The following is a 137027-nucleotide window of genomic DNA, read 5'->3' on the forward strand; positions in this document are numbered from 1 at the left end:
TAACAAGAATTTTGGTTATAAATTGGGGACACATCAGTTGGAAGTAACAGAGGAGGAGAAGGACCTTGGAGTATTGGTTGATCACAGGATGACTACGAGCCGCCAATGTGATATGGCCATTAAAAAAGCTAATGCAGTCTTGTGATGCATCAGGCGAGGTATTTCCAGTAAAGATAAGGAGGTGTTAGTACCGTTATACAAGGCACTGGTGAGACCTCATCTGGAATATTGTGTGCAGTTCTGGTCTCCCATGTTTAAGAAGGATGAATTCAAACTGGAACAGGTACAGGGAAGGGCTACTAGAATGATCCGAGGAATGGAAAACCTGTCTTATGAAAGGAGACTCAAAGAGCTTGGCTTGTTTAGTCTAACCAAAAGAAGGCTGAGGGGAGATATGATTGCTCTCTATAAATATATTAGAGGGATAAATACCAGGGAGGGAGAGGAATTATTTAAGCTCAGTACCAATGTGGACACAAGAACAAATGAATATAAACTGGACATTAGGAAGTTTAGACTTGAAATTAGACGAAGGTTTCTAACCATTAGAGGAGTGAAGTTCTGGAACAGCCTTCCAAGGGGAGTAGTTGGGGCAAAAGACATATCTGGCTTCAAGACTCAGCTTGATAAGTTTACGGAGGTGATGGTATGATGGGATAGCCTAATTTTGGCAATTAATTGATCTTTGATTATTAGCAGGTAAATATGCCCAATGGTCTGTAATGGGACGTTAGATGGGGTGGGATCTGAGTTACTACAGAGAATTCTTTCCTGGGTGCTGGCTGGTGAGTCTTGCCCACATGCTCAGGGTTTAACTGATCGCCATATTTGGGGTCGGGAAGGAATTTTCCTCCAGAGCAGATTGGCAGAGGCCCTGGAGGTTTTTCGCCTTCCTCTGCAGCGTGGGGCACGGGTCACTTGCTGGAGGATTCTCTGCACCTTGAGGTCTTTAAACCACGATTTTAGGACTTCAATAACTCAGGCATAGGTTAGGGATTTGTTACAGGAGTGGGTGGGTGAGATTCTGTGGCCTGCGTTGTGCAGGAGGTCAGACTGGATGATCATAATGGTCCCTTCTGACCTTAAAGTCTATGAGTCTATGAGTGCTGTTTTGCTTCAGTGAGACTTGAGTGAATCCTCTCATTTTCTAGTTTGTTGGTTGTTAGCAGTCTCTCTGTGTTATTTTTATTAGACCTTTTGTACACAAGTTCAATGGATAAGTGGCTGAAAAAGGAAAGTGTAAAAATGCAAGAATCAGCTAGTGTTTCCTCAAGTCCACGCTGTGGAAAATCTACGTCTAATGATCATGATGGCCCTGGAAAGTCACTTATAAAGAAAAGAAAATATGACGATGATTATATAAAATATGGCTTTACATGCATTGGTGATCAAGAACGTCCAAAACCACTGTGTGTGATTTGTGGTAATGTTCTAGCAAACAGCAACCTCAAACCTTCTCTGTTTCTGCGCCATTTAGAAACCAGGCATCCTGCACAACTTGACAAGCCTGTTGATTTTTTCAAGCAAAAATTAGCTGAGAGGAAAAGTGACATTACCAGTTTTATATCCAAAGCAAGTACTGATAATGAAAATGCACTTCAAGCGTCATACCGCATGAGCTACCGAATAGCAAAAGCATCAGAAGCCCATACCACAGCAGAGAGCTTGATTGGTCCATTTATAAAAGACGTAGTTCATTGCATGCTCGGAGAAAAGGCTGCAAAAAGGATTGACATGGTACCTTTGTCCAATAATATGTTGTCACGAAGAATTAATGACATGTCAAATAATGTAGAGACCACAATTGTACATAGAGTGAAAAATAGTCCATATTATGCTATACAGTTGGATGAATCAACTAATGTAGCTAATCTAGCTATTTTGCTACTGTTTGTATTTTATATGAATGAAGGTATGGTTGAAAAAGACTTGTTGTTTTGCCGACCATTGGAAGAACGTACAACTGGAGAAGATATCTTCAATCTGACTAATGCATATTTTCAAAAAAAGGAAATAGATTGGTCTCATTGACTAGGCATTTGCACTGATGGGGCCACATCAATGACGAGGAAGTATCCTGGATTTGTTACTCGAACAAAAAAGGTTGCATCAAAAGTCTCTCTTGGACTCATTGCAGCATCCATAGACAAGCCCTCGCAACAAAACACATGCCTGAGGGACTGAAGGAAGTGCTGGACAATGCAGTGAAAATGGTGAATTTCATAAAATCACGGCCAACAAATTCCAGAACATTTCACGTACTTTGTAAAGAAATGGGTAGTATACACAATTGTCTGTTGACCCACACCGAAGTTAGATAGCTTTCACGGGGCAAAATCCTTGTGCGCTTGTTTGAGCTTAGAACGGAAATCCTAGTTTTTTTCAACAGCTACCCTTTCCACCTTGCCAGCTGTATAGAAAACAATGTCTGGCTCCAGAGCCTAGCTTATTTAGCAGATATTTTCTCAAGACCTAAATTTATCTCTTCAAGGCCTAAATTTATCTCTTCAAGGCCTCAATATAACAGTTTTCAACGTGCAAGAGCGAGTTGAATCCATGAAAAAGAAGTTGCAGTTCTGGGAAAGTTGTTTGGAAAACAACCAAACTGAGTGTTTCAGTAATCTTCATGACTTCCTGGCAGAACATAAACTTCAGTTGGATCAGTGCACTAAAACCAATATAATTGCACACCTAAAAGGACTTTGCACAACTTTCAGGGAATACTTTCCAGCTATGTCAGGCAAAAATGACTGGATTAACAACCCTTTTGATGATACCACTTTCTCCACACAGATATTGAACACTGAGGAAAAAGAGAAATTGATTGAGATCTCCTGTGATTACGAACTGAAAAGGAGTTTCAGAAATCTGTCATTGATCAACTTTTGGCTGAGTTTAAGAAACGAGTACCCCCTTCTGGCAGAAAAAGCCGCTGCAGTTTTGTTACCATTTTCAACAACATACTTATGCGAGAAAGCATTTTCCTTGTATGCACATCTGAAAACCAAATACAGAAACAGACTTGATGCCGACCCAGACCTGAGACTTTATCTTTCTCCAGTGGTTCCAGACTTCCAGGAGCTATGCAGAGCAAGCAAGCACATCCATCACACTGAGGAAATTTAAACTTAAATCCCTGGAAATATTCATTTTTAGGAGGGGGTTCACAAGATTTCACAATTTAGTGAAAGAGGTTCGCAGACTGTTTAAGTTTGGGAACCACTGCTCTACAGGGACAGCGCCTGCCACGTCTGTTTAACGGTTTCAAAGGACTGTTTTTATTTTGTGGGGTTACAAAACCACCCCCACTATTAGTTCCGAGGCAACAAAACTGCACAGGACTGCGAGTGGCTGGGAGTGAAACGCTAAGGCCTCTGCTGATGCCTAAGTTGATCCCCTGAGAAAGTGGGTGACATTTTCACACAGCCAGATTTCCAGCTGCAGCAATCCTCCCCTTGATCGCCCAACCTAATGCAATCCCCTCTACACAACAGAGACACGTCTCGGCCAGTATAAATGGGCGCATCCCTTTACTCCAGCAGGCTTGCCTAGTCCTTTGAACATTTTTAGATCCCTGTGTGCTTATGACAACGTCCTCCTAAGCATTCATTTGGATCAGGGCCGGCTTTAGGACCTGCGGGACCCGATTCGAATACCCAGCGGCGGTCCAGGTCTTCGGCAGCACTTCGGCGGCAGGGGTCCGCTCCGGGTCTTCAGCGGCACTGAAGGATGCCCCCCCCCCCCCCGCCGCTGAAATGCCGCCGAAGACCCGGAGTGGACCCCCTGCTGCCGAAGTGCCACCGAAGACCCGGAGCGGAACCCCCCACCACCGAAGAGCCGCCGCCGGGTGAGTAAAAAAAAATTAAAAAATTAAAAAGGTGCCTAAGGTGCGGGGCCCGATTCCGGGGAATCAACCTAAAGCCGGCCCTGATTTGTATTGCTTTCAGAGGTTTGGGGGGGGGCGAGGGGGTAGAATGCTAGCAGTTTAAGGATTCAGTTCTGCAAGGTTATCCACTGTGCAACGGCTGCTTCTCTTGTTGATTGCTACATGCCTCATTCACATGCCTCCAGGGCAGGGAAAGCATATTACCCTGGGTGAGCTACTGGGTAAAGTGATTCTGCAGCACAGTGGTGAATGACAGACTTAATGACAGAGGCTATTGGTATGGCAAACAGAGCATGATTCACTCTGAGGGGCAACAGGGTGCGTCACAGCTCAACTACAAGAGCAAATATCGAAAAACAATACCTTTCCTCTCACGTTAACACTCCTTGCTGCCAAACTAATTACTCTTTGCCCCTGTCTGGCACCCCAGGGGCCCGCCTCAGCACTATCTTGGTTTTAATCTCAAATGCATCACCCCTCCCATAGATAAAGCTTTGCGCAATCCTCCAGCTTGTTAAACTACAAGAAGCCGTTTCTCAGAAGCTGTCCCCAGCCCATCTTCCCTGCCAGCCCCCTAGCACCTTGCCAGGGGAGAGGGATAGCTCAGTGGCTTGAGCATTGGCCTGCTAAACCCAGCGTTGTGAGCTCAACCCTTGAGGGGGCCATTTAGGGATATAGGGCAAAAATTGGTTGGATGATTAAATTGGGGATTAGGTCCTGCTTTGAGCAGCGGGTTGGACTAGCTGAGGGCCCTTCCAACCCTGATATTCTATGACTGAGCAAAGTCAGCCTTGGCTTGTAGTTAACTCTATTGTCACTCCAAAAGGAGTTAGAAGGGCCCGCAAGGGTCATCTAATCTACCCCCTGCCAAGATGCAGGGTTTGGCTCATTCGAGAGCACTTGACGAACTACACACCTACCAGCTAAGCTTGGGGAGCAACCGGCGCACCGTGTTGCATGGCTGAGTGAAGTTTTGGCCAAGGATATCGGTGCAAACCCTTCTCTCTCATACAGGGAGTGTTGTGGGATCTTTCATGTCAATACACGGGGCTGACATGACAACTCTGTTGTCAGGGAATCAGCCGAAACGACCACTACAGGATATACTGCATGTGCTCAGTAGATCTGCTAGAGCCAGGTCTAGGGGCTAACATTTGTAAGCCTGGGTGGCTGTGTTTACACACTTATGTGGCCTGATTTTCAGAGGTGAGGCCCAGTCACAAGTCCCACTGAAGCCAATGGGAAGTTCAGGCAGCTCAGGCAGCACTAGTGAAAATTGGGCTGTTTATTTAGGTGTGTAAATATGGATTTAAGTGACTAATGTTAGGCAGCCACTTATGAAAATGTTGGGACCCAGAATCTGCTTATAGATCTGGCAGGTCCCAGGCCTTAAAATCACCACCTTACAGCTAGGTGGAGGAACGCTATTTTACATATTATTGGCAGTTGTAATGTATGGGCTATAGGGCCTCCCCCTCTGAGCCTTGTACAGCATGACTCAAGGTAATCTCACTTTACAAAAGAAGATGTACAAAATACCACAGTGCCAGTGAAAGGATTCAAGCAGCTGTTAGGTAAAATAGACTACAGAGAATATGGTGGTGGTGGTGGAGGAATGTAATAGAGTGGATTTATTGGCCTTTGGTTAAGATGACTGGCATAACTTCCTTGTCGCTTTGCCAACATCTCAGCACATAGTTACATGTGCCGAGACTACTTCCTTTTGAGGGTATGAGTCACCCAGTGCAAGGAATGAAGCGCATTCCGCAAAAGATAATAAACGTACTACGACAAGAAGTGTAAACCCTGGGATGTGTGGCAGCAGATATGAATATGCTGCAGGCAGAGCGGCACACGCCAATTATTCCTGCCCTACAGACAGCTCCTGAAATAGTCACTGTCTTTGCAATGCACATTTTGGAACTGGTTCTGCTCAAGTCAGCACACCCCCTGCAGGGAGTTGACAGTGCACAGAACTGGAATTTGATTTCTTCCCCTTCATCTCGATCAGTGGTTTTCAACCTGTGGTACGCAGACTATGTCTAAGGGGTCCAAAAAAGGTTGATGTTACCATAGAACAATGGTTTTCAACCTGTGATATACAGACCCCTTAGAGTCCACAGACTATGTCTAAGATTTCCAAAAGGGTCCACACCGCCATTCAAAATTTGTTAGGGGTCCACAAATGAAAAACGGTTAAACCCCCTGATCTAGATACACATCCAGCTACTTCACTATGTTCATTACCTTTCCCCAGGGTAAATGAAGTCACTCACCCTTGATAAAAGAGGGATATCTAGACACATTACATTCTGAGTCCCCTAAATCCATAGGGTTAATAATGGATATATTATACAGGTGCTACCTGAATTCCGATAGACAAATAAGATGCACAACTGCCCCTTATAAAACAGTGCAGTGGTGGCCCGAGCTGGAACATGATTTGCTGTCCACAAATTGCTATAACTACCTCTCTTCTCTTTACCAAAGGTTTCCGCATAAATTGGTGCCATGTTGTACGCCCACTAACAAGTTAAAAATCACCTTGTTCTTTTATTATTTATTTTGCGGTTGGACCTAGAAGCTCCAGTCACAGACCCGGAATTCATTGTGCTAAGCAAAATACCGATTCAGATCCCACCTTAGAGGGTTAACACTGGAAGACTATTCAGAGAAAACACTATTTGTTCTCCAGTTTAGCTTAGGCCTGGTCTACACTGGGGGGGGGGGAAGGGGGTGTCGATGTAAGATACGCAACTTCAGCTACGGGAATACCGTAGCTGAAATCGACATATCTTATTCCGACTTACCTCCCGTCCTCACGGCGCGGGATTGACGGCCGCGGCTCCCCCGTCGACTCCGCTACCGCCGCTCGCTCTGGTGGAGTTCCAGAGTCAACCGGGAGTGCGTTCGGGGATCGATATATCGCGTCTTAATGAGACGCGATATATCGATCCCCGATAAATCGATCGCTACCCGCCGATACAGCGGGTAGTCTGGACGTACCCTTAGATGTAAACTTTGCCACTTGCGTTCCATTTGGATGGATTTCTCTCTGTCACTTAAGAATTCCTTTCGGTTTCTGCCAGCCCTCGCGCCAGGCTGTTGTGTTTATGAAGCAATACAACGGTGAGGGATTCAAGTCATGCCCTTCCACCCCCAAAAAAAGTGTTCTTTAAATTAATAAAATGAACAATTGCTCTTCATACAGAGTTACACAAACCCCCTTTCTTAACCCAAACCTTCATTTAGGACCCAGAGAAACTGACTGTGCCCAATGACAGGGTCGCTTCTAGGTTCATGGCCAACCACAGCTGACTCCTTGGTCAGGTGCACAGGACTAATGGGTTTTATTTGGCTATCGCCCCCTTCAGGCCCAGCACCACCTTCAGCAGTAGTGCTCAATGCCAACGAGCAAGGCACTGATAGCACAGCACAACCGCCGGCCTGCCTCAGGCCTACCTTCCCCCGGGTAGGCCGCAATGCCTTGAGCAGTTTCTGGCCCCAGCCAGGCTCCTCTCACAGAATGAGGTCTGCTCACCCTCCCCACCAGCCCCCCCAAATGACCCCTTTTAACCCCTCCTTCCAAGCCTGACACTGCTTGCAGGGTGTTGCAGGGTGGGGCTGACTGAGCACACGGCAGCTTATTAACCCTTTCCCGGCCTGTGTGGGGTTTGTATATCCCACCAGGCACCCCTTTGAAAATGATACTGTTCTGGGGCTATAAAGTGACCTAGTTTTTGTCTAAGTCCTATTCAACACACTTGCAATCACCTTTACTTGTTACAGATTCCTCCCCTCGCCCCCGCACCTCAGAATCAGTAGCATAGCTAGGGGGGGAGCAAGGGGAGCGGCCGCTCCCCCTGACCACATTCCCCAAAAGTGGCGCCTTTTTAATTTTCATACTCACTCGGCGCCGCTTCCGGGTCCTTCTGCGTCTCACTCGGCGCCTGCTCCAGCCCCTGCTCCGGCTCTCCCCCATGGCCCCCGCCCCTGCTCCATCCCAGCCCCGCCTCTTCCCACCCCCACCCCGCCCCAGCCCCGCCCCCACTCCCCTGAAGACTGCAGCCAGGCCCAACCCTGTACTCACCGCATGGTAAGTGGAGCGACCCGGCCCCAGCCTGCTCCGCTCCCCTGGCTCCCAGCCGTGCCGCCGGCAAGTGCTGGGTGGGCGGTTCACGATTCCCCCTCCCCCCAAGCCTGGGAGCCAGTTCACAAACTTGAACAAACTTGAACTTTGTTCAGAAACAGTTGAATGTTTCTTGTTGTGAGGAGCTGTCTATTTTCTTTATTGAAAAGAGCAATCGGAATCTAATCAGACTTATGATCTCTGTGGAGGCAAAGTCATGTCTGGTACAGACAAATGTGAATCTTGCCTGTTTGACCTTAAGCCTCTGTTATTCATGGAGGAGCTAGAGGTGCTTGGGGAGCTCTGAGCTCTGAGTTGCAGACTTGACCCGTGTCCTGCCAGGCTGGTAAGATCAAGTAGGGAAGTACTGAGTCTGTTTTTTGAGGAGACTGTCAATCCCTTCCTTTGGTTGGCCCTTGCTGAAGAAACCTTGATTCTCAGAATTCAGCCCATTCTCTTCTGTCTCTAATCTCCCTTTTCTTGGGAATATAATTGGAAAGGTTATGTGGAAAGGACAACTCTGACAAATCCAGAGTCCAAAGAGTTCCTTGGTCACTGTCAATCTGTTTTTAGGCTTGGATGTGACACACAGGCTACATTGGTGTGAATGTTTGATGTGCTTCTAAGAATGGCTTAAAATAATGGGCCAAATACTCAGCTGGTGTAAATCAGTGTAGCTGCACTGAAGTCAAGAGAGCTACACCAATTCACATCATCTGAGGATCTGGCCTCAGATGCCCATTCTAATTCTTTTATATATGTTACCAGCTTTAGACACCATTTGCTGACAGGTTGAGGACCGGAGCAGGGACATAAGGAGTGTCTCTTAAGTAGCTCCATTCTAGCCTGTCAAAGAGACAGCTTTGGGGCAAATGTTCATCTGCACTGAGGGAATTCTCATGCTGGGTACGAGGTGGTTCTATTCTCTCACCCCTCTAGTTCAGTGTATGTATCAGCATTAGTGGGCTGTTGAGCCTTCAGTATGCAGATGATACACAGTTCTGCGTCTCCATTTTGTGTGACTTATACAGTACATGAGGTGTGCCTTCTCAGTCTCTTACAGAGATGGGTACTTAGAGGTGAATTAGCTGTCTTATTCTTAATTTGAATAAGAAATACTAGTGGTAGTCTGGGGGAATCAGCCAGAAGAAGTGGCGAGATTTACAGGAGTTCTTTTACCTGAAGGACAAAGCCTACCTTTTGTTACTCATATTTACAACCTGGGGAGCTTGATCTGGATATTTAGATAGCAGCAGTGGCCAAGAATAAAGTTAATCTCTGTTTAGGAAGAAGGTTGTTAACTTTTTTGCCAGTTACATATGTAACTTTAGCGCCCTCGTGGCCAAGATGGAGTCTGCGCTGCAGGCAGCTCTGGCCAAGAGAAGGCGCGCGCAGGAATGCAACAAGAAAAATCTCTTCCACCCCAGGGGCACCTGTTCCAAACCCCCCAGAGTGAACACACACCCCCACAGGAAAAGTACAGTGGATATAAGAAAGGGAAATATTTATTTACAGAAGGATGAGAGGAGAAACACAACAAGGGGAAATATCGGAGGAGCAGTAGAACAGGGTTGCATCCAAACCAAGGCCCCACGGGCCCAGTGGTAGCACAGTCTTGGGTGCTCCTGGTCGTCTTCGGCACCTGTGAACTTTCCCCAACAAACCCCTCCGGTGCCCTCTTCTGCCGCTCTCTGCAAAGCCACACAGAGCGACCCCCTCCCCACTTAACTAGCTACAGCCTTCCTCCTTGTTCCCAATGCAGAGTCCCAAGCCCCAGTACTCACAGCCCCATGCAGCTCTGGGCAGCCGTGATACTAGGTCCAGCTCCGGCCTGTCCTTCTTGGGCGATTCCTCGCTGACACAGTGCTCCTCCTGGCTCCTGTCCTGGGGTGTCCCCGATCGGCCTTGTCCTTCCCAGGCTTCAGGCAGGTTCTCTGCTGCTCCCTTTGGGAGGGCCTGCAGGCTGCTCTCCCTCTCCCTCTAAGCTCCAGCGCCACCCCCTGGAGTTTCCCTCCTTTTTTCTTACGCTCCCCCTCCCCCTAGGAAAAAGATTTAAAGGGGCCCTGCTCTCTAAACCCCAAAGGGGTTACACATATCTTGCCATGGTCCATGCCTGATGGGAGTCTTACGATGCACTGTGGTGGCTCAGTCACAGGGAGAGACTGTGATGCATCATGGTAGACAGTGTCGCTGGGGAGTAAGGCACGTAAAGGAGAAAGGCAGCATGAGGGAACTGGAATTATAACTTCCTTGAGGCGCGATGGCTGCTCAGTTGGACACCAAGATTGTTGACTGAAAATGAAATATTTCATTTTTGACTACACAAACCAAAATTAAAATGTTTCTGTTCAATGAAAAGAGGCCCAAGCAAAATATTGGGATGTTTCTGAATAGAGATTTTTTGGGGAATTTATTTTTCTGTGAAGAATTTCACCTGGAGCTAGTGAAAACTCAGAATTTCCAGAAATTCTGACATTTTGAATTTTGTTTTCAAAATGACCTGGCTGCCGTGTGGACAGTTTTTTTAATTAATCACATCCGGGGCATTTTTAGCCTTCCAAAATGGGTGGTGCCTTTTTTTGTGTGTGTCAAGGCTGTATCCCTACTTTGAACTTTAGGGTACAAATGTAGGGGCCTGCATGAAAACTTCTAAGCTTATCTACCAGCTTAGCTCTGGTCCGCTGCCACCATCTTAAGAATTCCCTCCCTGGGAAGCCTTGAGAAACCTTCACCAATTCCCTGGTGAATACAGATCCAAACTCCTTGGATCTTAAATAAGGAGAAATTGACCCTTCCCCCCTCCTTCCTTTCACCAACTCCTGGTGAATACAGATCCAAACCCCCTTTGGATCTTAAAACAAGGAGAAATCAATCAGGTTTTAAAAAAGAAGGCTTTTAATTAAAGAAAAAGGTAAAAATCATCTCTGTAAAATCAGTATGGAAAATAACTTTACAGGGTAATCAAACTTAAAGAGCTCAGAGGAATCCCCTCTGTCTTAGGTTCAAAGTATAGCAAACAAGATAAGCACTTTAGTAAAAGGTACATTTACAAGTTGAGAAAACAAAGTAAATCTAAGACGCCTTGCCTGGCTTTTACTTACAATTTTGAAATAAGAGAGACTTGTTTAGAAAGATGGGGAGAACCTGGATTGATGTCTGGTCCCTCTCAGTCCCAAGAGCGAACAATCCCTTAAACAAAGGACACACACAAAAGCCTTTCCCCCCCCAAGATTTGAAAGTATCTTGTCCCCTTATTGGTCCTTGGGGTCAGGTGTCAGCCAGGTTACCCGAGCTTCTTAACCCTTTACAGGTAAAAGGATTTGGAGTCTCTGGCTAGGAGGGATTCCATAGCACTGTACACAGGAGAGCTGTCACCCTTCCCTTTATAGTTATGACAGTGTGTTCGCTCCCCCGATGTTAGAACCTGGCTACGCCACTGCCCAGAATGTCTACATGGCTTCAGCTTAAGCCAATATGTCTGCGTCAGCCAAAGAATCAGCCCGCTGGACATTCCCCTTCTCCTACATCTGCAGCTGTGGGATAGATATTTGAGTATTTATGTACTTTTAACATACCAGGAGCCAGTTACTCAGGTGGTGTGAATTGGTGACACTCCACTGTCATCACAAGGTCATACAGCTGAGAGTCTGGCCCGATTTTTAAAAAAAATATGTATTGATTTTAAACTCAAAGGGTCAGGCTACACTTATGACTGTACATGTGTTGTACCATAACCCCCCTCTTGTCCACACCTAAATCCCACAAGCATGTGGCTGAAAGTGAGTAATGGGCGAGTAAGCTACCACGTCTGAGGGGTGTGGGTAAATACATACCTCCGGCTGTGGCATGGCCCTGTACCCGTGCCAGTGTGCAAGGTGGATGGGAGTAAGGGGCATGTACTAGGTCTCAAGTTTCTTCCATCCCCATTCCTATAATGCACTGCACCCTTTTCTACCTGACCCTAACCCAATCGATTTCTCCAGTTTGTCAAGATCATTTTGAATTCTAATCCTGTCCTTCAAAGTGCTTACAACACCTCCCAGCTTGGTATCATCCACAAACTTGATAAATGTACTCTCTATACTATTATCCAGCTTGATTGTGATTCAGTACAGTTTTCCCACCACTTGTGCACCCACCTTATAGTAGGTTTGTCTAGGCTAGTGGTCTCCAACCTTTTTACGCCCAAGATCACTTTCTGAATTTAAGGTCAATCTCAGACACACCAAATAGATTTACATTTAGAGACATTTTCAAGGCTTGGGCTTGTTTCAACTGGAGTTCCACACTTCTTATTCCTTGTTCCGATAATGCACCAAAATTTTGTGTCACATGTGTCTGTATAGCCCCCAAAAACTTACCCAAAGATGACATTTTCCCTTGTAACGTCTCAATATCAAATGAGTTTAAAACTCCAGCTCTATCACCAATACTACCTATGATATATTCCCCTATACCTCTCTTATTTCATATAGTCCTGTCTCCCCACTGTTGTTGCCACACTTGTAAACCAAATCTCTTTTTCTCCGAGGCTTAACACTTCATCTACCAAGGGGGTTCTTCAACTAACTTCGGTTTCTGGAAGTGGGCATTCATGCTCCTCTCCTTCCTTCAGGACGGCATACGGTAACATCATTGCTTGTTATTCTCATAAGTAACATCTCTGCTAGTTAACATCAAGGTCCATTGGGCCATCCTGGCATTCAATACTCCTTTCCCCTGCAGTTTCCCTGATAAAATATACTTCAGGGGAGAGTGAGGGGTTGTGCCAGTAGGCAGAGCAAAAGCTTCAATGGTCCACACAGCAGCTAAACATTCTCTTTCATAGATCCCAAACTGCTGCTCCGTAGGGGTTAATCTTCTAGACTCGTATGCTACTGGTATTAACTTTCTGTCCATTTCCTGCATTACTTGTTTTAAAAGACAGAAAGTGTTTTCTTGTTCGGGCTCCCACTCCTATTCTACTTTCGTTTTTAGTAAACGCCACAAGGGTCCAGTTAGAGCGGCAAAATTCCAGATGTGTTTCCTTAAATAGCTAAACCCTCCTAACATCACCTCAACACGTAAGAATCTTCTGGCCTTGGTAAATTCATTAATGATTTCGCCTTTTGTTGATCTACCTGAATTCTTTGTTCCCCTAGGGAAATAATTCACTCTCCTCTGCACTAGTTGGGCTCTCTCTTTATTAGCCTTGAAACCCGTTTCCTGGATGAGTCTCAGCACTTTTTTAGTCCGCTCAGTCAGCTCCTCTTCAGTGTCCCCCCACACTAATGTCATCTACATATGAGGTGACTTTCTCCCGATCCTCTTTGAATAATTAATCCAACATTCGCACCGCATGTTGGTGCGCAATAGCCGGAGTGCAGTGTGGGCCCTGGGGAATTCTTTTAAAAACGTACTGTTGTCCCTTAAAAGTAAACGCAAAGCGGGCCCAAGAATTGGGATGCAATGGGATAGCGAAAAAACAATTTGCCAAATCTATGACAGAGAACCATTTAGGGGCCCCCTGTATTCTTGCCATCATTTGAGGTAGATCTGCTACTATTGGTGCCATGGGGGGTAGCTTTATTAATTTATCTAAAATCACTGTCAATCTCCAATCTCCTAAGGCTTTTAATACGGGCCAAATTGGGCTATCGTATGCGGACTTCCCCTTTTCAATCACTCCCTGTTGTTCTAATGATTCAATTATTTTCTCAATTCCTGCCTCTGCTTGCACAGGATATTTATGTGGTCTCTGTGGTGGCATTTCATCCCCCACAATTTTAATACACGCTTTGATTTTACCACATTCTGCTTTATTCTTAATCCATACATCGGGCAACTCCTTTACCCATATCCTGTTGATCCAATATAATCTCCTCCACTGCGTCTGCAGCACATGTTCTTGGAATGTACCCTGCTGTCAGGACACTTTCGGTCCAGCTGGGCACACGCCACAGAACTCCATGAGTTAAATCCAAAACTAACCGATTCCTCTTCAAAAAAGGAGTCCCCAATATTACTGGCTCAGCTGTGTGATCTATCTGAAGCATTTGTTCTTTACAACAAAAATCCCCCACTCTCTCTGGGTATAGCTATTTCTACTGAATGATACTTTTTTCCTGTCACTCCTGCCCCAATAAAGGAGGCTGCTGTAATGATCTCTGACACATATCGAGTCAAATCATAACCTCTATTTACAATATTTACACCAGCCCCACTATCCAATAGGGCATCTTCGGGGCCATTATCTCCCACAATGACAGTTGTCCTAGGCCTCCCGTTTGAATCCCATCGTAATCTAGTTACCATCTCCCACTCCTGAGGACCCATTTCCAGTGGGAGCAACTTGTCATCGGGGCTTCGCTATAGAGCAGGTTTCTCTGAACCCTCAGCTTGCACAGCTACAAGCTTTTTCTGCTCCTTAAACATTTCTTCTTCCATCCTTTGCATTTCTTTGATCAATTCATCAGCATGTCTCCCATTCTACTTATCCATATCGACTCCCCTCAATTTCAAATACCTCCAGGTGATATTCTGAATCACATCTGCTCCCTTCTGGGGCTCATTTTGATGATTCCGTCCTCTACCTCCTTGGGGTGGGGTGTTTTGTCCTCTACCTTGACCTCTTTCTCTCTCACGGTATCCTGATCTATAAGCACTCTCATCTGAATATGTTATTGCTTCAACAAAAGGTACTCTGGGTTTCAATCCTTCTACCTGGCTTCCCGCTTTCATCATTCATTGGCATACTATCCAGTGCATCCATAACAATTAACCCCTCATCCAGGGCTGCTTGATTCATCAAATTAGTAGACACAGCTAATAAATTTCTGTCCAATCCTTCAAACACATCATTCCAAAATCCCCTCCGATTCAAATCAATTGCCATCAAACAATCAGCTGTGACATGTCTGGTGACCTCCATCCTGGGATTAGTCACTGGTTGTATTTCTCCAGCCAATAATCCCAATGTTATTCTCCTTAACAGGTAATCCCTGGGTGAGTCTCCAAGCTTCATGTAATCTGCACTGGAGAACACCTTCATGGGTCTTTGATCTATCTCTTTCCCTAACCGCATAATAAATCGTGGTATCAATTGGTGGGCTTCTGGCTGCCTGTCCAAAGCATTTTTCACTTGATCTACTGCCTGTCTAATCTCTCCAGTGGTAGCTGCCCTGATTAACAGATAAGATTCACTCATATTTAAGTTCTCTTAATTCTGCCCACTGTACTAGCTATGTAGCTAAATTTTTCATATTCGCTAGGCCTAATGACTTTACCATCAACTGTAAATATGACTAACTCGCAGGAATTATTTGTGTCTGCTCTGACTGTATTGCCCCCACTGTATCCTTAATAGCGATCTCCGTTTTATCACTGCTACCCACTTTTCTGGCTTAGGCTCTCCTGGCCAGTTTCTTATTTCTTCCCTCAACTTAATTATAAAGCCCCTCTCGAGGTTGGTCAAATTCCCTTTTGACCCCCTCGCAGATCCTCTCCAAACCAAATATCATTGGAATCCAAATCTCTCTTTTTGACACACAGTCTCAACTTGCAGCTCCTGTATTTTCACTTGCTTTTTCAATGCTGCTATAGTTTCCTGGCACCCACCGTGAGAAAGGCTAGTAATCGCCTCTTCCTTTTCCTTACGCAAATTTCAAATGAACTGTTTCATTCCTATCACTTGGTGGTCTAATTTATCTTTGTCTGCTTTAATCTCTTCCCAATCCATCATTCTTTTCTCCAATTCCCTATTTTGTTTCCCCATTTGTTCTGAGTTTACAATATCTGTGCCTGCCTCACTTCCCGCTCCAAATTTTCCTGGCAAGTTTTGAAATTCTCTTGTAATATTTGTAATTCTGCACAGATTCCCCCCTTACATGCAATTGCCCTTTTTACAGCTTGCCACAACAGCCATACTACAGCTGTTTGCTTTTTACTGGCATTAGGCTTGTACAGCTGTACATATTTCTCAAACATGTTTTCTAAGGTATCAAATATTACATATGGTTCCACTGCACCTTCCATCCAAATGCAATAATCTCCTTCTCTAACAGAGAAGAGGCTTTAACTTTAGTCCACTGGGGTGCCTTTCCCATCCCTTTACTTCTCTTCTTAAACAGTGTTTTAAACATTATTAATTACACTAACACCACATGGTATTTCTCCACGCGTTTTTTTCTCTCGCAAATTTCACAAATAAAGAGTCACCCTTATTAGTCTTAAATAACTTTAAGACCCTGTCATTGAAAGACCCCGTCTTGAAATCCAGCACTCCTTAATATCTCCCCCCCGTCCCGCATTCTCCACCACATGTTAGACCCGCAATAGAGGTCTCCCTATGGGATGGGGAGCAGACACATACTGGACAGTGTTGATATATAATACTCTAAATGCTCTTTATTGATTACAAAACAAAACCTTACTCACTCCACCTTCACACCCCAAACATACTATACCAGAGTCCAAAGGTCAGAATGGTCCTGATGGCCAGTCGAGATGCCTTCTGGTCATAAGATGCGGGGAGCTGGTGAAAACCACATCTATATCCACACAGGGCTCTGGATCAATAAATGACTCCGATTTGCAGAAATCATAGGCAACCATTTATAGTCCATTCCATCGCATCATCAGTTCTTTGCCTTTGTTTACTAGGCCTTCTAGCCACACAATTCCAAAGAGACAAACCTGGGTGGGCCACCATGATCCAAGGCATGTCATATCCTCCAATTCTTATACAATTTTATATCAGTCCAGCTGGTGTCGTTTCCTTTTCTACTGATTCTCCATATTTTTCCCGGAAAATAACAAGATTGTTTTTGCACAAATAGTTCTTGACCTTAAGTTCTTGTTTCGGTTGCCAACTTGCAACACACATATTCATGTCAAGCACGCATCATTCATACCAGGCTTCAATGGGCTCAGGGCTGGGGTTCGGCCTTCCACCGGGCAGCACTTACCTCCAATGGCTCCGGTTGGCGGCACAGCGTGGCTGCCACTAAGGCAGGCTCCCTGCCTACCCTAGCCCCCACGCTGCTCATGGAAGGGGCCAACATGCCCCTGAGGTGCCTGGGGGAGGGCGGGAAGCACATGGCTCCGCTCCCCCACAGCTCCCATTGGCCACAGCTCCCCGTTCCTGGGCAGGCAGGAGCAGCGTGCAGAGGGAGACCCCTGGCCCTCCGCCCCCGGGGCCATGCTGGCCACTTCCAGGAGTGGCATGGGGCCGGTAGAGAGCCTGTCTTAGCGGCAGCCCTGCTGCACCACCGGAGATCGGGATCAACTGGGAGATCATCTAGGATCGACTAGTCGATCACGATCGACCAGTTGGTGACCACTGGTCTAGGCTATATATATAGGCTATATAGACCACTGGTCTAGATATATCACATGTACTGCTTCCCCACCCCCATCCATGAAGCTTGTTACCCTGTCAAAGAAGGATATTAGGTTGGTCTGACATTATTAGTTCTTGACAAATCTGTTGACTGTTACTTATCACCTTATTTTCTTCTATGTGCTTACAAATTGATTTTTGATTATTTGCTTCATGTTCTTTCCTGGTACTGAAGGTAACCTCACTGATCTGTAGTTCCCTTGGCTGTCCTTATGCCCCTTTTTATAGATTGGTACTCTATATGCCCTTTTCCAGAACTTGGGTATCTCTCCTGTCCTCCATGAGTTTTCAAAGATAATCGCTAATGGCTCAGATATCTCTTCAGTCAGCTCCTTGAGTATTCTAAGGTGTATTTCATCAGGCCCTGCCTTCTTGAAGACATCTAACTGATCTACATATTTCTTAACTAGTTCTTTTCCTATATTAGCCTCAGATCCTACCCCATTTATGCTGATGTTCACTATGTTAGTTGTCCGATTGCTGCTAACGTTTTTGCTAAAAACAAACAAAAAAGGCATTTAACACTTTAGCCATTGCTGCATTTTCTGTTATTGTCTTTCCCTCCTCATTGAATAATAGGCCTACTCTGTCCTTGGTCTTCCTTTTGTTTCTTATGTATCTATACAATATTTTATTGTTACTTTTTATGCCCCTAGCTTCTTTAATCTTATTTTTTGCCATGGCCTTTCTAATTTTGTTCCTACATACTTGTGGGTTTTTTATATTTATCCTTCATAATTTGACCTAGTTTCCACTTTTTGTATGATTCTTTTTTTGAATTTCAGGACATTGAACATCTCCTGGGTAAGCCAGAGTGGTCTCTTACAATACTTATTATCTTTTCTACACATTGGGATAGTTTGCTCTTGTGTCCTTAATAATGTTTCTTTTAAAAACTGCCAAATCTCCTGAACCTTTTTTCCCCTAGACTTGCTTCCCACAGGATCTTACCTACCCATTCTCTGAGTTTGCTCAAGTTTGTCTTCTTGAAATCCATTATCTTTATTCTGCTGTTTCCCCTCCCACCATTCCCTAGAATCATGAACTCTCTCATTTCATGATCACTTTCACCCAAGCTGCCTTCCACTTTCAAATTCCCAACCAAGATCTCCCTATTTGTCAGAATCACACCGAGAACAGCCTCTCCTCTAGTTGATTTCTCCACCTTTTCTATTAAAAAGTTGTCTCCAATGCATTCCAAGAACTTGTTGGATAATCTGTATCCTGCTGAATTATTTTCCCAACAGATTTCTGGGTAGTTGAAGTTCCCCATCACCACCAAGTCCTGTGTTTTGGATGATTCTGTTAGTTGTTTAAAAAAAGCTTCATCCAACTCTTCCTCCAGGTTAGGTGGTCTATAGTAGACACTTATGATATCACCCTTCTTCTTCGAGTGCTTGTTCACGTCCATTCCACATTAGGTGTGCGCGCGCTGCGTGCACGAACGTCGGAAACTTTTCCCTCAGCGGCTCCCGTCGGGCCCGCAGGGTCTCCCTTCCCGCCAGAGCGGCGCCCCGCCCTAGCGTATATATATCCCTGCCGGCCCGACCCTCCCTCAGTTCCTTTTTACCGCCCGTGGCGACGTTGGAACAACTCTATCTCTCGTCTGAGAGTGTCCCTTAGCATAAGTGATTAGTGATAGTTATCAGTTCGTTAATAGTTAAGTGTTTAAAGTTTAGTGTAAATAGTAGTTTATTAGTCCCTCACAAAGACCTAAATCTCTTTGTGATAGGGGTTTGGTGACCCCGGCACCGGCCCTGGGCGGCGGGGCATGCCGCACGCCCAAGGCTTCAAGGCTTGTGCCACGTGCCGCAGGCCTATGCCGTTGAGCGACCCGCACGACTCGTGTCTTCGTTGCCTGGGGGAAGCCCACCAAAAGGAGCGCTGTAAGATTTGTAAAGCTTTCAAGCCCAGGACTAAGAAAGAGAGAGACTTTCGCCTTAAGCAGCTCCTCATGGAGGCGGCGTTGCAGCCCTCCTCTTCCGCGGCACCGTCGACCTCGGTGCGGAGTGCCCCGGCATCGGTCCACGACCCGACGCCGGCAGGACAGCCTAAGCCCACGGTGCCGCCTCGACGGGAACACACCCGGCACCGTTCTTCTTCGCCGGCCAGGCCAAAGAGCCAGCCTAAGGCCAGGGGACGTTCCCCGCACAAGAAGCCGGCACCGGCGAAGACCGCGAGTGCTGCCAAGGCCGGTACGGCCCCGGTACAGATCCCGGTACCAGTGGCTCCGGCGCCCAAGGGCCCGTCGAGCCCCGGGATAAGCGCGTCGAGTGAGGAGGAAGGGCTGGAGGAACTGTTGGAACAGCCCTCCACCCCGGACACATTTGAGGCAGCAAAGGACCTCATTGAATTGTCCACCGAAAGCACCCTCCGCGCTAAAGACATTCCGCCGCGACTGCCATCCAAAGGCAAGCCGGCGATGATGCGCCCATCGCGGTCGCCATCTCGGCACCGAACACGGCGCCGGTCCCGGTCGAGCTCCGCCTCGGTGGACTCCCGGCTTCCCGCCGCGCAACGGGCCGCCAAACAGTCAGGCCCCGACGCGAGCGAGGCACCGTCCCAGCAGCCCGGCTCGAGCAGGCACCGGGACGCGTCGGCCACCAGGTTCCCGAGACCGCGCTCCCGCAGCCATTCCCGGTCCCGGGATCGACGGCACCGGTCCAGGTCCAGGTCTGCACGGCGCCTCTCACGGTCCCGTTCCAGAAGGCACCGCTCCCCGACTCCGGAACGGCACCGCCCAACAGCACGGCCGTGGCCCTCTAGATCGCCGTCCCTAGCGTCGGAGGAGGGCTCGGGCCTTTCCAGCAGATATGGCCGCAGAGTGCACGCCGCTAAGGAGCATGAGGCCTCTTGGCAACCACATTGGAGCCATCCTGGACAATGGCCATTCTGGACCCCGTGGGCCTATCATCAGCAAGGCCCTCCGTCCAGAACCTCGAGATCGGGCCCCTCAGGACACCGGTCCTGCTCCCCACGGTACCGCCCTGCCTCCCGTGCGGAGGCCACGGTCTCCAGGCCGCCAGACAGGGATAGGACGGACTCGGTACCGAGCCCACCACCGTCCCTGACCCAGGGCAGGGGACACACCCCAGAGGACCGTCCCGCCGAGGAGGAGTTGCAGGAGGACGAGGACGCACAGAAGGCCATGACCTCCTCCTCCTCACCGGATGAAGCCGTGGCGGGCACAACAGTGTCCGGCCCTCCCCTGATTGACCATCGGGCACACCAGGACCTGCTCCGCCGGGTGGCCCTCAATTTGGGGTTGCAGGCAGAGGAGACTGTTGAGCAGGAGGACCCCATGGTGGACATTCTCAGCCCGGAGGGTCCCTCCAGGATCGCACTTCCGCTTATAAAGACGGTACAGTCAAATTATAAGACTGTATGGCAGACGCCAGCCTCCTCTGCGCCGACGGCAAGGGGCGTCGAGAGAAAGTATTTTGCCCCATCCAAGGGGTTTGACTTCCTATTCTTCCATCCAGCCCCATGTTCGCTGGTCGTTTCGGCGGTCAATGAGAGGGAGAGACATGGCCAGCAGGCCCCAGCCCCCAAGGCCAAGGAGGCGAAGAGATTAGACTTGTTTGGCAGAAAGGTCTACTCGTCCGGAGGCCTCCAATTGCGGATCGCGAACCAGCAAGCGATCCTCAATAGGCATAATTTTAACTCCTGGGCATCAGTGTCTAAATTTAAGGATGCCTTGCCTCAGGGATCGCAACCCGAGTTTGCGGCCATAGTGGACGAGGGAAAGGCGGTGGCCAAGACCTCATTACAGGCCTCACTTGACTCGGCTGATGCGGCCACTAGGACTATCGCGTCAGGCGTGGTAATGAGGCCCTCAGCATGGCTGCAGGCTTCTGGTCTTCCCCCTGAGGTGCAAAACACCCTTCAAGACCTTCCGTTTGAGGGTTCAGGGTTGTTTTCGGAGCAAACGGATGCCAGACTCCATGGCCTCAAGGACTCGCGGGCTACCCTCAAGTCCTTGGGGATGCACACCCCTGTAACGCAGAGGAAGCCTTTCAAACCACAGCCTCCACAGAGGCAGTACCAGCCTCGCCCTCGGCACGAACCATACCGTAGACGGGGCAGGGACAATAGGCGTAGGCGCAACAATACGCCTAACCAAGGCCAAAACCAGGGCCACAACAAGCCGCAGCCGGGAAATAAACAAGGATTTTGAAGCTGCGATCGAGGACAGCGTACCCATCTCTTCTCCGGATCCCCCCCTGTGTTTCAGGGACCGCCTGTCCCATTTTTTCCGTGCCTGGTCTCATATAACATCAGACCACTGGGTCCTGCGCACGGTAGAGTCAGGCTACACCCTCCAGTTCTCCTCGCCCCCTCCCTCCCACCCACCACCCCCGTCCCTCTTCAGGGACCCCTCTCACGAGCAACTCCTCATGCAAGAGGTACAGACCCTCCTCGCTGTGGGGGCGGTGGAAGAGGTTCCTCTGGACCTCAGAGGAAAAGGGTTCTATTCCAGATACTTCCTCATTCCCAAAGCGAAAGGGGGCCTCCGTCCTATCCTGGACCTTCGCAAGCTAAACAAGTACTTGCAAAAACCACGTTTCCGTATGGTCTCCCTTGGTACCATCATTCCTTCCCTGGATCCGGGGGATTGGTACGCTGCCCTCGATATGAAAGACGCCTACTTTCACATCGCCATCCGCCCGGCCCACCGGCGGTTCCTGCGCTTCACTATCCAACAGCGTCATTTTCAGTTTACGGTCTTGCCCTTCGGTCTGGCAACAGCCCCACGTGTCTTCACGAAATGCATGTCCGTGGTAGCAGCCTTCCTTCGAAAAAGACGGATGCGCGTCTACCCGTACCTGGACGATTGGCTCCTGGCGGGCCGGTTGGAGGCAGAGGTTCGCGCCCACGTGGCACTGGCGCTACAAGTATTCCGAGAACTCGGTCTGTTAGTCAATGTGCCCAAGTCTTCACTAGTCCCCACACAGAGACTGGACTTCATAGGGGCAGTCCTGGACTCGGTGGCGGCACGGGCGAGTCTTCCCGTATCACGATTCCTGGCTATCCAGGAGGCCGTGACCTCCATTCAGCGATTCCCCACGACCACGGCCAGATGTTGCTTACAACTCTTGGGGCACATGGCGGCATGCACACACGTAGTCGGGCTCGCCCGTCTCAGACTCCGGCCTCTGCAGCTGTGGTTGGCCCAGGTATATCGCCCCAACAGAGACCCATTAGACATGGTCGTCACGGTCCCAGCTCGGGTATCGAGCGCCCTCTGTTGGTGGCTCGATCAACAGCAGGTTTGTGCGGGGGTTCCGTTCGCCACCCCACAACCAGTTCTGACGTTAGTGACAGACGCGTCGGACCTGGGTTGGGGGGCGCACCTAGGGGACCTGCGCACTCAGGGCTTGTGGTCCAGGGAGGAACAGTTGCTTCACATCAACCTGAAGGAGCTGAGGGCGGTTCGCCTCGCCTGCCAGACCTTTCACGCCACCATAAGAGGACACAGCGTGTCGGTTCTGACGGACAACACTACCGCTATGTTTTACATAAACAAGCAGGGCGGGTCCCGGTCCTCTCCCCTCTGTCGCGAGGCACTCCTCCTCTGGGACTTCTGCATAGCCCATTCAGTGCACCTCCAGGCTGCATATCTCCCCGGGGCCCAGAACGGGCTGGCGGACCGTCTCAGCCGGTCCTATCTCATGCACGAGTGGAGGCTGAGACGGGACATCCTCCGTTCAATCTTCCTGAGGTGGGGGTTTCCCCAGGTGGATCTGTTTGCCACCATGGACAACAGCCAGTGCCCGCAGTTTTGCTCATTCCAGAAACGCAGTCCGGGCTCTCTGGCGGACGCCTTTGCTATCCCGTGGGGCGGGAGCCTGAGGTATGCCTTCCCCCCATTCCCTCTCATCCACAGGGTCCTCCTCAAAACCCGCAGGGACAAGGCGACAGTCATTCTCATCGCCCCGGCTTGGCCACGACAACACTGGTTCACAACTCTGTTGGAACTGTCCGTGACCACTCCGATAACCCTCCCCCTCCATCACGACCTCATCACCCAAGACCGGGGTCGCCTACTCCACCCGAACCTGCCATCGCTACATCTCACGGCATGGCTTCTCTCTGGCTAAGTGAGGTGGAGCACAGGTGCTCTCAGGAGGTCCAGCAAATCCTCCTTGGTAGTAGGAAACCCTCCACAAGGGCGACCTACCTTGCCAAGTGGAAACGCTTCTCCCTATGGTGTGCGCCTCAGCACATCCAGCCCTTGCAGGCCTCGATACCACTGATTCTGGACTACTTGCTGCACCTCAAGCGTCAAGGCCTCGCCCCCGCTTCTATTAAGGTGCATCTAGCCGCCATATCAGCGTTCCACCCTGGGGAATCGGGGATATCCGTGTTCTCCAATCCCACTGTAGTCCGATTCCTCAAGGGGCTGGAGAGGATGTTCCCCTACTCGCGCCCACCTATACCCCCGTGGGACCTCAATCTGGTCCTCACTAAGCTCATGGGGCCACCTTTTGAACCCCTGGCCTCTTGCTCCCTCATGCACCTTTCATGGAAGGTCGCGTTTCTCGTGGCCGTCACCTCGGCTAGGAGGGTGTCGGAGTTGAGGGCCCTCACCTCGGAGCCTCCTTATACCGTCTTTCATAAGGATAAGGTGCAGCTTAGACCTCATCCTAAATTCCTCCCTAAAGTGGTCACGAGTTTTCACATGGGGCAGGACATCTGTTTACCGGTGTTCTTCCCCAAGTCCCATACGGACCCAAGCCATAGTAGCCTGCATACCCTGGATGTTCGGCGGGCCTTGGCTTTTTATCTGGACCGTACCAGGCCTTTCCGCAAATCGTCTCAGCTGTTTGTGGCCGTTGCGGAACGAATGAGGGGCCAGCCTATTTCGACGCAACGCCTGTCGGCGTGGATCGTGCTTTGCATACGTACGTGCTATGAGCTCGCCAACATGCCTGCACCTCAGATCAGGGCTCACTCTACTAGGGCCCAAGCGTCCTCGACGGCCTTCTTGGCGCAGGTCCCACTCCAGGAGATCTGCAAGGCAGCCACCTGGTCGTCGGTTCATACCTTCACAGCCCACTACGCGATCCACCATCAGACCAGAGATGACGCGATGGTCGGCAGGGCGGTGCTTCAATCAGTTATTCCTTGACTCCTACCCTCCTCCAATGGTAAGCTTGTGAGTCACCTAATGTGGAATGGACGTGAACAAGCACTCGAAGAAGAAAAGACGGTTACTTACCTTCTGTAACTGTTGTTCTTCGAGATGTGTTGTTCACGTCCATTACACTTCCCACCCTCCTTCCCCTCTGTCGGAGTCACCGGCAAGAAGGAACTGAGGGAGGGTCGGGCCAGCAGGGATATATATACGCTAGGGCGGGGCGCCGCTCTGGCGGGAAGGGAGACCCTGCGGGCCCGACGGGAGCCGCTGAGGGAAAAGTTTCCGACGTTCGTGCACGCGGCACGCGCACACCTAATGTGGAATGGACGTGAACAACACATCTCGAAGAACAACAGTTACAGAAGGTAAGTAACCGTCTTTTGTTTTTTATCCCTTTCATCCTTACCCAGAAACTTTTGACAGGTCTGCCTCCCACTTCTATCTCAAATTCAGTGCAAGTACACCCCTACCCCGATATAACGCTGTCCTCGGGAGCCAAAAAATCTTACTGTGTTATATTGAACTTGCTTTGATCCGCCGGAGCGCGCAGCCCCTCCCCCCCCCCAGAGTGCTGCTTTACCGCGTTATATCTGATTTCGTGTTATATCGGGTCACGTTATATCGGGGTAGAGGTGTATAAGGAAGGATGGTCCAGGGTATAAGGTACTAGCTTAGGACTTAGGGGACCAGCAGCCTTCCTGTGGGACCTTGGGCTGGCTTGATACCTTTCTAGAAGATATGCTTTAGCCAAACACAAGTTATTGGCCTCAGTACTAGGGTGACTGGATGAAATTTAACGGCCTGTGTTATAAAGTTCAGACTAATGATCTAATGGTCCCTTCTGTCCCTTAACTCTATGAAAGTCACTTAAGCTTCTCTATGGCTCAGTCCCTCATCTGTACAAAGGAGATAATAGCACTTCCCTATCTCAGAATGGTGTTGTGAAGATAAGTTTATCAAGTACTGAGGCATGCTCACATACTACAGAAATAGGGACCAACAAGTATCTCTATCGATAGATAGCAGCATATGTCAATGTTAGCTGGAACTCACAACGTGCCTGGGTGTGATGGGGTCCCCAGGGTACAACCTGGAACTGTGGGATCGCTGTGCCCACTTAAGCAACAAACCAGGCTGGAGGGTTATGATGCTTTGCCAGTGATAAGCAGCAAACCCCTCCAAGTGCTGTTGTCACTCAGCCACCAGCATGCAGAGGCACACCTTGCTAAGTTGCATGAAGGCTCCTCCAGCCCATCATGAACCAAACACAGGGAAACTTCAGCAAATCTTCCAAGCCCCCAGCCTCGCACTCCAGAAGTATACTGTCTTACACTGCTCAAGACCTTCTCTTGAACAGTGAAAGCTTATTAATTCACCACTTAATCAAAGGAAAGTGAATATGCACAGCATTTGTAACCTGAGCATATTTCCCAAGCACTTTAGACAAACTCACTGATAAGGATAAAACATTAAAATAAGTTTAATAACTATAGAAAGATAGATTTTAAGTGATTATAAGTTATAGGCATAAAGGTAAGAGATAGTTACCAAAGAAAATAAAAAGTAAGTATACAGTCTAAATCCTAAACCTTATTAGACTAAGCAGTATTTGGATCAAGCAGTTTCTCTCACCCCACTGGATGTTGCAGGTAGGTTACAGTCCTTAATACACAGGCTCACTTTCCTTCTCAGCCTGGGACCAGTTCTCCTCAGTTCATAAGAACGGCTGTACTGGATCAGACCAAAGGTCCATCTAGCCCAGTATCTGGTCTTCCGACAGTGGCCAATGCCAGGTGCCCCAGAGGGAATGAACAGAACAGGGAATCATCAAGTGATCCATTCCCTGTCGCTCATTCACAGCTTCTGGCAAACAGAGGCTAGGGATACCATCCCTGTCCATCCTGGCTAATTGCCAGTGATGGACCTATCCTCCATGAATTTATCTAGTTCTTTTTTGAACCCTGTTATAGTCTTGGGCTTCACAACATCCTCTGGCAAAGAGTCCCAGAGGTTGACTGTGCGTTGTGTGAAGAAATAGTTCCTTTTGTTTTAAACCTTCTGCCTATTAAATTCATTTGGTGACCCCTAGTTCTTGTGTTATGAGGAGTAAATAATATTATCTTATTTACTTTCTCCACACCTGTCATGATTTTATAGACCTCAATCATATTCCCCATTAGCTGTCTCTTTTCTAATTTAGTTTTATTAATCTCTCCTCATACGGAAGCCATTCCATACCCCTACTCATTTTTGTTGCCTTTTCCTGAACCTTTTCCAATTCCAATATATCTTTTTTGAGATAGGGCGACCACATCTGCACACAGTAATCAAGATGTGGGTGTACCATGGATTTATATAGAGGCAATATGATATTTTCTGTCTTATTATCTATCCCTTTCTTAATGATTCCCAACATTCTGCTCGTTTTTTTGACTGCTGCTGCACACTGAGTGGATGTTTTCAGAGAACTATCCAGGATGACTCCAAGATCTCTTTCTTGAGTGGTAACAGCTAATCTAGACCCCATCATTTTATATGTATAGTTGGGATTGTTTTCAAATGTACAGTACTTTGTATTTATCGACACTGAATTCTTTCTGCCATTTTGTTGCCCAGTAACCCAGTTTTGAGAGATCCTTTTGTAGTTCTTCACAGTCTGACTAGGACTTAGCTATCTTGAGTAGCTTTGTATCTGTGATGTTGCACTCTATATGATTTTATGAAAATATGCTAATGAGTGTGAATATAATGTAACTGGAATATGCTTCATGCAAAAGGTCTCTTGTAAGGTATCATTACAAAGCTGATAATCTACTGAATGTGTTCATCGTATATGTATGAATGTGTCATTCTTGTACCTGAAACTAGAAATATGAAATATAACTCTGAGGGCCTATTGTAATTATGCAAAGTGTGGGCCATTAATGGTGGTTTGGAATCTTGATGGCTCCCATTAACCAGGACAATTAACTGTAGATGGCTCTGTTTTACTTGTAAGTCTTCCTGTATACCTGTGTGCTGGCAAGTGGGTAATGAAGTCTTACAGTGACATGTGATCATGTCACCTGAACTAGAATCCATCTTTAACCTGGTGTTTTTCCATTTAGAAGGAGGGGTGGGAACTCAGAGAGGGACAAAGGCATGATTTCATTTTACAAAAACCATGTTGACTCTTCCCCAACAAATCATGTTCATCTATGTGTCTGACAATTTTGTTCTTGACTATAGTTTCAACCAGTTTGCCCGGTACTGAAGTCAGGCTTACCGGCCTGTAATTTCCAGGATCACCTCTGGAGCCTTTTTAAAAATTGGCATCACATTAGCTATCCTCCAGTCATTTGGTACAGAAGCGGATTTAAATGATAGGTTACAAACTATAGTTAGTAGTTCAATTTCACATTTGAGTTCCTTCAGAACTCTTGGGTGAATACCATCTGGTCCTGGTAACTTATTACTGTTTAATTTATCAATTTGTTCCAAAACCTCCTCTAATGACACCTCAATCTGGGACAGTTCCTCAGATTTGTCATCAAAAAAGAATGGCTCGGGTGTGGGAATCTCCCTCACATCCTCAGCTGTGAAGACCGATGCAAAGAATTCATTTAGTTTCTCCGCAATGGCCTTATCGTCCTTGAGTGCTCCTTTAGCATCTCGATCGTCCAGTGGGCCCACTGGTTGTTTAGCAGGCTTCTGATGTATTTAAAAAAAATTTTGCTATTACTTTTTGAGTCTTTAGCTAGCTGTTCTTCAAATTCTTTTTGGCCTTCCTAATATGTTTACTCTTTATTTTCCAGAGTTTATGCTCCTTTCTATTTTCCTCACTAGGATTTAACTTCCACTTTTTAAAGGATGCCTTTTTGCCTCTCACTGCTTCAAGTCTTTGTCTTCCCAATGTTGTCGCCTTCAGCGTAGGTGAGGGAGTAGAGAGGTAATCGTGCATGATGCCATTGTCCCTTATTTTCATAGAATATCAGGGTTGGAAGGGACCTCAGGAGGTCATCTAGTCCAATCCCCTGCTCAAAGCAGGACCTAATCCCAACTAAATCATCCCAGCCAGGGCTTTGTCAAGCCAGGCCTTAAAAACCTCCAAGGAAGGAGATTCCACCACCTCCCTAGGTAACGCATTCCAGTGCTTCACCACCCTCCTAGTGAAATAGTGTTTCCTAATATCCAACCTAGACCTCCCCCACTGCAACTTGAGACCATTGCTCCTTGTTCTGTCATCTGCCACCACTGAGAACAGCCGAGCTCCATCCTCTTTGGAACCCCCCTTCAGGTAGTTGAAAGCAGCTATCAGATCCCCCCTCATTCTTCTCTTCTGGAGACTAAACAATCCCAGTTCCCTCAGCCTCTCCTCATAAGTCATGTGCTCCAGACCCCTAATCATTTCTGTTGCCCTCCGCTGGACTCTTTCCAATATTTCCACATCCTTCTTGTAGTGTGGGGCCCAAAACTGGACACAGTACTCCAGACGAGGCCTCACCAATGTCGAATAAAGGGGAATGATCACGTTCCTCGATCTGCTGGCAATGCCCCTACTTATACAGCCCAAAATGCCATTAGCCTTCTTGGCAACAAGGGCACACTGTTGACTCATATCCAGCTTCTCGTCCACTGTGACCCCTAGGTCCTTTTCTGCAGAACTGCTACCTAGCCATTCGGTCCCTAGTCTGTAACAGTGCATGAGATTCTTCCTTCCTAAGTGCAGGACTCTGCACTTGTCCTTGTTGAACCTCATCCGGTTTTTTTTGGCCCAATCCTCTAATTTGTCTAGGTCCCTCTGTATCTGATCCCTACCCTCCAGCGTATCTACCACACCTCCCAGTTTAGTGTCATCTGCAAACTTGCTGAGAGTGCAGTCCACACCATCCTCCAGATCATTAATAAAGATATTAAACCAAACTGGCCCCAGGACCGACCCTTGGGGCACTCCGCTTGAAACCGGCTGCCAACTAGACATGGAGCCATTGATCACTACCCGTTGAGCCCGACGATCTAGCCAGCTTTCTATCCACCTTACAGTCCATTCATCCAGCCCATACTTCTTTAACTTGGCGGCAAGAATACTGTGGGAGACCGTATCAAAAGCTTTGCTAAAGTCAAGGAATAACACATCCACTGCTTTCCCCTCATCCACAGAGCCAGTTATCTCATCATAGAAGGCAATTAGGTTAGTCAGGCACGACTTCCCCTTGGTGAATCCATGCTGACTGTTCCTGATCACTTTCCTCTCCTCTAAGTGTTTCATAATAGTTTCCTTGAGGACCTGCTCCATGATTTTTCCAGGGACTGAGGTGAGGCTGACTGGCCTGTAGTTCCCCAGATCCTCCTTCTTCCCTTTTTTAAAGATGGGCACTACATTAGCCTTTTTCCAATCATCCGGGACCTCCCCCGATCGCCATGAGTTTTCAAAGATGATGGCCAATGGCTCCGCAATCACATCCGCCAACTCCTTTAGCACCCTCGGATGCAGCGCATCCGGCCCCATGGATTTGTGCTCATCCAGTTTTTCTAAATAGTCCCGAACCACTTCTTTCTCCACGGAGGGCTGGTCACCTCCTCCCCATACTGTGCTGCCCAGTCCAGCAGTCTGGGAGCTGACCTTGTTTGTGAAGACAGAGGCAAAAAAATCATTGAGTACATTAGCTTTTTCCACATCCTCTGTCACTAGATTGCCTCCCTCATTCAGTAAGGGGCCCACACTTTCCTTGACTTTCTTCTTGTTGCTAACATAACATTTTATACCCTCTGTCCATGTGCCTGGAAAATATTAGCGCAGACATGTCCTGGTGGGCCTTGAGTCACAGAGCTGAGCAATCACCATTGTGTGATGCTTGTGCAACTCTCTTACAGAATTGTAAATCCCCTGTTTACAACTCCCCTGCTGATTAATGGTTGTTTAATGCCCGCTGGCCTGTGGGTCACCTCCTTTGTAGTCTCTGGAGAACTAGCAGTGTGCAACTCCCAAACTCACAACATATTTCAACAACAACCATACAGCAAAATCTCATAACTTCATACACACTAACGCTATACATATTTTGACAGAACAATGGGTTTCAGCACATCATGACCTTTCATATGATATCTTACATGGCATGCTTTGTATGAAATATCATAACTACATATGAATGATGAATATGGGTGTTCCAGGGTGCTACTTTGAGGTACAGTCTGTCACACTGGGGTATTATCCCCATTTTACAGATGGAAAAATCTGAAGCAGAGACTTGCCCAAGATTAATGTCAGAGTCACAATGAAAACCCCCAGAGTTCTTAGCTCCCAGTCCAATGTTCCAGCCACTAGATCAGGGGTCGGCAACGTTCGGCACGCGGCTCGCCAGGGTAAGCACCCTAGCGGGCCGGGCCAGTTTATTTACCTGCTGACGCGGCAGGTTCGGCCGATCGTGGCCCCCACACTCCGCAGTTCGCCGTCCTGGGCCAATGGGGGCGGCGGGAAGCGGCGCGTGCCAAGGGATGTGCTGGCCGCGGCTTCCCGCCGCCCCCATTGGCCCGGGACGGCGAGTGGGGGCCACGATCGGCCGAATCTACCGCGTCAGCAGGTAAATAAACTGGCCCGGCCCGCTAGAGTGCTTACCCTGGCGAGCCGCGTGCCGAACGTTGCCGACCCCTGCACTAGATTCTACCTCTTTCTCCATTATATGTAATCTGAACATCAGTAGCACCTGTAAGAGCTGCAAATGTTAGGAAGCAAAGACTGAATACACAGACAAGCGATTTAATGAATAACCTATATGTCAGTGAATACATGTTAATAATTCTCATGTATTTTCTCATTTCAGACAGTTTAGTTAGTTACGATCAATATGGACAGTCACACCTGATCTGGTATCATTTCACCCAGGAAGTTTTGTGATATGGGAGGCAAAGGTCACAATTTCCATGCCTAGATACAACATCTAAGTGATATCATGACTATCTAGATCAATTGGAGAGTTTAGTCTCAAATTTATGCCACATCACCTGCCACTTAATTCACTCACTGGGTAATTTGATCAAAACCTCTGGAAAGAAATTACATGTGATAATTTGATTGCTACCTATAGAAAATTGCTATTTATTGCATAGGGAGGGGGCTTATATTCTAAATGCAAGAGAAGATAAAGAAGACATGGGGTAATAAGAGCTGGCAATGCCAAGATGTATTATTCAGATATTATTGCTGATGCTTTCAGCACTACGTTATTCTGAGACTCTCTACTGACCACACAGAGAACAAGTACAGCTGCTTATTCCAAACAAACAGCAAGGCACTTCCACATGCACAGTGGAAGTTTTATAGTTACTTCAAGCTGGGAAAAATATTATCAACTGTATTGCAGTAATGCCTAGAGGGGCCATCTGAGATTAGGGACTCTGTGTGCTAAGCAATATACAAACACATAAGAAATTGTCTAGTGATATTGAAAGTGCTCTGGAGCAGAGACTAAAGGTGGATCGGGAAACAGAAGCACAAGGGAGTGAATGAACTTGCCAAAGGTCACACACCAGGTCAGCGGCAGAGCTCAGGTCTCCTGACTTGCAGTCCAGTGGCGTTGTCCAATGGCTAAGGCACTGGACTGCAAGTCAGGAGACCTGAGCTCTGCCGCTGACCTGGTGCGTGACCTTTGGCAAGTTCATTCACTCCCTTGTGCTTCTGTTTCCCCATCCACCTTTAGTCTCTGCTCCAGAGCACTTTCTTGCTGTAGTAGACAAAGCCTGGAGCACTGGGCCTCGTGCAAGATTTAAGGCCTGAACCAGAGGCTGGGAACCAAAGTCAGGCCATGTATTAAAGCAGATACTTACGAGATCACTATTCAGTCACCTTGATCGATCGGTCCATCAGCCCTCACAGAGAGAGCGCCGATCACAACATGCCATTTATGTTGTTCTAGCCAGTCTTTCAGTCACCCACTGGCCAGGCTGTCAGTAGCACCAGACACCCAATCAGCATAACAGCCCAGAACCCCTGAGATCTGCCAGCCTTAGCCTCCCAAGTATCCAGGATTACAGGCACGCGCCACCGCACCCGACTTGCTGTTCAGTACATGAATTTAATAAAGCTGGTGTTAGCTTACTAGGCATTAGATATTTACATAAATATATTTCAGTTAGTACAGATATATCCCAATCTAGTACAAGATAAGACGGTTTGACAAAATAATGAATAAGGATGTTTTATCCACGATATTAGTTATGAAACACCTAAGGTGGTACGTAAATGGTTTGTCTCAGTCTATAAATGTCAGGTTACCTTGCCTGAACCTTTTGTCCAGCCTAGGGAGATGCAGAATGTCCCACTGCTACTGAGCTGAGTCCCTGCCACTGGGCACTCATGTGTTAGTGTACCTGTAGACATTGATCCTGGAAGCGAGTACTGTGTCTCGAGGACAATAAACCTGGTTGAGCGCCTTCACCACCAAACCGTGTCAGTGGTCTTTCTTTATGAGTAACATTGAGGTCTGCTGAATTAACATGCTACAGTATCTGCTAATACGGATAACATTGGAGCTCCAAGGACAGAAGCATTAAGCAACCTGAACAGTGTTACCAAGGCAATGAGATTCCAGCCTTCAACAATTACCTTGGGCTGTGGTAAATGCAGAAGTTCTTTGTTTTTTTTAAAAAAAAGTATCTACTGTGTTTGAGTGTAAGTGGTACAGATTACCACCAAATAGCTCATCGTCCAAATCATCTAGCTACCTTATGTAGCAATGTACAGGAAAGATGACAATATAAACAGACTTAGCCCATACTTGCTGTCACTATATTGCATTGGTTTTCTAATTTTAAAACCTCGCTTTTATCTCCAGCAATACCATAAATACTAGAAAGCAGAAGTTATTTCTGCCAAGCACAGAAATCCAACATGGGGTTCACCACCATGTTGTAACAACTGGGCCTACAAATTACCTTAACTGTAAACTCAATAGTAATAAAGTTTATAAAGTGTTGCAATAACCTATAACAATAAATGTTGATGGGGAAAAGGTGCAAACAGGAGTCACAAAGATTAGTCGGAACAAAAAGAGCTGCTATTATAACTCAAGGACTGTGTAAAGGTTGGTAAACAAGGGAAGTGGGGGACTGGAAATTAATGAACCAAAACTGGTGCGTCGGAAAACAGGCCTAATTGATGAACAAACTAATGAAGGGATGGGTTCCGCCCATCACTCCTTTTTGGGGTCTTTAAAAGAAGAGTATCAGAGTGGTAGCCGTGTTAGTCTGGATCTGTAAAAAACGACAGTGTCCTGTGGCACCTTATAGACTAGCAGAAGTATTGGAGCATAAGCTTTCGTGCGTCTGACGAAGTGGGTATTCACCCATGAAAGCTTATGCTCCAATACTTCTGTTAGTCTATAAGGTGCCATAGGACTCTTTGTCGCTTTTAAAAGAAGAGACGTTGGTGAGGGAAGTGGAAGCTGATTATGCTCACCGTATTTCTTCTCCTTCCTTTCTCTCTCTCCTTTTTCCTTCTGTCTAATAAGAGTCTGGCTTAGCTGGTGAAGACTATGTTTTTCAACACTGCTGTATGCTTGTGACCAGAAAGAGGCAGCTAAACACAATGTTCTAAACAGCCTGCTGCTTGTCTGAATTTGCCAAGTCTCCAAGTAATGACAAGACCGTGTGTTCTGCCTGTGTTTTTCCAGCAGCGAGGCTGCAACTGAGAGTCAACACCAAACCCACAAGCTGCATTTTCTGGCTCTGCTGTTCTTCTCTCTCCCTTCTTGTATGTGTTTGTCTTGTTTCATCTCTTAGGAAACACAGTAAGACTTTAACAACAGCCCAAGCCTATCTCAACTATTTTCTCTTTTCCCAAAATAGGAAAGTTACCACCATCTTTAACACCATCTAAAAGACCGTCAGACAAGGGGGAGGCTCTTTCTAAAAAACTCTCTTCAGCTAAAGTGAAAGTGAATGAAGGATGTTGTTAAAATAGAAGCCTTGATACTTTATTTTTCAAATGATTTTTAACCATTTCCCTCCTTTACTGTATCTTTAATAAAAGGTCAAAATAATGCTTAATGGTGTATTTGTCATGGTACTACACAGGCTGAAGTCTTTGTATATCAAAGCCCCAACCTTGTTTAACATTGGGCAGCGACAGGGTCATTTTAACACCTTCAGCTCTGGGCCTATTCCATCTAAATTAATACAACAACCCCCATGTCCCATGTGAAACATCCACTGATGAAGTCAGTACCATGTCCCAAAGGCAGAAGGGTATCATACTGCAGTCCGGGGGTAAGGGAGGAGGCCAAAACTGGATTAAATGTTCTTTCCAGAGACTGCATCCGAAGAAGTGGGTTGTAGCCCACGAAAGCTTATGCTCTAATAAATTTGTTAGTCTCTAAGGTGCCACAAGTACTCCTGTTCGTTTTTACAGATACAGACTAACACGGCTGCTACTCTGAAACCTGACTAGATACAGTACATTCCTTTTTTACTTTAGTTTAACTAATGCAGTGCTGCCATCTAGTGACCGGTTATCTATGCACTGCAGTCAAGAATTCCTTTTTAAGCTCATCTAGAAATTAACACGGACTTAAATTAGTTCAAGATGCCACTGGATGGGGCCTCACAGCTCATCACAGAAAACTGCTGGAAACTGGGCCTGTTAGTTAGGCGCTCCCATGTTTAAAACGATGGATGCTGTCACATACATGCTAATGACCTTGTGCTTCCCTAGGGCCTTTCACTCTGAAGGGGCCCCTGGTGCTTTACAAATGTAGCTGACTGATGTACCAGCTAGACACAGGGCTGGTCTACATGACTGCTTAAATCGAAGCAACTTACATCGCTCAGGGGTGTGAAAAAGACACCTCCTCCCCCCCCGAGTGACATAAGTTACATCGACTTAAAGCGCTGTCCACACCGAGCTATGTTGGTCGGAGACGCTCTCCTGCGGACCTAACTCGGAAGTGGAATAATTATGCCAATGGGAGACCGCTCTCCCGTCGGCATAGCGCATCTTCACCAGACGCGCTACAGCTGCGCGGATGTAGCACGGTAGTGTAGACTGGCCCAGAGATCACTTCATCCCTCACTGGGACGCAGCTGCACAAAGCAGCAGCTGTTTGATCAATACACAGCACTGTTACATGGCCTTACGGACCTGGGAGCAAGGAATACTTTTTGTAAACTGAAGCTGCAGGGGGAATTTAAAGGTGGCAGGATGTAATCACCCCATCAGAGATCTGCCCTTTTATGAAAGGCAAAGGATTTTTACAGATAATTCCTAAAAGCAACTGGGGGTGCGTAAACTATGTAACGAAAGGGCAATGAGAATGTACCAGTGTATCTGGCGGTTCCTTGCACGCTCTCCCCTGTTCCACTCCTCTCTACCTCCAGTCTGTCATTCTAGCACTTAAATGACTTCTCTGCTTCTCTCTGGGACGTCAGAATGGGGGGAAACCAGTGTGTTGCCAAAAGGCACATTGTATTCCAGAAACAAAGGCAAACCTGCTATACTGGTACCAATTGGAACCAGATCACATGCTCTCAGAGACCGGACACGGAAAAGTTTCAGACAGACATTCTCTGCTCAAGTTAGGACCAGATGAAAACAAGAAATTAATCTAGAATCATCCACATTTGTCCAGGTTAGGTGGACAACGACTACATGACTTCATGGGGATCGCATAAGAAATTGCTTTGGACCACACTGAACTGACCGGAAACGGTGTCCCATGAAATGCATATACCCTGTAAGGTACACGAACAAATAAGACAGGGTGCCCAAGATCAGGCTCCTTCTGAGGTATGTTTCTCCTTTGATCATTGTCATAAATATTGTACAGTCAAGTCGGATGCTTTGGTGCTGTAACAATTCTAGAGTAAAAAGCCCAGAAGTAAGTGTGTTCCTAAGAGGGATAATCTTGTGTCTTGCTTCCTCAGATACAGGGCTAAATCCATCATTAAAGAAATGCATAGTGTGCTTTCATCTCTAATGAGATCTTCAGTAAATAAATACAATCAAAAACAGCTTTTTCTCCAATTAAAAAAATCCGCACTGTTTAATACAAACAGGCTTCTGTTTTTATTACATACTTGATCACAGCATAAGACACTCTGGTTCTCTACGATCATCATCCTGAGGTTTAACTGAAGAACTGATTTTGTTTTGTTGAAGAGATTGATGTACGGGGAAGAGAGGACCATGGATGAGAGAAAGAGGCAGAGATGGAGAGACTGGGGAACACCCAAAGATTACATGTTAAAAAAAGACGTTCTCGACTTGATGCACGGGAAGTCAGCTATTCCTCCCTGGAGATGAGATTAGCCCTATGAAAATTAACTCCAGGAATGAGTTCTTTCATTAGTAATAAAATGCTTTTACATCATCTCCCTTAGTTTTGCATGCTCGTCTCAGTTTGCCCAATGACCAGAATGCATTGGGATAAAGCTTAAATATTGCAAAAAGTCTGGGCAATCATAAAAGCCAGTCACCTGAATGTGCACCACTGACAGAAACTAGCCACCCTGAGGGGCAACATGTGGGACAAGCGTGCCAACGTTCAGAAAGAAAATCTGTCAAGTCCAAGTGCATCTAGTATTGTACAAGTTACGCAGTCCGGGTTTCTTACAGTGAAACGTAATAGACAGCCACTTGGAACATACATCGACCAAGGTACCCTCTTGTAACAGAGGGATAACCCCAGACCTTATTCACAGCGCCCTCATGAACAGCTCTGGTCTTGTCCTTCTTCTGATGAGCTTGTCCAAGGACCATCAACTTCATTTCTCCAAGGACATCAGTAACAATACAGAGATGCTAGCTACAGACCTCCTCACTTCCAACACGTCAGAGCCAGATCTAGGACATAAAACCAGCCCCTTCCTGTTTTCAAAACAGGTCATAGAGGACAGCAACGTGCCTCGGAATTTCTAACACTTCATCGACGACATCCATGGTCAGGACCAGCTCAGGGGAAACGGTTAGCTGTGTCAAGGGGCCAAGACGCTGCTGCACGCAAGCATGGCACAGGTAGCCACCTTGGTCTTTGCTGCCATTGCTCTGTGGGAAAAGGACCAGTAGGAAATTGTAAAAGGAGAAGGATTGGAAAATACAGAGTCTCTGCCTCCTCTCCCTCAGACATACTGGGCCATTGAACTCAGACATGGGATGAAATAGGAGTTGGGGACATTGCTGTTGATTCAGATCCAGTGTGTTTTGTATCTGTCACCTATTTGTCGCTAAAGAAACCCCTTACAAAGCAGCATGCAATAAAAATTATACATGCAATTTCATTATACCGGGGCCTGATCCAGTGGGGGTGATGAGGGCTGGAGGGCTCAAGGGACAGGTATATAGCTATGTACTTGTATGGCTCCTATCACAGTGGTATCATGCACCTCTCAGACATGGTTAATGAATGTTTTACTTCCCCACCTTCCTTGGGGAGTCAAGTAAAATTATCTCTGTTTACAGAGGGCGAGCTGAGGCACAGAGAAATCACGAGCCCGTTCCTCAGCTGGTGTTAAATTGCCGCTGCTCCATGGACGTCAACATAAGGATCTGTCCCGCAGTGATTTGTCCACGGTATCGCACCAAGTCTTTGGCAGAGCTGGGAACTGATCCAAGATCTCTGGAGCACCTTAACTCCAAGGCCATGCTGCTGAGATAACAAATGTCTCATCCAGGTTCAAACCCAGCCCTGTTTGGTAGGGGTCAAGATTATTCTATTTATCAACCATAGTCTATGGGAAAGGAAGTGGTGGGTCCAAGGCCAGAAGGTAGGTGTCTACATCACACACAACAACAAAAAAACACCCACAACTGGCACAAAACTGAGCCCATTTTAATTTTTGGGTATGTCTACACTGCAATTTAAAACCTGCAGCTGGCCCATGCCAGCTGACTTGGGTTCGCAGGGCTCAGGCTAAGGGGCTGTTTAATTGCAGTGTAGACATTCAGGAGCGGGCTGAAGTTCAGGCTCTAGGACCCTGCGAGGTGGGAGGGTCCTACAGCTTGGGCTGCAGCACAAGCCAGAATGTCTGAGCCTCGCGAGCTGGAGTCAGCTGGCACAGGTCAGCTGTGGGTTTTTAACTACAGTGTAGACATGCCTGAGAGGGCAAGGCTGGAACGAGCCACGAAGACTAAAATACCCCTCAGAAGCCTAGAGACCAGGACAGGGCTGAGTTACAATGGTGGATGATGGCTGCCTTGTGCCTGTCCATTTTGTGCACAGGCAGATCTCATCTGCTACTTCTGTGATCATGGCTAAAAGCATGGGCGGCAGGTATCGTAGGCAGGGAAATGTGTTGTCTTCTCAAACAGCCTGATGTCCCCCCACCCATGCTCCACCCCCAGTCCCCAACCTGCCTGCTGTTCCCTGGGACAGGCAGGTTGGGGGCTGTGATTCGCCCCCGAGGCCGCGCCACGGTGCCTGTCCTCCTGGTGCTGGGGCCTCTCCGGCTGTGCCACTTGCTCTGTGCTGGGGCTGGCAGCTTGGCCAGGGGACACATTCTGGGACGGGGGGCCAGCTGGCCAGGGGTTGGGCCCAGCAGCGCAGCCCGGGGAGGCTGGGGCATGCCGGCCGGGGGTTTGGGTTGGACGGCGCCGCCCGAGGAGGCTGTGGCCGCGCTGCCCGGCTCTCCAGTGCTCCAGGGCTAGGGGCGTTAGCCTGGGGCAGGGGCCAGCGAACAGAGAGGGAGCTGGGCTCCAGTGGGCGCCGAATGGGTGGGGCCTCAGGCGGAAGGTGGGTTGGGGGGGGCTAGCCTCCCCAAGCCAGGGGTTCACCCACCGCCCATGGCTAAAAGGCTGGTAAGTGACATCTCCAGGGCTATCAACCTGGCACATTTCATTGGCACCAAGGTCACAAAACACAACTAACAAGCAGAGAGGAGAGGAGAGGAGAGGAGAGGAGACTTACGTAAGTGAGGGGCACTTTCTTCATGGTTAGAATCGAGTCGGCTGGCACAGCGTTGTGGCACTGTGACACGGAGCAATGAATTGCCCCTTCCTTTAAGGCCTCACTAGTCAACTCTGGCCGCAAGAAATACTCCTGAAAAGGGAAAGAACAAGGTGTGCGGTGAACTCAGGGCATCGGAATGTGTTGTGAGCAACATTAGAGCTTAAAAAAATATCCAACCGCAAAAAAACACTTGAAAGGAAGGAACTGGAACGAGACTATGAGGCCTGGACATGCAGGAAAGGGAACACATACACTTGTGGTGAGGGAGAGGCGCAGAATCAGTGTTGTATTACAATCAGATACGAGTCTAAAAGCAGTAGTCATTCATCACTGAGGCTGCACTTAAAACCACAACATCAGGAAACGGGAAGGCTAAGAACCAAATATCTCCTCAGTTACTCTGGACCTAAACTGGTGTAACTAAGAGGAGAATTCAGCCCATTGTTCAGGGAACCATATGAATCTTAGTTTCCCTCCTTACTATATAATTTAACCGTCCTTTATTCTGCTCCTATCCAGTCACGAGACCTCCTAAGCCCCTCAAGCATGAGACACTTTAGCACAGATGTTATGGGGAGTGTAGTGAGGCGGTGTGGTTTCCCGCCGCCCCGGAGAGAGACGAGCCCCTCCGGACACCAGAGTGGGCGGAGCTAGTGAGCTCTGAGCCCACCCCTCAGAGGGTCAGAAGGTGCCCTGGAAGTATAAAGGCTCAACCTCAGAGCTCACTGGGAAAGCAGCCACCGGAGAGGCCAGATTCCTGTGGCCTAGGCCGCGACTGGGAAGCGCCAGTGACCTGCGGGCTATGCAAGGACTGGCCCGATCTGCCCTGCGCTCGCTACCCAGAGGAGTTGCCGGGCTGCCCTGCACCAGCTACCCTGAGGAGTTGCCGGGCCTGCCTCTCGCCAGCTACCCTGCGGAGCCCATGGTGCTGGACCCCGCGGAGGACACCGTCCGGACCCAGGTACCACACGAGGGGGAGTTGGAAGTAGCCCGGGGGCAGCCGACCCGAGTCTGGCTGCAGCACTGCCAGAGCCTATGTCCGTGTGTTGCGGCCAGGATCCCCACTGACGCAGCAGCGGGTCTTCTGCCTCTGCTAGGGCCCGGGCTGGGACGCAGTGGAGTAGGAGGGGCTGTGTCCCCCCTGCCACCCACCTTGCGGGTGGCCGTCTCCCCTTCTCCCAGGCCTTTTGGAGGCTTGGACCTACTGTTGTTGCTCAGCCCTGCCTGAGGGCCTGAGCTCCAGACTCATTGTTGCCCCGCCCTGATTTAGGGCCCCGGCCTAACTGTACTTATTTCTTCCCCCACCAGGGCCACCCAGGGAGGACTCCCGCGGCTGAGCTAATTCCCCAATACATAAACAGAGTGTAGTGAGACGGTGTGGTTCCCCGCCGCCCCGGAGAGACGAGCCCAGGCTAATCTCTCTACACGGAGCAAGCACTCAAAGTTACATATATCGTTTTCTTGTTAACTTGCCAACGACCCATTGCAACTTCCATAGGCGCTGGAGCACCCACGGGGAAAAAAATGGTGGGTGCTGAGCACCCACCGGCATCCCCCCCCCCATCAGTTCCCTCCCCCCACCTCCAGTGCCTCCCACCTGCCAGTGGGCCCCGCAGATCACCGCCTCCCACTCTCTCCCTGTGCCTCCCGCCCACTGCAATCAGCTGTTTTGCAGCATGCAGGGAGGCTGGGAGGAGGACGCGGTGCACTCGGGGGAGAGAGGAGTGGGGGCGGGAAGAGGTGGGGCAGGAGTGGGGCTTTGGGGGAAGAGGTGGAGTGGGGGCGGGGCCTGGGGTAGAGCTGGGGTTCGAGCACCCCCCGGCACTTTGAAAAGTCAGCACTTATGGTAACATCCCACTCCATCTGCTCACAGATCCAAGTTACAGTCACTTTGCCATGGCATGTTTAACTCACCCCAGCCAAAGTCAAAAGATATTCCAGGGACTTTGTCATTAACAGATGCTTTTTGGCACGAGTCACTGCAACATACAGCAAGTTCCATTCATCTTCAGCAGACATGTCTAGGCAGAGATTACAGAGAAGAAGTCAGAAAAAAAAATAAGTGTTACAAGATAACTGATTGATAAAACTTCGGAATTTGTTCTGGTATTTCAGCTAGTTCTAATTCACTGCTGAATTAGGATGAACACTTAAGACAAGAGCTGGGTATGTCACAGAAACATGGTTGGTGTCTCTGTTAAGAAGGAGATAATAAGCAGAGTAGCATGGCTGCATGGTACCCTGCCATGTGTTTGTTACACAACCACGACAGGACTTGTGTAAGACCTCAGTGACAGCAAACAGAACCAATATTCTCTCCCCTTGGAGCATACACATTCGTTGCTGATCAAAGCAGGAACAATGCGTGTTCCCTGAGTGATGAACCTGCCCTTAAGTGCCATGCCCAGCTCCCAGGCACAGACTTACACAAAGGAACTGCACCACAAGTGAGAAGTCAGTGAATGACAGCAAGCTTGAGAGAGGACATTGCTAGGTACAGCCAGAGACAACCCCAAGCGTACCTCCAAAGAGTGCTGACTGATGGGGGAGTGCCAATGGGCCACCCTATGCATCACCTTTCCCTTTAGGGAAAAGAATGGTTCCAGTATAAAGGATCTCCCTTACCAGTGGTAAAGTGAGGCAGCCTCTGGAGATTATGCCTGGCACAAGGGACTTTCATAAAATCATCTGCAACCAGCACAGTATCAAACTCCAGGCCTTTGGCTTTGTACACGGTGCCTATCACATAATCTAGAACCAACACACATCAGGGAACAAGGGCAGGGGGAGAGAGAGGGAGAGAGAGAGGATATCAGCCAATATATCTATACTGCTGTTTTTATATCTTGTTATTTACTGAACACTATGTACAGATTAACTTCCTATGTTCTGCATTTATAGTTTCACTTGCTTTTAAATGTGAACTGGAAGCCAGACAGAGTGGGGGGAGTAATATCTTTTATTGGACCAATTGCTGTTAGTCTAATAAAAGATATTATCTCACTTACCTTGTCTTGCTAATATCCTGGGACCAAGATGGCTACAACAACACTGCAAACTGGAAGCAAAGCAGAGAGAGAGGGAAAAACCCCCAGACCAGAGCTCCTCTCCTGCACTAATCCACTAACCCATTAATGCGGACTGGCCCCCCCCAAGAAAATGCCCAGTTGCCTCACACCCCAGTCCAGACCTGAACTTAAACAAGAATGGTTTGTTGTATTTTGATAGTCCGCCAGTATTCTTCCAGAAATCACTGCAAATTTAAGCCAGTATCCAAGATAAGGCATTAGGTCAGACTGCTAGATCCCAGGAAATACTGACTGAATCCTCATTCAGCTCCACCAGAACCTCACTTATCAGTGCTCCAGTGGAAAATTCATTCTACTGTGACCCCAGGAATGTCCCAGAAGGAGTTGTCTTATTCCTTCCTGGGCGCAAGACCATCTTGGACCAAGTGCACTATTTTTGAGGAGCAGGGGGAAGTGAGGTTGGATTAAAAAAAGGGAAACAATTTCCTTCTTGGGGGAAAAAAAACAAAAAAAAGGTGCGTTTTGCTTTACCTGCAAATGCTATATTTGATACGTGACTGTTCTTTATCCTCGCCACCAGCTCGGGAATGCGGACATTGTATTTCTCCACTATTGTGATCTTCACCTCCAGTTCCCTGTCTTCAGTTTTGGATGCATAGTTCTTTAAACCCTGGAAGCCATCCTTCTCAACCCACTTTTTGATAAAGTGGTCATCAATTTGGAGTTTCACTAGTGAGAAGTGCATTGGAGAATGTCAATACACAAGAAAGGCACCATTGGTCGCATTTTTAACGTCAAATGAAATGGATAGAGAGAGAGTAGGGGAGACTGGTTGGAGAGAGCACTGGACTAGGACTCAGGAGACTTGGCTTCTATTCCCAACTCCAACCCTGGCCTGCTAGGTGAGTTTGGGCAAGTCACTTCACTGTGCCTCAGTTTCTCCATCTGTAAAATGGGCATGATGATTCTGACCTCCTTTATCGTAAAGCACTTGAGTTATACCGATGCAAAGTTCTATATAAGAGCTAGGTATGATTAGCAGTAGCAAGTGTCTCAAAAAACCTATGTTTATTATTTTTCTAAATGGTAGATGTCCTTTTGGAGATACTGGGATACTTTTAGGTTAGCCGAACAGTTTATAGGGTGGATTCTTACAGAAGTCAAGATATTCTTATAGCTATGAAGATGGCCAGTGATGGAACAGTGGCAATGAGCTGAAATGGATATGCCACATTCTCTTTCCTGACAGAAAGGATTTCCTGTTCACAAAGTGCAAGTTGGTGGCTGTACTGGAGGAAAAGATTCTTGGATTGAAGGGACAAGTAGAGACGCTGCTGAAAATCAGTGAAGCTGAGGCTTTCCTCAACAGCCAGGTTTGGGAAACAACAGGCTCAAGGGAGCATGACGCTTGCCAGCCAGGAATCGGAGAGAGAGGAAGTCAGAGAGGAGGCCTGGTGGTTCACAACCACGAGATGCAGGAGATCATGGCAGCCTTCTACACGGCTGGAGAAAGAGGACTGGGATGAATTCCACACAGCTAGTAGCTTTAAAATCAATACCAGGTCCTCAACGTGGACACTTTGGAAAATACCTCTCGAGATCCAGCAGCTCCAAGGAAATAGAGAGATGTACAGGATACTCATGTGGATGGCAGCTCCACCTAACATGTAAGAAAATCAAGCTAACTCACAAAGAGTTCTCCAGCTACCCAAGGAAAACAGACAATCCTTACTGGAGATTCAATACTAAGAAGAATCGAAAAAAAGGGGACAGGACGACAACAGGATAGTGGGCTGCCGTCCCAAAGCTGAGACACAAGACTCCACTCTAAAATTGGATAAGTACTGAAGTTAACAGGCAAGGATCCATTGGAGATGGTTCATATAGGCACTAATGACCTTGTGTTGTGGAATATCGCCCGGATCATAGATGACATCAGGGAACTTGAAAGCATGCTGAAGAAGAATGTCCAAGGAATCTTCTGAGAGATCCTTTCTGTCCCACATGTGAAGGAAGACCAAAGGCAGAAGATTCTGGAAGTGAACCCCTGGCTAGGTAAGCCATGGAGGGTTTTGGTTTCATGGAACACTGGTCCACCTTCTATGGGGGCTGGGGGTTGTATAGTAAGGATGGCCTCCATCTCAGTAGAAGGGGGACCAATTTTCTCTAGCTAGCCTGTCCCCAGGTAGTCAGGAGAGGATTAAACTAATAGCAAAAGGGGAAAGAAGATATGAGTGCTCAGCACAAAAATCGAGATGTTGAGAACAAAATTAATCAATGAACCAAAGGGCACGAAAAGAAGAAATTCCTGAATTGCCTGCACACCAATGCTAGGAACCTGGGTAATAAACAAGAGGAATTGGAATTGCTCATTTAGAAGCATAAATTTTTTTCTCGTTGGTATTCCTGAAACCCGGTCGGATGATTCGCAGGACTGGAATGTTAAAAACAATGGTTATAACCTACTTAGGAAGGACTGAGTGGGCAAAAGGGAAGGGGAGTGGTCCTCTATGTCAAAAATGGCATTACCTGTTCCCGATTCACTGATAACTTGGAAGAAATGATCTTGAATGCTTATGAATCAATGTCCTAACAGATAAAGCACAAGATGTGTTATTAGTTGGGGTCAGCTACAGACCACCAGATCACTCCAGGAAACAGGATTACCACCTCCTAGCGCACCTATCTATAAAGAATAGGAAAAAAAGCTGAGTGATCATGGCAGATTTAAATTTGAGTGATATATGCTGGAGGTCTCATGCTGCCAGTGCTAAAACATCCTTGGAATTTCTAAACATTATAGATGACAATTTCCTAACTCAAAAAGCACTGCAGCCAACACGAGGGAAATCTTTATTTAGACCTTGTCTTAACACACCTATGGTAGCATAGGTACAACTGATATGACTTGATCACATTTATAATGTGCAAACTATTTTGAACCAGATCAGCTGGAAGGAAGAATTTAATCAGAAAAACATGAATGATAATTGGGACTCATTTAAGAACACCTTATTAGATGCCAAATAAGGCACAATTGAAGAAGGCCGGCCGTTTAAAAAAACAACCTGGTTTAGAGGGGAAAGCAGTTATAAAAATAAATAACATAAGAAAGGGAAAGTTGATATTAATGAACATAAATCAGAAGTTAGGAACTGTAGAAAATTGATAAGGGAAGCAAAGAGACATAAGTAGAAGTCGATGGCCAGTAGAGTTTAAAAAACCCTTCTTATTGTCCTTAAGTATATTACGAACAAATAGAACAACGGTACTGGTCTATTACTAGCTGGAAATGATAGAATTATCAATAAGAATGGAGGAAAGGCAGAAGGGTTCAATAAATATTTCTGTTCTGTATTTGGGGATAAAACAGATTAGACAGTTTTACCATATGGTGATAACACTCTTTCCATTCCATTAGTATCTCAGTAGGATGTTAAACAGCAACTATTAAAGTCAGATATTTTAATATCAGCAGGACTAGACAACATGCATCTGCGAGTTTCACAAGAGCTGGCTGAGGAGCTCACTGGACTGCTAATCTTGATTTTCAATAAGTCTTGGAGCACTGGGGAAGTTCTAGAAGGCTGGTAGAAAGCGAACGTTGTGCCAATTTTTAAAAAGAGTAAACAGGATGACCCTGGTAATTATAGACCTGTCAGCCTGACATCTATCCCGAACAGCTGATAGAGCTGATTTGGGACTCCATTAATAAAGAATTAAAGGAGGGCAATGTAATTAATGCAACTCAACATGGGTTTACAGAAAACAGATCCTGTCAAACTAATTTGATATCTTATTTTTATGAGACTACAAGTTTGGTTGATAAAGGTAACAGTGTTGATGTAATACTTTGACTTGACTTTTTTATTAAAAAATTAGAACGATATAAAATTAACATGACACACATTAAATGGATTAAAAACTGGCTAACTGATAGGTCTCTAAATGTAATTGTAAATGGGGAATCATCATTGAATGGGTGTGTTTCCAGGGGGTTACCAGAGGGATCAGTTCTTGGCCCTACACTTTTAACAATATGCATTTTAATATGACTAAATGTATACATCTAGGAACAAAAAATGTCAGCCATAATTACAGGATTGGGGATTCTATCTGGGGAAGCAGTGACTCAGAAAAAGATTTGGGGGTCGTGGTGGATAATCACTGAACATGAGCTCCCAATTTGATGCTGTGGCCAGAAGAGCTAATGCGATCCTGAGATGCATAAACAGGGGAATCTCAGCTAGGAGTAGAGAGGTTATTTTACCTCTGAATTTGGCACTGATACAACCGCTGCTGGAATACAGTGTTCAGTTCCAGTGCCCACAATTCAAGAAGGATGTTGATAAATTGGAGAGGGCTCAAAGAAGAGCCATGAGAATGATTAAAGGAATAGAAAATGTGTGTTATAGAGATAGATTGAGCTCCTTGAGTCTGTTTAGCTTAACAAAAAGAAGGGTAAGGGGTGACTTGATTACAGTGTAAGCATCTAAATGGGGAACAAATATTTAATAATGGGCTCTTCAATCTAGCAGAGAAAGGTATAACAAGATCCAATGGCTGGAAGTTGATGCTACACAAATTGAGACTGGAAATAAGGCATGAATTTTTAACAGCGAGGGTAAATAACCATTGGAACAATCTACCAAAGGATATGGTGGTTTCTCCAACACTGCCAATTTTTAAAATCAATATTTGATGTTCTTCTACACAAGATCTGCTGTAGGAACTCTTCTGGGGAAGTTCTATGGCTTGTGTTACACAGGAGGTCAGAGTAGCTGATCACGATGGTCCCTTCTGGCCTTGGACTCAATGACTGAATTTATGAATGAATTTAGGGTGGGACAAATCACATTTTTAACTTATAGACAGCCAAGATCCATGCAGTTTAACCCAATCACATAGAGGTTATGTTCTTACACGAAGGCACTTCTCCTAAGGGCTCATATTCTAAAGCCACTCCCATGTTAAACGCTGCAACTAAGTTTCCATTATAACCCCTGATTCGCTCCCAGGATCCACCTAACATCAATAAACAAACACTGGTCAATTAGGTCCAAGGTGGAGGTAGTTTGTTGTGTTTTTTTTTTAAAAAAAGTGAATTGGACAATGTTTTTCTGAATGACACCCTAAAACTAAATGAAAGGTGTTCACCAGCGTGCAAAATGTCTAATAAATACCTCCATTTTATGTCAAAGAAATGGAAAGGACAGAGATAAAACATAGTTTACTGGACTTTTCTAGTTGAGACCAAGAATCTCAGGATCTGGAAGTGTAAACTGTTCTTATGACGTCAGATTCCACATTTCCACGGCACCAGTAGAAACACAGAAATAACCATCACCGATAGCCGTTCCCATCACACAACCACCCAGAAGATGAACAAACAACGTGACCCCAGTCACACTGAAGTGAAAGAGGTTTACATGTATCAGCTGGAGCAGTTGGAGATATGGTAGAAGCTAGAAAAGTTAACACCACGGTACATAACTTTAGGGGAAGAAGACAGAAGAATATACTCACATCTCACACGGGCCTCTTCAGGTTGAAGGAGTTTCCAAATATCATGAATTTTGTCTAGTCCAAAATTTTTAGGCCCCTAAACAGATAAAGATTCTCTTAAAATTGACCTAATTGAAGGTTATACTTAAAGTTTACAAATGAGCTAGTTTCCTGCCAAAATGTATCAGATTCACCAGCATGCAAATAGAGAAAAAACCTCAAAAGACTCGAAGGTGAAACTATATTCCTAAAGTGCACACTATAGAATGCATGATCAATATGAAACTAGAAAGAAATAATCTAGCCTAAAACTAGTGGATGATCCCAGATGAGACACACCAACCAACAACACACAGAATGAGCAATGGAAAACAAAATCCCAGCCGGTCATCATGTTTTGTGGCCAGGAATGTATTTTGTGGATTAGTTTGCATTAGAACTGGTTGGGAATGTTTTCATCACAATGATTTTTCAAGAAAATGCAGTTTCAATTTAAAAAAAAAAATTCCGTGGGAAAATGTCAATTTTGCAGTAAAATTTTGATTTTCCAACAATTTTCAGTTCAAATAGAAATATTTCTGTTTGTTGAACTGAAACAAAACGTTTCATTTCAAGTCAGTTTGACATTAAATTGCATTTCCCCTATTTTGCTCCATGGAAGTTGTAGTTCTGGGTGCTTCATGACTCTATTCTCTCATATAGCCTTGGCTCCATGGCTGGACTTCATCTCCCATGATGCACCACATGCTGTCCCCTCTGAGCTGTGGGATGCATCATGGCAGTCACAGGACCATGGGGCATCATGGGAGATGGAATCTGGCCAGAGAGCCCAGCTAATAGGGAAGAATGAGGCCATGAGACACTGGAACTACAACTCCCACGAGACAGCGGAGCATTAAAGGGAACTGCAGTTTGATGTTGCAATTTGGTTCAACAAACCAAAAGGAAACAGTTTTGATAATGATGAAACCTTTCATTTAAAAATCAAAAAAGTGTCAAAACAAAACATTTCCTCATTAAGATTTTTTTTTTTTAGTTTTTTGTTTCAGGAAATTTTGGGGCTTTTCAGTCCAACTCAGGATGCAAAAATATTGACACATCAGAACTTCCCATGGGATGGTCATTCCAATTTTTGCTCAGCTTTAGTTTACAGCTTCATGACTAAAGGAAGGACAAGATGGTCTAGTGCTTACAGCACAGGATTGAAATTCAGAAGATCAGAGTCCTATTCCTGGCTCTTCCACAGACTTGTTGAGTAACCTGGGCAGGTCACTTAACCTCTTTGTGCCTCCAGTTCCCCACTGGTACAATGAAAATAACTCCCCCATTTTGCATAGGGATTGGAGGGCCTTAATTCATAACTCTTTGTAAAACACTTTGAGTGCTTCAGAAGGATTGTGCTATTAAAGTGCACCTGCAAAATTTGAGCATGCAACAGCATGAATAAATGTTTATGCTCATACTACAAGTGCACACACACTTTTTGCAGATGCAAAATTAGTATGAATTTTGAAAACATGACTCCCAGAACTTTTTAGTCATCTGTATCTGCAGACCTGAAAAAAATTCTACATAGAGATAAAATGCAAAAAAATCAAACACCTTGTCGATACTACTAGTACCTGTTCAGTTATTATTATGAACATTTTTTCTGGGTTTTACAAAATGCTCAACAGATGAAAGCCAGTAGGCTCCTGTGACAACAATTTGAAAATTAAGAAAGTTAACTGAAACCACAAGAACTAAATCAAAGCGTTTGGTGCTGGCTTAACTCTGCTTTCACTGAAGTCAATCGGAGCTTTACCAATGACTTCAATAGCAGTGGAGTTAGGACAATGCTGAGTGCACCAATAACTTTTACAGACCGACGTACACCCAGAGAAGCTTGGGAATTAAGAGTTAGGTTTAATACTGCCTCCTTCACAGAAGTATAACTGAAAATTAGGTGTCACTACAGATGGGCACGCAGAGTTCATATAGGTCCCAATGTTCACAGCTTCACCTTGATCCACTAGAATACCTTTTTCTCATTAGTGAGAGAGTAGCTGCTCTCACCATGAATTAGTTTGCTTCATGGCTTACTAGCTAAATTCATGGAGGTTAGGTCCATCAATGGCTATTAGCCAGGATGGGCAGGGATGGTGTCCCTAGCCTCTGTTTGCCAGAAGCTGGGAATGGGCGACAGGGGATGGATCACTTGATGATTACCTGTTCTGATCATTCCCTCTGGGGCACCTGGCATTGGCCACGGTCGGAAGACAGGATACTGGGCTAGATGGACCTTTGGTCTGACCCAGTGTGACCGCTCTTATAGACTCTGGAGGGTCTGGGACACTTACTTCAAGACAAGAGTTTATACTTGTGACTGAAACTGCTTAGAGAGAGGACGACTCCCAATTAGAGTCATTTCAATGCCGCCGCCCCGCCCCAGAAGCTTTCACAGCTTCCACATACAATGTAAGAAATCTGCCCTACCCCAAGCAAGTGTATTTTTGTTGGTCTCTCTCTTCCAGTAATTGTCACTGCGTTCTCAAACACATTCAAATTGCCCCGTGATAAGAAAGCAGTCTTCCCATTCGTGCTGCCTCTGACATCACCTGGGAGATGGAGAAAAGGCCCAGTAAGTCAATGCAAGAAGAAAAGCAAGTATGAAATTATTTTTTAAAAAGCATATATTATTATTATTTGTATTGCAATAGTGCCTAGGAGCCCCGGTCCTGGATCAGGAACCGTGCTAGACGCTGTACGAACACAATTTAAATTTCTTACCCTCTTGATTTCCACCCACTAACATCTTATTCCGGATTTTCTTGCAGACATCCAAGATAGTAGATCCAACGTAAGCTATTTCAGGGCCAAATCTGAAACTCTACAAGATGGAGCAAAGGAAGCAGAGATCAGGCAAACAGAAGTAAATCCCACACCAAAAGTACATGGGAAATTACACCAGCTTATGAAACAAAGCTGACCCACTTTGATTAACGGACAACATGGGACGTTTTCTCGCTGCTGGCTCTTGGAAGAGGCACGGTCATTCCTTTGTAAATTTTAAACTGAAGTAAGCATATTACTGGAGAGAACGATGGGTCTTCAGCACCGGAATACACATGTACACACTGCCCAGTCTTACCTGTGTGAGATAGAAGATGTGGGTGTGTGGCACGGCGAAGAGCGCATTGACAGCACCTCGGAAGGTATAGATCTGTTGGTGTGGATCTCCTACAAAGATTATCCCACAGGTCTGGGACAGCACAATGTCCATGATGGCTGCAGCAAAAAGCGAAGCATGAACGAAACTCAAAGGGACCCGCTCGCCAAACCAAAACAAACTTCACGTGGTTAAGAAAATGGCTCCAGCCCAAACAAGCACGTGGGAAATAAACAAGCCCTTTAATCACATAACTGACAAGAAATTATTAGAACATATTGACGGTTCTGTGGTTAAGAAACTGAACTGGGACATAGGACGCCTGGGTTCAATTTCCTTCTCCACCGTGGACTCCCTGTGTGACTACATTAGGCAAAAATCACAATCTGTGTTTTAGTTCTCCAACTGTAAAGCCAGAACAATCCTTCCATTTCCCTTACCCTCACCACTTTATCGGTCTTGTTTACGGAGACCATGAGCTCTTCAGCACAAGGATTGTCCCCTATGTGTTTCTATAGGGCCTAGCACAGGGGAGGGCAAGCTACAGCCCACGGGCTGGATCCGGCCCATCAGGGCTTTCAATCCAGCCCGTGGGATTGCCAGCCCTATGGTGCAACGGAGCTAAGGCAGGCTCCCATGCCGCTCCCAAAAGCGGACAGCACCACGTCCCTGCGGCCTCTGAAGAAGGGGGGGGGGGGGGGGGGGGGGGGGGGGGGGGAGAAGGCTCCGTGCGCTGCCCTTGCCTGCAGGCACTGCCCCCCACAGCTCCCACTGGCCGGGAACGGGGAACCGCGCCCAATGGGAGCTTCAGGAATGGTACCCGCAGACGAGGGCAGCACGCGCCGGAGCCGCCATCCCCACACCACCCCCAGGAGCCACTGCCGGACATGCTGGCCACTTCCAGGAGCGGCGAGAGCCAGGGCAGGCAGAGAGCCTGCCTTAGCCCCGCTGTCACCCCGGAGCTGCTCGAGATAAGCAGCGCCAGGCCGGAGCCCGCACCCCTCCTGCACCCCGCATCCCAACCCCCTGCCCTGAGCCCACTCCTGCACCCCAGCCCCCTGCCCTAGCCCCCTCCTGCACCCCAACCCCTTGCCCCAGCCCTACATTCATGGCCCTGCAAACAATTTCCCCACACAGATGTGGCCCTCGGGCCAAAAAGTTTGCCCACCTCTGGCCTAGCACAACAGGGTCCTAATCTTGATTGGGGCCTCAAGGCACTACTTATAAATAATACTGATGATGCTGTACAGAAATTGAAGGCATTTGTGAACAACATAACCCCCCCCCTTCTCCCTCCTCCTAATGCGCCCCCTTTACCCTCAAACCACCAGTTCCATATATGTGGGTTAGTGATCTGAGCACAAGCATAGAAACCAAGTTCCCCTCCTAGCTCAGTTACCAATGCCCTCGGTGTCTTTATTTCCCTATTGGTGGCACAGGAATAATGGGGTTAATTAGGTCCTTATTTGTTCAGATGGCCTCCTGCCTTAGTCACCTGGCGTGCAGTCTTGTGCTTCATCCACAAATATGGCATCATATGCAAAAAGCCGCGGCTTCCTAAGCTGCCAAAGCTTCAAATACCCTGGAAGAAGGATCAGACTATCAGGTAATTCAGATGTAAAATTACTTTCAGTTTCATGAGACACTATCAATCTGAAATCCAGTCAGTTTTTAAAGAGTGATTTAAAAGCAGTTTCTGACCACAGATTTTGTAGGTTGATACATATTATTTATTTGCTCCTGTACGCTGCCTTCTCCCTTGCTGCTTGTGGAAGACAAACCACCAAAGGGGAAACTAACTACAGTTTCTGCGATTCTGACCATACTCCAGGAACTAGCGAAGGCACACAAGAGCTGTTTGCACAAAGCAAACTGGGAAAAGATAGGTTTCTTCTCCCTCTGATTGCGGTCAGTAAAAGCCATCGCAGGTGTTACTATTTTTGCTGTTTAAACTGATGATGTCCCTTTTAACATCTGTACTCTCTGTGACAACATACCATCTGATGTCATTTTGCAATTCAGTTCTGTATTTCCATTTAGCATTTTCATATTGTCCCATATCCGTCTTGCTTCTTCAACAATGATCTGGAAAGAAACATCAGAAGAATCCAGGTAGATTTTCATGCACAAAACTTCACTCTCAGCTGCCTCAAGTACTTTGGTATAACTGAGATGACAAATCTACAGTCTGCGGCATGCCTAATCACATTATCCCTCCTCTGGTATCCCCAATGACTCACCTATCAAGCTTCAGTTTCTCACATAGCCCTGAAAGATCATAGCCATTCTTCCCCTGGCTTCCATCTCTGACCTCATCTCCTGACATATTTCCCTCCTGTGTGGACCCTCCACATGGCAAATAACACTGAGCTCCCCCTGCATGGGGAACTCCCTCCCCAAAACTTATTGGTTAAATCTGTCCACTCCTAATTAAAATAGCCCAAAACAACAGTTCTATAGAGCAGAAACTCAGGATACGCATATGTCAATCAAGAGTCACCATGTGACCATTTTGCTGTAACACTTTTTCTTCCTCACCAAATCCTCTTGTTTGTCAGCCATCATATCTAAAACGCAGGCCCCAATTCTGCAAAAACTTGTGCATGGGAATAGTTCCACTGGCTTCTAAGGGTGAATGGGAAGTTCCGTCTTCATACCTATTCATCCCTTGGCCTCTCTGGTAAATTTGCCCATTAGTCCCAGCTGTACAGGTTGGTTTGCATGTTGTGTGGTGTAGGCAACGTTGGGATAACTGGGCCCACAAATGTATCCTAATTGTAAGCTCAATTGTAAAAAGTGAGTGAAAGTTCATAGAAGGTCACAATAACCAATTACAAATGTTGATGAGAAAAGGTGCAAAAGAGAGAGACTAAATTAATCCAAACAGAAAGGGCTACTGATATAACTCAAGGACTGTGTTAAGATCGTGCCTGGTAAACGAGAATGGTGTGGGACTGGAACTCAATGGACTACACCTGGCACGTCAGAAGTTAGGCCTGATGGGTGAACAAAATGGGAGGATGGACTGCTCCACTCATCACCCCTCTTTTGGGGCCCTTAATAAAAGATTTTTGGGGATAGGTACTGGCAAATCAATTGGCGGAATTCCGGCAGGAGGGGGAAGGCCATCAGGAGTCCCAATCCACTCCAAGGACACTGTCCTTCACCCAGGGATCCCGAAGGTCACTGCATCAATGTGAAGTCCAGACCCTGACGTACCAGCGGGGACACCTGGTCCTCACTGCTAAACCAGAGATATGCGAGATCCTGCTTTGCCTCTCCTTCCCTTGTATGTTCCTCTCTGCCCCACTATCTCTGGCTTTCCATCTGATCCTGAAATCAACTATCACATGGCACCAACACAATGAGATGAGACAGCCCATCCCGCCAAGCCCGAGAGAGAATGGTACAAGGGAGGAACCAGATCAACCAGATGACATCTCGGATTCCAGACTGGGAAATGAGCCAGAGCCCCATGAGCTGTTTTTGTGATTAACCTACCAACCCAGAGCATCTGTCTATGACTGACTTGCTGCCTGGAATCCCAAGAACATCAACAAAAGTCAAATTTCTTCCACCTTTACTATCCTGTCTCTTCCTCCCCTTGCGTCTGTTTATAAAAGCAGGAAAAGTAACCATCCTTTACATCTCTAAACTGAGCAACAAAACTAAGTCTTTCCTCCACACTTAGCAGGGTTGTCCAACAAAATAAGGGACTCTAACTGATGTCCTTTCTTGAAAATGGTCTTTTAATAAATGCTGATTAAGTCTGTCACATGTAATCATTTAATTTCAATAACTTGTTTTAGCTTTTTCCCCCACCACCCGTATTTTAGTTGATAAATTCCTAAATTTTGGCATCATATTCTTAGAGTATGTCTACAGTAGGAACACTACAGTAGCATAGACACTACACTGATGGAAGGGGTTCTTCTGTCACTACAGTAAATCCATCTCTTCGAGAGGCTATAGGCAGGTCAAGGAAAAGTTCTTCCACCAACCTAACGATGTCAACACTGGGACTTAGGTTGGCTTAATTACATTGCACAGGGCATGAAATTTTCACAGCCCTGAACAACGTAGTTAAGCTAACCCAACTTTGTAGTGTAGATCAGCCCTTTGTGTGTTTGCCATGAAACAAATCGAGGTGTCTGTATATCCAACTCCAAACCTTGTCTAACACTGTTTAATGTTGGACAGTGACAGAGTCATGTCGGCACCTTTAACTTTTTGGGCTTATATATTTCAGCTAAATTAATATGCCAGCACTTGTCACTGGATTGAGTCCAGTATTTAATTCTCAGCATGCAGTCATTTAGTAGCCTCTGTGAAACGAATTTCAGTCAGCCAATTCTGACCGGAGGTGGATTTGAAATGGTGATCTAGAGGTGGAAGACTCATTATCTCATTTCCAGACCCCATTTATTGAGGGTTAAAAATTGTGCTTTACAGGAAATAATTTGAAGAATTTAAATCCTTGTGAAAATTCATTTTATCAACTGACAGAGTTTTGGCCTCTAGAAATGAATCTCTATTATGTACTTGGATGACGAAATCAAAAATTACGTATTTGAAGAAATTAACGTTAAGTGATCATTACAGGCATTCAAAATATTAAAAAACCAAAATAAAAACTAAAACCCTGGTTAAAAATAAACCTGTTCTAGACTCTTCCTAAATGTTAAAATGATGTGATTTTAACAACAGTGTATGGATGGGTTAAAACACAAAACTCAAATAAAAAGTCTCAGCCGAACAACTAACTACTGCCAAAGTTTTGTTCAGCCATACAGCTACTTTTAGACACAGTAAATGAACTGTATTCTTAAGCCAGAACTGGCCCTCTTAAATCTATCCAGTTATTTTTATACCACTGTCAACACTGTAGTACTGGAATGCCTTCCAAATATTAACAAATACATGGGATCTCAAGTTTCTCCCTCTGTTCCTCATACGTATACTGAGTCTGGTCTAAACCCACTGGAAAAAGTCTCCCAATGACTTTAAAAGACTTTGAATCAGAGTTACGATGAGTTTCTTGTCTCATCTGCTGCAAGGGGATCACACAAGGAAGACTTATTCCTTTTTCATAGACCAACCCAGGGGAAACGAGAAATGCATTTGATTGGTAATTTCCGACTGCTGAATCATAAGGACCACCGTATCACTGGAGTCTGCTTTAATGCACGTTCCACTCCTTCCCAGCTGGACTCTGGCCTCTCCATCAATACTCACTTGCTTCTCTTCTTCACAGACTAGGACCCTCATGCCGTGTGTATTTTTGCACCATATGGGGGTGTGCTCCACCGATATGAATTCATCTGGAGAAGCAAAAAAGCTTTCAAGCGTCTGAGTTACTGTCTTTGCTCTTACGAAGAGAGATTGTCCCATGCGATGTTTGAGGATGAAGCTGATCGTGTAGGGTGACAGGTTGGAAAAATTTAGTTTGCCTTTTTCATTATAGCTGTGCCACAGACAAAAAAAAAAAAAATAACATCACATTATTAGTTTGCACGAAAACTTATCTGAGAAGTGTCATAGCCTTTCCTTCTATTACTAACGCTCAAAGGAGCAAAGAGGAGCTATCTATGGTATTTATATGGCCCTCCCACATGAACCTCACAATCCTTAATGTATCTACCCTCACAACAGCCCTATGATGTAGGGAAGTTCTATTATTCCCATTTTACAGATGGGGAAAACTGAGGCACACAGAGAGGCTAACTGACTTGCCCACAGTCACATAAGGAATCTGTGGCAGGGCAGAGCATTGAACTCACATCTCTGGAATCCCAGCCTAGCATTACCACCACTGGGCCATCCTATATGAAAGAATTCAAAAATTGCTGGTTGCAAACTGGTTTAAAGATGACATGTAAGGGGTTGAAAATTGAGTGCCAGCCCTTGTTTGCTTCTTTCTGATATCTAAGAAGTCTGGAAAGGCTATTTCAAAAGAAGGGCTCTTTTTCTTCCACACCTTTTACCTTAGAAATACCAGGGCTGTCAATTCTGGTCTTCCATGTTTTGCTGGAGGTCTTTATGGAGGACCTAGATATGTTGATTTGGTGTCCACACAGCCCTTGACTGAAGGAGTGGAAGATGCTGAATTTTTAACAAAAGAGGTTCTCTTTCCAATTGTTTATTGAGGCCTTCGGGTTAAACAAGTTTTTAACAAACAACAAAAAGTTTAAACAGTCTCAATAAAAAAAAAAAAATCCTCTCCCTGCTCAGGCCTTGTCTATATTCCAAGTTGCTCTTGTTTATCTTTAAACCAGTTTAAAACTGATTTTGTTAAACCAGTGCAAAACTGTGTGGGCTAAAGCTCACTCAGGCCTTGGCTACACTTGCAAGTTAGAGTGCATTAAATCAGCCCCCGGCGCCCTAACTCCTGAGGTGTCCACACTGGCAAGGCACTTAGAGCGCTTGGACTCTGCAGCTGGAACGCTCCTGGTAATCCACCTCCACGAGAAGCATAGAGCTTGCTGCACACCCTGGCTGAAACGCCCGGGTGTCAGTGTGGACGACGTGCTGCATTACTGCGCAGTGATTGGCCTCTGGAAACATCCCATAATCCCTTGAAGTCAAGTGGCCACTCTTGTCATTGTTTTGAACTCGGCTGCAGGCATGGGGATAACCCCTTTCAAAGCTCCATTTCTGACAGCCGGCATGCTTATCTGCTCCGGGACAAAGCAAACCATTACTGTGGAATGCTGCTGCTACCGAGGCAGGCGTGGCGGGGGGAGGGGGACTGATGTCGGAGTTTCCCCCTGCTGCTGTCTTGAACTTACAAGACAGCATGCTGACACACTCTCTGCCCCCCAAAACACAGTCTCTCCCCCTACATACACACAACACACTGCCTGTCACATTCCACTCCCTGCCCTGCCCATTTGAAAAGCACGCTGCAGCCACTTGCACACTGGGATAGCTACCACAGTGCACTGCTCTCTGGGGCATTGCAAGAGCTGCTAATGTGGCCACGCCATTGCGCTTGCGGCTGACAGTGTAAACAGACAGCAGTGCTTTCCCGGCTGCTGTCTCCAAGGGCTGGTTTAACTCCCGGCGCTCTACATCTGCAAGTGTAGCCATGTCCTCAATGTATGCCACGTTTAAACAGCATTAAGAGTGTGTCCAAACAGGACTTTGCATCGGTTTAACTGAATCAGTTTAACTAGCGGTGTGATTTTAAACTGGCACGACTTTCAATATAGACAAGGCATCAAAAGCCAATTCAGGAAAGCACATGTTTAATTTTGAGGATGTGCTCAAAGGGACATAAGGAAGTCTGATTATATAGTTTCTCTAGTGTTTTAATCCTATCAGCAATCCAGTCATTCATAGGCTCATCCAAGAAGAGACAGGGAAGACCAGACACAAATTTCTAGTGTAAAAAAAAAAACAGAAAAACAAAAAATCCCTCACAGGTCTTCTTTAAACCTCATAAAGGAGCAATGAAAGGGACTTTTTTTTCCTTTTAACCCCAAAAAACAATGAAAAAGAAATATAAAAAGTGATGCCCATAAACAGAAATGCAATTCAAATAGGATGTTTTGCAAAATTCCCTGCAAGATGCCCATGGCCATTTCTTTAATTCACCCTTTTTAAATACCTTAAAGATTTCTATGCCAATTTAGTGCCCTTCAAAGTGTGGCATATGTTATCCAGGAGGCAACAGTGCAAACTTCCCCCATGCACTGCCATCGACTGATATAGAAGAATCATCCTACAGCTCTGAGGCTAATTCAGTCCTTGGTTTCTCTGCTGACCATAGAGGAAGGCGCTGGCTGGTGGCCTACATGCTGAGATTCTGAACAGCACACTTTGCCCTACCCTGCTCTATGAACAGGGAAACGAGAAGATTGCTACTTACTATTTGCCGACACTCGCATACGCTAATGAATGGAAAGTCTTGCACATAACGTTAGGTGGGAAGACACTCTTTCCGCTCTCCACGATGGCCTTGTTAAATGCCACATACAGAAAGCTGAGATGGGGAAACTTCTCTGCATACTTGACCAAAGTCGAGGTCTTTCCCGTACCTGAAGAGCAAAAGAAAGAAAGGTGTCCTTGTGTCAGAATCCTACCTGTATTCCCAGCACTTCTCTCCCATCAGGCTCTTCATCACCCCTCTATCATTAGCCTAGCCTGCGCAATGTGGTTGAGATTTTCAAAGCCAACTAAGGCATTTAGCCAACCAACCTCCAGTGAAATTAATGGGAGGGGCGTGGCTAAGTCAGCTTTGGAAATCTCAACCTGTAGCCACAAATGTTATGAACAGTTATAAAATCACGCAGTGCTTTTAGAACACTCCAGCTAACCTATCTGACATGAGAACATTCTGGGAAAATGAATTGCACCAGTTGTCTAGACAGGTGGCAAGCTGAGCTTACTGTCTTGTGTGGGTGTGGTGGAACAGATGACACCCCACCAGCCAGTCAGGGGCTAAGCAACTCCTGTGGTCACAATCAGACCAAACTCACGTGGCAAGTCAGGCTTGGAGGCAGGCGCTCAAAAGGGAGGACCTCATGCAGTTGAGGCGGCACTCAGAAGCAAGCAGAGCCAGGGGCCCCAGACTGAGACCCTGTGCCTTGCAAACGCTGCCTGCCTTGGCCCTTTAAGGAAGACAACGGACCAATCTGTTTTTCTGTGTTGAAGCCCTGCTCCCAGATTCAGCCCCAGCCTTTACTTGCACTGAAGAGTGGGAACCTCGACTGCCTATGGGGCCTGACAGATTGCTTCCCTCTCTCTGGCTCAAGGAAAAAGGCTATGGGAGTATTTTCCTGTTGTCGGGACTGCTTTCTATCCCCCAAAAGGGGACGGATTCCCTAAAAGGTACAGCTAAAGAACTGTCCCCCAGACCCAGATCAGAGGTTTGCAGCTACATAGAGAATTATGCATGATATAAGCAAAGTGCCCTCTCTCACCCCAAGGGGGCGACCTCAGGACGTAACATTTCACAATGTGCTCGTCACCCTCCCCCACCCCTTTTCTTTCTATTATTTCTACCTATTGCATCATATTATCCTGGTCTGTGTGCTCTCCAGGGCAGGGGCTGCTGTATTTACCTGTTTCCATAGTGCCTAGCACAAGGGAGCCCTAATCTAAAACTGGCACTACTGCAATACTGCTACTAAGAGCGAGGTCAAAAATGTATTTCCTTTTATAATTTACTGCCCTTCATTTCTTTTTTGGGCTATTATAAAGACACCCACTTTTATTCCACTTGTATGAGGAGCTAGAGTTGTGTATGAGTATTCTGAAAGCTGCTTATTTCCTGCCTACATGTTTATACAGGTATTTGATTTCTACACAAAAAAATCTACCTCTTGATTCATTTTTGTTAGCTGTAAGCAGTGTTTGCCATGTGTACCTCCTCAGCTCCAACAAAGGAAAAACAACAGAACTGGAGTTTGCTTAATTGTCTAATAAGCCATTTTTTTTTTTTTTGATAAAGCATCCCTGCAACTTGTTTCACAGTCAGCTTTCTTACCTGCAAATGCCATAATTTTCACTACTTGACCAGGCAAGATTGTGTGGTTTAGGATCCTTTGCTGTTCGTGGGTTAGTTTTATGTCAAGCTTCTTACTAAAAATAAGAGCAAAACAATTATTTTTCTGTGTTAAAATACACAACCGACAAGGAACATATAGCAATGATGTGCCTGCGCATGGAACTACAACGCCCTCCTATTGGAGAGGCTGGACTGGGGAGAGATAAGAGGCAGCCAAGTCAGACAGGAAAAGGCTACAGCTGTATAAGGCCAGAGATAACAAGGGCCAGAAGGAGGGTTGTAGCAGTGGGGACCATGCAGAACGGGCAGATATTGGAGAGAAAAAAAGCAACATGACTGCAGATGGGAGAAAGAAGGGGTGTGACCTTGCATAAGGTCACTCGGGAGCCTTTAAGCCTAAGTCACTCAGGTGCGAAGTTCCACTTCCAAAAACGACTTCAGCTCCTAAATCTCACTGAAAAAATTCAACAGGACTTAGGCTCTTTTCAACATTTGACCTTTAACCTCTCTGTGCCTCACCTCAGTTCCCCCACTATAGCATGGGGGATCGTTATCCTTTATCTCGCAGAGAAGCTGTGAGGTTTAATTAACGTTTATAAAGCAATTCGCATTTCAGTGTTATTTTTATAAATAAAAATATAATTAATTGTAATAACCCTACACAGCAAACTACCTTTTTCCAGAAAGTTGGTGTGAGATACCAAGAGAAAATTCCTCCATCTAGGTATATCCTGCTGATTCTTCCAAAGCCATTCATTAACAAATGACTATTCCCAGAAAACTCCCTTTCTACTGACTGCAACTGTGAAAGAACCAGAGTTAAATGAAGATTTCTGGGCACGGGAATGGAACTAAGGGCTGGGAAACAAGAGGGCTGAATCCCACATGTTCAAAGTATCTATGGAATTCCCATCACCTTACCTGTGAGGTAGGGCAGTGCTATTATCCCCATTTTACAGATGAGGAACTGAGGCACAGCGAGGCTAAGTGGCTTGCCCGGGGTCACCCAGGATGTTTGTGGCAGAGCAGGAATTGAATCCTATTTCCCAAAGGCCCAGACTAGTACTCTAACCACTGGACAATCTCTCCTTTAAGTAGCAAGCTTTCAGCGACTTGTATCAATACAGATGACAGGATGGAGTTTGCGTGGGCAAGAGATATATCAGCAAATGTCTGATGGCTGGTTTGCCATCTCTTGAATAAGGAGGCAATGATGATAAACATGCATTTATTAAAATTATTTTCTTTGTGGTAGCGACACGAGGGGTTGAGGCCCCATTGTGCTAGGCGCCACACACACAAAACAAACAAGCTTTTCTAAAGGGACCACCAAGCTTAAATTAGCCGAGCCACACTCCCTTCATGCCCCAAAACATCCCCATGGACAGGGAGGGGGCAGGAGTCTGCCCCAGGAACTTGGGGTGATAACAGTCATTTTAGCCAGCAGTAGTCATGTTATAGGCAGATAACTGTGTTTAATAGATGTTTCTTACCAACTGCGGTCATTGTAATGAGTAAAAACCCCTCATTTTAGTAAGAAAAATAAAATATGTTGAATTTTTATAGCTTATGGGTCTGATTCTGCTGTCCCTCTGTTGCAGATTAATGACACTCCAATGAGACAAAGAAGCTACTCTGACGCCAGTGAGAATGAGACTCTGTAAACTAGCCCTTTCTGTGAAGTGTTTGCTCAGTCTCCAGGACTTTACAGGGATCTGTGTATTTGGCCCTCTCATTTAGATTAAATACATGAGCAGTACCTGGGCCAAGCGCCTCTTCCACAGTTTGAACTGGGTGTTTCCAGCTTTGTCGTCTTAGTAACAGGGCAAGAGTTCTCCATCAAATACAAGCAGTAGAAAATACTGTAGTGAAACCTTACAGAAAATATAAAGACAGATAACAAATCTAATGTAAGAGGATCTTTAACAATGCTCAATTAAATGTCAGTTACCTCCCTTTGCCCCTACAAAAGACCCCAGAAGCTGTTTATGCTGCCAATAAAGCAATATTTGGAGAGCTCGCTAGCTGACTTATCCAATACGGTGCCAGACTGGACCAGAGGACTTCAAATTTGTTTCTGAGATGAGTAAAACTGCACATGGAAAGATAACATAGCACCCCCTGCAATAAAGAGCTGAAGGTGCTGAGGAAAACAGCCAACCAAGATCATTCCTGTTTCAGTGGACAGACTGGAGATTTCCCATCACTATATAACAAAGTGTCCTAAGTGGGCAGCATTTGGGATATTAGAGTACCCAAAATTTTCATCAGATGTGTAGACAGCCATCACTTACACAAATCGAAAAACAAGGCAGGCCACAAACATTCAATGAGTCTAAACAGGGAGACAACATTATCATTTAAAGTGCTGTTATAGTCTGAAAAGTGAGTGTAAAAGCGGCAAGGAGGGGCTCCCTGTTTACTGCCGCTCATGGACCCAAGAGCAAGTTCGCCCACCTTGTAAAAAAGATTATCTTTATAACCATCCGCTCCACAAACATAACCAAGGATTGGCAAATCAAGCTGGGTCCTTTCCTTCTCATGGGTCGACACCTGTAGTAAATATTCTGCAACTGAAGCCTAATTAATCACCCCGTTGCTGATATCTGAGTTATAAGAGAATCCAGATCACTCGGAATAATAATCACAGATAGCATTTTACATTATGTCTACACGATGCTTTGATTAACGAATTAATCCTTGCGACACCCTCAGAAGGTGCATTAGAAAATGCAGGTAGAGATGTGAAATGACTTGCCTGAGGCTACGTGGTGAGTCAATGATAGCTGACTGAAACTCATAACTTTCCTTAGGGTATGTCTACATTACCCGCCAGATCGGCGGGTAGCGATCTATCGGGGATCGATTTATCGCGTGTAGTGTATAGGCTATAAAATCGATCACCGATCGCTCTCCCGTCGACTGCTGAACTCCAGCTCGGCGAGAGGTGGAAGCAAAGTCGACGGGGGAGCCGCGGCCATTGATCCCGTGCCGCGAGGATGCGAGGTAAGTAATTCTAAGTCGATCTAAGATACGTCGACTTCAGCTACACTATTCTTGTAGCCGAAGTTGTGTATCTTAGATCAATCCCCCCCAGTGTAGACCAGGCCTTAGAAACTCAATGCTTCTCATAGCTGGGTTAACTCTGCTGTGCTAAAAGGAGCAGAAACAACAACTTGCTTTCATAACTGGGATAAGCAACGAGGACTCCAAATACACATTCGTGGTTGATCTGCTGTGTATGGAAGTATTTGTTTGATACAGTCACTTTTCTGAAAATAACAGCACTTAAAAACCACCCTGAACTACGAATATACTGGACTCTTAGCTGCTGTGAACTAAGTTCAATGGGGCAAGGATGTGCTCACAATAAATAAGCATTCCAGCTGCAGATTTTCATTTTAAGATACGAGACTCTCTCCCTCCTCACCTGTTACTTATATTGATGCCCTTCTCCCTCATTGCATTCAGCAGTGTGGCCATACAGTACAACATCTCAGTGATGTCCAGGACTGAAAGGGTAGAGCTGGGTCTCCTAAGACAAGCCATCAGCTTCTGGATGTCACGAACGCCATCGGAGAAGAGCACAATAGCTGCCATCACGGCCCACACGTTCACAGCCTAGAGAGGGTGATGGCAAAAAGAAGAATGGAGAGAACCAAGAGGACTGCACAGTTTGTCTACTCAAGGCATTGGGGGAGGAGGGAGAGAGAGAGAGAGAGAGGCAGGCATTGTGAAAAGATCCCTGTGATTATTAATAGCATCAGTAACAAATTTCCTCAGCCAATCCCCCTCTGCCCCCCTGACTATTTAACATTTCCTATTTACGCTAACAACTTATCACTGGCAAATGCTTTTCTTTAGGAAAACCCTTTACGCCCATTGCCCACAAAGTAAAATGTAAGACCAAAAAAAACCCCAAGGAACGTTTAACCTACCCCCGCAGTGCCCTCTAAATCAGGCAGTCTCTGGATGATGCATATTTCTGCCTTGGTAAACAGATGGTGCTGCTTCAAGCATCTGAGAACTGCTTCAGGGTCCATTCTCCGGGTAGCGTTGGAGGCGGCCATATACCTGTGAGGAAAGTGCCCAAAAGTCAAGGAATGAGTTAGGTCATCTGCAGTACCATTAAGCCTGCCCTGTTGTGTACCCCATTTAGCCTACAGTATGCATGTAGCCAGATGGGCTCGATCCCGCCAGGCGTTGAGCACTCTGGCTCCGATCTAGCAAGGCACCTAAGCATGTGACCAGTTCCTAGTCTCATTGACTTCCAGGGATTAAAAGTTAAGTGAAGCACGTGCTTAAGTACTTTGTGGGATCAGGGCCCTGGATTGTAAACTCTTCAAGGCAGGGATCGTGTCTTCCTGTATGTGTAGACAGCATGTAGCACACTGTGGGCGCTACAGGAGTCTAAATGATAATGCACAGGGAACGGAGATGAGAGGGAGCTGTGATCCTCGCAGCCATTACTGCTAATAATGAGGATGGCCTGTGGAAATCCAGCATGCACTGGTCAGAGAAAAGATCACTTCTTTTACACGTTGGGTTTTTCAGTCTCTCACATCTTAAAAAAATCCCACTACTTTTGACCCCATTTACCTCTCCAACTTCCACCTCATCTTCCTTCTCCCTTTCATATCCAACCTCACTGAATACATAGTTTACAAGTCACAGTCTGGAGTTCCTCTCCTCCACCCTCTCCAATCTGGCTTCAGGCCCAGGCGCTCCACTGAAACCACTCGCCAAAGTCTCTTAAGACCTCTTCCTAGACAAAGCTGAGAACCAGTACTTCAGCCTCAGCCTCTTTGCTGGTCATCTGCTTTGGAGACCATTGACTATGCTCTTCGTCTTGCAATCATGTCTTCCCTTGACTTCCATGACTGTCCTCCCCTGGTTCTCTTCCTCCTCCTCCAATTGTTCCTTCAGTATGTCCTTCGAAGGATTCTCCTCATCCCATCTCCAACTTCCTGGGGAGGTTCCACAGCCGTCTGTCTCCCCCTATACCTTATTTCTGGGTAATCTCATCCACAAATGCAAATTCAGACACCATCTCTATGCTGATGAGTCTCCGACCTACCTCTCTACTCCAGCCCTGCCTCCTTTTGTCCACATTAAAACTGTGGCCTGTCTCTCTAGACATCAGCTAAAGCTCAGCACAGCTAAAACAGAACTTTTACTCTTCCCACCACTCCCTTCCTGGTACCTCTTTTCTCAATCACTATGGACAACACAGGGTGGATAAAAATTGATGATTTATTAAAAAACAATAAAAAGTCCGATTTATTTATTTAAATTAAACACTGGTTTGTTTTTAAAAAAATAAAAAAAAATTAAATTAAATTTGAAATTGACAACCTATTTTAAGGCCTACATTTATTATAATCTATTAAAATCATTTAAAATAAATACAAAATATAATATTAAGCAGAAAATGTTCGCTGCCAAGTGTTAAAGTCAAACCACTGAAGTCACCAGCTAAGCACCTGGAACCAGTTTGTTGAAATGCTAAACCAGCTTTTGACAGCAGTAGCCTCTTCTACAGGTACAGAGAGAATATTTTCTTCTTATCTGTTTATTCAGCTAGTGCAGTTCACTGACTCGTTGATTCAAAATTAAGAAATCAGTGGGTGTTGAAAAAGCAGGAAAGTTTGTTTTCCTCTTCCAATCTATTAACAAGAACTGTGTGTGAGAGGATGAGATCTACTAGCTTCAAAATCTTGAAGGACATGGTGACCAGAAACAATCAATACAATTTGCTAATTACAGTTCATACTTCCTTTGTTTAATAAATCAGTTAGTTTTAAATGAAAAACATGTTTTGGTAAACTTTTTTCTTATGTACCCAGAACATTTAAAGGTTACAAAATTAAAATGCTGTTTGTGCTGTTTTAATTAAATTTGAGTTTCCATCCAGTGAGAGTTTGATGAAAATCAAAAGTAAACTATTAGTCTAATAAATAGAGGTGCATCATTCACCATTTACTATCATAATAAAAAAATAAAAATTAAGAATGAATATATGTTAAGGTAAGCTATGTAATTGTTTAAATAAATGTGTATAGATATAGTGTATCAAGACTAGCAAAAAGAAGCACCAAATTTAGTGTGAAGGCTATATTTAGTTGCCAATCAATATGTTTTAATGGTTACCATTTGTTAACTAAGTATTGGGCACTTAATAATTTTAACCCTTAGGATTTTGGACCAGCACTAAATAGTTACATCCAATTGGTTGGCATGTCTGTCTAGTTGGCTGTTTAGTGATTTAATGGTTATCAGCCAATGAGCATCAACCTTTGCTTAGGAAAATAAAGTACAAATGCAAAACATGATTAAAGTCGATTTAAAATCAGTGTTTGCTGGTTTAAATCATGATTAAAATAGGTGACTTAAATTGCTTTGATTTGAAATCAACACTCGCTGGTGCACCACCATTGTGCCTGTCACCCAGACCTCTCTCTAGGTCCTCAGACCCAGGCTGTATTTAAATCTTGCAGACTCTTTCGGGATATCATCTCTAACATATGGCCTTAACCATCCACACAGCTCAAACTCTCAGCCAGGCTCTCATCATCTCACATCTCAATTACTGCAACATCCTTCCCTCTGCCCTTGACAAATGCCATCTTGCCCTGCTCACATCCATTCAGTATGGTGCCGCAAAGATAATTTTCCTAGTCAATCGCTTTGACCACGTCGTCCCACTCTTTGCAGCCCTTCACGGGCTCCCCCTTCTCTACTGCATCAAACACAAGCAATTACTCTTCACTTTCAAGGGCCTCATGACCTATTCCTCACCCTACGTATCATCTCTCATTTGCTATCTAGATGTCGACTTTCACCTCCAATCGGCCTTTCTGCCAGCCTCCATTGCCCACTTGTTAATATTTTCCCATGCTGCTCCTCGCACTTGGGAGGAGCTCCCAGCAATCACCTGCAAAGCTAACACGTTCTCTTCCTTAAAACTCTCCTTTGCCACGTTGCCTACAAAACACTTGACAATGGTTAGGCCCCTGGTGTGCTGAGGCCACTGCCTACCATGCTGAGCTATACTGTCTCATTGTTTCCTTGGCTTCCCCGTCTGTCTGTATCCATCTGTTATCTCATACTTAGATTGTAAATTCTTTGGGGCAGGAACTGTCTTTTTGTTCTGTGTTTGTACAGCGCACAGCACAATGGGGTTCTGGGCCGTGACTAGGATTCCTAGGCACTACTGTAATACATGTAATAAATAATAGTAGCCAGAAAATGGAATGATTTGGAAATTTAGAGCATCACCTCTAGGTTATCTTTTTATGGCATAAAAACTTGAATGGTTAAGGCATCCGAGTAAGAGAAAATGGAAACAGGAGATTTTTGGGTGGAGTGGGGAGAGCGAAGGCGGCATTTTTTGCCTAGCCCTGGAGGTCCACTGATCATTTTTACTTCTCATAATTAATTCCTCCTCCCCCCTGCACACCCCAATCATGTGAAGCAGGTGGTAGATATGTGAGAGGAAGTTAATCACCTTTCTTGGCAAAGCACAGCATAAAATGAAGGCAAACCTACAGCAACAGACTGGAAACAGGGCAAAGCACCGCGGGGCTGCTTCCCCCACCTGCTGACGTACAGCTGTAAAATCACACGATGAAACAGACTCACCTTATAAATCCCAGCATGCACTGATCCTGCTCTTGGGTTATACCGTAATGATCCAGAATCCATTCAACTGTGAGCAGAGCCTGGGCCTCCTTCATGAGGTACTGACGGTACAGCTTTTTCCACAGGATAAACTAAAATGCAAATCAATGCCCCTATCTGAACAGCACCTTACAACCCAAAACACTTTATAAACAGGCTTCTTCTGACAAGCACTAAGAAGCAGCATTGCTCCTGGGGGAGACATGTAATTTCAGTTTAGCAAGACCCAGCAGCTCGATAAAAACAAGCAGGTGGCTCATGATGGGGCAAAAAGAAGATGGAGAAAAAGGAGGGATGGAGGAGGAAAGAGTGAAAATTCCTGCTCCTTGCAATCTAAGGACTTGTCTACGAAAGGCTTGTTTCTCTAGAATTTCTCACTATAAGTACTCCTGGCTTAACCACACAGGTGAAGCACCAATGCTGGCAAGGCACTATCAGCCACCCGCATTTTTAACACTGTCACTCAGACCTACTTTGAATAGGATTAGAAAATATAGTGCTTCAGACATCCTATGGCTCTCTGGAGCCTGTCCACACGAGCCCTCCCACTGTAGCTACCCCTTTGGGTAGACAACGCTAAGGGCTCATCATCTCTTACTGTCTCCAAATCTAAAACAACTCCCAACAAGTTCATCATTATTTATTATTTGTACTGTGCAGTCATGGACCAGGGCACCAGTGTGCTTGATGCTATACAAACAAACAAAGAACTAGAAGATGGTTCCTTGCCTCCAAAAACAAACAGCCTGCCTGTAAGGCAAGTGATAATAGGTGGATGCAGGCAGATGGGATAGTGCCTGGGAACAGTGAGACAATACTGCTCAGCAAGATAGCCAGTGGTCACAGTGCACGAGCTAACAACAGAGGGATCGTGGCAGAGGGCAGTTTTAAGGACAGTGGGATGGCCTTGCAGATGTTTACAGGCAGCTCCTCCAAAGCAGGTGGAGCCCACAGAGGAGAAAGCACAAAGGGAACGGTTCAAAAATGTAACTGGTGGCTGATGAAGGCTGGAGCCACTGACCTGGTGATGGTGGTGATGGGGGCAGGAATTGAGGATGTTCAGTGTCACCTCCTAGCAGACACTTGGCACCCCACAGACAAGGCTTCACAAAAGAGTGAAGTAAGGGGGGTTATGGCGATTACTGATGGGGTAGATAAGTGGATTCAAAGGAAGAAAGAGAGAGGTCACTTAGCTAAGGGAGAACGTTCCTAGTGCATCAGCAAGAATGGGACATGATAAAGGCAGCAAAAGAATCTGGATTAAATCCGTAAAACAACACTCTCACCAATGGATCACTGATAATCTCTCTCCAGCGATGACACACCAAGCTCAGGTTCAGACAGAGATCAGTCACAGGGAGGAAAGCAAAGATAATGCTCAGGACTTCATTGGGCAGCTGGTCAATGTGTCCTTGGGGTTCTTTACCGCATGAAGTCCCTAGGAGCCCAAAATATGAATCAGGAATTGGATCAATTTCTATGACATCAGGGTCTTGTCTGATTTCTGTGTGTCCTGGAAAATACTTGAGGGAACTGTCCATCGTGGGCTTTTTATCAGTCCCACCACATCTACTGTATTCTGTATAATTGCTGCCAGCTCCTTCTGAGCAGAGAGGCCGTTTCCTAGAGGCCACAGGACCCCAGGGAGCCGTTTTAGCATCTCCATCACATCCAAGGAGGGCACAGTGATCCTCCAACTCCTCGTCCATGAAGAAGGAATCCAACGACTCTTCCTTAACTTCATTGCTTTTTGCCACTTTGTTACCGGTGGGTGGCATCTGAATGACTTTGAAGTAATCAGTGATGCTCCTCTGATGACCCTGTCCTACAGCAAAGACAAAAGGAAAGAACACAAGCAAAATGTGTTTCTCTGTGGGTATCCAATGCCTGAAAGCCTCTAGGAGCCTTTAAAACAAAAAGGCAACATGCTAACACCCCGCTACTCCCTGCCCCCCACCATGATCTTTACACACAAATAAATACATAGAAAGAAAGATGTAATTTCTACTTCACATTAATTATTTCCTCTGAACAGACAAACACGGTGACAAAGGAAGGAAGCAGAGAGATAGGAGGATAAATAAAACCACTGTGGTCAACCTCTTAGATCAGCATAAAGCCCTTCCTGCTGCAGTTTACTTTTCAGATTCCGGTGAATAAGAAAACAAGTTGAAACAACAGTGAAGCCGCAAACTGTTCCGAGCTTAATGTGAAAAATCGCAGCATAAAACCCAAAATCACCATTACTCAAATGTGGCCACCAGCGGATTTTTTGCAGCCATAACAGCCTCCTGGACAGAGATTGGGGGGACAAAGCGGCAGTGCCACCCTGCAGCGCCCAGTTTTTGCTCCTGGATGTGCTCCCTTGATGTTTGCTGGCACTGCCAGCAGGGTTCAGTGCCCTGCACCGTGCAGCCTCCTTGGGGGCTCCAGGCAGTGCCTCTGGAGAACATGGCGCTGGTGTGCACGGCACCAGAGGAACCTGGGGCTCCGCAGGCGGATGATGTTCCTGACCTTCCTTCTTGGGGGTGGCGGGGCTCGGGCTCCAGCCCCGGGGGTCCCACTTCAGGCTTCAGCCTGAGGCGGCAGGGCTCCGGCTTGGAAAAATTGTCAGAGCGGCCACCAGCAAGAGTCGGTAGGCTCACTCTGAGGCCACCAAAATTTTGTTTCGAGAACCCTGACCCTAAATGGAACAGGCCTTAAATACTTATTGAAATTTTAAGAAAAGAGATCAACATTTAAAAAAAAAGTAATAAAGCTAATTACCAGCCACCCATTGACCTGACTGCAAAAAGATTATAGCACAGAAGTGAAACTGAAAGTATACGATGGACTCGACCCTCAGCAGCCCGTCCTTTCACTAATACAGCAACCCACACTAGCCAAACCCCTAGAGGTGCACTTCACCTAGGCAATCCTATTTTTGGTGTGGATATTAGTGCGTACCTATGCTGACATTAGACACCGTTACTGGTCCACACAAGTTCCATACTCTTCCTAGTCTGCAACTCACAGCCATTATTTTGTGCTTCCTAATGTTTAATCAAGAGGCAGTGTTGGAAAAACAAACGGGGCCAAGATTTTCAAAAGCAATTACTGATTTTGCATGCCCAAGTTGGCACGCCTTAAAGGGCCTGAGCTGAGCACCCAAAATGTAAAGCATCCAAAAATTACTAATTTTTCAAAAATGACTTGGCTGAAGACATGTGTTCAGAGTCTACAATGGAAATGAAGCATGATCCAGCAGTTAAGAACAGAGAATCAGGAGCCCTGAGTTCTAGTCCTGACTCAGCCACAGACTTTCCAAAAATGTTTAAGTGACTTAGGAATCTAAGTCTCGCTTTCAAAAGCAACTTAACCACTACTCAGTTTCCCAAGTACCTAAATCACTTTTGAAAATGAGACTTGGACGCTTTTGAAAAGTGTACCCCATGTGTGGAAAATGGATAGAACAATAGTTCCCTAATTCACAGAAAGGTTGTGAGGATTCATTAGTTAATGCTGTGAAGTGCACTGAGATCCCTGAATGGAAGGTGCTATAGAGCAGTGGTCTCCAAAGTGGGGTGCGCAAAAGGATCCTTCAGGGTGCACGGCAGGAGGAGCGTCGCCGTAGCAGCGCCGCCGCTTCGGCAGTTCGGGTGGCTTTTTTTTTTTTTTTTTGCTTCGGCAGTTCGGGCGGGAGTCCCTGCAGCGCAGCAGGGGATGCGTGCTCAACATTTTTTCCTGATAGGGGTGCGCGATCAAAAAAGCTTGGAGACCACTGCTATAGAGTATTAGCCAACAAACAATTAGAGAACTAACTAAATGAGAATGCATATTAAATAATGAATATCCAAGAGTATCTCCATAACTGCAGATGCTGCAGTGTATCTCTATTAGCGCTGCCATTTGCAGCAAGCAGGCTGGTCTAATGAGGCTGTTGAGTGCAGCTCAACTTTTCAAAGCAAGAGAAAGGCAGGAGACATTTGGAGTTGGTGTAAACCAGGACTTAACGCAGCCCTGGTGTGGGACTCGCCCTCCTTGGGAGGAGAAAGGATTCATGACTCCAAAAGTAGCTCTCTCCTAAGTCGCTCGCCATTGCTTACTTAGGCCACTGCTTAAGTACAGTTATACTGTACTTAAGTATATACTTAAGTATATACTATACTGTACTTATACTGGGTGATTACAGTATGGATCAATCAACTTCTTTCATTGTGGACATTCAATTAGACACCTCCTCCACTGCTCTTCCCTCAGTAACTGCTCACAGTAATTGGGGTTAAATTCCACCCGTTGCACAGAGGCAATATTAACAGCTCTCAGCTCTTAACCTGTTTGGAAACACTGTACCTTCTTGCTGTCTCTTGGTTCTGTACGTAGGGTAGAGGCCCCTGTTTAGATCTCCGCTCACCCGTCTTTGACTGAAAGGCTGTGTCAGGGAAGATGAGCCTTCTCCGCTCTGGCTGAATGCTTCACAGTCACTGGCTGTAAGGTGCTTTCGTTTAAATGCTCTCACTGTCACCAACATGAAAAGAAAATTGCACGGCTGTTAATTTAATTAAGTTTATGTTTATTTTCAAGTGACATGCTGTGCCTTTGGTAGACTGCGACAATCAGTTCATTAGGGATCAGTTAATTTATAAAAGCCCTATGGGATGATCCCCACATCTTAGCCAACGTACTCTCTTTCAGTAGCCTATGCAGAAATTTATACAGAGCTTTGAAGATATACTGTAGAGTAAAATACATCATCATCAAGACACTTTGCAACATTCAAAGCTATGTGGAAATTATAAAGTTTACACAATAACTTCACTCCTGGTGTCTAATTCATCACTGTACAGGACTTTGGGATATCCTCCGGTATGAAATGGCTACGCCACTGTAGACAGCTGCTATAGCGACAGAAGGAGTTTTGCCAATGCTGTAGTAAATCTGCCCCCTGGAGAGGCAGTAGCTAGATCAGTGGTCCCCAACCTTTCTTGTCTGGCAGGCGCCAGACGACGAGTCACCGCGGACCGTGACCGAGAAGCGGCACATCAATAGGCGTCGTCGCCGAAATGCCGCCGACAAGCAGCAGCATCCAGAGGCATCACCGCCGAAAATCAGTGGCATTTCGGCGGCGACGCCTCTGGATGACGCTGCTTGTCGGCGGCATTTCAACCGATGCTTGTCCGCTGGCCAGTACACGGGCGCACATAGATGCCCTGGTGGGTGCCATGGCGCCCGCGGGCACCGCGTTGGGGACCACTGAGCTAGATCAACAGAAGAATTCTTCCATCAACCTAGTGGCATCCACACCTGGGCTTAGGTTAACTCCGTTTCTCAAGGCTGTGAATTTTCCACACCTCTGAGCAACGTAGATAGGTCAACCTAAGTTTACAGTGTAGACCAGGCTCAAGTCTAGGGATCTGGTTACAACAGAAAAAAACTGTAATGTAGATGAGTCTTCAAGCCTGTTGCACAAATGGGCTAAAGCTTTGGATATATCCAGGACATTAGGCCTGTTAAACTTCTATCTACACGCAAAAGCTGAAAACTGGTAACTGGGCCCCCTACTCAGATATATTTGCAGTGTAGCTCTTATCTTTACTGTTGGCAGTAAACTAGAAAACCTTGTGAGCAATTTTAAAATGTTATACTGTAAACAGAAATTTGCAAGAACACATCTATTTTGATAACAGGGACTGGCAAAGATAGATGACCTAACTTCCAGTTACAGAATTATGAGTTAAGATCTAAAATGACCATGTGCAATAATGCTTCCAGCTGCACTAAAAGCATCCATCCCACACTGATCACTTGGCTTCAGTTTTTAATTCTTTATTATATCACACGGTAGAGAATGAGATCCCATCCCATAAACCATACCCAGGATATCTATGAAGCCAGTAAGTGCTTTTGGTTTACATTAGCATCAAAAGGTCAAGTCATTTTCCTTCACTTCTTCCTCTGCCTCAGAGCTATTACACACCACTAAGAGCTTTAGCAACGACCCCTGGGGTTTCTGATGCCTTATACACCTCTACCCTGATATAACGCGGACCTCGGGAGACAAAAAATCTCACCGCGTTATAAGTGAGACTGCATTATATCGAACTTGCTTTGGCCCTCCCTGTTCCTTGTTCCCTGACCGCCCCCTCCAGAGACCCCCGTCCCTAATCACCCCCAGGACCCCACCCCCTACCCAACCCCCCTGTCCCCTGACTGCTCCGACCAGGGCCGGCTCTAGGATTTTTGCCGCCCAAAGCAAAAACAATTTTGGCTGCCCCCCTCCCCCGTTCTTTAATTACCCCACCACCGGCCCCGCCTCAACTCCGCCCCTTCCCCAAATCCACAGCCCTGCCTCCTCCCCCCAGGCTCTCAAGCCTAGGAGGGAGGGAGGGGGAGAAGCGGCGCCCGCGCCGCGGCCACTTGGAGTCTCCCCCTCCCTCCCAGGTTTGAGAGCCTGGGAGGGAGGGCGAGTAGCGGCGCGCGAATCAGCTGTTTCGCGCGCCGTGGCAGCAGCAGCGGAGGTGAGCTAGGGCGGCCGGGCCACATTTTTAGGGGCGGCATTCTGGCGCCGGCCATGCCGCCCCTAAAAATGTGCCGCCCCAAGCACCAGCTTGTTTTGCTGGTGCCTAGAGCCGGCCCTGGCTCCGACCCTTATCCAGCCCTCCCCACCCCCTGACAGGCACTCACCAGCAGCGGCGGGAAGCAGAGCAGCCCAGCCCCAGCCCACTCCACTCCGCCAGCTCCCAGCCACGGCGCTCCGCTTCCCGCCGCCAGTGAGTGCGGGGAGGATCCCTTCCCACAAGTCCCCTCCACTGAGCGGCACGGCTGGGGCCAGGGCGAGGAAAGCGGAGCGGGCTGTTCCCGGCCCCCCGCTAATCCCCCGGGCCACTCTGGGACTGCGGGCCCCCCAAAAGTGCCCCCCCACAGCTCCTGCCCCCCAGGCCCGGGGGAGGGGAGCCCGTGACCGCCTCCGAGACCCTCTGCCCCTTATCGAACCCCTCGGCCCGAGCACCCTTAACACACTGCTCAGAGCAGCGTGTCAGAGCTTTACCACCTTGTATGCGAACCTGCGTTATATCGGGGTAGAGGTGTACAACCAACACTTCACGCCCCAAAACATACCAGAAGCAAACGTCTAAGGAAGGGAAAATGATTTGCTCTTCAAGATCAGATGCTTTTGAAAAATATTCCAATTAAAAAAAAAATTGTTTCTCTCTTAAAAGGAGAGTGGACACAGAAGTCAAAGTAGGGAATGCAAATACTTCATTAACAGGAATACCAATTTTAATTATTATATTTTAAAATCAAATTATAGCATTTTTGCTTTAATGGTTGAAAATCTTAAAGATCCCCATGCTATCACAGCTCAGTGGTTTGAGCATTGGCCTGCTAAAGCCAGGATTCTGAGCTCAATCCTCGAGGGGACCATTTAGGGATCTGGGGCAAAAATCTGTCTGGGGATTGGTTCTGCTTTGAGCAGGGGGTTGGACTAGATGACCTCCTGAGGTCCCTTCCCACCCTGATACTTTAAAAAAAAACAAAAACTGAATCAAGCCCCCCACCTTGGGAACACTATCCAGGACATTAATTCTCCAATGCAGCACCAAGGCTCCTATAAGCATTATCTATTCTACATGCCTACAGCCCCCCCGTCCCCAAAGCAGACCCCACCCCTGGGTACTATCCCTGCCCTCAATGTAGACCCCTCCAACTCCATCCCAGCCCCCAGTACAGACCCCTCCATCCCCAGGCCCTATCCCTGCCCCCACTTCAATGCAGACCCCAATCCCTGCCCCCAATGCAGACCCCTCCACCCTGATCTCTTCCCCCAGTATAAACCCCTCCCATTCCAGGCCCTATCCCTGCCCCCACCCCAATGCAGACGCCGATCTCTGCCCCCAGTGCAGACCCCTCCCATTCCAGGCCCCATCCCTGCCCCCACCCCAATGCAGACCCCGATCCCTGCCCCCAATGCAGATCCCTCCAGCCTGATCTCTGCCCCCAGTGCAGACCCCTCCCATTCCAGGCCCTATCCCTGCCCCCACCCCAATGCAGACCCCGATCCCTGCCCCCAATGCAGACCCCTCCCATTCCAGGCCCTATCCCTGCCCCCACCCCAATGCAGACCCCGATCCCTGCCCCCAATGCAGACCCCTCCACCCCAATCCCTGCCCCAATACAGACCCCTCCCATTCCAGGCCCTATCCCTGCCCCCACCCCAGTGCAGACCCCGATCCCTGTCCCCAATGCAGATCCCTCCAGCCTGGTATCTGCCCCCAATACAGACCCCTCCCATTCCAGGCCCTATCCCTGCCCCCACCCCAATGCAGACCCCGATCCCTGCCCCCAATGCAGATCCCTCCAGCCTGATATCTGCCCCCAATACAGACCCCTCCCATTCCAGGCCCTATCCCTGCCCCCACCCCAATACAGACCCCGATCCCTGCCCCCAATGCAGACCCCTCCACCCCGATCCCTGCCCCCAATGCAGACCCCTCCCATTCCAGGACCTATCCCTGCCCCCACCCCAGTGCAGACCCCGATCCCTGCCCCCAATGCAGATCCCTCCAGCCTGGTATCTGCCCCCAATACAGACCCCTCCCATTCCAGGCCCTATCCCTGCCCCCACCCCAATGCAGACCCCGATCCCTGCCCCCAATGCAGATCCCTCCAGCCTGGTATCTGCCCCCAATACAGACCCCTCCCATTCCAGGCCCTATCCCTGCCCCCACCCCAATGCAGACCCCGATCCCTGCCCCCAATGCAGATCCCTCCAGCCTGGTATCTGCCCCCAGTGCAGACCCCTCCCATTCCAGGCCCTATCCCTACCCCCCACCCCAATCCCTGCCCCAATACAGACCCCTCCCATTCCAGGCCCTATCCCTGCCCCCACCCCAATGCAGACCCCGATCCCTGCCCCCAATGCAGACCCCTCCACCCCAATCCCTGCCCCAATACAGACCCCTCCCATTCCAGGCCCTATCCCTGCCCCCACCCCAATGCAGACCCCGATCCCTGCCCCCAATACAGACCCCTCCCATTCCAGGCCCTATCCCTGCCCCCACCCCAATGCAGACCCCGATCCCTGCCCCCAATGCAGACCCCTCCACCCCAATCCCTGCCCCAATACAGACCCCTCCCATTCCAGGCCCTATCCCTGCCCCCACCCCAATGCAGACCCCGATCCCTGCCCCCAGTGCAGACCCCTCCCATTCCAGGCCCTAGCCCCGCCCCCGGACAGAGTGTCCGAGCCCCGCCCGAGCCGAACCAGCCTCACTCTGGTCCCGCCGGCGTTCGGAGCCTGCCGGGGCCGCTCGGCTTCCCGACTCCGAAATCCTGCTCGCGTTACCACCCTGGCTTCCCGGGATCCCGCTCCCGGCCTCCGCCTGACTGACTCCGCCGCGCGCCAATCAGAGAGCGTGCGGCCTCACCCCCATCCAATGAGACTCGTCCTGGCTCAGTGAGGGGCGGGACGCGGCCAAGGGACGAGCGAAAACGTTCCCAGAGTTTGTTTACTTCACCCCCTGCCGCCCACCGCCGTGTCCAGTTTAACCTTCGCGGGGGGCGTCACGCTGGGGCTGCCGGTAACATCAACAGCCCCGCCCGCAGGCCACACGCCGTGATGTCATCGCAACGTCACCCGTATTTGTGACGTCATGCTGATGTCATGTGGCGGTGTCAGGCTGCGCCATGGCGGCCTCGCGCTGGGGTGACGTCACCCTGCAGCGGGGTGGGGGTGGGGCGCGTCACCACGGCAAAGCCCCAGGGACCTGAAACGTCTGTGTAAATAACGCCCCTCAGGCGGGTGGGGCCGGGTCACACGATGTGCCAGGGCCCGAACGTCTCTCGACGGGCTGCTGCCCCGCTCAGACAGAACACCCCCCCCCCAGCATTCGGGGGGCAGCCTGGTCAGAAGGGGCAATCGAGGGCAATGGGCTGAAGGTGCTGGCGCCGGGAAGCAATGGCCTCTCTCCTGTCACCGCCGTACATTGTGGGGGGCGTTAGGCTCCCATCGGACGCGGCCAGCAGTGGCCGTTGGGGGAAGCCGGGTGCCAGACTAGTCCAGCCGGTAATAATAATACCTCGCTCTTTTCCAGCGCGTCTCATCAGTAGATCTCCCAGCACTTTACAAAAGAGGTTGGTATCCCCATTTTACAGATGCAGAAACCAAGGAACAAATTAGTGAAGTGACTTGCCCATCATCACCCATCTGGCTACCAGCAAGGCAGGGACTTGAACTAAGGTCTCCAAAGTCCACAGTTGCTAGGGTGACCATATTTCCCAAAGAGAAAACGGGACGCCCTGAGCTGCTCGCCCGAGGGCCTCATCCAACCCCTGCTCAATGCTGTTGTCCGTCGCTGGAACCCTGCGGGGCCCCCCTCAGCAGGCTGTTGCCTGTTGCTGGAACCCTGCCAGCCCCCTCCCCCACATGCTGGAACTGTCTGCCCCCCCCCCCCAGGAGGGGCTGGCATCTCTTTCCCCTTCCCCCCCACCGCACGTTCCACCACACCGCACTTTTTTGACAAAAGTGGGGATTTGTCCCATTTGCTCTTGCCAACTGATCAAGTTGGCAAGAGCAAACAGGACAAATGCCTCCTTTTGGGAAAAAAAAGTTGAGAGGACCAGGACAGGGCTTAAAAAAGGGACTATCCTGGCCAAAATGGGACATATGGTCCCCCTACCAGTTGCAGCTCTACCCACTAGCCTAAAATAAAGTGTCAGGGCAAACACTGTTTGTCCACAAGAAGAAGACAGCTTGTGTAAGGGGAAGGAATTCAGTGCAGCACCGCCCTGCAGCAACAGCTATAGAAGCCGTCAGTGGACTCTGGTGTGTCCGATGTGAGCTTTTAATCATTTTAATGTGACACATGCAAGTAGCTTGGGTCTTTTTCATTTTGTATAGCTGATCCCACAAGCTTTTTTAGCTTTGTTAAGATGATAATTTTATGGCTGAGTGTTGAAAAACCTGGTATTAAATAATAACTGCTGTCTTTATGCATAAGATCCAATACTGACTTATTTACTGCATCTTCAGTTCAGGTATGGGAGGGAGCATTTTTATTTATAAAAGCTTTTTTTATGACACTGATTGTAAGAATTTCTTATCCACTTAAGTTTCCCTGCCCACTTAGGAACCTCCACTTGCTCACAAACATACACCGTCTCTCGATATTTTCCTGTGGACATTTTAACCCGGTGATGTCAGATATCAGAGACTTGCCACCTTTGATTCATTTGGTGGGAGACACCTTTATTTTGGATTTATATTAAGACTGTTTTTATGATAATAGATTTTCCAATTAGCCTTTAAAATCTCATCATTCATTTTATTTTGAACTCTCTCTGTCCCAAACCTGCTTGTTGTTGTTTGTTTTAATGTCTTAGGAGCCACACGTTTCTCTATGGCTGAAGCAGAAAATCAGAAACAACTTCTCAGGCTGATTCAAGAAGGCAGACTAGACCTTTTCAAAGAGGAGTTGCAGAGAGACAAGGAAATGGGCAAGGAAGTGAGGCGGAAACACTATGGGAAATCTGGGGACACGCTACTGCACTATGTAGCCAGGCATGGTCACCTGAATGTTCTGACCCATTTAGTAGAAGCCTTGGAAATGGACATCGAGATGTTTAATAATGACTACAAAAGGCCCCTCCACGAAGTAGCTTCCATGGGTCACAGGGACTGCGTGTTGTATCTGCTGGATAAAGGTGCAAGGATAGACTGCTTGAAAAAGGCAGACTGGTAAGTCACTGGCTTGTTTCACTGTAGGATCTGGCTAGTGTTTGAAATGTGTTTGTGGGGGGAGGGGGGAAAGCATTGTCTAATAGTTGGCACATAGGTCCAGTCTAATCCAGATCTCCCACTGACTCACTGAATGACCCCAGTCAAATCACTAACCTTCTTTTGCTTGTTTTTCTGCCTTTAAACTCTAGGGTGCCCAGATAAAAGAATGAGTGAATGAGAAACTCATGGGCAGATAATAATACCTACTTCTGAGTGGTATAGTGAGCCTTAATTAACTGATATTTGGAAAGCACTTACAATGGGTAGCACAATGGGGACCTGATAACACAAATAACGATATGGTAACACAAATAATAATAATATTCTCAGATGAAAATTGCTATATAAATGTAAAGTATTACTGCAAGGGAATGAAGCTGCATTATTCACCAAGGTGGTGGAGGGACAGGATTTCCATCACATGAGGCAGCAAAGAATTCTCAGTTAATATTTAAAGTTGAAATTAGAACATGAATAGGAGGCACTGACCTAATCCTTATCATTACAAATCATTAGTCAGTTTAGTACTCCTGACATTGACATAATAAGTGAGAGCAGGGGAAGAAGATACTTGTCTCACATAGCAAATCTAGATATGTTGATATCTTTATATTCCCATGGCACCTTTCATTCCTACAAATTCCAAAAGCAAGAATACATACTTGTATTCCCAGCCTCTGGCCCTGGAATGTAGTTGCATTGGGATTGAAGGTGCATACCAATCTGTGGCCTTATATATACTATGCATAGTTTAGCAAAGAGAAGATTAAATCTCTGCCTACTTGAGAATACATCTTGCTTTCTGTCAATGTCAAAGAGTTTTGTCCCATCTATGCTAGCAGTTAAATTGTTAAGTCATTGCTAATATCAGGCTAGTGCGGTAAAAAGATAAATGTAAGAAGTAGTATGGGAAAACTTCCTGAAAGTGAGATCTAGTATTCACTTTATTTATTTACCCAATTACTAAACTCTCTGGGTGCACAGATACTATTCATGCCACGCATGACAAAATTGGGGGGCAGGGAAAAGATTCACCCTTAACAGAAATATACATCCACTCACCCCATGCCCCAGTTTAAAACCAGAGACCTGATCGACACTTAAAATTTATACTGGGTAGCCGTGTTGGTCATGGTTGTGGAAAAACCATATCCCTCGTGACATAGCTATGCTAACCAAATGGTCAGTGTAGACGCAGCTATGCCGAAAGAAGAGTGCTTCTGTCAGCATTGTTAATGTTGTTTGGGGAGGGGCTGTTCCTACACCAGCAGAATTCCTGGTTTGGTCAGGGTACATTGCGTCTACAAGAGGGGCAATGCCAGCATAGGCTCTGTAGTGTAGATATAACCTGAGAAAATTGCTTAGACTCTTTATGCTGTGAAAATGGTGGAGGCCTCTTTGTTTGGGACTTTGAAAACAAGGCTAGACAAAGTTCTTCAGTCTGTATCATGAGGAACAATACAATACTGCCAGGAAGATGGAGCAGGTGATGTCTTTTTCCATCTCTAACTTGTGTGGTTCTTTACCTACCACTGGACACCACATGCAGCAGGGGGTATGGAAATAAGTGGAGAATTTTCAAGATTTTAGTCTAAGGGATTTTTTCCCTTCCTTTTGTTATACATTATGATTTATTATGCACCCATTCTTTAACAATAATGCTGATTGGCCTGTATTTGGTCAAAAGTTACTTACTTCACTCAAGCCAGTGTCACGTTATAGTCCCTTAAACTGGCATGTAGGCTGACAAAATCAGGTCAGTGAAGGTGCAGCTAAGGATGACTGTGTGGCAGCAGCCCAGCCAGCCAAGCGGCAGTCTTCTGCTGCAAATTGCATGCAATCTGAAGTAATCAGTCTTCCATGGAAGGAGCTGGGTACTGCAATGGTCTTGCCAGGACTAAGGCGCAGACCGTATATGACTATACAGCATGCCCTCTGAGATGCCAGACTGCTTGTAGCAGCTGTTAAAATAAAGACACCATGTGTGGCTCCCTAATGGCATCAAAGAGGAGGTGAGATTGTAAAACGAAAGAGAAACATTCTAAGGATGAAGAGAGAGAGACAACCTCCAGGGTGTCTGCCGTAGATTGAATTGAAGAAATCTCTCAAGAATAAATAGGTTATAATCCCATCCTGGGAATAAAAGGGAGAGGATTTAGTGGAGGGTTGTTCAGACTTGTCAATTCTTCATTATGTTAGTGTTTATACGGTCCAATTAGACTGAATTTAACACCTCATTGAGCTGAATGTGGTGCTGCCTGGTAGGGATGGCACCTTTGCTGCTGCTGTTTGTCTGGAGACATGTTAGTGCAGCAGAGGATTAGTTTAGGTTGTAAACTGCTTGGGGACAGGGACTGCGTCTTTTGATCTGCTTAGAGCACACGAGAATGCTCAAAAAGTACCCACTGCAAGGGTGAAAGAAATACTAGGAGACTGCAAATGTAGGTCCTGACCCTGTAATCACTAGGCACGCTTGCATGTGAATAGTGCCATTGAAGTCAATGGGATTACTCACATGTGTAAATTAAACATGTGCATAAGTGAGTGCAAGAATCAGATGCTAATCAGGCGGTGCCCAAAGTGTGTCCTGATACTCAAATGTGGACTGTGGCAGCGGGGTGAAGCCACAGCTGATCAAATGTAGTTTATTGCAGTTAAATTAAAAAATGGGCGATACCATCAAATCAAATATTATTACAGTTGTATGCACTTATTTTACCTACATATAAAAGGAGGGTCTTGCTGTTAGGACGTCAGACTGGGTGTCAAGCTAGGTGGGTTCTGTTCCTGACTCTGCCAGACTTGCTATGGCCTTCAGCAAGACACATTGTATCTCAGTTACCCCATCTGTAAAATGAGAATAATAATTCTTTACTTCTCTACTGGACATAAGTGTGGTCGTTAATGCTTATGAGGGATGCTGAGATTCTCAGATGGAGGGATCACAATATTAAGTACAGGTAGTCATTACTTTTATTATATAGACCAATTGGGCGTGGTCCTCAAGGCCTTAGGAAGATGCCAATGCGATCCATAGTCTTAGCAAGTTTTCACACCACAATGTAACGAGAACAGTCTTGAATGTTTAAAAAAAAAAATTGTATGAAGCATCACACTTGTGCTGATTGCCCCGCATAAGTATCTCACTGTGAGGCTAGCGCATATTGACTTGGAAAAGGGGTTTGTCCAATTTGTGATTTGTTATCTACAGTCCCACCTGTCGATGCTGATGAAGGGAATGGGACAGTAGGGGGTAAAAAGTACTGATCTGACCAGCTGCAGCTACAACAGAAAATCTCAAGTACACATTGCCTTTCTTTTCTCTGTTGTTTTAGTGGAAAACAAGAGCGTGTTGTTATGCCAATATGCACATAAAATTGATTGGTTGCTTGTGATGAGAAGATTTTCCAGTGTCAGCCCTTTGGCTCTTTCTCCGGTTATTCTGCTGTAGCAATGTTTAAACTGGTTTAAACTCACTTGGGCCCAAGTGGTACAGCCAGCCAGGGTGCACAGTGAACAAACTAAGTGAGAAAATGGTGCTCTAGAATCTGTCGTGAGTTCGTATGCTGCACCTGTATAGGCATGTTGATGATCAGCGAAACCATCCACATGTGGCATTGGGGGATAGAATCCCGGACTTCGATTTCAAAAGCACCTCGATCGCTTGAACTAAAGGAGATCTCCCCTAGCTTGTAGTGGCTTTAGTAGGTCATCTGTCCTGTCTGTAGGCTGGCTGCAAGAGGATAAGATGATAACACCGCGTTTACTAGGTCCACACTGGCTGGCCAAACTGTCATAGAATCACAGGCCAGAAGGGAAACACTAGATCAGCCAGTCTGACCTGCTGTATGTCACAGGCCACCAACACCATCCAGCACCCTCAAACTAAACCAACAACCAAAATGAGACCAAAATATTGCAGCCCACAAGAGACTAGACTGTTTCATGCCATAGGCAGAGAACAGGAGGGACCTGCTGGAGGCCCCTGCAAATGCCAGGGAAATGATTGAATGAGGTATACCCAGATAATCCTGGCAAGTAACCTGTACCCACACGCTGTGCTAGAACCCTCTTTGGCCACAGCCAACCTTAAATCTTGCTTCAAACTCAGTTGTTACAGCAATGGAGTCTGGATCGTAACGGGCTAGCTGTGGAGCAGCTGGTGGTATAATGAGGATGCATTGTGTATTTATTCTCCCTTCTCTTTTTGAGGACTCCTCTCATGATGGCTTGCACCAGGAAGAACCTGGAGGTGATTAAAGATCTCATTGAGCATGGAGCAAACCCGTTGTTAAAGAACAAAGATGGCTGGAATTGCTTCCATATAGCAAGTCGAGAGGGTGATCCCCAGATCATCCAGTACTTGCTCACTGTGTCTCCGAGCAGCTGGAACACAGAAAGCAAAATAAAGAGAACTCCTCTGCACACGGCAGGTATGGACCCTACTTCTAATGGCCCCAGAAGAGTTTGTGTCATTCAGGGATTAGAAGCGCATAAGGCTATAATTTTTATCACTTGCAGTTGCCCCTAAAACAGCAGTTTTGATTTGTGCCTGTGTGAAGGGTGATAATGTATTCCTGCTAGGGGTATGAATAATCAGTGTTGGGGCTGTTACTAAACTGGGAGCATACTTGGATTAGCATGCAGGCCTGATTCTCCACTGCCTTGCATGTTATATAGTCCTTTTACACCTGTGCAAAGTGTGCCTTATATTCTAATAACATTAGTCATGTGCATGGTAGGGAGTGGGGTTTAGTGATCGGATCCTCATTCTCTCACTCGCTGTCCCTTAACAGTTTTGTGCCACAGTTTAACAATCTGTGAGTGGGAATAATACTTACCAGGCCTCACATGAGTACTTTGAGGATTAATTAACTAAGTGCCCCAAAATTTTATTAAGCAACAGAGGGTCCTGTGGCACCTTTAAGACTAACAGAAGTATTGGGAGCATAAGCTTTCGTGGGTAAGAACCTCACTTCTTCAGATGCAAGTAATGGAAATCTCCAGAGGCAGGTATAAATCAGTATGGAGATAACGAGGTTAGTTCAATCAGGGAGGGTGAGGTGCTCTGCTAGCAGTTGAGGTGTGAACACCAAGGGAGGAGAAACTGCTTCTGTAGTTGGATAGCCATTCACAGTCTTTGTTTAATCCTGATCTGATGGTGTCAAATTTGCAAATGAACTGGAGCTCAGCAGTTTCTCTTTGGAGTCTGGTCCTGAAGTTTTTTTGCTGTAAGATGGCTACCTTAACATCTGCTATTGTGTGGCCAGGGAGGTTGAAGTGTTCTCCTACAGGTTTTTGTATATTGCCATTCCTGATATCTGACTTGTGTCCATTTATCCTCTTGCGTAGTGACTGTCCAGTTTGGCCAATGTACATAGCAGAGGGGCATTGCTGGCATATGATGGCATATATAACATTGGTGGACATGCAGGTGAATGAGCCGGTGATGTTGTAGCTGATCTGGTTAGGTCCTGTGATGGTGTTGCTGGTGTAGATATGTGGGCAGAGTTGGCATCGAGGTTTGTTGCATGGGTTGGTTCCTGAGTTAGAGTTGTTATGGTGCGGTGCGTGGTTGCTGGTGAGAATATGCTTAAGGTTGGCGGGTTGTCTGTGGGCGAGGACTGGCCTGCCTCCCAAGGTCTGTGAAAGTGAGGGATCATTGTCCAGGATGGGTTGTAGATCACTGAGGATGCGTTGGAGAGGTTTAAGCTGAGGACTGTAGGTGATGGCCAGTGGAGTTCTGTTGGTTTCTTTTTGGGGCCTGTCTTGTAGCAGGAGGCTTCTGGGTACACGTCTGGCTCTGTTGATTTGTTTCTTTATTTCCTTGTGTGGGTATCGTAGTTTTGAGAATGCTTGGTGAAGATCTTGTAGGTGTTGGTCTCTATCTGAGGGGTTGGAGCAGATGCGATTGTACCTCAGTGCTTGGCTGTGGTAAAGGTAGCCATCTTACAGGAAAAAAACTTCAGGACCAGACTCCAAAGAGAAACTGCTGAGCTCCAGTTCATTTGCAAATTTGACACCATCAGATCAGGATTAAACAAAGACTGTGAATGGCTATCCAACTACAGAAGCAGTTTCTCCTCCCTTGGTGTTCACACCTCAACTGCTAGCAGAGCACCTCACCCTCCCTGATTGAACTAACCTCGTTATCTCCATACTGATTTATACCTGCCTCTGGAGATTTCCATTACTTGCATCTGAAGAAGTGAGGTTCTTACCCACGAAAGCTTATGCTCCCAATACTTCTGTTAGTCTTAAAGGTGCCACAGGACCCTCTGTTGCTTTTTACAGATTCAGACTAACACGGCTACCCCTCTGATACTTAAAATTTTATTAATGCAGAGTTAAGGTTGCCTGGCTGTGTCTTGTGCCCTTCCAGAACACTGAGTTCAGTTACATTCAGACCTCTGAAAACCAAGAAATGAACAGTTAAGGTTCACATCACCGCCACAACACAACCTTTATTCTGCCCCTCTGGAGCTGGCAATAGCCCCTGGGAATGGGTCAGTAAGGATGGTGCAAAACTTAACAAACAGCGAAGGGAAATGGTGGATTTTCCATCTCTTGCAGTCTTCAAGTCAAGCCTTTCTGGAAGATGCTAGAATCAAACACAAGGTATTAGATGCAACACAGCAGTAACTGTATGGAATTCTCTGACATATGTTATATAGGAGGTCAGGCTAGTTAATAGTCCCTCTGGCCTTAAAATGTATGAGTCTATAATAAGTAGATATGAGGAAGGACTAAGAGAACATGCCATCATTGTTTGTGTTGTGTTCCATAGATTGGAATTCCAGCATTTAATGTGCAAGAGCTGCAGCTGCGTTCACTGTGTGAGATGTACTGAATGATAGAGGGACCAGTTAGAATAGCTTGGCAGAGCTGTGACTGCAGTATGACAAAAGGCCACGTGTACCTTCTGGTATCAAGTATACCTTATTTCAGTGCTGAGCTCTGTAGGCTGTGTCAGTAGCAGTACATAGGGGTCTTCTTGCCGTGGGGACTGTCAGCAGGGTGGTGGTCTCTTGGGCTTAGCGAGGGGCGAGTGAAGGCCATGTATCAGAAGGAATCCTCAAGGCAAGGGTAAAGGGGTGGTAACATTTATCAAGTCTAGGGTCGTTTGTGGGGAGTGGGTCCGTGTTTGAGTGTAGGCCCAGGTGTAGTATAGGTAGCTCCAGTTTGCGACACTTGATCTAAACCTGAGTTTTGCTTTAGCGAAGAGAAAGTGTTAGTTAGACTTTGTCCAACAGTGCTCACATGCTCTGTTCTCAGTGTTCTGCAGAGTGCTACTGTGTGCTATGGGTGCACTGGATCATCACTCAAAGAGAGCAGACAGCGTAAGGTTGCCTTGTGGGGGTGGCATCCACCTTCTGTACTTCCTGGATTTCTGAAGTTTGTTTGCTTTCCTTTAACTCTTCATTTCCTGGCTTTCAGAGGTTTGAATGCAGCTGAACTAAATATTCTTGAATCTCACGAGGCACCACTGGGTGACCATAACTCTGCTCCTTGCCACTCCATGCCCCTGGTAAGCTTGGCAGGGGCGTGGGGAGGTGGGAAGATGGTGTGGCTGTCAAGAGTGCACATACCAGCTGGAGGCAGGAGAGGGGGGCAGGAGAATGGAAATGCAGATCTGGGCCTGGTGTATGGGGAATGAGCTCTCATGTCCTGCAGCATAACAGACTCAGGTGTGAAATCGCCCATTCATCTCAATGAGATGTTGTCAGCTGAATGAGACCATCCCGTAGGAGATGAATTTAGCCTGTTACAATAACTCCTTACCCTGGTCTCAGCACTGTGTCGGAGGCATCTTCGAGCCTGCCTGTTCTCAGCTCCCAAGCATAATCTCAGTGCTGTGTGTATGTGCCTGTTCCATGCACCGAACATGCCTGTTCCCAGGTCCCCATCCTGGTCTCAGCACTGCGGGGGCATGTTTTGAATGGGGGACAGAAATAGGGTGTGTGGCTATGGGGAGGTTGGGGAGGGGACAGAGTTGAAAGCCCCACATCCCCTATTGTATAGTTCTGGCCCCTCCTCCTTTCCTCCCTACACTCCCCTGCACTGCTCTGCCCTCCCTTTACCCCTAGAAGCGGCAGCACTGGGGGAAGGGTGAGCCTCCAGCCCCTTCCCCACTGCTGGAGGCAGCCTGGGGAAATGGGGTGCTCTGCTTCCTCTAGATCTCAGCTCACATTGGGGGGCAGAGAGAGTGGCTCCGTCCCCCCCCCCAAAGAAGCAGGGCCCTGTAGATACTGGTTCACACATGGGGGTGCCCAGCTCTCCCCAGGGCTGGGGGTTGCTGCTGCCCCAAGCCCCCCTCCCATTTGTGTGAGGTGCATTCCCATTTGGCACCCAGCTGTCGTCCTGAGAGATTTGGGTGTGAATGGGAGACATCACCTACCTACCCCACCACCACCCCGCTCAGCAAGGACAAGAGTAACGCCTAGATACCCAAATTAGCTGTCAGGATTATGCTGAGCTCTGAAGACACACGTAACAAAAAGATAGTCTCTGCCCCAAAGAATTTGCAATCTGAGTATAAGTCAAGACAATGGGTGGGTACCACAAAAGACAGGGAGCTCATTGTGACTGATCAGTGCTATAAACTGTGGCCACAACACACCAGCTTCATTGTTCGACTGTTGCTATTACAGGGTTGCCAACTTCCACAATTTTATCATGACCCTAGTGATTTTGGGGGTGAAAACACAGCAAAAGGCGCCAACTCGTGAATTATTCAGAATGGCTGCCATCTCCTATAATTGTCAGTGGGGCTGAGCTTTGAAGCCAGCAAGACGGCCGCTATTTCCCTACGGTCTATCTGCACGTGGAAGGAGGCTACCTTAATAAAGTTGGCTGCCACCTCCCACTGTTTCCAATGAGATAGAAGCCGTGCCCACAGGCAGAATGGCTGCCACAGTATGGCCCAGAGGGCTGGATAGAAGAACACAGGGACTGTGAGGACCAGCAGAGAGACTGTGAAGGGTGGGCGAGGAGAATGATGAGGAGCAGGGGGCAGATTTAGGGGTTGCAGATGAATGGGATGCAGGGGAAGGCTGAGAAGGGAGTTGCAGGGAGGGGGCAGGAGGAAGGCTGCGGGGAGTGCAGAGGAGTGGGAGGAGCAAAGGAGTATGAGGGGCAGGAGGGAGGCTGAGGGGGTGGAGAGAACAGTGATGGGGCAGGAGATGGAGGGGATTCAGTGGCAGCTCCCCAGCTTGGGGATGATGATGGAGATAGTAAAGGGAAGTCCTGTTCCAGCAGCCAGGGGAAGGCAGTGTTGCCACCTCTCGCAAACTGATCATGTCACAGGATTTGGGTGCCTGCAGGATAAACTGTTGCAGTGACATGAGAAACTCTGCTGATCTTATGATTTTCAGGGCTGGGCACGGGGGCAGAGCTCTGTGAGGGGACCTTGGGGCTAAGGACACAGACCTGCCATGCCACTGAGCCTTGCCTTCACGGCCCTACAGCAGTGAGAGAGTCCTAGGGCAGCTGGAGGTGCGAGATGGGAAGTCAGGGAAGTCGCGCTGCTAGGTCTCAGGTAGCGAGGTCCCAGGGTAGCGGGAGGCAGGGAAGTGCTGCTGCTGTATCTAGACAGAAGACAGTAATAGGAAATGGATGGCAGTTCCCCTGTCCTAGGGATGAGACAGAAGTCTCCATCTGGGCAGCCAGGGAAAGGTGTTCATTTTTTGGGAGCATTAGAGGTTGACTTTTCAACCCGAAATTGTCACACACATATTGGCAGGGGAATAGAGGGAAATTAAAAAGTTAAAAGACAGACTAAAAACCTCATTATTTTTTTTTTCAATTTTGTGATTTTTGAGGGTCTGACTCATAATTTTTCATCTCTTGAGATTGGCAATGCTGCTATTAAAGCTAAGACTATCACTTGTGTGCAACATATGCTGAGAGCCCTTCTTCAACTGCAGTTCTGTGTTTGGTTGTGGGACCAAAACATTTACGGTGTTGTCCTGCTTAATCAAAATGAGTAAATAACCTGATATTAGCAGCTGTGAGTTTGGTTTTATTATATGAAGGTGGCCTACAAAGGAAAAAAATAGGGTTCCTCCCCCATTTTGCTGCAATATCATGTATTAAGAAGGCCAGAGAGGATTTTACATTTGCAATTCAGATCCCTTTTACCATGGGGTTTTTTCCCCAGGAGACTCGATGACTGGAGATGTGCTAAGTGCATGTTCCTAGCATGCCTGTTCTCAGCTCCCAATAGTCAGTGTGTTGTACATGGCACAGTACCAAACATGTCCAGCTGAATTATCAAGGAAGCAAAACCTGAGCAACTGAGAGTGGAAGGGAATATTTTCCAGATTTCTTAAAACTCTTTGTTCTGTGCTAGTCTTGCTTAGCACCTATTTAACTTAAAGGCCTAACAAGGTGGGAGAAAAAAATCTGTTTGTTAAGATTCAAAACACAGACACACACTTCAGTTCAGGGCAAACAAAGCTTCCACTTCACTTCTCTCTCCTGTTTTGTCTGGAGAGTCCTTGGAGGACATAGAGACGGTTGGATATTCCTGATACGTCTCACATAAAAATAACAAGCAGTAAAAGGTTTTAATTAAGAATCTTTCAGGGCTTCTTTATACATCACAAATAAGCCCAAAGGGGCACAGACCCACTTATTTTGCCTTTGTAGGTGGGAGGAAACATGAATTACCATCCACTTCCTCTCTCTCGCAGCAATGCACGGCTGTTTTGACGTAGTGAAAGCACTTCTTGAGCGGTAAGCAGGCTTCCTGTCCTAATTTTTTTGTGAAATTTAACCACCCCCACACACACACACACTCTTTCTCCCTTCCCTCCTCCCGGCCCACTCCCCCCTTCCATTTACAGCACATGGCCTGCTTGACTAAACAGACACCGGGAACATTGATGCCATTTAGAAATCCCAGCTGCACGTTTGTGAGCCCTGAGAACCTATCAATTGCCTCTCACTTTTCACAGCTGATTATGGTGATTTCAGATGTATTTACTCTCCGGATTGCCTCAGAATTCACTGTGACATAGGCCCCAATTACATAACCAGGCTGGGTCCTTAGGACAAGGAGAGAACCATCTGGGTTTAGTTTATCCCGAGTGTAATTCCTCTGGGTTTGACTGAGCCCAGCTACTGCATTTGCCTGCACCAGTGAGACCCACTGTGCCACAATGCAGGGGTTCACCCTGAGATGAGGGCACCACCTTCTTTCTTGCTTTCCGCCAGGGGTAGCTGTATTTTCTGCCTGGGGCTCCATAGAGTCCTGGCCGCGGAGAGTCTGCTGGGAAACTGCATTGAATCATTCTGGCCACACTTCCTTCCTGACCAGCGTTGCCCACTGTTGAAGCTGCACTTGGAAGAAGGGAGGCTATAGCCATCTCCATCCACAGCCTCCCCAGTATCAGACTTCACACCCCTCCCAGCCCCACTAAACCCTGGTTTACAATTGGCATGGGGTGGATTTGACCCACTGTGTTGTCATTGGGCCAGATTCTCAGTTTTGACTCAGACTTTACTCAGGTTGAATTCCCATTCACTCCAGTGAGAGTTCTGCCTGAGTAAGGTCCTTGGGATTTGGCTCGCAATAATGATGTATGTAGCGCCATGTTTGGGGCAGTTCATCCCTGTGCCAGCCCATGGCCTGTGCGCCACTTATCTCCCACAGAAGTTCTATTCGGAGACTTTAAGTGTGATGTAAGTGGCGCATAGACCTTCTGCCCCTCTTATGCCTGGGGGAGAAATTCACCCTGCAGGAATTGAGCCAAACAGTTCCCTGTCCCAAAGAGCTCAGGGTCACTCTAAAGACACATGCCAGCACCCAATACGATACAACATAGGACAAAGAGAGAGGGGCAGGTGGTCATTTTAGCTGGAATGCCTCACGTACAGATCTAAAGCCTTCTGGTCAAATACCATGAGACACTCCAGCTACTGTGCACTGCTCCAACAACACAAAGCAGCCCGAGCGCACCAGTCTCAAGCACGTGTTTTATGATCTTTCCAAGGTGCCCATATGAACCTGACAGCAGGGACAAATGCGGAGTGACTCCCTTTATGGATGCGATACAGAACGGGCACATCGACATAGCCCAGCTGCTTCTAGAAAAGCATAAGGTATGGTGACAAGAGACCCACATTGCCTTTTCTCCAGGTTCCGGATACAAAACGCCACCCACCAAAGAGAACAATATTAGCTCTTGTACTTGTATGGAGCCATATCTGGAGGACTTTACTCAGGCAAACTCCCACTGAAGCTAACACAAGGACTGAGTAAAAAGTGAGTGGTGTGGCTAATGATGGTGATTCCACTAAAGACCAGAATGTGTGCCCATGACTCCCACGGGTGAGCTGCTACCAAGTTATCATTGGCTCAGTGGGGCTACTCATGAGTAGCAAGAAGGCCTTCACAGCCTGATGATCAATACTTAGGCCCAGATTCCCCAAGGTATGTAAGCACCTAACAACCAATGATTTCAGTGGACACTAGGTGCCTAAGTACCTTTGTGAATCCGGGCCTTAGAGCTTTACCTCTTCAGAATGATTTGTATAAATACTTGCTAGGTAACCGACCATCACAAACACTCCTGTGACATAGGGATGCAAGTCTCATCCCCGTTTTACAGATGGGGAAACTGAGGCACAGAGTGGGTAAAGTGACTTACTTGCCCAAAGCTACAGAAGGAGCTGGTGTCAAAGCCGAGATTAAAACCCAGGCATTCCTGGCTCTCTAGCCTATGCTTAGACCATACATGTAGAGTTTCTTCTGGCAGTAGATTTCTGAGGACCAGTAGATTTCCTGCTGTGGCTGTGTAGGAAGTGAACTTTCCCTACCTATAACAGCTATAGCTCCCAGTATTGCTTCCCAATGACCTCTGATTTCCTTCTAAAACAGAGGTGGGCAAACTACAGCCTGTGGGCGACATCCAGCCCGCGGGACCGTCCTGCCCAGCCCTTAAGCTCCCAGCCGGGGAGGCTAGCCTCCGGCCCCTCCCCTGCTGTCCTCCCTCTCCCGCAGCCATGCCACCGCGCAGGCAGCGCTCTGGGCAGCAGGGTTGTGCGCTCCTGCCGAGCAGCGCGGCAGCGTGTCTGGCTCCGGCTGGGTGGCGCAGCTGCCAGACATGCTGCTCTGAGCAGCATGGTAAGGGAGCAGGGGGGTTGGATAAGGGGCGGGAGGTTCGGGGGGGGGCAGTCAGGGGACAGAGCAGGGGGCAGTTGGATGGGGCAGAGGTTCTGGGGGGCGGTCAGGGGACGGGGAACGGGGTGGCTTGCAGCAGAATCACTTGATTAGCCAGACAGCCCAATTGGCTGGAGGAACCAACAGATGTGCTCTTAAGCCCAGCAGCAGCATTAGGCCAATGGCTGCTCAGTGCACATGCCTGCAAGCTGTGATCGCTCCTGTGCCAGCCCTGCTCTAGTCCTTGACTCTGACTTCTAGTTCTTGATTGCCACTGCTCCCACCACTAGGCCTGACTGCTGCTGCTCGAGCCATTGGGCCTAACCACACACATTCTGGTCCGTGACAGCATTAATGCATTTTGCATTCTTTTTACTTGCCTTCTGGTCTTCAAAATTTTCTATGCTTACCATCAAAGCTAAAAACATACTTGTGTTTTAAATGAAAGCTGTTCACATGACTCCAGAAGCTGGGGTTTTAAGAAAAATACTAAATATAGGCACAAGACTTGCTATAAAATTGTGAGACCTGGCAGCACCGAAAAGTGGAATGTTTGTTTGTCTTAAACTGGTTCAACTGAAATTTAATGAAAAGAAATAATGGAACAGTATGATTATGATTAAGTATAACACACATGCCTCATGAGAATTGGGGCTCCTTGTACAAACACATTTGCAAATCCAAATTTGACTTGACAGTGTCCCTTTACATGTTGGGACCAGATTCCATTGATTTGCTAGATGTTGATCAAAATATCAGCATACTGTGAAATGATGACCTTGTTGTAGCTAGACTACTGTGTTGCATGCATTTGGAAAGACAATGGGCCTGTACTGGTTTTATAAAGGTGTAGCTTTATTGATGTCAATAAAGTTTCTCCTGATTTACACCAGGGGAAAGGAGAACTGGGCCCAAAAGCCTTTGCTAATCATTTCCAAAGCTTGGTAAATGAGCTGATGCAACTGTACACACACAGGTTTTATACCAGCATTACGTAATCCTGCTGGACTAGGGTGAGTAATTTTTTTGATGGCCGATTAAAATATCATGTGTTTTCATTATTGTCATTGTCATGGCAATGGCCGGACATGTCGTTTGTACACAAGTTGGCAATCGTTCATGGCAATTTGGCAAAGCTGTTCATGGTTCCTTATTTCCCACCCGCTAGGCCTGTTATACAGCTGCAGATGCAGTAGGTGCTCAGCCGTTGCACCAGGCAGCAGTCACGGCCCAGGACGAAGCCATCCGCTTCCTTGTCTCTGATCTCGGTGCCAATGTCAATGAGAGAGCAACGTCAATCCAACTCACGGCGCTACATTACGCAGCCAAGGTTTGTTTCCTTTCCATTGCTCCCTGTGCAATGCGGCTGTAAGCTGACACCCCATCATCTCTCTTATGGCATATGTCAGCGTGGGCTTTGCCCTGAGTGCCATCTGAAGCCTGGCTCAGTTAGCACCGTGCAGAATGGTACAACTTCTGCCATGGGTGGCGGGAGAAACCCCCCTTTGGGGAAGCTAGCCCCCTGGGCCCACTCCTTCCACCCGAGGGCCCCCGCCCGCCCGCCAGAGCCCCGAGCACCCTCCCTTCCTTCCCCACCGGCTGGAACTGAATCCCCACTGGCTTCAGGGGAGAGGGGGAGCGAGGGCGGGGCCTCAGGACAGAGCATGGGCGGGGCCACGGCCTTCAATACCTTCTGCCCATGACTTCTGCCATATACAGGAGTTGCCCTGTACACACCATAGGAGTTGCCCCACCAATCTATTGTCTGCAGGGGTCTGTACTGATGTCTGCTAGCTGAAGGGAGCCAATGGGAGCAGTAGCACCTCTCAAGACCAAGAGTCAGCAGGGCTGACCTTTGGCATGTATGTTTGCTTGAGGTTCCCCTTGGTCATGGACTGATTCAGCAGCTTAATTTGCCAATTCACCAGTAGTTGGAGTGGAGATGGAAGTAACCCAGGGCTTGAATTTCCTCCTTATCCTCTTCCTGCCTCCCTAGCAGTTTAGGACCATGCACTAGCAAGTTATTAGTGCAATTATCAATTTCAGACCGTAGCACGGTACCCTACTGAAACAGCCACAGTGGTGAGAGGGGAAGCCCTTTATGCTAATAGGTTGGGTTAGATTCTGGCCAGACCCTGGGCAGGTGTACAAGGTCTGAGAGGCGACAAGGAGCTTCCCACACTCCCATTTGTGCCCCTTGCACAGGGGCTGTCTTGAATTCCAATAAAGATCTAGAGTGTCCTCTCCTTCCTACTACACCTCTGTGCCCCGAGGAGATGAAAAGAGGGAAGGATGGCCAGGTTGTGGATGGGCTATGGCTCTTTGCCCACCCTCCCTACATCAACCAGCAGTGCTGGCTGAACACAGAGGATTGGTCATACTGTACTAAGAGTGGTGGCATTGTTGCTTCACCATTGTGTTCTACCCAGGAGCCCGGAGGCTGTCATCTGGAATCCCTCCTGGGGGCTCAGGAAGTACAGCCCTGCTGCATCCCTTCTATTATTGTGTGTGTTTGCAGCAGCCCCCAGGATGTGCCAAGTGCTTTCTAGCCACACAAAGAGGGATGGTCCCTGCCTGGAGGAGCTCACAGGCTCAGGAACTCCAGCACGCAGCTTTGAGGGCACAGTCTAGAGGCTTTATCCTTCTTTTACAACTGCATCAATGGCACTTACGGAGACGAGTAACCTTATTCTCCTCTATCCCGTCCCATCCCATCGCCTCCATGGCAGGGTGGCTCCCACATAGGAGGTCTTTCTCCCAGCTTATCCGCCTTATTCACTGAGAAATTATGTTGAAAGCCCTCTTGGCTGCCAGGGGTGCATTTCATAGCATGTGTTTGTGGGGGGTGAATGTAAATGTGCTTTGGAAAAGATCCCTGCTCTGCCATGGCAAACAGCTACACCGTCTGATCTGCAAAAAGGTTTGATGGTTTTTTCTTCCTCTCTGAGAATCGGTGTCACTTGCACTGTGCAGCATAATTTGCTTTAGGGTTTTTTTTTTTTTTGCATTTATAAATACATTAAAATCAAATTATGCTTTCAACTCAATTTGCTGCTAAGGCCGTTATAGCTAAGCCATCTGCTAGCTCACGACTTTTATTGCTGTCGGTGGTGTGTGCATGCAGTAATGCACAGGGTGCTGTGAACAGGGGGAATATGCAGCTTATACAGTAAATGGGAAAGGGGAGGGGAGGTACAAATACGAGCTATCCACATTCCTGCTGCAGAACAAAGCCTAATTAGCAGGGGGTGAGGAAGAAACAGCCAAATCAGATGCATTATTTAGGGGAAATGCGAGGGTTAAATTTTCCTCTGAAGCATCCAAAATTGGCTACAGCCAGAGAGAAGATCCAGGACTCGATGGATCATTAGTCCATGTCACTGAGGCAATCTCTGTGTTCTTCTAAGATTCTACAAATATCATAGAAATCCTTTGGAAAATGCCAGTGCCCTACGGGCTAATGCAAATAGATAGCAAATCCAGCTCAGTTGGAAGCTATTAATAAGACATAGGTCTCTGATCTAAAACGCACACACCCACTAGTGGCAATCCTAGACTTCTGTAGTAATCAGACCAGATTTCCAGTATGGGAGAAAACAGGTTCCTAATGAAGCCTAATCCTTTTAACAAATCATCAGCTGCCAGTGTTTGTATTGTTAACAGTAAATCAGGATTCTAGGGCTGATGGGCCAGCAGAGGATAAAAGCAATTTGATTCAGGCCTGGTCTACAATTTAGGTTGACATAGCTATGGCACTAAGGGGTATGAAAAATCCATAGACCTGAGCACCATAGCAATGCCGCCCTGACCCACAGTGTAAACACAGCTAAGTTGATGGAAGGATGCTACTGTATATCTAGCTACCATTGCTCATGGAGGTAGTGTTCCTACGGTGACAGAAAAGCCCCTTCTGTCCCTGTAGGCTGGGGCTGTGCTATGGGGCTGTGCAGCTGTAGTTAGGGTGACCAGATGTCCCGATAGGGACAGTCCCGATATTTGGGGCTTTTTCTTATATAGGCTCCTATTATCCCCCACCCCCGTCCTGATTTTTCACACTTGCTATCTGGTCACCCTAGCTGTAGTCCCTGTAGTGTAGACATGGCCTTGGTCATTTGGTCATAGTGATGGTTGGAGGGGAAAGGGAAGAGCAGCTGACACCTTAAATGCACTAACATGCTAACAAGAAGCCTCTTTAGGCCTTGTCACTAGGGGTCATTCTACATGAGCTCTCCTGCCTTTGCTAGCATGGCCCTTTGCTAGCATGTACTGGTGATAGAGCAACAGTGGGAAAATTCTTTAAAATCCTCAGAGCAGACACAGCCTTTCAGTCCTGGAGCCTTTGAATTCCACTTGGCATGCCAGTTGAACGCTATTGAATAACAGGACTGGTGGCATTTAGAGGCGCCAGGATCCTGGTGTATTTTGCAGGAGGATCGTCCAGGATTCACCATTGCCCTGCTATGGTCTCCCGGCACTGCTGTGGCAGCACAAAGGGACAGTGAATATAGCTTATCTGCTAGTGGAGGATTCCTCCTGCATAGGGAGAATTGCTGAGTGGCGTAGAGCTGTCCTAATAGCTCTGTATCTGTGTGGGAGATGTTCCTGGGGAAGAGGCGATGTGGCAGGAACACAGCTGTGCTTTGGCAATCTCTGGCTGCTCTTGGGGATATTGGCAGCCAAGTACAACTTACTGCTGCTCTAAGATATGCCAGGGGCTGAGGCAGACCCTGGTTGGCCCCAGGATCAGGGAGCCGCAGCCCCCACCTCTCTGCTCCTTGACTGGACACAAGAATCTGCACCCGTATCTATAGCTCTCCACAGGTTTGCCAGTTTGCTTATGGTGGTGCTCATTGGCCATATAGCAAGCTCTTATAAACATTGCTTTACAGAGGAATTTTTCTATTCCCAGTCCTATAGGTTATATTAGGCTCACAAATGAAAGATTTAAAGGGCTGGTTCTGCTTAACAATCATGCAACAGATGTGTTTGTGCTTAAAAATGCAGGAAGGACATACAAGTACCATCCAAACGCTGTTGTCCCTCGGCGCTGATCTACATGCTAAAGACGGGAAAAGTCGATCTGGTAAGGCCCTCTGGTAGGTTGGTTGGTGGTTGTTTCTAGAGCATCAGTACTGCGGAGGGCAATTTAAAAACAGGTAAGAAGACAGGATCCCTGCCCCTGAAAGATCACAGCACAGTGTGTTTAATGCCTAATCTGCAACCAGTGCCAGATGTATGACTTGTAAATGAATAGTAAGTGGAATTTGGATGCAAAGCTAGTCACCGCAGTAATTGCATTGAGTTGGCAATGTCACCTGTGCACAATAATAAACGAGTCACCCTTCGGATTAGTGTTTCTAAAAATGAAATGGTTTTCAACGCAGCCAAAACTGGCAACTCATGGCTTCTCCGGAGTGATCAGGTTGGTCTAAATACTTGTTTTTAGAATCATCATGAACAGTCCCCTAATCAGCCAGTCAATCAGTCAGTCTCTTTCTCTCTCCCACATATGCTCTCTCTCCCAGTCTACACATAGATCAGGTGTGTTCAGACTCTGTTACACTCACCTGCCCGGGTTACAGTGCAAGTGGTTCTGGTCACCTGTACAGCAGCATTTTTTCCTCCATGACCTTGAGTCAGCCACTCTTGTTCATCCACTCCCTGATGCCTTACTGTATTAGTATCGGCGCGTTCTGGCTTAATCTGGACCTCTGTCCCACACTGCCTCAGCTGTTCGTGCTAGTGACAGAGGATTGTGGGTGTCTGTCATGTACTTTGGGGTATCCTCCTGTACAGAGAGCTGTGAGGTGCTGAGTGTCTCTTGCAAGATGCTGAACATCCTCAACTCCCAGTTGATTTGAGAGCAAGTGGAAGGTTCTTGGCGTCTAGCAGTATTGGGCCAAGAAAGGAGGCAGGCAGACTGGCTAACCTAGCTATCTGGACAAAGTGCAGACAGGACCTCCTACCAGTACAACAGCCATGCTAGAACCCAGTTAAAGCCCGCTCAACACGCTGCAGGCTTGCTACTCTGCAAGACTGACACATAGTCAGAGCGATCCCTTGGGTTTGGCGAATCGGGGTGACTGCTCCGGCCCCCACGCTTCAGTGTGCGTGTGGGGGGGGCGCTAGGCTGGCCCAGGGGGGTGGGGTTAGGGGTGCGTGGGGGGCCAGGCCGGCCCGGGGGGAGGAGTTAGGGGCTCGGGGGGTTAATGGGGGTCCTGGTGCCTGCAGCAGGGGTCGGGCCCACACTCACCAGCAGGAAGTGCGCATTGTATTTATTTTTCTTGTTTGGCCGCTGTTGCACCGGCCGCCAGCGTCCTAACACGAGCGCCAGGCTGACCCCATCCATTGCCCTTCTGCCCTGAAGCCCTCCCTTTTCTGGGACCCCCCAGCACAGGGGGCCCCCTCACCTCTAGCACAGGTGCCACCCTGTGACTCTCCGTCGTCCCTCGTCACCCAGCACTAGTGTCCCCTCCTCACACCAGATTTCACCTGTATAAAAAATGTTAAGGGGGGCCCATACAGGCTGATTTGTCCCAGGCCCCGCAAACCTCTCCCCCCCCCCACACACACACACATTACATTGTATGGTTAGGGACTGTGTGCCAGATCTGCAACTGATCCTACCTCTGCATAGCTCCACTGAAATCAATGGAGCATCTAGCCATCAATGTACACCGGAGCTGATCCTGTGTGTTCCATTCTAGCCCCACACACAGTACAAATCTTTTCTTTCCTTGCCAAGACTCACTGGGCCAGATTCTGTAGGTTGCTGGGGCCAGTCTCCTGTTAAAGTGGCAGCCATCGATGGAAGGATCTTGGATTGTCCTTCCTGCTAGTGACATTGTACAGTGATTAGGCGGATGGTGCTTTATTTGAACGTGGCAGCTCCTTACTGTGCAAAACAAACGGAAACATTCTTATTTCATTTCCCACCGCCGTTGTTTGCCTCCATAATGGACACAGCAGTGCAGTTTCAAGGTCCACCACTGCAGACTGCAGGGCACTGATTGCATGTGATAATTGAAAAAGGAATTAAAGTCATTGTTCACCCGTGGCCAGTTTTTCCTGGATTAATTCCCTTTGCTGGGAGTCTGACATTTGCGTTGCATATGAAATACAAATCCCTGTTTGCGGATTTCATTTCCATGTCAATGTCCTGTCTCCTTACAGCCCTGCACATGGCCTGTGCGGGCCAGCACGCGGCCTGTGCGTGGCTTCTCCTGCGGGCTGGATTGCAGGACTCCCTGGACGACACTGGAACATTTGCACGGCAGCTTGCCAAGAAACCGGACGTCCTACAGCTTTTCAAGGGAATAAATGTTAGCACATGAAACTGACAGAGGAGAGAATAAAAGTTTGTTTTCAGCATCACTGTTTTGTGTCGTGCCAGATAGAACTATTAACAAAGGGCCAAATCCTGAGGGCCTGACTCAGGCAAAGACAATGGGAGTTGTGCTGAGTAAGGACTGAGTAAAAGAGCTCATTGGAAATATAGTAGGAATAAAGCTACATACGAATGTCTCATATTAAATAGATTTTGACCCAAGGGTATAATGGGGATAATACACTCCATCGGATGGGACTTACAGACACTTGTATAGTGCTCCATCATCATAGGATCTCTACCAGTCCCCACACCAGCTATTTGGTTGCTGGGTTGGTTCGCACACACTTAGGCCTGGTCTACACTAGGAAATTAACAACAAGGAGTCTGGTGGCACCTTAAAGACTAACAGCTATGCATCTGAAGAAGTGAGGTTTTTACCCACGAAAGCGTATGCCCAAATAAATCTGTTAGTCTTTAAGGTGCCACCAGACTCCTTGTTGTTTTTGTAGATACAGACTAACACGGCTACCCCCTGATACTAGGAAATTAGGTCAGGATAACTATGTCACTCAGGGATTTGAAAAATCCACATCCCTGAGTAACGCCGTTAAACCGACCTAACCCCTGGTGTAGCCAGCGCTCCCACCGACCTAGCTACTGTCTCTTGGGGAGGTGGAGTACCTACGCTGACAGGAGAACCCCTGCCGTCGGTGTTGGTAGCAGCTTCATTGAAGCGCTACAGTGGCACCACTGCAGTGTTTTAAGTGTAGACAAGTCCTAAGTATCTCTTTATCTGTCTGTACTGCGCAGAGGGGTCCACATCTTAACTGGGGCCTTTGGACATCACTGTAATATAAATGTTTAATAGTAATAGTGCTACAATTGGATGGCTGTTCGATGGCCTGTATGAAATGAGCTGGTGGGACCTGGCCAATTTCTGGTGGGACAGCACAAAACCACTGCCACAATTGGCAGCTGTTACAGAGAGGCCAAGGGTGGCAGAGAACCAATTACCCTTTCCCCTAAGAAATGATCCCCCTCAACCATCTAGCTCAGGATGGAAGAACATTGGTGAGTAGCATGGGGAAGCTTGCACAGCCTCTGCCCGTGTGATATGCTTTCTGTGGAGCAGGGGCCTGAGCCAAAGCCCGTTGAAGTCAACAGAAACATTGAAGACTTCCACTGGCCTCTGCATCAGGCTCAAAGAGAGAAATACATTATCCAAGACATGCATTCATAGATTCCAAGGCCAGAAGGGACCATTGTGATCCTCTGATCTGACCGCCTGTATAACATAGGCCCTTACAACATTTGCAAAATAATTCCTAGAGCAGATCTTTTAGAAAACATCCAATCCCGATTTAAAAATTGTCAGGAATGGCGAATCCACCACGACCCTTGCAGTCAATCTGACACTTCTCACCACCATTAAGAAATCCTCCTCTTTGAAGTATTCAGGAAATAAGCTGTATGCTTAACACTCTCCTTGTAAGCTTCTGACAGTTTGGGATAGTCATAAACGCTAGAGCTACAGTAGTTTAGATTTTATATTTTTTGTTTTTAAAGCCTGTAAAACACACTCATTCTGGAATTAAATAGGAAGCATCAGAGCAGATGCTGTCTAATTTCATGGGGGGGGGAGGATGGGTATAAATGCACATCCCAATTTCATGTGTAACCCTTCTGCCAGGTGGAGTTGGTACCAACAAAGGCCGATTTCAATGCCTAAGGGATTCTCTTAACAACAGAAAATAGAACCGGCTTGAGCCCTCACCCAGTAATCTGGGAAAACCAAACACCACCCTTGGGCACCTCTAAGAACAATACTTCCCCTCTCACAAGCACTGAGGCTTTGTCTTCACTACCCGCCGATCCGGCGGGTAGCAATCGGTCTATCGGGGATCGACTTACCGCGTCTAGTGAAGACGCGATAAAATCGATCCCTGATCGCTCTGCCGTCGACTCCGGAAATCCACCACGGCAAGAGGCGGCAGCGGAGTCGGCGGCAGCGCGGCAGCGGTCGACTTTCCCCCGTCCTCACAGCCAGGTAAGCCGACCTAAAATACGCAACTTCAGCTACGGTATTCACGTAGCTGAAGTTGCGTATCTTAGGTCGGACCCCCGCTGTAGTGTAGACCTAGCCTGAGTCTTTTTGCAACAAACTAAAACTTTTGTTACAAGGGAAAAAGGAACCCAATGTTAATTTGGGAAAACACCACAACCGAAGGCAAACACCCACCCCACAGAGCACTAGGCACTGCCCTTTGCCTCAGCTGCTCACTGTCAGTGCAGTTTCTATGTAACCTTTCACTGTTTCCACACAAAAGCTAAGGCTTAGCTCCTAAACTCATATAGGAATCACCAACAGGGACTCTTAATTGAGTCTAATCAGCTCTGTTATTAAATGCTGGAGTGGAACAGGTCAAATGGTATCTCGGCCTCCTTAGGTAGAGTCCCCAATAGCATATATAAATATTTACCACCACCACTCCCATCTTCTCTTTGCTAAGTTTTGGCATCCCTACCCCCCTGCTTAGCAAGTGAGGTTCAGTTTAGGGTGACCCCCGTAATCAGGGCATGTTAAGCACAGGTCTGCTGTCCTTTACTCGTACAATAAGAATAACAATATTTCTATCACCCCTGCATTCGAATATTAGAGTGATTTGTAACCCAAACCAGCCAAAATTGATCATTTTGGCAAAGCAGCTCCATCATGCTGCGCACTGAGGCAGAGTAGGCATGTCTATGCAAACATGGCCTGCTCCTGAAGTCATTGAAGTTGTCAGAGGAGATCTCATTCAGGCCCTGCTTACCCATGTAAGGGCATAAAGAACAGGATTCTGCAACTTGTTTAGAGCAGATGCTAAAAGAACTGTAGCCAGATGTGTTTTGTTCTGCTTTACTTTCAGCGCCAAAACCCTGCGCCTGTTGGAGTTAATCAGGCCACAGTTTGTCCCAGAGTATGTGTTACAGAAAGTGTGTGAGTCGAATACTGAGCTTGGATGTAGGTGTGGAATTCTCAGACGAGCCATCGAGGTCCCTGTCGGCAGAACTCGGCCCAGAGAGCCTGATCGAACTCCCACTGAAGTCAATGGAAAGTCTCCCATTGACTTCAGTAGAAGTTGTCAGGTCCTAAATTAGCAGCAGTTTCACTGAGGGATCCCATTCTTCATTAAATCGTGGATTACTGATCACACTGAGTGCCAACCCCGCAATAATAATTTTGGAATATTTCTTACAATAAAAAGTGTGCTTATATATATGAGAGGGAGAAGGTGGGTGAAGTAGTATCTTTTACTGGACCAACTTCTGTTGGTGGAAGGTACAAGCTTTCCAGCTACACAGAGCTCTTCCTAAGGTCTGGGGAAGGAAGCAGAGTGTCTGAGCTAAATACAGGTTGGGACAGATTGTTAAACAGCAGGGGTAACACATACTGGAGGTGGTCACTTGAAATGAAGTGAGCAATTAGGGGTTAGATTGTTATGCATAAAGGGTTTGAAGTGGGCCATTAAGGGTAGCAGGCAGGGTGGTTTGTTACAAATTTTGTTATAATGAGCCATAAAAACAAGTGTCCCTGTTAAGTCCAGGGCTTTTAGTGTCTAGCAGAGTGAAGCATGTAAGTTCTCCGGGGTTGCCTTTTGAAGGTGTTGTGCTGGTTTCCTTTGAGGACAAGTATCGAAAGATCAAATACGGAGGAATTGTTTGTGAAAAGTGTTCGCCCACGGGTGGTATGGTGTTTTTGTCTTTTATCATTATATATCCTTACATATATTTCCTTCCTTAGGAATAGAGCTGAAATTGACATGTCGGTATTTGTTATATGACAATAGTACAATATCATTCCCAAACCTTTGTGGACTAGAATCCTTGGATGATGCCACTGTCGCTCTGAAATAGCCTTTGTAAACTAGCTGCTGCAGTTGCTACCACGCCAGTGGAGACAGCCCAATGCATTATGGGTTTCTCTTTTGTAAGCGCCATAAAAATAATGGCTCCTAGGTGTCTTGAGGGTTTTTTTTAGTATATTTAAAATGCAAACACCTGGGATAGGGCCCCCCAAGAGAGTAAGGGGAAGTTCCCCACCCACATGACCTCCCCTTAATTAGTTATACAACCCACGCACTCTACCATAATCTGCCTGGCAACAAGGGACCCTCGAGAGAGACATTATGAAGAAGAAACTTTAAAATGGTTTCAGAGTAGCAGCCATGTTAGTCTGTATCCGCAAAAAGAACAGGTGTACTTGTGGCACCTTAGAGACTAACAAATTTATTTGAGCATAAGCTTTCGTGGGCTACAGCCCACTTCATCGGATGCAAAGACTGGAACATATATGGAACTTTAAAATCTCTCTTCTGTGAAGACGTTTGTACTCTAGGTGGCTCTTTAACATTTCAGCCCAATCACGCGGCTCTGTATGAGAAGAATGGGTGTGTATACAAATGGGGACGTAGGCACCGATTCTGCTACCTTTACTCATGCTGGGTAGCACTTGACTCCACACAGTCCCATTGATTTCAGCTGGAACGACTCCAGCTGTGTGAGTAAGGGTTTATGCATCTGGGGCCAGATGAAATAAGCAATATTTAGGTGCCCAGAAATGCAGATAGGTGCCTACTGCGATTTACGCTTTACTAGATGCCAAGTTGCATCCTTTGGCGCCTAAATACCTTTGTACTGAAGCCTGCAAGCTGCTCCATGGTAGTGGAAGGGTCTGCAGAATTGCCAGCTCTCACAATTTTATCATGAGTCTTGCAATAGTTGGGGGGGGGGGGAGAATTTAAGCCCTGGTAGCTGGAGTTAAGAGATTACTTGAGAATCTCTGCTTTTATTTAAAACAGGACATTTCTAGCCCTCATGGCTGCAGAAAAGGGCTTGAATACGTGAAGTAAGTGCATCCTGAAGGCTCAGAAACTGGAAAGCAAAGACACTCACCCTCCCCAACATCTATGATTTTAAAAATCTCATGTTTTTAGAGCTGATCTTGTGCTTTTGGGGCCTGACTCATGATTTTTGAACACTTGACATTGATAATACTGGTTCTGCACCTCTGGAATAGCTTACAGGATCGGGGTCTAAGGAGTTAAGCTCCTTGTCTAAAGAAAAGATAGAATAACTTGTCTCTGGCAATATTTATCATTTATCCTTCTTTTGACTCTTTGTATTGATATTTCATCCAATAAAAAGATGCACAAACTAACTTATCATTTGTACAGGGTCCGATATATGCATTAGAAAGCAAGTAACCACGATACAGCTGCACACCTGGAAAAGTAGACAGCGGAAAACCCACCTTGGATTCATTAGTATTACTTATATTACTGTAGTTTGTAGGAGCCCTACTCATGGATCAGGACTCCATTGTGCTAGGCGCTGTACAAACTCAGAACAAAAAGATGGTCTCTGCCCCAAAGGGCTTACAATCTAAGATATATTTTTGTTTTACAACCCAATATGGTCTTGAAAGACCCAAATCCTGGGCCCGCAAAGTGGGGGCCATAGAATCAAAAGGAGTTTAAAGGCCAAGGATCTGCAGTTCAGCAGGGATTAAAGGAGTGAAAACCTGGTGGAGGGAGATTGATGCTCTGTGGAGAAAGCGCTGTGTTGGGTTTCTGTCTGTGGATCACTGTTTGGGACAATGAAGAGCAGACAGGAGCAGGGCCAGTGGGCTGATGCACAATGTGGTTCTGCTGGCACATGACCACATGGTCGGGCGGGGAACATGGCCGGCCACATTTTATATCACATCAATCAGCTGTAGTAGGGACCATGGCTCAGCTTTGCTGCTGCCTTGAGGTGGGAGGGGTCATTCCAGCTCCCTCCTTCTACAATTCCTGCGTAGTTCTCCCCCTGCAAAGTTTTCCTCTGGTTTTGCTGGCGGCGTGATCAGGATTTGAGCCAAAGTGCATCTTTACATAAAGCCCCTGGGCAAGGCTGTTGTATATAGCACCGCCTGCCATTGTTTGATGGCTCCTTAAAAATATATAGAGCTTGAAGGACAAATCTAGAGCATTCACTTGGCTTTATGAGCAACCATACACTTACGATAAGCTTTCATACTGTGACAGGTTCGTCCCCGTTATTTATAGAGACTCAGCTGCATGCTGAAATCCAGTGTTCCCAGCTCTCATGATTTTGTCATGAGTCTCATGATCATTATTGTTTCCCTTAAAGCCCCAGCTCCGGGAGTCACATGTTGCTGTGATGATTTCATTCTTAAAGAAAAAGTCAGTTTACAGCCCTCGTGGCGGTGGAGGAAGCTTCAAAATGTGACTCCAGTGCACCCTAAAGGCTCAAAAAGCAGAAGGCAAATCAAAAGAACCCCACATAGGGTGACCAGATCAGCGCTATAAAGTATCGGGACGCAAGGGGGGGCGGAGCCAAAAAAAAAAAAAAAGGAGTTTCAAAGGGGCCGGGGGCATTAGCAGGCCCCGGCCGCGCGCGCTGCCCTCCTCGCGGAGCCTCCCGCCCCCTGGCCCGCCACGGGCATATGCGGCGCACAGTGGGTCCGGGCGGGGACAGCGCGGAGCGGGCAGGGGCCTGGTGGGCGGTGCGGGCCGAATCCCCGCTGCTGCCGGGGAGCCCCGCACCTCTACCTCCCGCTCGCGGCTGCGGCTCCTTCCCGGCGGGATGCGCCTTCCGCCGCCCCGGCCACATGCGGCGCGCGTCCCCCGCGCCTAGTCTCCCTCCCACCGGGAAGGAGCCGCTGGACACGTGCCGCATGTGCCCGGGGCGGGCCGGGGGGCGCGTCCCGCCGGGAAGGAGCTGCAGCCGCGAGTGGGAGGGAGAGGCGCGGGGCTCCCCGGCAGCAGCGGGGATTCGGCCCATGCCCCCGCGCCGCCCACCCAGCCCCTGCCCGCTCCACGCTGCCCCTGCCCGGACCCACCGTGCTGCCCCGCGGGCTGCAGGGCTGGAGCAGCCTCCAGGCTGCGCTCCCAGCCCCGGTGTGCAGCGGCCCGGGCAGGAGCCCTCTGGCGAGGCGGGGGGCTCAGAGCTGAGCCCCCCCATCTCCCTCCCTTGCCAGCCCCCCTTTGCCAGCCCGGTGCCTGGGTGCCGGAGCTGACTCACCAGCTCCAGGATCCAACCACCTCCTTCCTCCAGGCTTGCGCCGCCATGCAGCTGCAAGCCTGGGAGGGATAAGGAATGCTGCGTGGTTGGGGAAGAGGCAGGGCCAGGGCGGGAATTTGGGGAGGGAGCCAATGGGGAAAGGAGGGGGCGGAGCCGGGGCGAGGGGCGCGAGTGCCAGAGCGGAGGGCAAAATTTCTTGTTTGTCCAGTGTCCCGACCAAACAAAGAAGCAAATATTGGGACAGTCCCGATAAAATCGGGACGTCTGGTCACCCTAACCCAACATCTATTATTTTTACATAATCTCATGATTTTAAAGTCAGTTTCATGATTGTTGGTGAGCCTGACTCATCATTTTTGAGCATTTGGGGTTGGCAATCCTGGAAATCCTTTTGCTTTTTGCATGGTCTCATTTATGGCATTTGGTCAACGGCGTGGTGGAAAGGTGGGTTCAGATCCCGGCTCTGCTGCTGACTTCCTGCGAAACCTTGGGCACATCGCTTTACATCTCTGGGCCCGCTTCCTCCTCTGTAAAGCGAGGATAATATTTTCTTACCTCACCGGGTCGTTGTGAGGATAAACTGATGGAAGTGTGAGGCGCTCCGATACTACGCACCAGTACCGGAGAGAATCTTGGCAATGCAGGGATTTTCCAGTATTACCGACGGAACTCTATTATTGATCATGTTTATAACACTAGTGCCTAGCCCAATCTGTTCCACCTAGTATTTAGCTGTGACCCCCTGAGTACATTTCCCAGACCTTGAGGAGCTCTTGTAGCTTGAAAGCGTGTCTCGCTCATCAACAGAAGTTGGTCCAATAAAAGATATTACTTCACCCACCTTGCCTCTCTAATGCTCAAGGACACAGCCAGTCAGTGGCAGAACTGGAAACACAACCCAGGCCTCCTAAGTAACAATCTGGTGCCCTACCCAGCGGAACGTGCGGCCTCTCCGGGCATGTCGACACATACAACACTGTGGTGGTGCAGCTGCACTGTGTCTGGTGAAGACGCTCTATGCTGACGGGAGAGAGCTCTCCCGTCAGCATAATAAAATCACCTCCGCGAGCAGCAGAAGCTGCCGGCGGGAGAAGCTCTCCCGTCTGTCCACACCGACGCTTATGTCGGTGTAACTTGTGTCGCTCGAGGGGTGGTTTCTTCACACCCCTGAGCAACAAAAATTATGCTGACATAAGCTGTAGTGTATGCACATAAGAATGGCCATACTGGGTCAGACCAAAGGTCCATTAGCCCAGTACCCTGTCTTCTGACAGTGGCCAATGGCAGGTGCCCCAGAGGGAATGAACAGAACAGGTAATTGTCTAGTGATCCATTCCCTGTCGCCCATTCCCAGCTTCTGGCAAACAGAGGCTAGGGACACCATCCCTGTCCATCCTGGCTAATAGCCATTGATGGACCTATCCTCCATGAACTTATCTAGTTCTTTTTTGAACCCTGTTATAGTCTCAGAGACATAGCCTCATAATGGTGAAAATGCATCCTGTAATCTGATTAGACTGTCTTCATCATTGACAATAGAGATTGGCTCAGGATATCTAATCAAGGCCTATCACTGGGTATTTGCAGGCACTTCTCCAGACCCCTTTAACCTTCCCTTAGAGAGTTACACGGCTTTGCATTGAGTGCTCCTGTAGCACAGGCATCATCCATTAACGTTTTCTAGGGGGACAAATGCGGTGTATATTCTCAACCTCCTAAGCGCTACCGGGCTGTATTCTGTAGCAGAGACAGGCTCTCATTAGCATTCCATACGTGTCAGCATGAGAGTGCTTAGCTCCGTGGCCTTAAAACCCAGGCATTTCTGCAGTGCAACATTCTACCAAACTCATCTGTATCTAATCCTGCTCCTGTCCCTACGCGAATGGATCGTTACAGCCCATAGGGATCGTACAGATAGCCACCAAGAGTTACTTTATTCTGTTAAAAATGCAGTGGTGTCTAAGTGGTTCAAATTACAGGCCTGTAACACTCAGTGATATCAAATGTTCCTGAGGCTTTAATGGCAAAGGCCAGGAGGGGGTTGATAAATGGGAGACAGGCAGCAGACAGCAATAGGGACTGTGGCCTGGCCAGATGAGACAATCAATGGATGTCAGAAAGACTTGACAGGAGCGAGCGGAGGTTTTGTATTTGAAGCATTAAGGAAATTCAATCTGGAAGCTAATTTCTTCGAACAGAGTAGAATCCTCCCTGCCTCCAGCTGCTCTCAGCAGCACCCAGTGATACCATATGACTTTTATGGGCTATTTTAGACCTACTCTGACTCTCATTAAAGACACTGGGAATCTTTCCATTGACTTTAATACGGGTTGGGTCGGGTGCTCACTCAGGAAAGCACTTAAGCCCATACATACAGCTAAGCACCTACTTAAGTCCCATTGACAGGAATAAGATTTCAGCACATGCTTAAAATTAAGCACGTACTTAAGAGCATGATTGAATTGGGGCCTTAGGTAAAATAAAAATGAAGCCAGGATACGTGTTGGGATTATATCCCTGCTCTTGAAAAACCTGTCTTGTGATTTATCATCAGTACAGTAGCCCCTGGAGCCCCTGATCAAATTGTGTCCCACTGTGCCAGGTCAGTACCTTAATTATGCATCTGATCAGAGAGATGGCACCTCCATTAGCACCTCAGTGGATTTTGGTTTGGGACACATTCGGAGAGAACAGTGCCAGCTATTGGATCATCACACAACACTGCATCTTCTTGTGACATCTCTTATCCCACGGCGCCCATCTCTGTATAGCTTGAGAGCTGTCAACCAGCACTCCCCTTGAGGGGATAATGCTGGCAGATAAATGTAAGCACGTGAAGGGACAAGACAATTGTTCTCCCCTTGTGGCCGCTACAAGTCTTTATTTTCTTGGCTCAAGTAAAAGTCAAGATATAAAGAATCTTGGGGCGGTTCAGTCTGGAAATGCTCATCCCCATAAATACTGATTGTCGCTTTGCAGACAACGTACTGTGGACAGTTATCAAACTGATAATCTCATAGCAGGGTATTCAGGGACGGGACGCTGGAGTTTGCAAAAAAGACCTTCCCCGTGAGAGCTTCCAGAGAATTTGTTACTTTTTCTGGTGGCTGCGTAGGCCGCAGTAGCAGCTTGGAACATATGTCGGAGCAGTGGTTGGGAGACTCTTGTGGGGAATCTGACAAAGGCAAGAAAACAAAGGTTGGAGATTTACACAGTTTGGCTCACATTCATAGGCTATGAAGCTAGGACAACTGGCACCTTCTTTTGTTGCTCTGGGTCCAAATCTGTCACTCTTAGGGTATGTCTACACTACCCGCCGGATTGGCGGGTAGCGATTGATCTATCGGGGATCGATTTATCGCGTGTAGTGTAGACATGATAAATCGATCCCCGATCGCTCTCCCGTTGACTGCTGAACTCCAGCAGTGTGAGAGGCGGAAGCAAAGTCGACGGGGGAGCCGCGGCCATCGATCCAGCGCTGCGAGGACACAAAGTAAGTGATTTTAATTAAATCTAAGATAAGTCGACGTCAGCTACACTATTCTTGTAGCTGAAGTTGCGTATCTTAGATCGATCCCCCCCTCCCCAGTGTAGACCAGGCCTTACTCTGATGAGTAACGTACTACACAAACGGTCCCACTGAAGACAATACCTAGCCCTCGTCTAGGGCTTTTCATCTGTCAATCTCAAAGCACTTTCCAAGGGAAGTCAGTATCATTATCCCCATTTTACAGATGGAGAAATGGAGGCAGTGAGGGGAAGTGATACGCCCAGGGTCACTGTGACAAGATTTGCCATCTTAGAGCGCCCCCTCACAGCAAGACCCAGCCCTGTGGCCCTTCCACCTCAGCTTCCTCACAACCATAGGTGCTGAGTTTTTATTTTCCCCGGGGGTGCTCCACTCTGATCTGCCCTGAGGCCCCGCCCCCACTCCACCCCTGTCCCTGAGACACCCCGCCTGCTTGCTGCTCTCTGCCCTCCTCCAACCCCCTCCTTCAGTCGCCAAACAGCTATTTGGCTTCGCCACCAATCAGCTAATTGTGGGTGCTGCCAAACAGTTGTGGCTGGTGGGTGCTGAGCACCCACTATTATTTTTCCATGGGTGCCCCAAGGCTGGAGCTCCCACAGAGTTGGCACCTCTGCTCACAATGATCTGCAGCCTCTTCCTGCAATAGATGGGACTTGGCCCTCTGGCCAAGCCACTTTACAGCATTTAGCCCCTTCAAGGGCACAAGAGTCCCATAGTCCAAGCCCACAAATAGTCTCACAAGGAAGATCTCCAACCTCAGTGGGCTCAACCTTCAGTTCCCTTCTCACAGCCCGGCTCTCTCACACTCTAACCACCAGCGCCTGGCCTCCAATCAGCCCAACCATCCATGTCAGATCTACCCTCCTACCAAGGGCCTCTGGCCAGCCATAGCAGTCAGCCAGCTCCTAACTGAAGCCCAACTTCTTGCCCCACATCGGAGCTCCTGTCTGCTCTCACCCAGCTAGCACTGAATGGACAGGCTTTCTTCCTCAGTCCCCAAGTGCTAATCCAGTCCACATTCCTCTGGCTCCTCTTGGGCTCAGTCTTTACCACCCCAGCTTCCTCTCGACCAAGGTATCCCCAGCTCTCACATCCCAAGCCCAACATCAAAACACCCTGTCCACTCTGCTCCCCAGCCAGTACTTGACTGTGGGGTTTCTCCTCCTTGTAACTCCCATGCTTTGCGCAGGGGTAGCCAGGCTGGGCGAACTGAACAGGCCTGACCTGCCCCAGGCCTCCTGGCTTCAAAGTTAGGCACCCAGCAAACCAGTAGCAGAACCCAGGTCTCTCAAGTCCTAGTCTACTGCGCTATTCACTAGGCCACACTGCCTGGAGACAGTAAGGTGCTTCTCGACACAAGTAACAGGATCAGAAACCGGCTGAGAGCAAAGTACTGCTCAGTGCAAATAAGGGTGGCAGAAATGAGGACTAAATGAACACAGCACAAACATTAACTCTGAAAACATCATTGAAACTGAAATGAGAAAACGCTTGGCACCATGGGAAGATATATTCATAGTCGTGTGCACACAGATCACCGACCCCAAGTATTCAAAAAATCCCCAATCAGGCCCCCCAAAATGATGAGATTGGTTTTAACATCATGAGCTTTCCAACAATAATAATAAATGTGGGGTATTTTTTATCTGCCTTCTGTTTTTTGAGCCTTTAAGGTTCATGTTTTCTCAGTAGCCGTGAGCGCTAGAAAGTTCCTTTAATAAACGCTGAGATTCTCGCATAATCACATGACTCCCGGAGTTCAGTCTTTAGGAGACTGTCATATGTTGAGACTCGTGATAAAATCGTGAGAGTGATCACCAGGGCAGATGGAAGGTGGGCTGGATAGCTCAGGGCCTTGGTACTGGGTTAACTAGCCTTTCTGGGTCTGCGTTGCCTGTTTGAATCTAACCCACATTAGTGGTCATCAGTAACAGTTACCTTCTCCAGCAGGGCCAGGACCAGGGCCGGCTCCAGGCACCAGACCACCAAGCTTGTGCTTGGGGCGGCACCTGGAGGGGGGCGGCGCGGCGCTCCGGCCTCCGGGGAGAGCGGGGCCACAGCCGGGGCTCGCCGCCCTCTCGCCGCCCTGCGCTCTGGCCGCGGGGGGGACAGCCGAGCCCCAGCCGGGGCTCGCCGCCCTCTCGCCGCCCTGCCCCCGGCGCTCTGGCCGCCGGGGGGAGAGCCGAGCCCCAGCCGGGGCTCGCCGCCCTCTCGCCGCCCTGCCCCCTGCGCTCTGGCCGCCGGGGGGGGGGAGAGCTGAGCCCCAGCTGGGGCTCGCCGCCCTCTCGCCGCCCTGCCCCCGGCGCTCTGGCCGCCGGGGGGAGAGCGGAGCCCCGGCCAGGGGGAGAGCGGAGCCCCGGCCGGGGCTCGCCGCCCTGCCCCCGGCGCTCTGGCCGCCGGGGGGAGAGCCGAGCCCCCGCCGGGGCTCGCCGCCCTCCTCCCAGGGCTCCGGCCGTCCTCCCCCCCGGTGCCCTCCCCCCGGCCGCCGGGGGGAGAGCGGAGCCCCCGCCGGGGCTCGCCGCCCTCCCCCCGGGACTCCGGCCGCCCTCTCCCCCGCCCCCGCAGGGGGGGGGGGGGGGCGGCCGGAGGCTTTTTTGCCTGGGGCGGCAAAAAAGCCAGAGCCGGCCCTGGCCAGGACTGAAGCAGCTGGAGTGAAGGTTCACCAGGTGATCATCAGACCATACTTTTTTCTCATTTTATATCTAAAATGTAGATTGTGCTTCGTTAAAAGGAAGGGATGGAGTTTCCGGCATGAACATGAACAGAAATGCCATCCTTACATTTTGATTCACCTTCATTGCAAACTTGTATTTTTATTTTTGTATGTAAACATTCCTCTCCATTGCTGCAAAGCCAAACCCTGTGGGCCCGCTCCTCAGCCAGATATCAGTGAAACTCTGCCAGTTTCCACCAGCTGGGGATCTGGTCTCTGGTGTAGTTCATGAGAAAGTGAAATTGACTAAACAGAAAGTGAAAGTGCACCGTGGAGTTCCACTATTCAAACTGAGTGAAATAGAGGAAGTAAAGAAACAGATGAATATTGAAAAAGTACATTTATTCTTTATATTAAAGAAGCACCCAGTGGCCCGAACTGAAATTAGAGCACTATTGTACTAGTCATCGTGTGGACACATAAGAAGAGACAGTCCCTGCTTCAAAAGCTTACAGTCTGACTAGACAAAGGATGGGAGGGGAAACTGAGGCACAGAGGGGTGAAGTGATTCACCCAGGGTCACCCAGCAGGCTCGTGGCAATGCTGGGAATACAACCCAGGTGTCCTCAGTCCCAGTCAAGTGCTGTCTCCAAGAGATCACACAATGTTGCCGAATTTTAAAATATCTTTTCACTTTCAATCACCCTGTGGCTTATTTGTAACACACGCCAGCCACTTAAACACACACATATGGGCCATGACTTTCAAAGAGGAGTGCCTGACATTAAGCACCTATCTCCATAGTTAGATATCTAAATAGTCATCTACGGTAGTTATCTCTCCCCCATTACTGTTGTACCTGAGCGCCTCACAGTGTTTAATATATTCACCTTCATAACCCCTCTGTGAGGTAGGGCAGTGCCGTTAGCCCCATTGTACCATTCGGGAACTGAGACACAAAGGGGATGTCTACAGCTTGGAAACTCTGGGTACGTCTGCACTGCAATTAGACACCTGCAGCTGGCCAGTGCCAGCTGCGTCAAGCTCGCAGGGCTTGGGCCAAGGGGCTGTTTCATTGCTGTGTAGACTTCCGGGTTCTAGGACCTTGCAATTAAACAGCCCCTTAGCCCAAGCCCCATGAGCCCAGGTCCCACAGACCCAGGTCCACAATGCAGTGTAGACATACCCAGAGAGACTAGGTGACTTGCCCCAGGTCACAGAGAGCAAGATATTAAACCCAGGTCTCCCAAGTCCAAGGCTCGTACCCTAACCATTGGGCCACCCTCCCTCTCCACTCATTAAAAAAACCATTCGGCACCTTTCAATCAGACCAAATATTTAGCTATCTCAGTATGGACGTAGGCACCTCATTTTAGGCCTCTGTTTTTGAAAATCATGGCTTGCTCCTTCATGTTGATGTTGCCTTTCTAACCACATCCTGGCTGTCATGCACAGGACTGAACGGAAGAGCACAGTTTGCTGCCTTTATGCGGGGTTTATTGGATCAGAGGTGCCCTGGAGTAAAACAATTTTAAAAGCAGTTCAAAGGCTATATCAGCACATGCATTTAGGCCCACGCGGAAACAATCCTCAGCATTACGAGGAAGGGATCAAGGGGAGGCTCAAGTTTGGATCGCTTTAACCGTGTCTGAAAACATGGGTGGGTTTCTTGGCATTGAGAATTCTTATGTGTGGCCCTTTATTCAGATTTCAGATGGCTGCACTGACCTTTTCTCTTTGCATTCATCCTCGGCTCAGCCTCTCCATGCCTGCTGGGCAAACGCCCCCACAGTCCTTTCTCTCCAGCTCAGATACACAGCTGCACTCCTTTCTGACCACACTTGCCAGTCTGACACACCCGATCCCCGAGCTTGTTGAAACCAATAACACATAATCAAATAGGCTGAGACACATTTTCCGTTGCTTTATCTTAGCACTGACATGCCGTAGGAACCTGCTCTTGATGGTTCTTCATCAGAATCCTGATAGTTACAATGGCATGGTGATTGGGTGTTACATTTTATTCAGATCAATTTATCTTCATTGTTTCTCTGCTATCGGCAGAGAAAGCTGCTCCCGGAACTGGAAAGTGCAATTCACTCAGCTGTGACTAATACAGCCTTCCTGGCTCTCCTGGCCCTTGCATTAATGATCGAACGTACAGCTGAGGATCTCAAAGCACTTCACAAATACACAAGCCTCGATCACCCCCTCCTGTGAGGGTGGAGCCTCCGAGAATGGGGTTTTGGGGTGAGGAATCTCCATCCCCCCAGGATCTCTGCAGGTACTAGGGGATCCACATGTAGCAAAGACCATCCATGTGGAGGTCCTGTGCCAGCTCTGGGCTCCCCCGAACCTCCCTCAGCTCCCTGACAGCATGGCTCCTTGGCATCTTCAAAGCAGTGCACCCAACTCCCCCAAGAGGCAGAACATGGCTATGGAAAAGTGACTGCCGCCTCAAGTCTCCTGCATCAGCTGCAGGCATTCGCTGGGCTTTGCTGTTGGTCCAACCAGCAGTAACCTCCAGGTGAATGTCCCTCGGGGACTCCTTTTGGACACGTGGTAGCATGCCCCACAGCATAGCATGCTCCCTATTCCTCCCACTATAATCCTGCACCCCAGGGCCACTGAGCCCCAACTCCATTGAGCTCGAGCAGAGAGGCCTCCACAACGTCCAAGGAAGTGAGGAGAAAAATATCGGGGAGCCAGTCCACCCCTCTTCTTTGGCACCACCAGCCTCTGCCCAAGCTGGGCCCCCTCCATATTCCCAGAAGCAGAGAGGGTCACAGTTCAGAGCACCTGCACCTGTATTCCCCCTCCATAGTCCAGTAAGGGCACGCACTCCTAGGTTTCTGCTCCCCAGCTGTCACCTCTTTTGGGGAGAGCCCCACATCTCTCCCCTTTCTGACTGGGGGCTTTCCAGGCTGCACAGTTCCCTGCCTACACTGTATTATTCCCAGCAAGCCAGTCTGGCTAGGCTGGCCTGCATCGGTGCAGTGCTTACTCTTTGAACGCTATGAACAACGTAATTGCCCACAGCTGTAAGCTACCGCACAGCCTTTTCTAAGCAAGCACATTTATTCTTAAAGTGAAAGCATTACAGAGAAAACATATTAAAAACAATAAGAGAACCTACCTGGATGATAAGAACCTTACCAGAGATCTCCCCCAACTCCAACAAGGGCTCTGGGAAGATTCAGTCCTTCAAACCCCACAAAGGGGTTTTCATGTGGTTACAAGTTCATAACAGCTTTTAGCTCAGAACAAGCACCCCTATGCATAGGTTAGCCTTCCCTTTCTACAGCTTAGGTCCTCGATCTCCTGAGAGCGTGAACAGGTAATCAGCAGAAAATGGTTCTCTCCTCAGGGCATAGCTTCAAAAGATTGGGTCTGGAGGTGGGAATTTGCATTTACCTCTCCCCCCCCGGGTATTTACTAGGAAACCCTCTTAACTTTCAAAGGGATAGCCGTGTTAGTCTGGATCTGTAAAAGCAGCAAAGAGTCCTGTGGCACCTTATAGACTAACAGACGGATAGGAGCATGAGCTTTCGTGGGTGAATACCCACTTCTTTGGATGCATGCATGCATCCGAAGAAGTGGGTATTCACCCACGAAAGCTCATGCTCCTATACGTCTGTTAGTCTATAAGGTGCCACAGGACTCTTTGCTCCTCTTAACTTTGTTTGTCCCAAAAGTTCCTTCTTGTCTGGCACATCGTCTTCTGAAGCTTGTAACACTTCCCAGGGTTTACATAGGCCACGTCTCCCCCTGGAGAAGTTATACATAATCCCACAATAAAGCATAACCTTTGCATTTATAATACAACGGTCTCCTAGAAATATTGCCGGAAACTCATGTTTTGAGAAAAAACAATCAGGCTCTTGGCAAAGAATTAATGCAATTCTGTGGCTGAGTAATGAGAGACCCACACTTCTCTGAGACTACTTAGATTATGACCTTTCTGGGGCAGGGACTGTCTTCTGTGATTTGTTGGTAGCACCTTGGGGCCCTGATAATTGACTGGAGTGCCTAGGGCAGCGATCCCCATACTTTTGAGGGTCGCCCCCCCTTACCCCTGTCCGCACTCCCCGCCCCCCCCCCCCCCGAGCTGGAACTGGGAGTGAAGACGTGACTCTGGGGAGAATGTGGACAAGGGTAAGGGGGCCAAGGTTGGGGCTGCAGCTGGGGGTGAATCTGGGGCAAGGAGCGGGGCAGCGGCCAGGGGTCGAGGCTGGGGGAGGGGACGGGAGCGGAGCCACAATCGGGCTGCGGTGGGGGCCAGCAGCTGGGCCTGTGGCCAGGTGTGGCTCCGCTCCTGGCCTCGCTCCCAGCCTCGGTCCTTGACCAGGAACAGAGCTGTGGCCAACGGCCGAGGCTGGGGTCTGATGTGCGGCTGGGAGCGGAGCTGCACTGAGGCTGGGGCCAGGGCCAGGAATGGGGCTGGGAGCCGGGGACGTGGCTGGGGGCGGGAGCAGAGCTGGGGGTGTGGCAGGGCTGGGTGGCACTCCCTCCTTGCCCCCCATGGGGGCTCACCTGTGCCCCACTGTGCCCCCCCATGGACGTTCCTCCATGCCCCCCTAGGGAGGCACACCCCACAGTTTGGGGACCTCTGGCCTAGGCACTAACCTAGGAGAAATCAATAATAATTGCAATACACTTGTTCTGTTAGTCACCATCTTAGTGCATTCTCCATTTATCCCTAATGGACAGGAAATGCCATCCTCATCCTAGGAATTGGTAGGTGGTGGAAACTCCTCCGCACAAAAATATGTCGCCTGACCAAAAAAACCCAAAAAACATAAAAACTGCTCCACCTTGTCTATCTCAAGGGCCAAATCCTGGTTTTATTGGCATCAGGGGGATTTTTGCCATTGGCTACAATGGGCTCTGCAGTTGGCTCCAAACTATTAGACATATTTTATACAAAAAAAGCCCAACACTGAAAAATATTTTCTAGACGTGTTTGACAAGATTCAGTGTAAATGGGAGACAAGTGGAGGTGACAACTGAGAAAGTAGACGTGAGTGGGAAGTGAAAGCGACACTTGAAAAGGGAAGTACAAATAATCTATTATTATAATAGCTGCATTGCTCTGATTAAAACTGAGCTGCTGTGCTGTTTCCATTATAAATCTCTCTTTTCAGGGCTTGGAAACCCAGCTAGTCAAAGTTTGAGCTGAGCTGAAATATGGCAGGAAAAACCCCCTCACTCCAGGAATAAATCTATCATTTGGTGTGCTGATCTTTCTAGGCGGTATTTAAAGGCAAACCAAGGAAATTAACATTTTAATGGTCTTTTATATGGTAGGAAGGGCAACTTAGTGGATAAGGTCCTGGATTCAGACACAGTCTTACGGTGTGACCTTGGGCAAGTCATTTACTCTACCTGTGCCTGCGTTCCCCATCTGTAAAATGGGGATAATACTTCCCTATCTCTCAGGGCTGTTGTAAGGATAAAATCCATGGATGACTGTGAGGTGCTCAGGTACTCCAGTGATGAGGGCCACATGTGCAAACAGAGCCAACCTGATAGTCCACGTCTTAACACTTGTGATAAATGAAGGGAGGGGGGTAGCTCCCTTTTATGGACACCCAGCCAGCCAGTAGCTATAAAATCCCTCTCAGTAGCTGTTTCTCTAATTGCTCTACCCATAAAGGGTTAAAAAGTCTCACTGCTATGCATAGGTAAAAGGAAGGAAGTGGGCACCTGGCCAAAAGAGCCAATGGGAAGCCTAGAACTTTTTAAAAGTGAAAAAGATTCCCCTTTTGTCTGTCTGTTGTTCTCCTGGGGAGAGGCGGACAGGGCAGCAGCTATGCTGTAAGAAGCTTGGGCCAGGTATGAAAAAATCCTAGAAACTATTCATTTGAAACCCCAGATATGTAAGTAGATCAGGAAATGTCTAGGAAGACGTGATTAGGTTTATCCCTTTTATTTTGTTATGGCTTGTGAATTCCTCTGTGCTAACCCCAGGTGCTTTTGTTTTGCTTGTAACCTTTAAGCTGGACCTCAAGAAAGCTATTCTTGGTACTTAATCCTTGTAGTTGCTCTTTTAAAATCTAGCACTAGACTGAGTTCCCAGATGTATTTTCTTTCTTTTTTTTTAATTCATAAAATTTACCTTTTTTAAGAACAGAATTGGATTTTTGTGTCTTAAGAGGTATATCATAGAATCATAGAAGATTAGGGTTGGAGGGGACCTCAGGAGGTCATCTAGTCCAACCCCCTCCTCAAAGCAGGACCAACAACATCTAAATCATCCCAGCCAGGGCTTTGTCAAGCCGGGCCTTAAAAACCTCTAAGGATGGAGATTCCACCACCTCCCTAGGTAACCCATTCCAGTGCTTCACCACCTTCCTAGTGAAATAGTGTTTCCTAATATCCAACCTAGACCTCCCCCACTGCAACTTGAGACCATTGCTCCTTGTTCTGTCATCTGCCACCACTGACAACAGCCGAGCTCCATCCTCTTTGGAACCCCCCTTCAGGTGGTTGAAGGCTGCTATCAAATCCCCCCTCATTCTTCTCTTCTGCAGACTAAATAAGCCCAGTTCCCTCAGCTTCTCTTCATAAGTCATGTGCTCCAGCCACCTAATCACTTTCGTTGCCCTCCGCTGGACTCTCTCCATTTGTCCACATCCTTTCTGTAGTGGGGGGCCCAAAACTGGATGCAATACTCCAGATGTGGCCTTACCAGTGCCGAATAGAGGGAAATAATCACTTCCCTCGATCTGCTGACAATGCTCCTACTAATGCAGCCCAATATGCCATTAGCCTTCTTGGCAACAAGGGCACACTGTTGACTCATATCCAGCTTCTCGTCCACTGTAATCCCTAGGTCCTTTTCTGCAGAACTGCTGCTTAGCCAGTCGGTCCCCAGCCTGTAGCAGTGCATGAGATTCTTCCGTCCTAAGTGCAGGACTCTGCACTTGTCCGTGTCGAACCTCATCAGATTTCTTTTGGCCCAATCCTCCAAATTGCCTAGGAGTCTGGACCCTATCCCTACCCTCCAGCATATCTACCTCTCTCCCCAGTTTAGTGTCATCCGTGAACTTGCTGAGGGTGCAATCCATCCCATCATCCAGATCATTAATAAAGATATTGAACAAAACCGGCCCCAGGACCGACCCCTGGGGTACTCCTCTTGATACCGTCTGCCAACTAGACATGGAGCCGTTGATCACTACCCGTTGAGCCTGACAATCTAGCCAGCTTTCTGTCCACCTTATAGTCCATTCATCCAGCCCATACTTTTTTAACTTGCTGGCAAGAATGCTGTGGGAGACCGTATCAAAAGCTTTGCTAAAATCAAGATATATCACACCCACCACTTTCCCCATATCCACAGAGCCAGTTATCTCATCTTAGAAGGAATTGTGCACCTGTTGTTTAATTAGCTGGTGGCAACAGCTGATTTCCATTTTTGTTCTTTCTCAGCTCTTCCCCGGAGAGGTGTGTGAAAGGGCCTGAGGGTACTCCACAGGAAAGAATTCCCAAGTGCGCTTTCCTGGGTTCTCAAAGGGGTTCTTCACTTGGGTGGTGGCAGCATCTACCCATCCAAGGTCAGAGAAAAGCTGTAACCTTGGGAGTTTAATACAAGCCTGGAGTGGGCAGTATTAATTTTTAGAGTCCTTGCGGGCCCCCACCTTCTGCACTCAAAGTGCCAGAGTGGGGAATTAGCCTCGACAACGCTCGAGAGATGGGTTTGGCATATGTGCTCTACTGCCGAGCAATCGTAAAAGAGAGTGTTGTCCTGTGGTTAGAGCAGGGGTCTTGGTGTCCGGATTCCTTCATTCGAGTGCTAGCTCTGCCATTGGCTCACATCTAGCTAAGGTACTTACATGGCTCCACCACCATAGGATGAGATCGCTGTCTTTAATGTATTTATCCTCACAATTCCTCTGGGAAGTAAGGAATTGCTGTTATCTGCATTTTACAGATGGGGATCAGAGGCATAAGGAGACAAAGGCCCAGATCTGCAGAGCTGCATAATAACTTCTATTGAGTTCCATGGGAGTTAGGTGCCTAAAAACCTTGGAGGATCTGGGCCTAAGTGAGTTAGCCAAGATCACACAAGAAAGCTGTGGCGGAGGAGGGACTTGAACCCAGATCCTCTAAGTCTTAGGCTACTGTTCTAAACCAGTGAACTACAAGTTGTCCCATCTACCTCAGTTTTCCCATTTCTAAAATGGGTATACATGTTATCTACTTCACCGGAGGTTTGTGAAGGGTAATTTAGCAATATGGGATGGGATGGGTGGTTATGACTTCCAGTCTGAGATACCTGTTTGAAAGTTTTCTCTGTTCTCATTTTATATGGTAACCATCTGTGGCCACTAGAAACTTCAGAGTTGTCACTATTCTGCACACATTGTGGTCATCCTGAACTTCATGATAGCAGTGGAGAGCTAACAGAGATGATCCTACTCCAGACACAGGACCCCGACTTGAGCTAAAATGCCAGCACTATAGGGCAGATGACACAATGGAGCAGTTAGGTTCCTCTCCATAGAAAGCATACACACACATTCAATACACTGTACTCTGGGATGCAAAGAGACCTTTAGTATTGGAGAAAAATTGGTTCAGCTTTTATGCATGTTACAGGATCCAAAGAGTTAATTTTTTCTGCTTCAGATTACCCTCAGACAATAAAAATCTCACAGCAGCGTCACCTGACAATACCTCATTCAACAGTTGACTGGATTTAAAACCTGGCCAGTGACATGTAGGCATTAATAGACAAAGAGACAAATTGCATGGCAGGGTGATATTTACCTCCTTTGAATACAAGTGACTTTTAAATCATGTTTGTTTTTCCATCCAGTTCTTGCTAGACGAGGTTTATTTGTGGATCATTGTTATAGGAAACAGGTCTGGATACTGGTGTTTTTAAGAAGTATTTCAATATCGTTTGAAGGTTTAAATGTCTCCCCCAATATAAAAGTCACTGTTCAATTGCTGATCTCCCAGTATAATTGATACTGTATATAACTGATCCTCCAGAGTAACCAACATCCATCATACAGCTGATATCTTGTTCCACTGTCCTGAGAATCCCCTCTCATTTAGGCCGTTGGGTAAATCATAACAAGGCTGCTGCTGTCCTGTGCTGTCACTTCCCCCGGAAATAAAACTGCTTCATACACCAGCAATAACTTCCCCAGGGACTCAGGTTCTTTTGAAGCCCAGATAGAGAAGTCAGCTTCATTTGTAAGCAGAAAGGAAAAAGGGAACCTAACGTTGCTTCCGCAGAGACAGGAGGGGAAGCTGTTTGATACAGTGAAGTTAACATGGGACATAAGTGTAAACCCAATTCAGACACCTATGGAATATTGAAGTGTCCTGACATTCTATGGGAATCAAGCTCTCCTCTCTGGTCTCAGGAACCTTTAAGCACGTGAATGGTCTCACTAATTCCAAGGGAATTATGCCTGTGCCAAAAATGTAGTATTAGCACTGGTAAAACATGCCAATTACTTTTCTTTTCTTCAAAATTTCCTTCCAAAATGCTTCAGGCAGCTTTTTGGAAGAAGAGTCCGAAAAAACCCCCCACCCCACCAACAACCCCTCGCCACCCCCGCTCCACAAACACACACACATTTTCAGTTTCTGAAAGCCATTTTTGGTAAAAGAAAAGTTGGTTTGGGGTTAAAAAAATAGTTTCCGAAACCAGAAACTGAATATTTTTACCCCACCCCGCCAAAATTCCATTTCTTTTTTCATTGAAAAGCCAGAAAAACCCAACCACAAGGAACATTTTCATTCCAGAAAAGCCATTTTTCATAGCAAAATCGTTTGAACAAAAAAAAATATTCAACTGGCTCGATCCAGTAAAAGTTCGCTCCTGCTTCCATGCAGTTCAATGGGGGAACCGCCACTGACTTCAAAAGGGGCAGGACTGAGTTCTATTTTCTGAAGTGATTTGCTGGTTAAGGGACTTAAAGCAGAAGGCAGACAGGATTCCTTGATTCTGTTCGCAGCTCTGCACACAATTGCTGTGTGACCTTGATTATAAGTAAGGCTACGATTTAGTCACAGGTATTTCTAGTAAAAGTCATGGAAATACCCCTAACAAAATCTTACCTGCTGGGGCCGGGGGCAGTGATCCAGTGGATGCTGCTGCTCCTGGGGGTGGCGGGCGGCCTGGGGACCTGCTGCTGCTGCTCCGGGAAGGGGGTAGCCCGGGGCCCCACCGCTCTTCCAGGCGGGGGGCGGCCCCACCACCACCACTCCAGGCCGGGGCCAAGCCAGGACCCCACCACCGCCGCTACTCTGGGCGGAGGGCAGCCCGGGGCCCCACCACTGCTGCTGCTCCTCTGTGGCGCCGCTGCTGCTCCCAGACGGCTGCTGTGGGGCAGCGCCTGGGCCCGGTTGCCTGGGGCCGCTGGAGCAGCGGCCGGTGCGGCTGGCCCCAGGGCCGCCCCGGCTGCTCAGGCGGGCAGCTCTGGGGTCAGCCGCTGCAGTTGTGGAAGTCCTGGAGGTCCGGAAAGTCCCGGAATCCATGACTTACATGACCGCCATGAAAGATTTGCACCCTTAACTATAAGCATGCAAGTACTCCCATTGACTTAACTGGTATTCGCATGCATAAAGTTAAGCACATGTTTAAGTGTGTTTCTAGATGTCGGCCACCATGAGATCACATATTACTAAGAGTTCCCCTTTTTTTTTTTTAAACTCTGCTGCAATGCATTTGTTGGGTGAGTGTAGAAATACATATAAGTAAACTAAAGATGTTGTGATGCCATATCCTTGACGCTAATTTGCAAATCACTGTAACCTGCAGTGAGTTCCCCAGCGGTCAGTGTGAACGGATGAAGTTATTTCATAGATGTGTAAATTCCCATAGCAGAACAGAATATGGAAAACAAACAACGTTGTTGGTTTTTACATATTGGCTTGCTTCGTTTTGCACTTTGGCCCGTACCCAGAAAGGCAGATCTTTGAAAACTTGTCTTGGAGAGCGTGCGCTGCACCTTGCGTGTCCTTCTCTGGGAGCAGTGCTATTGACTGCATAGAAATAACCCTGTGAACTGGGTGAGCAGGGGGTTAGCCCCATGTTTGTTTTTCAAGGTGTTAATGAAGAATAAAGAGGAATGAGTCTTTCTCTGACTCACACTTCCAGCTGCTGTACGTTTCCTCATGTTTCCTCCTTAATCTCTTGGATTCAGTGACTCTCACCTGTTACTAAAAAGAATAGGAGTACTTGTGGCACCTTAGAGACTAACAAATTTATTTGAGCATAAGCTTTCGTGGGCTACAGCCCACTTCATCAGATGCATGCAGTGGAAAATACAGTAGGAAGATATATATATACACAGAGAACATGAAACAATGGGTGTTACCACACACACTACAATGACAGTGATCAGTTAAGGTGAGCTATTATCAGCAGGAGAGAAAAAGAACTGTTTGTAGTGGTAATGAAAATGGCCCATTTCCAGCAATTGACAAGAAGATGTGAGGAACTGTAGGGCGGGGAAAATTAAGCATGGGGAAATAGATTTACTTTGTGTAATGGCCCATCCACTCCCAGTCTTTATTCAAGCCTAATTTAATGGTGTCCAATTTGCAAATTAATTCCAATTCAGCAGTCTCTCGTTGGAGTCTGTCACCTGTTACTGAATTTCAACTATTTTTACTCATTTATCCAAACAATACACAAGAGGCAGTGCAGCAACGTCTGCTCATAACAGCCTGATACCTGAGCATGCAGGAAAAAAGCCAACAAGGCAATGAGACTGGGCTGGGAGTCTAGGTTCAGTTTCCACCTCTGTCACGGTCTTCCCACGTGACGCTGGGTGTGTCACTTCTTGTCTCTGTGCCTTAGTTCCCCATCTGCCAAATGTGGTTAGAAATAACAATGCTTTCTTTCTCCCACCCCTTTATCTGGGTTGGCTATTTAGATTGTAAATTCTTAGAGGCAGAGACTGTCTCTTATTAAGGCCTGCTCTACACTAGAAAATTAGGTCGGTTTACCTACATCGGTCAGGGGTGTGAAAAATCCAACCCCCCGAACGGCGTAGTTAAGCCAACCTAAGGGCTTGTCTACACTACAAAATTAAGTTGACTTTACCTAATTTGACCTCGAGCCTCCGAATTAATTAAGTCGATTGTGCGTGGCCACACCATGCTCATTGTCTCGATGGAGTGCGTCCTCACTAGCCTGCATTGATGCACAAAGCAGTGCATCATGGGTAGCTATCCCAAAGTGCAACTTGTCACAGTGTGTTTTGGGAAGTTTGTGCAGTGCCTCATGGGACCAAAACATTGTCGCAGGGGAAAATGGGAACATTGCGTCAGCATCCCATGAGGCACTGTGCTCAACGGCAAACAACCCAATGGTTTTTGCGCCTTAAAACTGCTGCACGTACGCCATAACCCCAGAAGCATGGAGCCTGCTCAGTTGTGCACTCTTGCTGTGAGCATCTCAAACACCTCGCGCCTTCTCCTGCAGTATTTCCAGAGCCAAAGTAAGGTCCACCGCACGGAACATAGCGATGTCCTGCAAGCAGCCCTGCTGCAAGCCATTGAAAAAAACAATTCACAGTTGCTGCTGGCTGTCACAGAGCAGCTGCACTCTGTTGAGCGCCGTTTCTGGTCCTGTGAAACAAGCACTGAGTGGTGGGACTGCATCGTTTTGCAGGTATGGGATGACGAGCCGTGGCTGCAGGACTTTCGAATGCGGAAGCCACCTTCCAAGAACTTTGTGCTGAGCTTTCCCCTGCCCTGCAGTTCAGCAACACAAAAAGGAGAGCTGCTCTTACAGTGGAGAAGCGAGTGGCAATCGCTGTTTGGAAGCTTGCAAAGCCGGACAGTTACTGGTCAGTGGGGAATCAATTTGGAGTAGGTCAATCAACCGTGCGAGCTGCTGTGCTCCGAGTGTGCAGGGCCATTAATTGACTTCTGCTACGAAGGGTAGTGAGTCTGGGAAATGTGCAGGACATAGTGGATGGTTTTGCTGCGATGGGGTTTCCTAATTGCGGTGGGGCAATAGATGGCATGCATATCCCCATCTTGTCACCAGACCACCTTGCCAAAGAGTACATAAACCCAAAGGGATACTTTTCAATGGTGTTGCAAGCGCTGGTGGATCACAGGGGGCATTTCACCGACATCAACATAGGATGGTCGGAAAAGGTTCATGACACGTGCATCTTTAGGAACTCAGGTCTGTTCAAAAAGCTGCAATCCAGGACTTTCTTTCCAAACCACAGAATGAACATAGATGACGTTGAGATGCCTATAGTTATCCTGGGGGACCCAGCCTACCCCTTGCTCCCATGGCTTATGAAGCCATACACTGGCCGTCTGGACAGCAGTAAGGAACGGTTCAACTATAGGCTCAGCAAGTGCAGAATGGTGGTTGATTGTGCCTTTGGTCGTTTGAAAGGGCGCTGGAGAAGTTTACTAACAAGGTTGGACCTTAGTGAAGAGAACATCCCCATGGTTATAGCTGCCTGCTGTGTGCTCCATGATATCTGTGAAAAAAGGGGTGGAAATTTTCCGCAGGGGTGGGCAGTTGAGACTGATTGCATGGCAGCCATTTTTGAGCAGCCAGACACCAGGGCAATAAGAAGAGCACAGCAAGGCTTTGAAAAGCCGTTTCAATGATGAGTCACAGTAATGTGAGCTGCTTGTCTGCATTTTGCTTTCCCATACCTTCACCTGGCTTGTTTCACTGTCCCTGTAAAGCCAACCCCCTGCCCAAGCCCACTGCTTCTACTCAATAAAGAACATTTATTTCTCGAATCCATTTACTTTATTTAACAAACATAAGTAAAGAGGGAGAACAGAAAAAAACGGTAACCTTGGGGAAAAGGGGTTGTAAAGTTGGAATGGGAGAAACATTTTCAGCTGTGTAACATAATACCGCATTCCAGACCATCAAAGGTCTGTGAATAGGCACCTTCTGTTCCTCGTACCCTTCCACTGAGTCAAGTGAAAGGGATAATGGACTTTTCACCCATGCCTCAGGGAATGCTTGGGGGAGGGTGATTCTGTGCCAGGCGATGCTGGCTGGCTGTCCACTAGGGTCTGCATAGGGACTTTACCCTCCTGCTTCTGTTCCTGCAGTTCAACCAGACGCCTCAACATGTCTGCTTGGTCCCTCATCATCTGAAGCATCTCATCCTGCACCGCATGCTCTTGCTTATGGGAAGCTTTCCTGCTCTCCATGTCCATGTCCAACTTCTCGGACAGTGAAATCCTCCATGCTCTCAGCTCTGTGTCAGCTGTCCCGGAGGCGTTCATTATCTCGGTGAACATGTCCTCCCGCGTTCTCTTTCTCCTCTTTCTAATCAGCGAAAGTCTGCTTTCAGGTGTTGATGACACACCGAAGGATACATTTCCAGCTGTCAGTCAGGGGAAAAAGTAAAGGAGCCATTTTACATAAATAAAATGTTTCCGTAGCAAGGCTTTCATAAAAAAACCCAACCTCTTATTACACTAGGTGCAAGCCATAACATAATCAGAATCCGTAACCGTTCACTGTGCTGTTTTGCTGCTCCAGCCATGGTGAGTAGGCCCCCCCCGGGTCATAGGTGACCGTACTTTTAATGAAGTTTATGGCAGGCTCATGTCGGGAGCTAGTCGAACAATGGCCCTTCCCCATAGCACCACGGGAAGTTGAATTACACAACACTGCACCTGCACTACCTCGCAGTCGACCCATGAAAATCGGATTAAGCTCACAGAGGTGGATTACAGAAATCGACATTAAAGGCGATTTAGGTCGGCGTAAAGGACCCGGTAGTGTAGACACATCCATTAACAGGTCGACTTAACGCAGCTTCCTTCAACCTAACTTTTTAGTGTAGACCAGGCCTAAGTCCCTGTGTAAACAGTGCTAGGTCAATGGAAGAATTCTTCCGTCACCCTAGCTACTGCCTCTTGGGGAGGTGGATTACCTATGCCGACGGGAGAATCCCGCCCATTGATGTCGGTAGTGTCTACACTGAAGCACTCCAGCAGCACAGCGGTGCCACTGCAGCATTTGAAGTGCAGAAAAGCCCTAAGAGCTTGGAGGGAGAGAGAGTATAGCCTAGTGGTTAAAGGATGTTGGTGGAACTCAAGCAATCTGGATTCTGTTTCCAGCTTGCCCCAGCGTCCCTACGTGACTTTAGGCAAATCACTTAGCACCAATTTTTCAAGAGTTTAGAGTCTAATTACCAGTGGTGCTGAGCAGCCGCATCTCCCGTTGATTTCTACAGCAGTTGTGGGTATGTGGCAGTTGTGAAAAATCAAGCCCTCGGTGTCTCATATCGGACACCCAAAAGGAGTGGGCACTTTGGAAAATGTGTCCTTTAACCTCTCTGTGTCTGTTCCCCATTGGTAAAATGGGGATAACAACACTTAACTCCCAGGGACGTTGTACAGATAAGGGTCGCCATTCAACAAAGCTCTGGTACACATGCTGAACTTTAACTTTTAATTCAGTGGGTCTTCTGCACGTGCTTAAAATTAAGCGCGTGCTTAAGTGCTTTGCTGAATCGTGCTGAATGTTAGTAAAGGGCTGGGAGATCCCTGGAGATGGAATGCACCATAGAAGAACTACAGAATTAGTCTAATTTTCAAACTTATTTAAGACAAACAGTGACCAAAAAGAAGACAATATTCATTGGATTTGAAAAGGGGTGGAGGGGGAGGCATGGAATGGGTATCAGAAAGAGGAAGCTCACGCAAGACCTAAAATCATCTGGTCAATAAAAGGTGACGTGGGCCTTCTGCATTTTTACTGCTGGTCTCTTGCACAGAACTGGGCTTTGGGATGAATGATTTCAGCAAAAAGAGCTACCCAGCATAATGAAATATGGGCGGGGTTTATGCTAGCATAGTAGTAATGCCAAGAAACTCATTAACGCTGCTTCTTGCCCCCTCACCCCAACCTTTGTACGGTCTAATTCACAGCTGAAGACAGCACTGATGGAAATTAAAACTAATAAATAATGCTCTGCATTTCTAATGTGCCTTCCATCCACAGATCTCCAAGTGCTTTAATAAATATTAATTAACAAAGCCTCACCACCTTCCCTGAGCAGATACGTATTATTTTATCCCCGTATTCCAGGTGGGGAAACTGAGACTCGGAAAAGGTATGTGAGGAACCCAAGGTCACATAGCAGCTTTGTGGCAGACTCAAGAACAGGACCAACCTTTAGTGATGAGTCTACCCTACCCTAGCCACTAGGCAGCACTCACCGAAATAGACAGTGCCTCTCCCATCATTCACTTCTCCAAAGCAATGCTCTTTGATAGTGGAGGAGCAGATGGATCAATGAATAAGAAGTGAACTACAGCATCTTTTGTGCCATCCAGTTCAAGCTCAGGTTGGCAGGCCACAAAAGATATTACTATTTAATGGGGGAGGGGTGTCTCAATGCAGGTCCACATCACAGAACACCCCATTAGAGCTGGGACGGTTTGTTGGCAGAGTTAGAAAGGAGGCTAAGGAGAGGCTGTACCTATCTACTCGGCTGGCCGTCCGCGGCAGTGCTGATGGGGAGATGGGAAAGAGGACCCTGTGCTGCTGTTTCTGTGCTGTACCTGTTCAAAGGATGGAGGGCTGCAGATTCGGAGGCTGCCACTCTGACACCTTCGCCAAACAATGACTTCAAAAAAACACATTTAAAAGGCCTGGTCCTGCACAACTCCAGTTTCACATCATTGTCATGCCATTGATTACAGTGTAGTCCAGTCAGTGTAAAACTAGAGTAAGGCACTGGGGTAAGAATGAGACCTCAAAAGTTTTATCCATCTTTTCTCCCATGATGATGGGAGGCAGTGTTGCCTAGTGGATATATAGCCCTGGACTGGGCCTCAGGACCTTTTCTCTGCTGCTGGGTGGCCTTAGGTTAGCCACTTCACCACCCTGTGCCTCAGTTTCCCAATCTGTAAAATGGGGATAATGATACCTCTTTTGTAAAGCGCTTTGAGATCTACTAATGAAAAGTGCTAGATAAGAGCTAGGTGCAAATTATCAGACACAAATAATTGTCCCTCAGAGCATCTCAGCTGGACTGCAACTTCCCTTTAGTTGCCATTCACATTCTGTTACATTTTTAGAAACTGTCCAGGAAAATTGCTTCTCATATTAATCAAGAACAAAATTAAAATAGACGCCTGGCTCTGTGAACCCTAATTCAAGGAATTCCAGCAAGTAGCTCACAGCAATTGTCTTTTGGGAACAAAGATGTTGTAGATCCGTTGCTTTCCGTGCATGTGCATTTTCCATAAATAGCCTTAGTAGATACTTCAGGTTGTTTCATTAGCATAATAACACTAATAGTGGGGTTTTAAAAAGCACTCAGCTCTGGCCTCACTCTGTTCCCATTGAAGCCAGTAAGGCCCATGGACTTCGGTGGGAAGAAAGTCAGGCCGAAAGCTGAGCACTTTTGAAAAATCCCACCTGGGGCTCTCGTTTATTGCTTTGCATCCAAGGATTCCAAAGTGCTTTGCAAAAGCGGATAAGTGTCATTATCTCCCATTGAGCAGAACGAGAAATTGAGGCACTTGGGAGGAATTAAACTAATAACACAAAGCCAGCCTGTGGCAGAGCCAGAAGTAGAAGTCAGGTCTCCTGCCATACTCTATGCATGGGACTTTGTCATTGCATCTAAAGCTGAAAAGTTCTGGTGCTTGTATATAAAGGTAAAACTGTCTGCAAGCCTCTTTAATGGGGGGAAAAGGCTGGGCTTGCCATGGAGGCTACGTGCCTAACCCCTCGGGATGTTGGGGGAGACCTTGTGTTCCTTTGGATGACTGTGGGCATCAAAGGGACTCTGATCTAATCTCTGAGCTGGAAGAATAGTATCTATGACTTGGGGGACCAGTCAGGCTAGGGGAAGGGTTCGTAGAGGTCTGACAGGGGTGTGAAAGACCCTTGCTGGGGGAAAAGAATTTGAGGCAGTTGCTAAAAATGGGAATAAAATGTGTAATGGGATGTGCGTAGGGACCATTTCCTAATCAGGGCTACCATGCACGTATATATTAACTAGGCACCCTTTATCTATGGGCCATATCATGCTATACCCAGTCCGTGACTCATGTGGCTTGGAGGTGCAGGCTCCCCACAATTTGTCTAGGAAGCCTGGAGGGGGGCATCTTGCTTCTGTCATGCAACTGAATAGTTATTCCATGGGTTTCCTGGTCCTCTCATCCAAAACAGCTCCAGGAAAATACAAATCTTATACTGTGTGCAGTTTATCCTCCTCCTCCTCCTTTTGCTTCTATTGTGGTAACACCTAAAGGCCAACTAGGTTAGGCCCCATTATTCTCAGCGTTGTATAAAATATTGAAAACGACAGTCCCTGCTCCAAAGAGCTGACGATCTCAAAGACAAGGTGGATGAGACAAACAAGGGGGTGAGAATGTGAGCAGGGACAAAAATAATTGAAGGTGCTCAACTCTTAGCCAGTCAGGAGCTGTAATTACCTCAGAGATAGATGTTTAAACTCATTCAACAAAGCAAGGGGGGAGGGAAATTTACGTTGCACTATACTATTATTATGTAACAATACACCTAGAGGCTCTAACCAAGATCAGACTCCATTGTGCGTGCTAGGCACTGTACACACATCGTAAGAGACAGCCCCTGCCCTGAAAAGCTTACCAGCTAAATAGACAAAGGAAGCATTTATTATCCCCCTTTAACAGACAGGGAACTGAGGGCATGTCTACACTTACCTCCGGAGTGATCGATCCAGCAGGGGTCGATTTATCGCGTCTAGTGAAGACACGATAAATCGACCGCCGAGCGCTCTCCCGTCAACTCCGGTATTCCACCGGAGCGAGAAGCCAAATGAAATGAATGGGCAGCAGGTTTAAAACAAATAAAAGGAAGTTTTTCTTCACACAGCGCACAGTCAACCTGTGGAACTTCTTGCTTGAGGAGGTTGTGAAGGCTAGGACTATAACAGGGTTTAAAAGAGAACTAGATAAATTCATGGAGGTTAAATCCATTAATGGCTATTAGCCAGGATGGATAAGGAATGGTGTCCCTAGCCTCTGTTTGTCAGAGGGTGGAGATGGATGGCAGGAGAGAGATCACTTGATCATTACCTGTTAGGTTCACTCCCTCTGGGACACTTGGCATTGGTCACTGTTGGTAGTGGGCTGGATGGATCGTTGGTCTGACCCGGTATGGCTATTCTTATGTTCTTATGACCTACTGCAGGGAAGACACCGTGGTAAGTCGATCTAAATACGTCGACTTCAGCTACGTTATTCACGTAGCTGAAGTTGCGTAACTTAGATCGACCCCCCCCGCCAGTGTAGACCAGGCCTAAGAGACTGAATAACTTATTGAGAGTCACACTGGGTGATCGACCCTACATCTTCTGAGGGCCAGTCAAGTGCCTTTCCCCACAAGACCTTACTGTTGATGTCTTACAGCAGAAACCGTATTTTTATTTTAGTGCCAACCTCCACCAATCACCGGAACATTTTCATAATGATTCCCGAAGAACATCTATCACTTTGAAGTGAAAATCCCCTTTGGCTTATTCTGTGGAGAGATCAGTTAATACATCAAACAAAACCCAGGCCCAATAGTCCCATTAATTTTTTTTGGTACAGAATTTGCTTCTCCACTATCCCTGCCTCAGTGAGACATAAAGCAGTGATGAGCCTTGCCACCACTTTCCATTCTTCTAGGATACTGATTGTTGAATTTATATGGGCTGCATTTCTGTCATATTTCTTAGCATCCAGGTTTGCCGCTGTTTATACTGTAAAAAAAAAAAGAGAGAGGTGGGGGTGTCTTAAATTACAAACAACATAGGACTTTCCTGGATCTGCATTGGATGACTCATGATAGTAGAAGGTATTTCTCTAATTTAAGGTCAGTCTTTAGAGGAAACTGTTGCAACAGCTTCTCACAACTGGCTAACTTTTGCATAACAATAAGCACAATAAACTAACTTTTGCATCATCAATTTTGCAACAGCTAAATCTCTGCTACCTCTGTTTATGCTGCACAGCACAGCCACTCATAACTGCATTGTGACTGTGGGATTGAACCCAGATCCTCGTGCACCAAAAGTTTGAGCCTCTAAAGGAATACCTTTAGCACAGGGGTTCTCAAACTGGGGGTTGGGACCCCTCAGGGGGTCGCAAGGTCATTACGTGGGGAGTCCCGAGCTGTTAACCTCCACCTCAAACCCTGCTTGCCTCCAGCATTTATAATGGTGTTAAATATATTAAAAGGTGCGTTTAATTTATAAGGGGGGGTCGCACTCAGAGGCTTGCAATGTGAAAGGGGTCACCAGTAAAAAAGGCTCTGAGACCCACTGCTTTAGCAGGTATTAGTAGTATAGGGTCTATAACACACGCTTAAGTAGATGACTCCATCCAGCAGTGACGAGTGGTGTACACGTACACTAAGACGAGTGGTGTACACGTACACGAGACACTTTCTTTTGAGGACACCAACATGCTTTACGAACACTAATTAATAAGTTAAGCCCCACAGACCTCCTGTGAGGGAGGTAAGTGTCACTGTTTTCAATCAAGACTTTGTCTACTCTTTTGACCTGAGTATTTTGTATTTCAGAGCTCCCTGTATCTCTGCCATGTCTTATAAATAGTAACCATTGTACAGATTAGTACTGTATACTAAGGCACCATTGGTAAGACTAACATTTTCTAAAATTGTTAACTGGAGACACCCTGTTTTTTAGCAGTAATGAGCACCCAAAGCTTGTGCTATCATCATTTGGAGTTGTGGGTGGTCAGCACCCACGACTGTCTGGCCCAAGGTGCCTCACTGGACACAGAAACAGAGGCACCAACATTTTGAAAAATTGGGGCTAAGGAACTTCCTCAGAGTCTCCCAGAAAGCAGGTAATAGAAACAGGGGTCTGGATTCCCAGTCTTGTGCTCTAACCAGTTCTTCTACTCAGTATAAATCACACAGGAAATAAATGTTTGTGCTGTTGACCATGGCAGGAGCTGGAAGCAAGATTTATGATAAGAGAAGTTCTAGGCCAGAGATTTTTATATCGTGATACAGGCTAGACTAGCTGAGGTGCTGAGCTCTTCAACAGGGAAGTATAACTAAGCACAAGGGGGTATTTTTTTTTTTGTTTCTTTTGCTTTTTCATACTATAACTTCACACAAGGATAAGCAAATTTGCAAAACTAACTCTCTGATTATTCACCATATGGTTATACTTTTGCCATGTCCTCAGCAGAAATAACCTGTCATTGCCCCCACTGCAGCTGCTTCCTATAAAAAACAACAACAACCCACTCCACAAAGCACATCTATGTATGCAGAAAACAGACAAAACAAAACAAAACAAAAACCCTGAGCAGATGAGTTCAGACCCAGCAAAACCATGCAGACTGATCGGAACACAGTCAGATATCAGTCAAGTCTTGCAGTTACCAATGATGTAAAAATGTGTGAATGGCTAGATAGACTGGTTTGATCTAGACCTGGGCCCTGAATCAGCAAAGGACTTAAGCATGCATTTAATTTTAAGTGCATGCTTAAGTCATATCCAGTTCAACAGGATTTAAGCACATGCTTCAAGTTAAATACATGCGAGTGTTTTGTTGATTTGGACCGTAGTTCTGTCTGTCCAACTGTAGAACAAGTGCGAGTAAAACAAAGGTGTCAGTCACATTGTAATCACTTAACAAATCATAAATAATATTTAGCTAAATATATCTGTCCATGTAGCCGTCCATTTGTGAAATAGCAAATGCGTCTGTCTTTCTAGATCTGGGTGCCTGTCCATCTCAAAAAGAAGGATTGACTCATCTTTTTCTCTCAGAATAGCTGATGGCTGGGGGTATCTCTGAAGCTACAGATAATATTTTGCAGTCTGCACTTAATCTATAATCTGCAGAATTGGTTGATATTTTTTTCTGGTCCAAAATTTCTGAAAATTTCAACCACTGGTCAAAAACAAATGTTTTTGCAAAAAAAATTCTTTGCAATTTTGAAAAATGTCGACCAACTGTAAGTATCAGCCTTTACGCTACAGCCAAAGCCGACTTTACGCACAAACAAGTGCTTGAATGGGGAGCTGCAGTCAAAAATTGTCTATTATTCCACTTTAATTTCACCAGGTGATGGTTGTTAATATACTGTACACTCAAAATATACACATTTTAAGTCCTGCTTTCATATTGATTTTAAAAGTCCCAGGATTTAGTGTCCATCATCTCCCTTCGACTTTCAAATACCCAACCTGTGTTCTTTACTTATGGCTCTAGATGTTGCCCAGTAAAAATTATATAAAGAAAAAATTAAAATTAAATTCTCTGAATTGACTCTTGCAGTTTCATTTGCTACTTTATTTTAATTGTATGTGCTTGAGACTTTTTTAAAATGGCTCTTTTCAGCATCTTTAATCTTGATAAAAGAAGTTGGAGGGAAGACCTGATTACAGTCTTCAAATATGTTAAGGGCTGTTATAAAGAGGACTGTGATCGATTGTTCTCCATGTCCACTGAAGGTAGAACAAGAGGTAATGGGCTTAATCTGCAACAAGGGAAATTTAGATTAAATGTTAGATAAAACTTTTTAACTATAAGGATAATTAAGCTCTGGAATAGGTTTCCAAGGGAGATTGTGGAATCTCCATCATCGGAGGTTTTTAAGAACAGGTTGGACAAACATCTGTCAGGGAAGGTCTAAGTTAGGTTTTGTCTACACTATCACTTTTGTCGGTAAAACTTTTGTCAGTCAGGGGTGTGAAAAAACCACCCCCGTGACCAAGGTAAGTTTCACTAGCAAAAGTGCTGGTGTGGACAGCGCTATGTCGGCAGGAGAGGCTTTCCTGCCGGCACGGAGCAGCTACATGGGAGACGTTACAGTGGCACATCTGTAACGGTACAACTGTGCCACTGCAAGATCCATAGTGTAGAGATAGTCCCAGTGCAGAAGGCTGGCCCGGATGACTTCTTGCGGGTTGCGGTCCCTTCCAGCCCTACGTGTGATTCTATAACAAAGCCAGCTACTTCGTGTGGAAAATGGACTCTCCACTTGAGCGAGGATTCTACTATATCGCCAAGCAAGGCATTTCTGATGGGGTAGAGGTGGTGCGTTGCAAAGCCATATTTCAAAGCCAACTGGAATGCCTTATCCACCACAATGGTGCTTATGAATGGCTCGCCGGTGATCTCAGCGCCCAAGCCGGTATTTCATTCCCATGGGCTTTGGGATAGGGCGTATGCAGGGAAGGAGA

The 137027-nt window shown here is 47.3% G+C and overlaps 2 protein-coding genes across 2 annotated transcripts; one reads left to right on the forward strand and one right to left on the reverse strand.

The window, feature by feature from the left end:
- Window positions 1–36511: 36511 nt before the first annotated feature.
- Window positions 36512–77679, reverse strand: FBH1 (F-box DNA helicase 1). The gene is made up of 21 exons (XM_065399092.1): window positions 77580–77679; window positions 72659–72823; window positions 69613–70151; window positions 68288–68418; window positions 64585–64720; window positions 64077–64267; window positions 62407–62520; window positions 60626–60720; window positions 59006–59174; window positions 56371–56599; window positions 53133–53220; window positions 52631–52717; window positions 51118–51254; window positions 50757–50856; window positions 50463–50584; window positions 48009–48084; window positions 43014–43211; window positions 42079–42204; window positions 41368–41474; window positions 39412–39543; window positions 36512–37553 (listed from the first exon to the last, which is right to left on the reverse strand). Coding segments are annotated over exons 1-21 (3114 nt in total). The 5' UTR covers window positions 77581–77679; the 3' UTR covers window positions 36512–37382.
- A 1409-nt stretch (window positions 77680–79088) lies between these two features.
- On the forward strand, window positions 79089–100620 carry ANKRD16 (ankyrin repeat domain 16). The gene is made up of 8 exons (XM_065423155.1): window positions 79089–79141; window positions 79688–80042; window positions 84297–84517; window positions 90779–90821; window positions 92081–92189; window positions 94418–94579; window positions 98254–98332; window positions 100423–100620. The coding sequence occupies exons 2-8, from the start codon at window positions 79705–79707 to the stop codon at window positions 100581–100583; spliced, it is 1113 nt and encodes a 370-aa protein (XP_065279227.1). The 5' UTR covers window positions 79089–79141; window positions 79688–79704; the 3' UTR covers window positions 100584–100620.
- The last annotated feature ends 36407 nt before the right edge of the window (window positions 100621–137027 follow it).

The sequence above is a fragment of the Emys orbicularis genome, chromosome 1 (genome assembly GCF_028017835.1).
Source record: "Emys orbicularis isolate rEmyOrb1 chromosome 1, rEmyOrb1.hap1, whole genome shotgun sequence".
Lineage (NCBI taxonomy): Eukaryota > Metazoa > Chordata > Testudines > Emydidae > Emys > Emys orbicularis.

Bases quoted from the DNA above. Each gene is read 5' to 3' on its own strand.
- FBH1 (XM_065399092.1), bottom strand. The intron at 68,419-69,612 runs GTGAGAGTGTTG...TTTGCATTTTAG, and splicing joins AGATTATCAGTGATCCATTG to TTTATCCTGTGGAAAAAGCT. The intron at 62,521-64,076 runs GTGAGGAGGGAG...ATTTTCTGTAAG, and splicing joins GGCATCAATATAAGTAACAG to GTTTCACTACAGTATTTTCT.
- ANKRD16 (XM_065423155.1), top strand. From the start codon at position 79,705: ATGGCTGAAGCAGAAAATCAGAAACAACTTCTCAGGCTGATTCAAGAA. The intron at 80,043-84,296 runs GTAAGTCACTGG...TCTCTTTTTGAG, and splicing joins TGCTTGAAAAAGGCAGACTG to GACTCCTCTCATGATGGCTT. The intron at 92,190-94,417 runs GTATGGTGACAA...CCCACCCGCTAG, and splicing joins TGCTTCTAGAAAAGCATAAG to GCCTGTTATACAGCTGCAGA.